Source organism: Euleptes europaea, chromosome 9 (genome assembly GCF_029931775.1).
Source record: "Euleptes europaea isolate rEulEur1 chromosome 9, rEulEur1.hap1, whole genome shotgun sequence".
In the NCBI taxonomy this organism is placed as follows: Eukaryota; Metazoa; Chordata; class Lepidosauria; order Squamata; family Sphaerodactylidae; genus Euleptes; species Euleptes europaea.
This window is the reverse complement of record NC_079320.1, coordinates 87,748,152-87,892,330: the sequence shown is the minus strand read 5'-3', so window position 1 is coordinate 87,892,330 and position 144,179 is coordinate 87,748,152. Positions and strand designations below refer to the sequence as shown.

Below are 144,179 nucleotides of genomic sequence, written 5' to 3'. Positions count from 1 at the left end.
GTCAAATCTACCCGCGAGATACCATGATGTTTTTAAGTATGCTACAACGGCAGCCAGAGTGGTTCCGGCAAGAACCTGGAAGCAAATACAGATACCCGAAATAGAAGATTGGAAAGAAAAAATGCTAGACTACGCTACTATGGCTAAAATGACTTTTATGTTGAATCCCAATCATAACGAATCCACAGAACAATTTGACGAAAAGTGGGAATCATTTTACATTTATATGACCTCTAGTTAATCAAATTTGACATATACCAAATAGTACTAGAATAAGTAATAGGTAATGTTTCATTTATTTTGTCCCAATCATTTGTTACGTAACTTTTGGGTTTTCGAACGGTAAAACATACTTTTATTATGCAATAGTTAGACAGTTTGATTGATTTTTATATTTTTACTTGATTAATATTCATGCTTGCTATACGGCACTGTATTTGTCTATTGTTTTATTGGTATGCTACATTGTTTTTGTGTTTTAAACGGTTTTTACCCTTCCCTATATTTTCCTTTCTTTATCCCCCTAATTATAAAAAAATTGTTTTAAAAAATGTGCCAAGCTCGCTGATTCTCCATAGACGTGCATAAGCTGAACGTAATGTATTAAAGCATAGATCCACTGCAAACTTAAAACTAGTTTAACAGGCAGTTCCCCATTGACAGGGAAATCTATGAACCTCTAACAGGAAATTCTCAGTGCTTTCACCAAACTATATTTCTCAGGATTCTTTGAAGGAAACCATGTCAGTTACACCAGAAGAAAACCCGAGTAATGTTGTAGTGTAGATTTGCCCCCAGTATCTGAGAATCACTATGAAGTAGTAGATACAATCAGGAACCTCAGACTCAATTTCCGTGTGAGGGTGGAATTATCTTTCCCCTCAAACGTTTTTGTCTTTCATAGATTGCAGTTGTGGGGCTATGTTTGAAAAGGTGCATCTGATATGGGAGAAAAGGTATTTAACCTTTTCCCTGTTTCCAAACAAAAAAAGCCACCCAAGCCTCTTTAATGCTTGCTGGTAAAATGTATGGAGACCAGTGCCAATCCCCATTTTAAGTAGCATCTAAGTATCTGCAACTACTAAAAGGAATATAAAACCTTAGGAAAAAACAGGATAATGGAATGACACATAAGATTCTCTCAGCTTTGAAGCTTATATTGTGACTTTGGGCCAAATGCCAGCCCTCATTTTAATCCAGCTATTCCTAATACGGGCCATAGGCCCTCATGGGAAGATCTACAAATCTGGAGAAGAATTCAAAACTTTTAGGGGAAAATGGGGAGCAGCCCCTCTCTCTACCTGCAATAGGATAGTTGGCTACCAGTGGGAGAGGGAGGGGCAGGGAAAGGTGGAATGACGTTGCACCGATGGCATGATGTCACTTCTGTTAAATACCAGAAGTGACATCACATCACTGGAGTGACATCAATGTGACTGTAAAATCATAGAGTTTTGCCTGAATCCTAGAGTATTATTCTGGTCACATGATGTCACTCCTGAGTATTTTCCAGAAGACATACTACCATTGGCATAGCACCACTTCTTAAAACGAGACTGTGGGGCCACAGAGGGAAGTGAGAAGTGAAGAAAACAGAAACACATGGAAACCTAACACATGACTTTCTTCATTGCACTTCTATGCATCGTTTGCAACGGTGGATTTTTGTATTGCGGTAATCTTGTGCAACGGTGGTAGAGGCTTTGTTCTCCCTTGTATGTGAACATTGGTGTTTATTAGCGTGTTGTATTCCCTTTTGGGGGGGTATTTTTTGTAAATTTCAGTTTCCCAATAAGAACTGCATGTGTGCATTTTGTGTGGCTGTTTATGCTTCATTGTTCCTTGGCTATTTACAAACAAAACATTTAAATAGCTACCTTTCTACCGTAGGACAGAGGGGCCACAGGAAGGAAATAAGGTCGGAAGGGGGGCATGGTTGGAAAAAGGTTGAGAACCACTGGTATCAGTTCATAGATTTGCATGAACATGTGTTTTGTGAGGTAATATTTTTCATGCATTATTCTTTGTTAAACACATGGAGCCTACATGTGTGCAGAATTTGAGCATGATCTACACACAGAAGAACACACTGGCCATGTTTTGTTGAAATGTACCCTTTTCTTTCCTGCTCTGAGCACAGAGAAAACTGGCTTGCAATGGTTGCAGCAGAAGCCAGCCATGCACGGCTCCGCCTGGCTAGAACTAATCATGTCAACAAACTACTGGAGCAGGCTGTTTTTAATTATTTAAAATTATTGTGCTTTCAAAAAATTCATAGATATTTAATTTCATTAACAAATTAAAATGGAAAAGGCAATGATATCTCACTCAGCACAGGTTAGCCACTTTGTTAACGAAATGTTGTGTTGTAATATACCCTGTGATCCAAAAATTATTCTGTAAGATTATTTAAAAGAGTAAATTACCCTTGCAGATGCAGAACTGGTTTTGAGCTTACTTGGGGGAAAGTGCTGGTCAGGTCACAGCCAACTTATGGTGACCCTGTTGGGTTTTCCAGGCAAGAGACAAACAGAGTTGGTTTGCCATTGCCTGCCTCCATGTAGAAGTCCTGCAGTTCCTTGGTGGTCTCCCTTCCAAGGACTAACCAGGATGGCCCCACCCTGCTTAAGCTTCTGAAATCTGATGAGATCGAGCTAGCCTGGTCCATCCAGCTCAGGGCTTGTGCTAACTTACTGCTGCTAAATTGGTGATTGCAGCAAAATACAAAAAATTAGAACTTCCTTCAGAGGTTGACTAGTTTGAATACTTGCAAAGGCCCACCGTAGGGTTGCCAACCTCCAGGTACTAACTGGAGATCTCCAGCTATTACAACTGATCTCCAGACGATAGAGATCAGTTCACCTGGAGAAAATGGACGCTTTGGCAATTGAACTCTATGGCATTGAAGCCCTTCCTCTCCCCAAACCCTGCCCTCCTCAGGCTCCGCCACAAAAACCTCCTGCCGGTGGCAACCCTAGCCCACAGAAATAACTTTCAGTTTACTTATTTATTTAGGAAATGTTTATGCCTCTTACTCAGAGTCCTGCTCAACATTCAGGTAAATTTATTGAGCGTAGAATATTGTTTATAACGTTTTGGAAGAATAAGCTAAGAAGGAAAGTTTTTCCTTATACATTTTATGAGTTTACTCTGATGCAACTTTGTTTCTTCAGGAGTATAAAATGTGTTATATTGTGAAAATTGATTTAAAAAAAATCAGAAAAGGCAGAAAGCCCACCTATACGATGGAGAAAGGGAAAGATAATTAAAGGAATCATCTGCTGATTATTTGGTCTTGTCATGTGGGAAGTTGCCGAGCCCACCTGCAGAGAAAAATCACCTGCTGTTCCCCAGTGTGTACACACTCACCCAAGGACTCAATTGGGAATTTCAGTAGACAGAAGGGATTTCCATTCATGGAGCACAACTTTCACACACCACTAGGGTTGCCAGGTCCCTCTTTGCCACCGGCAGGAGGTTTTTTGGGTGGAGCCTAAGGAGGGTGGGGATTGGGGAGGGGAGGGACTTCGATGCCATAGAGTCCCATTGACAAAGTAGCCATTTTCTCCAGAGGAACTGAGGTCTATCAGCTGGAGATCAGTGGTAATAGCAGGAGATCGCCAGCTATTACCTGGAGGTTGGCAACCCTACACACCACCCCTAGAGTTATCATCACATGATTGGGAAATTCCTGGAGATTTGGGGATGGAACCTGGGGAGAGAATAGAGTTTGGGGTGGGAAGAATAATAGAATCATAGAGTTGGAAGGGACCACCAGGGTCATCTAGTCCAACCCCCCGCACAATGCAGGAAATTCACAACTACCCCCCAAACCCCAGTGACTCCTACTCCATGCCCAGAAAATGGGGAGGAGACCCTCCAGGATCCCTGGCCAATCTGGCCTGGAGGAAAATTTCTTCCTGACCCCAAAGTGGCAATCAGCATTTCCCTGGACATGTAAGAAAGGGTCATGAGAGCCAAACAATGACACAACCCTTCCTGCCCTGAGGGAGCTCAACAGGTATTGAATGCCATAGAGGTAGAGCTGCCAACCTCCAGCTAGGGCCTGGAGATCTCCTGGTCCTGGAATTACAATGGATGTCCAGACTACAGAGATCAGTTCCCCTGGAGGAAATGGCTGCTTTGGAGGGTGGGCTCTGTGCCATCACACCCCCATTGAGCTTCCTCCCCTCTCCAAATCCTGCCCTCCCCAGGCTTCACCTCATATCTCCAGGAATTCCCCAGCCAGAGCTAGCAGCCCTACACAGAGTCCACCCTCCAAAGCTGCCTTTTTCTCCAGGGAAACTGATCTCTGTAGCCTGGAAATCAGTTTTAACTTCAGGAGAACTCCAGGCCCCACCTGGAGGATGGAAACTCTGCAGAGAGCCCTAGTGGGAAAGTAGGGCCCGGAAAGTCCTATCATGGGTCTTACAGTTCCTGCTGTTGTTGTCCATGGTACATACACATTTATTTTATTCCAATATCATTTCATATCTAGTAAACCGGGTTTATAGGTGGGGTGGGTCAGGCATGATTACCATCTGCAAGACCCCCATCACACTGCCTCCCACTTTGAATAAATGGTCACCTCTGTCCAGAGCATAGGGATGACCTCCTGAACAGTTCACCAGTGCAGTCATCCAACTGACAATGATCAGTCAGTGGGGTTCCCACTTAGGATACAGCTGTATGTTCACAAGGGTCCATCCATTGGAGCAGCAAAAGGATCTGACCTTATTCACTACATTTGTAACTGTTCACTAGAAACTGTAGTAACCAAGTACAAACCAATCAGAACAGCCATGGAGTCTTTGCTGTCTGTAATAGACTTCAGGGTTGCCAACCACAGGTTTGGAAATGACTGGAGATTTGAGGGTTGAGCCTGGGAGAGCAGGGTTTAGGGAGAAGAGGGACCCTGGGTAGGGTATAATACCGTGCAGCCCACCTTCCAAAGCAGCCATTTTCTCCAGGAGAAGTTGAATAAATGTTTCAAATAAACAAATAAGCAATTTAGATCAGTTGTAATTCCAGGAGGTCCAGCCCCCCCCCCCCCACCTGGAGGTTGGCAACCCTAGTAATAGTGACAGAAACTTCAACTGAAATGTACTATCTACTGAGGGGTTAATTAGCTTACATATTCTGTAAATTTATTTCCCTTTATTCCCCATGTGTAGCAGCAAATACATTTAGGAACATTATGAGTGAAAGAGTACAAAAGTAAAGTATGGTACATTGTTATTCCATAATTTGATTTGCAAACATAGTGAAGCACATTTATAAAGCAACGCTACACGTTACATTCCCTATCACAAAACTGTTAGAGGTTTCTGCTGTTGCTCCTGAAACCTGGGTCCACCCCAACCCTATCCACATTACTTAGAAGTAATCCAAACTGAGTTCATAGGGACTTGCTGCAGAGTCATTGTTACAGGGTTGAGTTCTTATTCAGTTTGAGCCTTACTTTTCCTAGCAATATGACAAAGTTCTGTTTTATTTCTGCATTCATAGATCTTTTGAAACATGAATTGCTCTTACCTTAAAAGGGCAGGTGCTGAAAACGCAACCCAAGCGAGTCTTCGGGAGTAGCTGCTCCTGCCTGTGAAGCCGAGTCTCATATAATACTGATCACATGAGCGTTGCTAATAGAATTTGAGGCAAGGATGGAAATAGTCATATCCTAATTGATCTTTTTTTTTCTTTCTGCCTTTCAAAAGGCTCGAGGGGGTAATTATTTTCATTCTTTCACAAGGATGACAGCCAGAATATATTCTCCAGTTTCCTCCCCTTATGCTGCCTTCCTGCTAATTTTTTAGCAAAAAACTGATATCTATGTCAGTGATTCTTTTGTCAGATTCCCTTCAAGAAGCCCTTTTCATATTAAAATGTCTGCTGAGGAACCCATGCAAATTTAGATACCCGTCTTTAAGTCCTATAAAACTGCACAAACTTCCAACCCTCCCCCCATTTTTTTTCTGGGGGTCCCCTATTCAATGCAGCAGGAGGGTGGAGTCAAGGAAGTTATAGTTTGCTGACCAAAATCCTTTCCGTCAGTGGAAATGGTCCATAGGATCCTTCTTCCCCACATTACAAAAGTAGTACATTGAGAGAAATGTTCTAATTCAGAAACCCCCAACATAGCCCCCATGAGTGCCGTGCCTGTCAGTGTGTTTTCTTGGTGCCCCAGTTTCTTCTTCCCCAAAGCAAAGAGTAGCCCTTGATCCCCTCTACTTTACTGGAACAGGGGATGCTTCAGAAGACCCCAGGGGGCCCACCTTTGTGTCTGCAGGGAGCCTCGATTCAGAAACAACTGCCTTCATCTTGGAGAACATTTAGATTGGAACCTCTCAGCTTTTTGAGGTTGCCCCACCATGGCAGCCATTTTGTGATCATGCCCCCTAGCCTTCCACAAACTCCCAGCATTAGTCCAATGAAGCGGAGGACCCCTGAGTCGATGCATTCCTTTGCCTTTTGTGCTGCTTTTCTCTTTGCACTAAATTCTTAACTCAGGGAATATTCAAGACATGATCTCTGAGTGCTCAGAGACCTGCTACAGTGTGAGATGGTACAGTCTATTCCACTCTGCAACCTCTCTTGAGAGAAGTATATATATATATATATATATATATATATATATATATATATATATATATATATATATATATATATATATATATATATATATATATATATATATATACATATACACACACACACACACACACACACACTTTGTTGCATTAAATCAACAAAGGATTCATAGAATGATCATAAGCTAGTCACTTTTCCCTGGATAGCTGATGGGATATTGCAGATCTATCTGCAACACAGCTTCTTGTCTGCTAGTTGTAACTGCTGCACTTTGAGATTGGAGATGGGAAGCAATAATCAGTCACTAACTGCCCCACTACCTGCTCCACTACCCATCCCAATTAGTACATGGTTAGTCTCCATGTTATTTTTAGTCTGCCGAGCAACCCATCTTTTCAAAGCCACAGTACTGTGATTCCACACATTTGTGGACACCATGTGGCCACATACCTGTTGGTAAGTGGAAGCATGACAATTAATAATGCTATTCAGTCAGCAAGTGACATCAATGGATCCCATCACTGGATCCCACTCACGACATTATCAGAACCTGTCCAATGGGTTTTGGGATGCTCTGTGTTGTTGTATCCCTTTACTGATGGTGATGGGCAGATGTCTTTCAGAAAAATTTGTTGGCTGTTCTTGAGGAATTCCTCATACACTTTTAGGAAACTCCAAGTTTTCCTAGAGCACATTTTGAAAATCACTGTTTTATTCCTTTATGTGTCTGTACATGTAAGTTCACACCCTTGCATACATGTATACTTTATGGACATTTGCAGTGATTACAATTAGCTGTCCTTGAGTAAGGTTTAAGCAAGTTATAACAACATACTTCTTCGGTAATCAGTTCCAGTAGATCTTCAGGGTTTCTCCCAGGCTGGCATTAAATTGGATATTTAACCATGATGCCCTGTGAGCCAGGCAGATTATATAGGGTTCCTAATTTTCTCAACTGTGTTCAAAAAGGACCATAACAGGGCATCTTAACTATCTGGCATTATATTTTAGGAACTTAAGTTATCTTTATGGCATCTGTTTTCATCCCATGCCAACAGCATACTAACTGATTGGTTTAGCCAGATACCTGGGGCTCGGTACTTAAGTTTCTGTGGAACTTCAAGACTACAGTATCCCCCACATTATGTTTTAGATTGACCTCTTTGCTCTGAACCTAGATATGTGGCTGTTTTCTAGTGGCTGTTTTAACCCATTTCTAGTGGCTCTTTTAACCCATTTAAACTCAAGCTCAGTGGTGGAGGAAATAATATCCCTCCTTTTTTGTAATAAATGGTAACTCCAGACAGCTTATGAGGCAAAGGTGTGTGTGTGTGTGTGTGTGTGTGTGTGTGTGTGTGTGTGTGTGTGTGTGTGTGTAAAGTGCCTTCAAGTCGTAGCCAACTTATGGTGACCCCTTTTGGGGGTTTTCATGGCAAGAGACTAACAGAGGTGGTTTGCCAGTGCCTTCCTCTGCATAGCAACCGTGGTATTCCTTGGTGGTCTCCCATCCAAATACTAACCAGGGCTGACCCTGCTTAGCTTCTGAGATCTGACGAGATCAGGCTACCCTGGGGCATCCAGGTCAGGGCCAAGGTCAGGTAGCACCAAAATATTAATGTCAAAGCCATAAAACGGTACATAAGCATAACCTCAATAACTACATTTTGCCTCTGATTCTGCAGCTTCTATGGGTGTATCACCAGGATAATAATGTTATAATCTGCAGTGGTATAATGGTAATTGTAGTAATAAATTACTTATTCCCCACTCTCCTCCCTGTGGTAAAAAGTTACAAAGCATGATACAGTTAGCAAAGAGCTGATGTTTAGACAAGTGGTAGTGTCCGGGGAGAAGGGTTATGGTTAGGGTTGCCAATTCTGCGTTGGGAAATTCATGGATATTTGGAGGTGGAGCTTGGGAAGGGCCATGTTTGGGGATGGGAAAGACCTCAGCAGGGTATAATGGCATAGAGTCAACCTTCCAAAGCTGCCATTTTCTCCAGGGGACCTGATCTTTGTAGTTGTGAGCCCTCGCCCTGGGATGATCCCATAAACTGAATTCAGCCGACAGCAGTCAAACGAAAGCAGATTTATTGAGACAAATCAACAGGTGAAAGAGGCTTACTCAGAGTCAAGGATACTAGTGAAAACCAAACTAACAGTACACAGTTTAAGTAGAGAAACAATGTCAGGGTAACCCCAGTCACCATGGCAATTCCCCTCCCTGGAGCACCCACCGGGATAGTCTAAACATCTTGAAAACAGGATAGCACTCGGCCTTGGCCACGGCACCTGGGCTTAACCACAACATTCCACTCTCAGGCCATGCCTGACAATGCCATTGTCAGGCCATGCCTGACAGTAGTCTGGGGATCAGTTCTAATTCCAGGAGATCTTCAGATCCCACCTGGAGATTGGCAACAGTGGGTATGGTAGTGGTTATAGGCCCAAAATGTCATTAAACATTTTGAGTTCCTTCACAAGCCACTGGGATCAGTTCTGTGGGGAACCTGGAGGATCTTCCTCATTTTCCATTGTAACACCTCCAAGGAGTTCAAATACACTTCTGGAAGCTTCAGTTGGTTTAATCAGCAGTAGATTTACCAGCTCAAATTTATACTGAAGTTCCAGTCCTAGTGGATTTCTCAGATGCTCTCTTTCGCACATTCTGAACTCTGTTCATTCAACTAAACAGGGTATATCAAACATGTGAAGAAGGGTGTGAAAGCCCCCACCCAGAAGTAATTGGTTCCATTGTTAAAAGACTTTTAAGTTTCTCAAAATGCTCAACGGAAATCTACCTCTCTCCGCCCCCCTTCCCAGACTCACCTCTGGTAATTTAACCCATTAGATCTCATCCTGCCCTCTTGAGCAGCAGAGAACAATCTTGGCCCTCTTCCCTGGGTTGGCCCTTCAGGGATTTGACAAGTGTCATCGTGTCTCCCCTCAGTCTTAATTCAGCCAGAAAAGTCAATTAACGGAGAAGCTTCCTTATGTTTATGACATAGGGGATGCCTGAGAACTTCCTGCATCTTAAGAGAAAAAATTTCCCCTTTGGTAGAGACCATATGCATAATTTGCTCATGTGTTACTTATTTAAGCAACTGCACATCTACATGGCTTGAGCATTACTCCAGGAGACTGCTGCACAGCACGAAAGATTTCCTTTGGCAGATCAAAGCGCAGTTGTTCCCTGCTCCCTGTTAGTCATGGCATTGCCTGTATTTTTTCAAAACTGATAACAAATCCCATTAGGATTATAGAGTGAAATTTAGATCTCTGCCAAGGACATTTTGAACAAAACCAAGATCAATTGTTCTGGCTTAGTCCAGAAAATGAAGAACCCTCGTTGACTTGGTGATATTTCCTCTAGATCACCTTGGATGATTCATTCTCACCAATCGGTCACCCCAAAGAGGAGACACAAAATTACCCCTTTGGGTAGCCCACTTTGAGGAGAAGCACAGGGGCCATTACCTTTGTTGGTTCTTCTGCTTTCATAGGCATTGTGGGGATATTGTTTGTCTGTCCTCCATGGTGAGAGCATGGGATGAGAGAGGCTGCCCGCGAGAACTGGCAGATTGAGTTTCTCTGTGAGAAAGAGAATTTCCCCAGGCCGACAGGAATTGGATAGGATAGTTGTGGGAGGTTAAGAATCACACTATGATTCATTAGTTGCTCTCACTGATGGCACTCATGTTGTCCAGTAAGAAAGCATCATGTACCTGGGAGCTTGTGTCAATATGGACAGGAAAGGAGCTAGAATGGTTTTGGCACAATGCTTTTGTAGAGTCAGGGAAGAGTTAAACAAGATGCCAAGACAGGGAAGGGCTAAATGAGATTTGATGAGAGGTTATCAAATAAAGGACAGTAATGCAATTTTTAATTGGTTCTATAAAGCTCATGTAGAGATGTTTATGGATGAGTCCAGACAATGTGTCATCTTGAGGTAATCATGTCAAGATGTACATCCTTGCAGCACTTGAAGGATCTATTTGTGCTGGGAATTTTTTTTATGAGATTTGTAAAGAAGATGTTTTATCCGCACTTTTGTGGAAGAAAGGTGATCCAGTGGCACCTCATGAAAAATCCTGGACTTGCTTCTGCTGAGTCTCATGTGGTAGTACTGACCTGTGTTACAACCAGGCATGAAACCCAGGGAACAGCTGTCCACAGGGTGCTGGGTCTACTGAGCGTGGGCACTTTGATACATCATTGTATACTATTTGCTTAGCCTCTTTCTTCCTGGCGTTACAATTTTTTTCTGTGTGCCTGGAGCTGCTTCACAGAATATCACTGAAACATATCATGCTGGAACAAATGAGCTATGAATGAACCTGAGTAAAACGAATGGATCTCTCTCCTTTCCCTATAGTCCCCTGCCGTCTCCTGTCTCCTGCTTCTGAGGGTCACGGGCCATTTGGAACAGTATGATGCGGCACTGGGGGGGGGGGCTGAATCAGAAAATACTCTCTGAGCTCATCCTCAGCATTTGCTTTGTTCTCATATCTGCTGACTAGCCCTTGAGTTGTGGTCCCCTGTACTGAATGATGCTTTTCAATGTCCTTCAAGGTAGCTCTTAGTGTGGCCTTTAGGTAATTATTGGTGCAACCAGAAACTCAGTTTCTTTTAATATTTTAGTTTATGTTAGGAAAAGCCAGCACAACTTGTGACCCCCCCCCCCAAGTGAAACGCTGTCTCCTAGTGTTACGACCTGCCACGGGACTGGTGGCCAGCTGCCAAATGAACCCATCCAATACAGCATGAGAAAAAAGTACAAGTCACTCCTGTATGAGTTTAATACAAATGTAAGCATTTTCCATATGCATTTCAAATGTAAATATATGAAAAATCAAATGCCCACAGAAGCTGACAACAATGGCAGAGAAATTAAACCCCAGACATTAGAATAAAAAAACAAACGCTCCTGCTAATGCATTTTTGGTGACCAATTGAATACCCAATACTACAGGATTAAGGGCTGCCACAGTGGCAAAGTAAAGGAAAAGAACATAAGGCATCGTGATTGTCCAAAATGCAAAGTCGCTTAATGAAATGGAAACAAAGAAATAGTACTAAAACTATTTCCTTTAATATCTTATACTTTTTTTTTCTATTTGCCAATAGGATACCAAAAATGTAGACCAAGGGATGAATTTCTCTAAGTAGTCTCAGCGTTATTTAATTGATTGGACAATAGAATCTAAGCCAATTGATTTGATTTTGCATACATAGTGCAAAGACTAACAGTGCAGTGCTAAATAGGGATGCCAGCGTGCAGGTGGGATCCACCAGAATTACAGTTCATCTCCAGACTACAGAGATCAGTTCCCCTGGAGAAAATGGATGCTGTGGAGGCCATACTCTATATGGCATTGTACCCCACTGAGGTCCCTGTCCCCTCCCCAGGTTCCATCCCCAAATCTCCAGGAGTTTCCCAACCTGGCTCTGGAAAAAAAAAAACCATCTACCATCAGTGGCCAGGGAGGACCTGGCAATCTTAGTGCTAAACAGAGTTACACCTTTCTAAATCCACTGAAGTAAAAAGGTTTAGGGGGAAAAATCAAATTCCCATCTTTCTTTTTCTCTCAACACTTTGGTGTGTGAGTCCAGTCAATGAGAAGGTGCAATGAGTATTTAATCTGTCAAGTTCCAGGGGCTGTATTGCCTCATACAATAGAAGTAGGGACATTTTGCCATCAAGAAATCCATGTAAGAAAATAAAAAACAGAACTTGCCAGAATGGGTCGTATTTACCCTGTTAGTTTTCCAGTCCTGCTGCCTTGTTCCACTGCTTCTGATCCTGCTGCCATTCTTCTCCTGATGTGTCATGCTCTTTTATACTTCTCTCCTAGGGGTGTCAAAGGACAATCATTGCAAGTGACCTGGCTGGTTGAACAATGTCACAAAACCACATTCTCATTCTCCAGAGCCACAGAGACAGCTCCGGCCTGGAATAACCTCTAACGACTCTCACCTTCATTTCCACCTGGAAAGAGGTCATATAACCTAGAAATAATTGTGTGGGACTTGGAGCATCTTGGCATGCATGTATGAGAAAGTGGGAGGTTGGCACAACGTTTGGTCTTGATAAATTAACTACTGAAGACTGGTTTGTTTGATTTACCTAGTTGAAGAGCTCTCCTATGTTGCTTCAAATGAAAAAGAAAGTTAAATGGCATTTGTGGATTCTTTATGATCTGGGTAATTTCCCAGTTTACATAATTTTTACTAACGACTATTTGTGCACCTATCCCTGTTGAGAGCACTGTATTCCCAACACAATATTGTTTATAATACAATTAGGATATTGGATGCAGAATATGTACAGAATACAACACTATAATAACAGGTTTATTCAGTGGCTTATATCCTATTGTCACTTTCTACATTTCTGGCAGAGGAGGGTTGTCACTTTTGCAAATTTCTCCTTCCCACTGCAGATCCCCACTCCCCTCCCCAATCTGTTTGTGTCCAGTTATTTCCCAATCCGGAGCTGGCAACCCTAGGATAGGGCTGCCAACCCTGGCTTGGGAAATTCCTTGAGATTTTGTGGGGGAGTCTCAGAGGGGCAGGGTTGGGGGAGGGGAGATGCCTCAGCTGAATATAATGCCATAGAGTCCACCCTCCAAAGCAGCCATTTTCTCTAGGGGGAACTGATCAGCCTGCAGATCAGTTGTAATTCTGGGAGATCTCCAGGCCCCACCTGGAGGTTGGCAACCATAATTGAAATCACGGGCCTTAGCGGGGACTCTGCTTAGAGCTTAGGCAGCCAGTGAAACTCATGTGAAGTAGGCATGATGTATTCTCTGTGACCAGCACCTCACAATAGTCTGGCCATTACATTTTGCACCAGTTGTAAATCCCACATCATGAATCTAGGGCATCCACATTTAAGCCACATTGCAGTAGTCCAATGTGAAAGAGACAAAAGCATGGATTACTGTCACCGGATCCTGCTTGTTGAAGAAGAGCTACAGCTAGGGTTGCCAGCTCCAGGTTGGGAAATACCTGGAGATTTTGGGGGTAGAGCCTGAGGAGGGCGGGGTTTGGAACGGGAAGGGATTTCAATGCCATAGAATCCAACTGCCAATTGCCAAAGTAGCCATTTTCTCAGTTGTAATAGCAGGAGATCTCCATCCACCACCTGGAAGATGGCAACGCTAGCTCCAACTGATGCACCAGCTGAAGCTGGGCATGGGCTCTTATGGGCCACGGTATATATACTTAGGCCTCAGTACCCCCAAGCTGCTTCTTATACCTGCTCTTTCAGGTGAAATGCAACCATGTCCAGGCCAGGATGATTACATTAATGAGCATGGGGCGTATTCACAACCAACAGTACCTGTCTGCATTTCACTTCAGTATATTGTTTCTAATCCTACCCATGACCACCTTCAGGCACCCATTCAGGACATCCATTGCTTCATACAAGGATGATTAAAATAGGGTCTCAGCCACATACTGGGGATATCACACCCCAAATCTCTACATAACCTGTCCCAGCAGCTTCATGTAGATATTGAAATGGGGGGACAAAACAGAATCCTGCAAAAGCCCTTGATGCAAATACCACTGAGGCAAGAAGCTGCCTGCCAGCATTGTATTCAGGTATGAATCTGTGATAGGGATAACAGTCTCCAGGTGGCACCTGGGGATCCAGGTTGGGAAAATCCTGGATATTTAGGGATGGAACTGGGGAGGACAGGACCTCAGTGGGTACGACGCCATAAAGTCCACCTTCCAAAGAATCCATTTTCTCCAGGGAAACTGATCTCTGTAGTCTGGAGATGGGCTGTAATTCCGGGGGTCCCCAGGTTCCACTTGGAGGCTGGCATCCCTGAGGGGGTGCAGCAATCTTGTGTGTGTGTGTGTGTGTGTGTATTGCAGGCAAAAGCAGATGCAAAAGCAGATGCCTATCTGTCACTGTTAAAACTGAATGCTGTATGTGTATAGGAGTTGCTATAAAGAAAGGGTTTGTTAAGCTGTTAGTTGAGTTGTAGTTAAAGATATGGCTTAAAAGTAAACTGTTCTCCTGAGAGAGTTTGCCTGTCCTGCATCAGGAAAGAGAAGAAGGCCCAGAAATTGACTGATGGAACTTCCAATTTCTTTGCAGGCCCCGGCTAGAGAAGGAAAGCATCCACCGAAAAACAGCCGAATTTCCCTTGATTTGGCGGTTTTTAGTTCGGGACGAACCGAACTAAAAAATGGCGGGAAAACGGGGGAGCCGAATTCAGCGAGTTCGGGAGTTCACAAATAAATTCGGCAAATTCGGGGCTCAGCAGCATAACCGTCAGTAAGCAGCATTCTCCCCCGGCCAATCGGTGGCCAAGCTGGGTCTTCTTCTGGCCAATCAGTCAGGATTGAGTACTGGAGGAATCAGCTGCTGCGCGGCCCGGCCGGGGAGAGAAAGAGAGAGAAATCCTCGTGTGGGGGGGTGCGTGTGCACATTTGCTCCTTTCCATGGCTGCAGGGGGCGCATTTTTGGGGGTAGAGACCCCAAACTTTCAGCAGAGCTTCAGACGAGCCTTCTTAAGAGACCCCACATGTTTTGTATACTTTGGGTCAGGGGGTCCCGAGATATGGGCTCCACCCCTTTTCTCTCCCCCCTTTTCCATTTCCGTGGCTGCAGGGGGCGCTTTTTGGGGGGTGCAGCCCCCAAACTTTCAGCATAGCTTCAGACGAGCCTTCTTAAGAGACCCCCCAGGTTTTGTAAACATTGGGTCAGGGGGTCCCGAGATATGGCCTTTCCCCTTTTCCCTATTGGGATGAATGGATCACCCGATCCTGTATGCATCTCCAGAGCAGCAAATCCAAGGCAAAACCTCCCGTGCTTAAATAGAATCGTATTGGATTACCCAGTCCTCCCAGCCCCTCCTGATGGAACAGAAGACAGCCACAGTAAGACCCCTTTGGGGGCTTTAATCTATAATTTTTCTCCTGTGTGTGTGTGTGTGGGGGAAGCAGAGTCTGTGTGTGTGGGGGGAGGGAGCAGTTTCTGTGGGTGGGTGGGAGCCAAAGGGGGCTTTCGCCTGTTCTGCCTGGGGTGTGTGTGTGCCCCCTCGAGTCTCGCTCTCCCTGGTTTGAGGGGGTGCTTCAGTTGTGTGTCCTCAGGTTTTCCCTCATTCATAAGATTGGTTAGGCCTATTTTGATGCTTGCTTAAAACTGGTTTTCAAATGGTGACTTAAAGAATGCATTTGCCTGGTCCCGAGTCCGATGCAAAAGGGGAAATTCCACCCCTCCTGCTCATTATGCATAGCTAGCTGCCTCTGTCCCTTTCCATGGTTTGCAAACTCCCAGGTGTCAGGTGTTGCTTTGCATGGTTGCAAACGTGTTGCTTTGCATGGTTGTGTTGCTTTGCAAACTTCTTTGCACCTGCCCCGCCCTTGCTCTTCGCAGCTCAGCTGTTTGTCGGGGCTGGGAGCTTTGTGCATGGGCAGCAAGCTCTGCTCAGAGATGCACATTAAGGGTGGGAGGGACCCCTTTCGGGGCCCATATCTCAGCCCCCCCTGACCCAATCTTTACAAAACTTGGGGGGTCTTGCAAGAAGGGTCCTTTGAAGCTCCGCTGAAAGTTTGGGACCTCTACCCCCAAAAATGCCCCCCGGAGCCACGGAAAGGCGCGGTTGTGTTTTTAAATGGCTTTATTCGGCCAATTTCCCCCCTCGAACTTTGAATTCTCGCCGAATTGCACGGACCCGAAGTGGGGGAGTTCAGACTTTGGCATCTCCCGAATCCAGACGGGCCGAATTCAGCCGAATCCGAACTATACTGAATTATTTTTTTTCAACAGCCCTATCCAGAGCAGCAGCAGCAAGAGCCACTGAAGGAGCATGTGGGGAAGAAGCAGCCCTGCACTTCTGTTCGTTAACATGTTGGACTTTCTCTTTGCACTGTTTGCTAGGATTTGCTTTTGTTCTGAGGGCCCTTCCTGAACAGCACTGAAAAGCCAGTTTCTACAAATGTCGCTGTGTTTATAGCCATTATAATTCAGTTTTTCTTTTAGTTTAAAGTTGTTGGGGTTGTTTGTTTACTTTGAAAATATTTGTTATCTTGAAAACCATTAACACCTTCAATGTTTTTTCTCTTTTTGAAGCAACTTCACATTTGCTTGCCAAGCCACAAGGTGCAGTCATTTATGGATTTCAATGCCCCCCCCAACTCTCCAGTTGGAAAAAAGTAATTTAGGAGAGGGATCTATGTAGCCAGGGTTCTGCTGTGTTACAAAATGGGCATAACTTTATTCTTTAAAATATGTATAAAAGAGGCCCAATCCTTTCTATTAGTCCCCTGAGGGTTTTAGAGAGCTGTAGTTGAAGAAAGCATCTTGGGCCTCTCCAATTACAATTTCAGATTCCCAAGGCCAGTCATGCTAGCTGAAACTTGCCTGGAGTTTTGAGACAGCTTTAAAAGAAAAACTGAGCAAACTGATTGTGCATGCATAACAGAAGCAGTTTCTTTTAGGCTTTGCACAGCATGATGAGGCAAAGGGTCCTCAAGGGCTGTCGTTATATTTCTGGGGCCCTGGGCAAAAGTCCAGGATAGGCCCCAGAATCACTACCTTTCCCCCCCCATTTGGGGCCACCCCCTACTGGAGCCAAGCAAGTGGCAGCCATTGTCCCGTGTCTCTTATGGCATTATGAAAACTCTTAACCAAGGGGGTAAAAGATAAGGCCCTTGGCCAGATCTAGCCCTTTGGGCTCTGTTATCCGGCCCACGAGCCAAGCTAAGGCAGCCACACACACCCCACTCCCCATTCTCAGCTGCAGGGGCCTTCCAATCCATGTTTCTTGCCAGCTGGGACCTCCATGTGGAGGTCTAAGCCCACAGGCAGTGGGGATTGGAAGGCAGGGGCTCCAGCCCAGCACATAAATTGACCTTCACTGCTGGGCCTGAAGTAGGGTTGCCAACTGCCAGGTAGTAGCAGGAGATTCAACTGATCAACTGAATTAGCCTGCTAATTCAACTGATCTCCAACCGATAGAGATCAGATCCCCAAGAGAAAAATGGCCGCTTTGGCAATTGAACTCTATGGCATAGAAGTCCCTCCCCTCCCCAAACCCCGCCCTCCTCAGGCTCTGCCCCAAAAATCTCCCGCCGGTGGCAAAGAGGGTCCTGGCAACCCTAGCCTGAAGTCAGAAGCTGCTGGAGAGGACGATGTATGCACTGGGCTTGCCAGCCAAGGAAGCCACCTCCCCACCCCACCCCGTTCCTGATCTAGGCTGGTGAGCCCACTGCCAGCTTGCCAATCAAGGAAGCCATCCCCTCCCGATCTGGGCTGGTGAGCCCTCTGCGAGCTGGTACACATGGCTGATCTGGGTTGGTACACATGGCCCTGCCTGACTAAATGACATTTATGTCATATCCTTGTAACAAATAGGTTCAACACCCCTGCTCTTAACCATTGGGTAAGTGTTAAGGGGTAACTATGCATATCCTGTGTCAGATATCACAGCAATAATTGCATGGTCACACTAATGGCCACTTTGCCCATTCCACAGAAGCAGTGAGAGAGGAAGTGTGAGTCAGTTCTGCTTCTCCTGACCATGCTTTGAGATTGAGTGTGAATGTGGTAGAAGGTGTCCATTCTCCCAACAAGGGACAGAATGTGTCATGGCATCTGTGCGCCTCCCTCCTCCTCCTCCATCTTTCACACAAGATCTGGAAGAGATGGGGGCAGAGAACATCAGCCATTCCTCTCTGCCACTAGAAGCCTTCAAGCTAAAAGGCTTGTAAGTAGGGTTGTGCATATCGATAAACCCGAACTGAAAAAAACCTGAAATTAGCCATTTTGGCAATATTCAGGTTTTGGGTTTACCAAACGCCAAAACCTGGGGATCTCCCCAAAGCCAAATATGCAAGTCATGAAAAAGCCAAATAAATATTCATCTTTTTTGGGTTTGGCTATTCCAAAACTGTAGAGTTGGGATGTATATGACACAATATGGATGAGGTTTTGTAATCAGACACTGTGACCCTTCTTCTGATCCTTACAGGTTCCAAAGAAAACTCAGCATTGTGTGGAAGAAAGTTATGCCAATATTGAAAGCTAGTGAAACCAATATCTCAAACCAATGATCCTTTCTCATTAGCAAAATAAAATCACATCCAAACCCCCCAAACTTTTCAAATATGTGTATATTTAACTGGTGCCTTCTATTGTGTACTGAAAACCTTTAGAGAGAAAACAGTCTACATCTAAAAAAAGTTTTCAAGTACTATCCCTTTTGGAAGATGTTCTAAAATGGACAAAAGGAGAGAGAGAGAAAAACTAGCCCACAGTTCAGAAGACTGGAACATAAGGTCAGCCCAACAAAAGGCACACAAAAAATAGTAATAATGCTATTTCTAGTTTTGCTGTTCCCCAAATTCTGTACAGGATTAATCAATGTTTTCTTTTCTTTTTAAAAAATATTTTAATTAAGGTTTTTTAGGATACAGAAAGTAAAAAGAGGGAAAAAGGGAAGGGAAGTTTTGTAATATAAAATGATTTCCTCCAAGCTTAACCAAAGATAAAATTAACAAGCATAAATTATAAGATTGGCACATTCAATTCTTATTCTTTGGTTTAATTTAATTTTTAAAGTTTTCAAATAGCTTCGAGTATCACTCAGTAATTAATGCGAAACCTCTTCTTTTCTTCATGCGTGCCGTAGATACTCTAGCCTAATACATCATTAAGTATTCTATTCTAACATATTTCTCTCTAATGTAACATAGTAGTTGTCTAATACTGAACATAGTTAATTCTTATTACCTCCTAGCTTATTCATACTACAGATTTCTGATCTAACAAGTTTACTTTTGGAAGTTGGCATAATAGTTGTAGAAAGGTTGCCATTTCAATTCAAATTCTTCTTTAGGTTTTTGATGAATCCAATGCATTAATCTGGCCATCAGGGCAAAATCAGCAAGTTGTACAGTCCATTCTGCAACATCTGGAATAATGTGTGGCTTCCAATATTTAGCATAAACAATTCTGGATGCGGAGATTGCATATTGGTAGAACTCTTTGTATGTTGATTTTAGTTGGGTGGGGAAGATTCCTAGCAACACACTTTTGGGATCGAGATCAAAAGTTTCTTGGAATATTTTCTGAAGTTCTGCAAGTATCATTCGCCAATATTTTTTACTTTTGCTACAAGTCCACCATTGATGATAAAATGTTCCTTCCGTTTCTGAACATTTCCAGCATGAGCAGAGAATGCACCTACCTTTGGCGATTGCCAGCTTCTTCAATGGTTCAGCGAGGCTCGGAGCAGCTGCCAGAATCCCCGCTGGTCTGGAGCAGCTGCCGCCGCGTTGGCAATTGCCAGGAGAGGCTCCAGCTTTTTCTGCCACAGTGGCACCGGACTTATGGTAGGGTCCTGGAGCTGCAATGGGGGGAAGATGGGGGATGGCAGCCTCAGCAAGTGAACCTGGAGCAACTCTCACTTTCCCACTGAGATCAGGACTGGGGGGTAGGGTGCCTCGGCAGGCAAACATGAAGCAGCTCCCAGCTCACCTGCCAAGTTTGGGACTGGGAGGGTGGAGGTGGCGGGTGAGTCCAGTAGTAACTCCTGGTTCACTCGCCAAAATCAGGACGGGGAGAGGGTGAAAACAAATATAACATTTTAGCAAGCTGAAATCGTTTGAACACAGATTCCATGCTGCCACCCCAAACTCTGATCATCCAGCAGAACCTGTGCATGTAGCATTCATATATACAGTCTGCATACAGGCTCAGAAGAACAGAGGGGAATGGGGCTTCAAACCTGGTCTCTCTCCCCATTTAATGATAGGTAAACTTGGCAGGAAGCCAAGCCCTGAAAAACCTCCAGACTAACAAAGGCTACAGTCAACAATAGCCATGCAGATTAGCTTTGGATTTCACACATTACCAGATCATTTCAGGATACAATGCTTCCATATTAACATACCACACTCTCATTAGTACATTATCTTGATACTTACAGGACAATGATTAGCACATTACGTCTGCAGGACAGTACTCAGCTCAAACCCAATCCCTCTCTGACTCTTCCTACACACTTGACACTGAGAGACACTGTCCTTCAGTGTTACTACTCTGAAGATGCCTGCCACAGCTGCTGGCGAAACGTCAGGAAAGAAAATTCCAAGACCACGGTTACACAGCCGGATAACCTACAAGAACCAATAATTACATCACACTTAGAGTGATGATCTATCTTCTCCCTTAGTTTAGACAAACTCTGCAAACATCAAATTCTTTTTTTTGGGGGGAGGGGAGGTAGGTAGCTGTCCTACAATACAATTGTAAACAGAGTTACAGCTAGGGTTTCCAGGTCTGGGTTGGGAAATACCTGGAGATTTTGGGGATGGAGCCTGAGGAGGGTGGGGATTGGGGAGGGGAGGGACTTCAATGCCATAGACTCCAATTGCCCAAGTGGCCATTTTCTCCAGGTGAATTGATCTCTATCGGTTGGAGATCAGTTGTAATAGCAGAAGATCTCCAGCTAATACCTGGAGGTTGGCAACCCTAGTTAGAGCCTTCTAAGCCCATTGACATCAATGGACTCCAAAGGGAGTAACTCTGTTTAGGATTGCACTGTATGTCCATTGCAGTCAAAATAGTAAAGAGTCTTGTTGCTCTTAAAGATTAACAAATGTACTCCGGCATAGACTTTCATGAGCCACAGCCCACTTTGATAGATGCATGAATGGTGACATTCAGTTGGCAGAGAAATTCATACCCAACAGTGTAAGCAGCAGAAAACAGACAAGAGGGTGGGGTATTATAAAGAGAGGTTAGAAGGCCCAGTTTCCCAGGTTTTTTTTTTTTTTTTTTTTTTTACATTATCAAAGTTATAGATCTGGTTTATGAAGTCCAAGCATCAAACATGCTTTGGACAAGGAGTTTGGGTGAATTAGAAGCTGTCTCTGTGCCATGCAGGTGGAGGGAGGACTAAGCAGGTTCAGGTAAGGTCAAGAGAATACTTTCCTCCTCCATACTACGTTGCCTCTTTTGTGTGTGTATGTGCAAACATCTAGTTGTGTAATTTTCCTAGGTGTTACATAGGTAATGCACCGAATGCTTCTTTTGCAGCCATACATCCTGCCTGAGGTTTAGCTGGCCAAATATTAAGTCAGTATCAATCAGCTGCTATCTAATTCGAGTCATTTATAAAGCCAATGAATCAGGGTGCTCTTTGTAGCTAATTCTTTCAGCTTTAGAATCAACATCCTTTTGCTATTGGTGATGCTTAACAAAGCTGACCTTACTAGGACTGTCTGAAGACGTACGTTTGAGGAGTCTGCTGCTAATTGCTGTAACAGACATGCTGATGGAAAAGATGCCATGAAAATACTTTTATTACTGGGGTGTTTGAAATACCCAGGGCTCATAAGGACTCAGGTATTAGTGGCTAGTAAGGGGCTAGCCACTACACTTTAGCTGAGTTGTGGTTCTTGTGTCTTGTGGAAACAAGTGAGTTTACATTGATTTTAGTATTTCAGCTGAAACTAAAACTGGTTTTAGTACTTCCGCTGAAACTAATTTTTAAACTGGTTTTAGTACTTCCACTGAAACCAACTCTTAAACTGGTTAGTGAATTGGGACTAATTACCCCAAAAACATTTTTTTAAAACTAAACTAGAAGAGAGCAAGTTGTACAACCTTTCCAATCTTCACTTTTTAAAAAGCCATGGATAATGAAGGGGCCTCTGTCCCATCAAGTCATTCTCTCCTCTGAAAACTTTCTAAAAGAAAGTAGATTACAGCAGGAGTTCTTATAGACCTTTGAACAAACATTTATAGAATTTAGGAGGGACTTGGAGAAATATCCTTTCTGATTCTCATGTAAACCACTTCCAGATTAGTTTGCAAAGCCTCTTCAAGGTTTATCACCAAAAGGCAATACTTGGCCTCACCATAAGTTCAAAAAATGTCATGGCACTGAAGTTCTGCAACTCTCCCCCCCCCCAAAAAAGATTAGTCTGTCGCATTCTGTTACCATCTTCTGCCAGCGAATGAAGACCTTTTATTAGGCATTCCCTCAGTGACTGAGAGTTTGAGTGGTAAAAGGCCCATTGCGATGCGGCACTTCCAGGTGTAAACACATCGCAAGGGGCCGTTTACCACTCAGACTCCCTCAGCTTTCCGGTGGGCAGCCAGGTAGATTCGCGGGGGTTTGCCCACCACCACCTGGCACTTGGCAACCCTATCAGTGACCCCTCCTTCCTAATCTTTTAATTGCTGTTTTTATTGTTTTATGTGTATTTTAACTCTGTTTTTAATTGTGTTAATGACATGTTTTTTTTGGGGGGGGGAGTTCATTTTAATGGTTTTAAAATGTCATTTTATCATGTGTGTTTTAAATTGTTAGCCACCTTGGTGGCTGTGATGTCATGTTTCTTTAAGTAAGGTGTCTCAACACACCTGTACTGTATTTATTATCTTAATTATCTCTCGGCACTCAGATGTTGTCGTCGTTGCTGGCTGATTCCGTTTGGTAGCCTTCTGTGTGGAGGTTTTTCAGAGATGCCAATAAAGTAAGTTCTTTTCTTTATGGGACGCCTGACTATTTTTGTGAATATTTTCAAGGCCTTTATTTGAGATCAGGACATTTCAGTGGCCCTTGTGAAGGAAGAAAGGTGGGGCATACATTTTTTCACTAAATAACATAGAGGTCATTTTTTCACGGAGGTTTGCAGCGCTTTCACTTTTGTTTTGCCATGCTGCTAATTTTTGATTTTTCATGACTTCTTCGAATTTGAGAAAAAAACCCTGCTTCAACCCCCTCGTCAAGTCAAACCTGTTTTGGTCCGTTCTTTGCTTTTGCTACGTAGTTTTTGGCGCAGATCTCCATGAAAAACTCCCTGGAGTCAGATTTATTCTCCCTGCCCATGCAGGCAAATTTCTCCTCCCTCCCCGTGACTCGCCACGCACGCGAACAGTGATTGGACAAGGGGAGTTTTGTGCTCCGACAAGTATCACAGGCTGCCATTCCACCTCTGCAGAAGTCTTCCAGCCAGAGATGTGTGTGTTTCCTCTTCATAGGAGTGCTGGGCGGCGCATAGCTGCTGCAGATCGCACTCTTTGTTCTTCGGAGAGCGAGTGCTGTGGCTTTGCTTGCGGGGGGGGGGTCTGTTTAGGGGATCGTGCCCGGGGGACAGCCTCCCTCCAAGGCAGGATGGATCGACATGCTGCAAAGGGTAGGGAGAGTGTTTGGCCATTTATGCATGGGAGGTTTTGCCTTGGGTTTTCCACTCTTTAGATGTACATTTCCCCATTCAAATTCTCAAAACTCTGCTTTGGGGGCTTATTGCTGAGTTTTGAGAATTCGGATGGGGAAAATGTGCATCCTGAGAGTGGCAAATTCAGGCAAAACTCCCTCCTGTCACCCTTCTGAGGAGGGGCGGCCAGGCTGCTCTGGGTCTCCCTCCTCTCCCCCCCCCCCATGCATCCTGTGCATCCCCAACCTGGTAAAAAAACAGAACAAAGAAACTATGGAAATCTTGGGAAAGTGTGTGGATCGGTATGCTGCAAAGGGAAGGGAAGGGAGAGTGTGCATCCAGAGAGCATCCAGAGAGCGGCAAATCCAAGGCAAAACTCCCCATACATTTGGTTGCATGAAAGTGGAGTCGAGCGGTTTGGTCTCCTGAGCGCTCGCCACCAAGGCTTGCCCCCAAGACTGCCAGCCCTCTTGGATGGAAGTTCCTGGTATTGGACGGCCGGAGCTCTACTGGGGGGCGGGCACAACAATGACCGTCTGTCAAAGTCTGGGAAGGGGGGGAGCGTCGCCAAGTATGGGGGTGGGGGGAAACGGGGAGCATGATAAATAGAAAAATTATATAAGGAAACCAGAGGGACTGGTGCTTGTTTTTTTGCGCTGGTGAACCGCACAAGGTAATCCGCTGGGTGGAGTTGGGGCAGAGTTGGGGACAGGCATAAACAATGAGCTTATCAGAAGGGGAGGGCTCCAGCAGAGGGGCAGACCAAACCGTTGTAGAATACTGCCTGCTTTGTTCCCATGAAAAACCAAAACTACTTCGGGATTGACAAGGATGATCCGCGGCCACGGAAAAAAAAATTTAATCGGTTTGTTTTTTTTGCTCCATGGCAAGAGAGCAGCAAAATTGTCCGTGAAAAGTTGGCCTAAGTTTCACTCCAAATCCTTGTTTGAGTCCCAAATTTCAGTAAGGGTTTTGGCTGATCTTTGATCATAATCAAATAAATAAAATTTTAACATAAGAGTCTTGTTTCATCTTATGTTTTCCCCCAGGGACTACATAATCAGATATGTGTTGCAAGCTTGTGCTGGAAGCTCAGTAGCCAGCTCCATGAGGGCCTGATTCATACCAGGGCTACAGTGTATGTGAGGGGAAGGGGCTTCAGCTATGGTAATACTATAGAGTTTCCGCAGCATCAGCTTACGTGCTGATATCGTGTCTGGGTTTTTGCCTGGACATGATGTCAACGTGTTGTGCACCATCATTTCTGCCTCCCACTCTTTCTCCTGCCAGCCCAAAGCCAAGGGCAGGTAGGAAGGCCCAGCTGATGGGAGAATACCCACCAGAAGCAGGGAAATGTCATGGGGTGGCATGGGGGGTGGCATAAACACACCCGTGCATTGCGTCCCAATCTGAATTTGGCAAATGCACATATGGGAACTGGGATTCTATTTTTAAAAACCTAATATGCAGATTAGTGTATTTCAGGTCCAGGATTTAAGCATCTATGCAATTTTTGTTTAATTTGCACTCTGGTAAGTTTTTGATTATATCTTTGCTAGTGTTTAGTGTTAAAGATGTATAGGTCAAGGTGTGCTTGGTCCATAGTTAGCATGGATGATATTTTTATGTGGATATTTCTACAGGTTTTGTTAACTAGCAACTAGTCCTTCAGTTCCCATATTTACCAAGATATTTCTTAGGGCTGTTGAAAAAAAAAATCGGTACAGTTCAGCTTCGGCAAAATTCGGCCGTGCCGAAGTCCGAACTTCCCCACTACGGATCCGCGAAATTCAGCACGAGATCCGGAGTTCGGGGGAAAATTCGGCCCCCCGTGCGCCTTCACGGGGCTTCCCTGAAGGCGCGGGGGGGGGGGGCTTTAAACAGATCTGCGCCTAACAGCTCTTAGGCGCAGATCTGTTTCCCCTCCCTGTGAAGGGGAAGCCCCGTGAAGGCACCCGGGGGGCTCTTTAAAGAGATCTGCGCCTCCCAGTTGGGAGGCGCAGATCTGTTCCCCCCCCCCCGCGCGCCTTCACGGGGCTTCCCTGAAGGCGCGCCGGGGGGAACAGATCTGCGCCTTCCAGCTGGAAGGTGCAGATCTGTTTAAAGGCCCCCCTGCGCGCCTTCATGGAAGCCACGTGAAGGCGCGCCGGGGGAACCCTGAATCTGTCGAATTTATTTGCCGAACACCCCGAAGTCGGCAAATTCGGCTCCCCCGTTTCCCGCCTTTTTTTGAGTTCGGTTCGTCCTGAACTAAAAACCGCCGAATCAAGGAAAATTCAGCTGTTTTTCGGTTCGGGACGAACCGAATCAACAGCCCTAATATTTCTGTTTTCTAGCATATATATTTTTTTATATATTTTGCTTATTCAATTGAGTTTTTTGGAAGAGGCAGAGCTGGATTAATCCTCATTTACTGAATTTCTACTGGTAGAATTCTTTTTAGACAGTTCAACATAAGTATTCATATGGGTCATGTTGAGGGTAATGCCTTTACAATGGTTGACCCGAGTCTTTCTTCCTCATGACATCTTCGGTCCTCCCCAGTGCCATCTACTGAGTTTTTATATAACTATTGTTTTGCTTCTACAACATTTTTTATTCACACCAGTGACTGACATGTGAGATAACCCAGTACAGCAATTTTAATCAAAATCTGAGCTGCAGTAGTTAATTTATTAAAAAGTTGTGGTGATCTGCCATAGAACAACCCCACTGAAGAAGATAACAGTGGTTACCCAGACCTTGTTGCTGGTGGGAAGGGGCTCACTGTATGGCCCCTTTTCAAGGACTCCACCCCACCACCCTGTTCTCCACCATTTGGGCCTCAAGGTCCTTGCAAGGGCAGCAAGGCCCTTTGGACCTTGGTGGATGTTGCCCTATTGTTGCTGGTTGCAAAGGGGCCCCCATAACAGTTCAAGCTTTAGGGCCCCAAAAATCTAGGTCCGCCACTGGTCCTAGCCACACGCTGTGAAACACCAAATGTTTCACAGATAGAAACTGAAATGATTGTGTTTTTGTTGTTGTTGTTGTTTTTAATTTTTATTTTTGTAATTAAGGGGGTACAAAAAGGAAAAAAAGGGAAGGATAAAACGTTATGTATATAAAAACAGGTATGTATAAACAGTATGGTATATAAAAACATATAACAATTTTCATTAGAAAATAAACTCATTCCGGTGCAGTCTAAGTATTAATCTATTGCAATACACTATATCTAAATAAAAATTTTTATAAAAATGTATACATTAAAAATTTAGCATATAAAAGCCCGAGATATGCTTAAGAATTAATTGAAACCTGTTTGATAAAATTTTGTCTATTTTGCATTTTTAAACTAGTTAATACATCCTTCATTTGCTTAACTAGAAGTCATGTAAGTATAAAAAGACTCCCACTTTTCGTGAAATTGTTCTGTGCATTCGTTAGACTTTGGACTTAACACAAAAGTCATTTTAGCCATACTGGCGTAGTCCAACAGTTTTTCTTTCCAATCTTCTATTTCGGGTATCTGAATTTGCTTCCAAGTTCTTGCCAAAACCGTTCTGGCTGCTGTTGTTGCATACTTAAATACGTCATAAAATTTCGGAGGCAAGTTTGGTGGCACCATACTGAGTAAATAGTATTTTTAGTCTAATGGTATCTTCATTTTTATTATCGCCTGGAGTTCTCGATGAATCCTTTTCCAGTACATTTGTAGTTTAGGGCATGTCCACCAGACATGAAAGTAAGAGCCGTCCGTATCTTGACATTTCCAGCAGACACCTTTTTTTCAAGGAGAAGTCATCTGAGAGATCATATTTGGAGTCAGTTACCATCTATAAAATGTTTTGTACCAATTGTGAGGGTCTCTGTCTATGTGTCTCTGCTTTCCATCATCTGCTTTGTTGTCAGTGAACTCGTAAAAGCAGTTCACACCTTCTGGTCTCAGGCGCCAGGCCTGATTGCCCCTAGTATCTTCCCCCCCGCTGTTCTTCCTGTCAGTACTCCCTCAGGCCGATGCGGCCTTGGAAGTGTGATAGCTTCCCCAGACTTCCTGGGACTCGTCTGATGTTTTGTATTATGCCAAGCTTGTAACTTCCCATAACAATAAGTGTGAACCCCAGTGCCCCAGTGCCCTGGAGTCAATATATTCTGTAAACCCGAATAGCCCCTCACTTGCAACTTTCTACCTGTGCCTGTCTCATCTCCTGATGTCTTCAATAAATCCTTTGTTTCTTTACCATCGTCTGAACATTTGATTTGGAAAAGCAAATTCAGAGAGAGGGGATCTCTCACATTAAGTTGCAAGTCCTTGCCTCTCGGACTGCTGCTGTACCTTTTGGGACAGAATGCAAGGCGACGAGGAAAACCCCCCTACTACCCCTGTGGCACCGAAGGAACCGGTGGTGCCGGAGAAACCGGACCCCAAGGAGGAGGGTGCCAAGCCAAAGAAGCCTAGGGATCCCATCCCCGACCAAGGCCGGGACGGACGTCCCCGAGGACTTTTCAACAATTGGCTGGACTCCCCCAAGGGTTGGTCTCTCTCCCGAACCGCGGCGAAGGATCGCCGATTAGCCTTCCCCAGCACGGGACTCGAAGGGGACCCGGCACGCAAGGAGGCCCTGATGGAGGAAGAACGCAAGCAGTGGCAGGAGGATCGCCAAGCTATGCAGGAGCAGATGGAGACCATGCAGCGTGTGATGGGTGAGATGGCAGCGGCCCTTGACGCACTGAAAGTGCAACCGCCCGCCGGCAATCTCCCGGATGGGGCACCGGCAGCCCCTCCCGCGCCTCCTAGCCTCCCGTCCCGTCGGGACCTGAAAGTCACGTATGACGGTTCAGGGGACCAGTTGACCTTTTTCATGGTCCAAGTGGACATTTTTATGCGAGAACAAGGCCGAACCTTCACTTCCGAGGAGTCCCGGGTGCAGTACGTGGCTTCCTTACTGCAAGGGGAGGCGGCCGCCTGGATGGTGTTGCAGTATGAACTCCGCTCGCCGGTGCTGCGAACCCTGGACGAGTTTATGGTAGCACTCCGAAACCGCTTTGAGGACCCGACTCTGGGTGAGCGGGCTAAAGCCTCCCTGATGCAACTGCGCCAAGGGACCAAGTCGGTGGCGCAGTATGCAAGTGAGTTCCAGTCACTGGCCAGCCGAATCCTGGACTGGAGTGGGCCACTTTGGTACAGTGTTTCAGGGAGGGCCTCAACCCGGACCTCCAACATTGGGCCTTTATGCAAGGGAACCCCCCGGATGTGGAAGGTTGGGTTCGCCACGCTGCCGACATCGAGAATAGCAAACAACTTCTGACCTTGTCCAAACAACGCATTGGACGAGACCCGAGACCCCGGAGCGACCGGGGCCGAGACTTCCGACTGGGGGGCAGCGGGGGTCCTTCGGCCGCTGAACGCCGCAAGCGTTTTGAGACCGGTGTCTGCCTGACCTGCGGAGGTAAGGGACACTTTGCGTCGCAATGCCCCTCTCGTTCGGGCCGTCCCAACCCCCCACGCCAAGCCCCGACCGAACCACAGAAGGCGGCTGCCGAGGACCAGCCCCGCCGCAGGAGCGGACCACCGGACCGACGTTCCGGCGCACCCTCCGCTCTCCATGCGCGCCCCCAGGACGGGGTCTCCACTTCTACTGGCCCAACGGGGTCCCGGATTACAAGTACTACTTTTGATTCGGACGGGTCCCCGACCGCCACCACTCCTTCCCCCTCTTCCAGCGAGGAGGAGGAGTGGGAACAGCCGGCAAAAAACGCCGTCGGTCTGCTGTAGAGGGGGCTCCGCAGCAGACCGCCCCTGTTGTTGTGCAAGGAGCTCCACCGATGGTAAGCGCCCAAGAGGACAATGTATATGTGCGTGTTCACCTTTCCCTACCAAAAGGGGGGCCCAGTTTAGAATTCCCCGCTTTGGTTGACTCGGGGTGTGCCCGCACCATGATTAGTGAGGACACTGCCAAGAAACTGGGAGTCCGGCGCAAGCGACTTCCGGGACCCCTCCGCTTTTCCCAAATGGACGGGAGTGATTTTAAACGGGGCCCGGTGACCCACAGAACTGCAGCCGTGATTATGTCCGTGGGGGAACATTGGGAACGCTTGTATTTTACCATCGCCCCTATAGTAACCCCTGTGGTGTTAGGGATGAACTGGCTACGGGGACACAACCCATCCATCGACTGGGTTGAACGGGTGCTCTCGTTTCCCGAAAACCCCTGTAGGTTACATGACAAGGAACGGGTTGTCCGGTCTCCGGCCGCCGCGGTGGTAGGGTCCCTCCCCCCAGCCATCGCTCCTCCTCAACTGCCCATTGAATACTCGCAGTTTGCGGACGTCTTCGATGTTAGGGAATGTGACGAACTACCCCCCCACAGGGAGACGGACTGCGCCATCGAAATTGTGGGGGAAGGCAAACTGTCTAAAGGGAAGGTCTACCCCATGAGCCCTAGTGAAAAGGCGGTGTTACGGGACTATCTGGATGCCAACTTGGCGAGGGGTTTCATACGCCCTTCCAAGGCTCCTTATTCGGCCCCAGCCTTCTTTGTGAAGAAAAAGACGGGAGACTTAAGACTGTGCATTGACTTTCGTAGGCTAAACGCCGTCACCCAGTCTAACGCTTACCCTCTCCCTCTTATTCCCGACCTTCTAGCACAATTGAAGGAGGGCCGAATCTTCACCAAACTGGACTTAGTGGAAGCATACCACCGCATTCGCATTAAAGAAGGAGACGAACCCAAAACAGCCTTCTCCAGCTGTTTTGGAATGTTTGAGTACCTAGTCATGCCTTTCGGACTTTCGGGGGCTCCCAGTGTGTTTATGCAATTAATTAATGAGGTTTTACATGATTTGCTGTTTCGGGGGGTGGTGGTATTTCTCGATGACATCCTTATTTACTCTGAAACCATGGAAGAACATGTGCGCCTAGTGCGAGAAGTGCTCCAGCGGCTGCGGGAGCACAAACTGTATGCTAAGGTGTCCAAATGTGAGTTCCACCAACCTTCCATTACATTTCTTGGGTACGTGATTTCCCACCAAGGGTTAGAAATGGACCCCACTAAGGTCCAGGCGGTGCGGGATTGGGAACCCCCCACTACCCGCCGCCAGCTTCAGCAGTTTTTGGGGTTCGCTAACTTTTACCGCAACTTCATTCCCAACTTTGCCCAGGTTGCGCTTCCCCTCACTGCCCTGTTGCGTACCAAGGACAAGGGGGCTAACGCCGCGCTTCCCTCAGCCCGTTTGCAGTGGTCCCCCCAGTGCCAGCAAGCTTTTGAACGTTTAAAGCTGCTTTTTTCATCCGAACCCGTTTTGGCTCACCCGGATTGCACCAAGCCTTTTGTGGTGCAAGTGGATGCCTCGGATGTGGCCATGGGCGGGGCCCTATTGCAAAGGGATGAAGGGGGGCGGTTGAGACCATGCGCCTACTTCTCCAAGAAGTTTTCCCAGTCCGAAATCAACTGGGCTATTTGGGAGAAGGAGGCGGCGGCGGTCAAACATGCCCTCACCATATGGAGGCACTTTTTAGAAGGTGCCGAGCTGCCGTTTGAAGTGTGTACCGATCACAAGAATCTCGAGGCTCTCAAGGGAGCTAGAAAGCTCAATGCCAAACAAGTTCGGTGGGCCCAATTCTTCGCAAAATTCCGGTTCACCCTCAAACATGTCCCTGGCAAAGAGAATGCCCTAGCCGACGCTTTGTCACGCCTTCCCCAGTATCGCAACGATTTCGATCGCCCAGTCGACTCCCTGTTCACTCCCGAGCAGCGAGGGGAGGTTCCTAGCTTAGCCGTCACTACCCGGTCCCAGGCCCAACAACCAGAGACCCCCCCTACGCTCAAAGGTATCCCGGAAGCCTTCCAACAGCGGCTCCGGGACGCCTCCTTACAGGAGGAGGAGCACCATCTCCTCCCCACTGGCTTGGAACGATCCAACACCTGGTGGGTGCAAGGGGGAAAACTATATGTCCCATCCTCCCTTCGGAAAGAGGTATTGGGACTTGTACATGGTGCCAGGTTGGCGGGTCATTTTGGTTTCATAAAAACTCTTCACCTGGTACGGAGGCAGTTTTGGTGGCCCGGTATGAGATCTGATGTAGAGCTGTATGTGCGCAGCTGCCCCACTTGCGCCACAGCTAAAAGACGGATGGGAAAACCCCCAGGGCTTCTCAAACCGCTTGAGAACCCCTCCCATCCCTGGGAAGTCATCGCCATGGATTTTATCACCGACCTACCTCCAAGTCGGGGAAAGACGGTTCTCTGGGTAATCACGGACCTCTTTTCCAAACAGGTCCATTTCGTTCCATGTGCAGGTCTTCCTTCAGCCCAGGGCTTGGCTAAACTGTTCGTCACACACGTCCTCAGGCTACACTCGATCCCGAGGAAGGTCCTCTCCGACCGGGGGGTCCAGTTTGTTGCCAAATTTTGGCGAGCCTTCCTAAAGCTAATGGGGGTGGAGGAACAGGGCCTTTCTTCCGCCTATCACCCCCAAACGGATGGTCAAACTGAACGAGTAAACGCGGTGGTAGAATGTTATTTGCGTTGCTATGTAAATTTCCACCAGGACGACTGGGTCGACCTGCTGCCATTTGCCGAATATGCGTACAACAATGCGCCTCATTCCTCTACCGGCTTTAGTCCCTTCCAAGTAATATACGGGACGGAATTCGGTCCTTTCGGTTCCGCTCCCGTCACGCCAGATCTCCAGTCCACCCCTGATCTTCAGGAGTGGATTCAGGTAGTCAAATCTACCTGGCCATGGCTGCTCAAGAATCTGGAGAGGGCAAAAAGCAAGTACAAGGAACAGGCAGACAAACACCGGTCTCCGGGATGGGAACTTAAGGTGGGAGACCAAGTCTATCTGTCCACTAAAAACCTCCGCTCTCTGCGTCCTTGCAAAAAATTGAGCGACCGTTATGTGGGACCTTTCCCCATTACCAGAGTAATCAACGAGGTTACCGTGGAACTGGAACTCCCAAAGACCCTCAAGGGGGTCCATCCAGTCTTTCATATAAGCCTCCTCAAACCTTATGTGCCAGCTCCCCAGTTCCACCCCCCTCCCGCACACGAGATTCCTACCGTGGTAGGGGGGGATACCCATTTGGAAATATCCAAGGTTTTAGATTCCAAATGGAAGAAAGGGAAACTGTTTTACTTTGTTCGTTGGAAAAACCTTGGGTCCGCTCACGACGAGTGGGTGGCCGCACCCCACATGGCGGCCCCTCGCTTGATCCGAGAATTCCACCTCGCTTATCCCGATAAGCCTCGCCCTCTCGAGGACCCTGGAGGGGGGCCTTAAGGGGGGCAGAATGTGAGGGTCTCTGTCTATGTGTCTCTGCTTTCCATCATCTGCTTTGTTGTCAGTGAACTCGTAAAAGCAGTTCACACCTTCTGGTCTCAGGCGCCAGGCCTGATTGCCCCTAGTATCTTCCCCCCCGCTGTTCTTCCTGTCAGTACTCCCTCAGGCCGATGCGGCCTTGGAAGTGTGATAGCTTCCCCAGACTTCCTGGGACTCGTCTGATGTTTTGTATTATGCCAAGCTTGTAACTTCCCATAACAATAAGTGTGAACCCCAGTGCCCCAGTGCCCTGGAGTCAATATATTCTGTAAACCCGAATAGCCCCTCACTTGCAACTTTCTACCTGTGCCTGTCTCATCTCCTGATGTCTTCAATAAATCCTTTGTTTCTTTACCATCGTCTGAACATTTGATTTGGAGAAGCAAATTCAGAGAGAGGGGATCTCTCACACCAATTTTCTTTCACTTCTTGACACACAGTGTATTTCAATTCAGAAGTACAGAGTTTTTCCCAAGAGTCCATATGGATCATTAGAAACTGAAATGATTGTTAATAATTCCACAGCTGTATTGCTAATTGATAATGCATGCCTTGAGAAATATATGTCCATTGCTTAGAAAGAATGTTGAATGGAGAAAGTATTTATAGCGTGTGTAAAAATGTGAAGCCACAAGAAAAGGCAGCACACCAGTGAATTCACGGATCATTATTCATGAACAAAAAGCACCTTTACTGGATGAATGCAGGTACTACTCAAAAACCGTTTGTTCAAATACAGGCTTTATGGACAGCACTAATCTGTAGTTTACTGTGCAGTGAAAACCATAATTACCACAACAGTTGATGTAATCTTCTGAATAACCTTTTCGCAAATAAACAATCAACAGGACTGATAAGCCAGGAACAGAATGGTACTATAAAGCTTTTGTAACAAAATGTGGAAATGAAGGAGACTTACAAGGATTTAGCAAGAAGGAAGTTGCTTCCTGGCACAAAGTCACTGCACGTTTATTTAGTTATTTACGTTATTAGCCCACCTTTCTCACAAGGCGGATTACAGATAGCATATAATTATCCCAGGAGTGCTGTAGATCCAGTTTTGAACATTCATATGGCAATTGTTTTCCTAAAGGCTCTAGGGAAGGAAACATTTAATGAAACTGAAACCTTTTGAACTTTGAGTCAAAACCTTGATTTCTTTTGTCAAGGGCCTAGCGAATGGTACCCAGGACCAAAAAGCAGCTTCGGATGTGAAATGACATCCCTAATTCCACAGATGTTCCCTGCAGCAAAGTGTCAGTGAGGGCACTCAGTCGGACCCGGGATGAGCAAGCTCCGCGCTCTTCCCCCCCTCCCTCCAATCTCATAGGAAAGTAACACCTCCACTTCAAAGCCTTCCCGTTGTAAATCAGCTATCGGTACTCTAAGTATCTGTTTGACACCTCTTGGAGCTTCAAAGAAACTGGTTGTTTTTGCATTTCAAAGCCTACGTGTAATCAACTCTTTTGTGTGTTCTCTATATGCTGAGTGGATATCCTTTGCCCTGGTATTCTAGCGTTTTTGATTGTTGGGATGCTGATCTCATGGACTTTCTCTTAAATAAAGCTTTAGACTCTCTGCCATGTCTGGAGTGAAGTTTTATGTTACTGGAATGCAATGGGGTACTGAAGCCTGACACAAAGACAGAAAGAAGGACAGTGTGACAGGCCTTTCCTATCAACTCAGGGGACTCACACAGCCTCATCTGATTTTGGGGGACCAGGTTTGTTTTAGAGCTGTAAACTTTCCCCTCAGCTACAAAATGTTCTTAGGGTAACAAGTGTAAGGGCTTTGGGTTCGCTGGCATGAGGTGACTTCTGTGGTGAGCAAGAAGATCACGGAGATCACTGAGGCAGGAGTTTATGTAAATAACAAAGAAGATTTATTTATTTACAAGTAGGTTTTAAAGAACAGATCAGCAATTCAGGTCTACAGAAACCTGGCCGAGACACATAAGTTTAAACTAGTTCTGGCTGCAGAGTGTGGTTTGAATTCTCTTGAATGCTTTCAGGCATAAGCTGATTTTTATTGACTAGCCACTAGGTTGGCAGCCCTATCTCACACACACAAGATTCCACCCACAACAACCTGCCCTTTCCCAAGAGTCAGGCTGAATGGTGGAAGGTCTTCTGTGCTCATCACTTGAGAGAGGCCTGACAGCTGGGTACTCTATCCTGTCCCAGCTGCGGTGTAGACTTCTCAGTTGTTGTTGGTTTTTTTTGGGGGGGGGGGATGCGCACAGGGCTCCAGACCCACACTTCATCCTCTGTATTATATTATTTCAATATGAAATTATTTATATTTCCCAAAACTAGATGCCATCAACAATTAATCATGTGGTGTGTTTTTTTTTAAAAAAATTCACTCGTAATAGTCTGAATCTCAGTCAAAGAAAGAGGACTCTGTAAGAGAAGAGGAAAGATGTCATGAACTCTTTCACTGAGGCAATTTGAGTATACAAGTGGGGGCCTGCGAAACTCATGGGCGGGATTTCATCTCCCCTTTGTGGGTGGGGATCCCATCCCCCAGGCTCTAGGCCTCCCCCCCTGCTCTTTTGCCAGCTCGCCTGGAGCTGCTCCTGGCAGGCACAGTGAGGCTCCCCCCCCCAGCCCCTCTCTCTCGCTGGCTCGCCAATTGGGGGTGCATGAAACTCATGAGGGAGGGGGAAATTCTATCTCCTCCTCCCATCGCTGAACTTATAGCAATGGCGGGGGGCACTGGCGGCTCTCGGGATCCCCGCTCCCCCACACAAAGGGCAATGCTGTTGGGACCGCCGCAGACTGGACAGAGGGCCTTTTCCAGGACTATTTTTGCCTCCCCACCTGCCCCTGTTCAGAAGCATGGCGCTGTGGCAAGTCCCAGTGAAGGTGGTGGGGGCACCTTCCCTGTGGCGTGGGGGGAGGAGAGTGGGCAGCAGCTTCATCACAATGTGGGGGAGGGTGACAGAGCTCACCGCCGTTAAGCGCCGGGGCCTGAGGTCAGCGCCAGGGCTGAAGTCTTCTTCTAACACGCAAAGAAATAATTTCTCAGTCCCAGCTGGACCAGGAGCTGACAGGACCAATCTCACAGAGGAACTATCCAGCCACAGGAAGCAGACCCAAGTAGTCGGGAAAGGATCTAGGCACGGAGGTGAGGTTGGGTTCTGCAGGACCGAGGAGGTTTTCCCAGCCATGGCAGAAGTCACTTCAGCTGTCAGCAGGACTCAGCTGAGCTTCTGAGTAGGAAAGCAAGCCACACACATCAGCTGGGAAGAATTTAACTGGATAGAGCAACATGTTTTACATTGAGAAGAATTCGGTTGCTGTTGCTATCAGAGCTTGTGGCATCGAGCCAGGCCTTATCTGTCAAAATGTAATATTCACAGACATTTTAAATTGTTTTCATTATTGCCAAACATTGAGATAACAGATCAAGAGGCTATAAATTAAAATTTATTAGGTTAAAATTGGCAAGGGTCTTGGTTCAGTTACAGAACGCCTTCTTTGCCTGCAGAAGTTCCCAGGTTTAATCCCCTCAGCATCTCTAGTTGAAAGGATTACATAGGAGACAATGTGAAAGAACTTCCTGGAAGACCCTGGCGTGCCGCTCCTGTTCAGCACAAACAAAATAAGACTGTTCCATGTCTTCATGTGAAATACAAACAGAAACACCCTTATTGCATAATGGAATGGCTAAGATACCATTTACAGTGATTATAAATTGCTTCAGTCATCATATAGAATGCACAAACACAGCTTGGACTGTGCTGACCTGGTGGCATTTTCTTTCTGATATTCCCTAAAACAGAATCAACCCAGGGCCTAAAGATCCCACATCAGCCTTTCCCCATATGTTTTAGATTACATTGTTCAACCATTTCTTATTCTATATTTAATCACAGGTGGTCTTTGACGTGTGCATCAGTTGGATGGGTTCTTCAATCAACTTTCTTTTAGAGCTAACCTGTGTCTACTTTCCTCAACTATAATTGTAGTATCTGGAAACAAATATGGAGGGGGGGTAGATACTCACTCTAGACTGACAGCCCATTCCTGACCTTTCGGTGGCCAGGGATGGTGTGGCCAAAGCGCTGTTGCGGCGCCTCCAGAACTGTTTTCCAGCCGCTGAAAGGCTTTAAAAAGCCTTTGGCCGACTTTTTAAATTTAAAATGGGGCATTTTGCCCCATTGAGAACAACAAGGCCATGCCTGCAAAACAGCAGGTGCAGCAACACCGTTCTCCCCACTGGCGTGCCAGGCTGAAATGGAACAGGAAGCTGCCTGCCGGCAGTTCTGCCTCCTGGCTTGCCCCCCGGGACACCTGTGGGATGCCAGCAGAAAGCCCAGCCAGTGGAGAAGTCTTGGGTTTCAAGATCAATCAAGAAAAAACTCAAGTATTATTTAAAATTTTTACAAAAGAAGTTTACAAACACTTCAGGATGGGAGAAAACTAACAAAGTAAAATACTTAGGTATTTGGATTACAAACAAAAACTATGTTAAATTATGGGAACAGGTGAAGAAGGAAATGATAATGTGGTCCAATAAAAATATTTCTTTTCTGGGACGTATTTCAGTAACTCAAATGAACATTTTACCAAGACTGTTGTTTCTATTTCAAAATTTACCTAAAATCACACAGAAAAAGTACAGTGATGTTTGGAGGAAAGACCTATTGAATTTTATTTGGCAAGGTAAAAAACCTAGAATTGCCTATAAATACCTAGTGGACTCTAAAGAAAGAGGAGGATTTGCTTTACCACATTTTCAACTGTATGCGGAAGCTTCAGCTATGGTATGGCTAAAGGATTGGATACAAATAACAAACACGAGATTGTTGGATTTAGAAGGTTTTGACAACAGAGTTGGATGGCATGGTTACTTGTGGTATGATAAATTTAAGAATCAATCAACTTTTCAACATCATATTGTTAAATCTTCTATTATAAAAACATGGTTAAAGTACAAGCATCTTTTGGAGACTAGAACACCTTTATGGATCTCTACACAAGAAATGTTAACATTGCGACCACTACGACCTTCCTCTTTTATAACCTGTCAGGATATTTTGTTATGGGAAGGTAATAGAGTAGTCCTAAAAAAATATGAAGAACTGAAGGATCATTTGACTTGGCTTCAATATTATCAAATAAAGTCTGTATTTGCTCAAGACTTGAAAATAGGTTTTACAAAAGATAAATCATTATTGCAACGGACATTATTAAATACAGATGATCATTTAATCTCTAAAGTGTATAAAATGTTATTGACGATTTATACAGAACAAGATCAAATTAAACCTACGTTGATAACATGGGCACAGACAATAGGACATAATATACCATTGAACAGACGGCAAAAGTTGTGGTCTAAGGATATGAAGTGTTTGCTTTCACAATCACTAAGTGAAAATATTTACAAGATGATATATAGATGGTATTTGACTCCAAAAAAATTAGAAAAAATGTATGGAACTGTGTCGCCAAAATGTTGGAAGTGTCAAAGTGAAGTTGGTTCCTTCCACCATATTTGGTGGACATGTGATAAAGCAAAAAACTTTTGGGATATGATTTATAATGAACTTAGATTGATTTTACAGCATAATATCCCTAAAACTCCAGAAATGATGTTGTTAAGTATTATACCAGATACTATAATAATTCAGAGATCTTTTTTGATATATGCCACCACAGCAGCAAGATTGGTATATGCAGCAAAATGGAAAATGTCCGAAGTACCGGACAAGATGGACTGGATAAATAAAATGATGGAACTAGCAGAAATGGCTAAACTGACAGCATTAATAAATCAAAAGGACAATGGAGACTTTATGGGGGAATGGGAGGTATGGAGAAAGTACTGTGGAAATGAATTTAACCTAGCAAATATCCAAGGATTTGAATTAATCTAAACGTAAAGGTGTATATAAGTGTGTTATTATTAGCTTCTAAATGCTGAAGTATATGATATAATCCTAGGATAGTGAATGATTCAAATTAAAAATATATGCAAAGGGGATTATTAAGAGTACACACGGATAGAGGAGGATGGAGGGGAAGTCAACATTTTTTTCTTTTCCTTTTTTGGCATTGATTAAATTAGTAATGTTTATATTTTTTTTAATCAATACAATGCATACTGTTGTGATATTATTAAAAAATAATACAAACTTAAATAAATAAATAAAAAGCCCAGCCGGCGTCCCTGGGTGGCGCTGCCACAACAGTGCCAGGAGACCAGCATCCGGGCCTCCCTGCTGGCATTGGGGCCACTCTGCATGGCATAAGTAGCTCAGCTGCCGGCGCAGGGCCCCCCAACGCTGGACAGCCCCCTTTTTGGCCTCCTAAGGACTTTCGTCCTTGGAGGTCAGGAACGGGCTGTGAGAGTTACTTTGTGTGATTCAAGGTGATAGTTGTCAGAAAGATGTTTTGAGAAATACATGCAAAAAATGGCCCTCGATCTTTACCAATCTCTATGTGCATTGATAAGTTTACTCAAGGGTCCCTAAAAATGCTACTGTTGTACAAAGGGAAGTTAGTTCTGTGCTTCAATTCACCTGCTTAGCATTCTGTTTGTAATATGGAAGCTCTCTTAAATAATGAGGTACTGAGGAATCAGGTTTACCAATATGGTCAGGACAGTGTCGAATATTTCAAGTTCAAACCCCAGGTTGGCTTCCACAACCAATTTCAAAGGGTTTCAGGAAGATATAAAACCACTCTGCAATGTTCTAATAAAAGTTGGGTGCATATTTAGAACACCATTCCAAAATGTTTTGATTCTGAACCTCTGTTGACCAATATTAAAAAAACAGGGGCGGGGGAAACCAAACCTTAAAAAACCAAAAGCTGGGTACCCAAGGTTGGATGGAAAAGATAAAATAAAATATATTTCTCTATTATTATTTTAAGGCGCTATATAAGGATTAAAAACATTAAAATGATAAAACATGGCACAATGACATCTTATAAGGTTGATAGACTTAAACCACACACCAGATGCATTTCGGTCAGCAGGCCTTCATCAGCAGTCAAATAAAACCCATATAATGCATACACAAGTATTTACAAATATCTCAACATATACAGACAACTATGTACCAGCCCAGGTCTGTGTGTAGGGTGTTAAATAAATTTCAAATTATAAAGCCCTCTAGTTGGAGTGCCTGCAGGCTGTTCTACACTGGGCTGTATTGGTCTCCCATACAGAATGTGTATGCATATATCAACCTGGTAAAACTGTCTGTTGACCATCCACACACATTTTTTGGGTTGGGAATGGGTGGAAAGAAAGATGGAAAATAAAGTACAGTACAATGCTAAGTATTTGAAAGGCTGTCACTTAGAGGAGGGCAGGGAGCTGTTCCTTTTGGCAGCAGAGGATAGGACTTGCAATAATGGGTTTAAATTGAGGGTGGAAAGGTTCCGGCTGGATATGAGAAAACATTTTTTAACAGTAAGAGTTGTTCGACAGTGGAATCAGCTACCTAGGGAGGTGGTGAGCTCCCCCTCACTGGCAGTCTTCAAACACAGGCTGGACAAGCACTTGTCAGGGATGCTCTAGGCTGATCCTGCATTAAGCAGGGGATTGGACTAGATGGCCTGTATGGCCCCTTCCAGCTCTATGATTCTGTTATTCTATCTCTATCTTGAAGAGGTAGAATAAAAATGTAAAGTGTGTTGTCAAGTTGCAACCCCATGAAGTTTTCAAGCCCATGAAGTTGCAACCCCTGTTAAATGGCAATGCCATAAAAGTTCATGTCATGGGGCTTTCAAGGCAAGAGATGAGCAGAGAGGGTTTGCCATTGCCTACCACTAAAGAGGTAGAATATTGGAATGCAACTTTAAACCTGGTTCCACATGCATTTCGAGGGGATTTAGAAAAATGAGTAAAACACACTGAACTGATATCTTGCTAGAAGTTAGACAACACAGTGAAACTTGGGCTACATATAGCCTGTACATCAAAGAGAGATTTGCTTGTGATGTGCATGAGCTCAGCTTGCTGCCTTGTTCATGTGCTCACTTGTCTCCCTCCTCCCATTGCACATGGTACGAAATTGAAGTCTTCAGGCTCTATCTAGTACATTTTATCCGGCCGCTTCTTCGAGGAGCTTGTAGGGCGCATAGCTCTCCCTCATTTCATCCTCACACCCTGTGAGGTAGATTAGGCTGAGGGTGTGTGACTGGCCCAAGGTTACCCAGTGAGCTTCATGGTACAGCAGGAAACGGAACCTGAATTCCTCAGATCCCAGTTCAACAGCATTGCTTCCTTCCCTTTATAGGATGCTAAACCTAGTTGATCTCAATTTGTGCATGGGAACAAACTTCAATTATCCAAGTATATCACTGCAAACTGAAGCGGGATTCAAGGTTTCCCTAACCAGGAAAATCCAATTGTTCTGTGTGTGAGGGGAAGGGTGAAGGTGAGGGAAGATACAACAACCTGGGTCCATGTTGAGATGTCTGAATGCCACTGTGGAGTTGCTGTCCAGGTCAGCAACATAATCCTATGTTTGAAATTTTAAGTCCCACACTTGCTTCACTGGGGTGGGCAGGAAAGATGCAAAGCATACTGTAATGTGATAGATGATCGGAGGCCTTTGAGTACTGCTTTCCGTGTCACCTTTCAGTACTACACAGGTAAATCCCACTTCTTTTCAACTGATGATTTTGCAGAGATAAATGTTAGCATGAACTGGCCAGTACCTAAAGGCAGCAGCAACGATGTTAACGGCTGCAGCAGCAGGGGAAATGCTGCGGCAACTGCAGAAATTGCATCCAGCTGTCTTTGTGTACCATCATAGTTATGTTTTTCCATGTAGCACGTATCTGTCCTTGCTGGAATCGAAAAGAACAGAACCCATATGTGATGTTTTCTCTATATAACTATTTTGTGTGTGTTTTATTTCTGGGTTTTAATGTGGAGTGTCATAGATGTGATTTAAAATGTAGGCCTGTAGAGCAGGGGTTTCAAACTCATTTGTTACAAGGGCTGGATATGACATAAATGTCACTTGGTCGGGCCGGGCCATGTGTACCATAACATTTAATGCCAGGTACTGGAGGTAAACACTATAGAAGACAAAGGCAAAGCCAATTAATGATATTATTTTTACTTTATTTTTTACTTAAAATACAAGCATGCTTAAAAACAATAACAATCTTACAGTATTTTTTTTATTTAACAGCCTTTGATAATTGACACCTTGGGACTGGGGGGAGGGTGGGGTGGCTGCCTCGTCTGGTGAACCTGCAGTGGACTCACCAGCCCACATTGGTAGCAGGGGTGGGTGGGGTGGCTGCCTTGGATCGTGGGCCAGAGAAGATCTCTCAAGGAGCTAGATCCGGCCCTGGGGCCATATGTTTGACACCCCTGCTGTAGAGTAAGAAAGAGGGGTTGGGTGGGTGATTGAAGTGTGTTATGATTTGGATGGGAGCTGACCCTGAGGGGGCAGAGTTGGCTGAGTTTGTTCTGAGGGGTTTTGTGTAAGAGACAATTGAAGTTGAGTGTGTGGACAGAAGGGGTAGAGTGAGGTGCTGTAGAGTGTGAGAGAAAGCTTTATTCTGTGTCAAAGGTATTAGCATAAATGGCAAGTGAGGAAAATAAACCCATGTGGAAGTTATTAGACTAAATGGCAAGTGAGAAAATAAGCCTTTGTGGCTAGGTCTATTTAAAGAACTTTAGAGAATCTATCTGAAACCATTACGCTTATGTACCTATCTGAAACCTTTATGCTTATTAAGTGAACAGAAACGGTTACACTGTTTTTCCGCTAAATAAACGTTGTGTTTAAGTGAAAACAACTGTTCTGTTTAGAGTAAAGGATCCCCTTTTACCTCAGAGTCACCCTCATGCGCTGACCATTCTGCAGGCTACCATATACAACTATGCCATTTTGTTCTTTGGTCCAGCGAAGACTTCTAAGGAGAGAGCCTTTGGTGGCAGTGAAAATAAGGAAGGCCAGGAGGCAGCATAACACGCATCACTTCAGTACGCTACAGAGAGGTGCCTTTACAGAGGCTATACATAAGGGGGGTCACAGAAAAAGATTAAACCATTATATCATAGGTGCAAAACATAATTTATTCAAACCACAGGAAGTTTTGACGAGTATTCAGGATATGATCTTTACCAAGAGGCATCTACAATACATAAGAAAGATTTCCATTAAGTTATAGTGTTGATGCAAGGCCATAATGCAAGTCCCCGCTTTTGCCCTACGCTTGTTCAGGAAAGCATGCATGTTAGTAAGTTTCTCCAACAACAGTTTACACCCATCCATGAAGTACAGCAGCACTGGTTGGCATGTTAAAAAGACAGTAGTTTTTATTGACAGAAAAGAATAAGAAAAGCATTTGTGAACAGAATCAAGCCTGTAAACTGAATGGTTCGCACACACTGCTCATAATACCTGTGGCTTACAGTGAGCCTTTTAACGCTCATCAGTGGCTCTGAGCACCTTATCCTGGGCTGAAGATTGTATAGTGAGAGGGTGCGGTTGTCTGTGTCCCTGTTCTGTGGGGCGTGATGGATCACTTCTTTGAGCTCTGTCTTGTGAGGCGGCCATCTGCTGCTTCGCTGCCAATAAATCACCAAGTGTTTTCAGAGCACTGACAGCTGTGAGCATAATGTTCATGTTTTGCTGCATTGTCCCCAGAAAAACCTGGCGGCCTTGTCTGCTTTCAGCAAGTATCTTGTGATGGCATTTGTTTTCTGCCATCATCTCCTCACTGTGACATTTGGCCTCTTCGTGCTCAGATGCACACTGCTCCAGCATTTGTTGAGCAATATCAGGCAGCAAAGCAAAGTGCCATCCACAGTGTGATGCACGCCTTCCCCCCTCCAAGCCCAAAGGTGCACCTTAAAAAAGTAACTTATTGTGGAGACTTCATAGAAATGGTCCTTGAACAGCCAGCAACTGTCAAGATCATGCAGTGATATGGGTGGTGGGGGGGGGGCATGGATTTTTGGCAAGGGTCACTAAACCAAGGTAAAGGAATCCTAGGAACAAGACCCGAGCCTTCGCCCCCAAAAGAGTGGAGGTTGTTAGAGTTTGACAACCCCCTGTTTGGACTGTTTTCTGTCCCCCCCCCCCCCCCAGCCATCCTTAATGGGCAGCCACTTAGCTAGTAATATTCAGATGTCATAGGGAACCTTATAGGATCTATAGATTTAGGGCTATTCCCTGTACATGTTCATCTGCCATCACCCCCACCCCCACTTGTGCCCCCAAAAGCAGCCGCCCCCTCAACTGACCTCACAGAAAGAGCAGAGCAACTGTGCAAAGGTTGGACTGCAAAGGCAAAGTTCGTGGACAACGAGGCGAAACCTTGTGACCCAGCACACAGCAGCTGCTGGCGGATGGCTGGTTTGAGGGCAAGGGAGGAAACCAAAGAGTGCTGCTGGATTCTCTGTGCAGTTGTGGCCATTCTGTGAGCTTGGTCATAGCTTTTCTATCAGTAGGGGGGAGGGAAATAGCCCCAGTGAACAGAAGAACACCCACCCATAAAAAGCACCTCTTTGTAGTTGATTTCCTTTTGGGGGGCTGGAAAAACAGGAGGGGTTTACTTTTTGTGGATGGATGATCCCCCCCCCCCAATGCGGCATCACCAAAACATGCGGCTGCCAGAGAATGTTCTTTCCCCACCCTAAGAGGAAAGACCCAGGGACAAATATGAACCTTTCTTTTTTAAAGGGGGAGGGGGTAAGGAAACAGAAAGACCCAAGTTCCATGAACTCCACCATTCTGTCAGAGGAGGTATGAGGGGGGTGTTGGTGGGACGATAAAGGAGAGGAACAGAGCTACGGTTGTGCATAATGAGTACATGCAAATTGTGTGCTTGGAGTGCAAGGGCCATTCCCCGAGGAAGGTTCACACAAACCTTTCTCCTATCTAACTGCCCTCTTCCTGCCCCCTGCAGGGTCTTCCTGTTTTCTTGGTGCACAGGATATTGCCTGCTTCAGCTCTTCTGAGGGGTGGTGAAAGTGGGGATGCTGAATAGCATTTGATGTTGTCTAGTATGTGGTTCTCAAGTGTAACTACAGAGGTTAAAGGGGAAGTGTGGACAGAAAACATAGTCCATGAGGTGATGCAGCTGGAATAGTGTCCAAACAAGCAGGAAAGTCCATGGCTGATTTGGGCTGTTCCTGTCATCTGCCGGACTGCTCACGTCTGTCCTATGGACTTGCATTGCTATGTGTAAACAATAGACATTTAGCAACCAGGAATGCCCCCCCACCACCCCACCACCCACCCACATCCCAATCTGGACTTGGCAGTTGAACTTGAGGATGTCAGGCCTTTGCTGCTAGCTGGAGTGAAGGCTCTTGACATAAGTAGGCCTGGTTCTGGCTACATGACAAGGTTTTGGGTTCCCATGCCTGCAATCCCTGTGTACAGTTCCGCTTATCCTGTTTACCACAGTTGTGCCAATGTTCTGACTTCCCTTCCTGGGAATCGCTTATCTCGGAATGGTTTCACTTTGTTTTACTTTCTCAGCCTAGAATGCTTTTAAACTGTAACCTGAATGCATAGAGTCATTAACGGCCTTACCTGCGTGTAAGGCAGTCAGCTTCTTCAATCTGTCTTTTTACTCCTAATAAAGTAGCATTGCTTAGGATCACCTGCCTGAGCGTGTGTGCTTATGGGATGTTAGGGACAGACGCCTGAGTCTGACAGAGGAGTCAAAAGAGGGTTTCAGTGATGATGGACATTAAAAATAGTTTGAAAAAATATTAGATGTTCACTGTTGTGAATTGATATTACAAGCATATTGAACAGTTGCTGAACTCACAAAATTTAAAGATGCTTCCTTGCAGGTACACAAAGAAGCTTGCTATCCAGTTACATTGCATAAAAATCACATAAAATATGGATCTGTTCTCATGGACCTCACTGTGGCATATTAAAATGAATTTCTTCATACTATGGTTTGTTGCAAAGGAAAAAAAATCATTGCAAAGGCAAAAGAATAAGATACAAGTGCCTAATATACTTCAGGTGACTATCTGGATTAAGTGCTGTAAACCTTATAAAAATGTGGAAAAGATATGCCTTTTTCTTTTATTAATGTTGTATATTATAAAAATGGTAATAATTAGAGGCATCATTAGCAATAGTTATTTGTAGGGGGGTTGCAGATAAAAACCCTGCTATTTCTTATGATGTAGCTAAATTTTGCTGGAAGGCCCTTATTAAAAGGAATGATCAGAACAAAAAGGGTTATACTATTAGTGACATATCAGATGACGAGTGAAGGGTGACGCCATGCACAATATAACAATGTACAATGTTAATCGGGTACCCTGTCATGTTGATGGTGTGTTTGATCAGTTTGTTTTTGGCTGTTCTGCTGTTTTCCCTTTTTATTGTTGTTTTTACTGGTGTATGGGTACTTGCACTGCTCTGTTGTTTTGTGCTGGCCAATGGCCGTAACAATAAATGTAATTTGTAGGGGGATTTATTAGTTTCCCAACAGCGCTTTAAAATTTGAAATTGGTCACTTGATTCCCGAGTTATAGCTCAAATTAGAAAAGGTAGGAAAAATTGGCTTTGGCCATCCTGATGATATCATAAAAAGCTTAAGCAACCAGTCAGTATGGGTTATCACATCAAAACATACACCTTTCAGAAAAACAGGAAGAAGTTTGACCACCTTTCCTGATACCAATATGTCAATTTTTGGCTCTTGGTCCACAGACTAAAGGACCTGAATGTAAGAATTCCAGTAACATAATACATTTTTATGTTCATTGAAATTAATACTAGCTGACATATTATGTTTATCCATTACCTTGCTGTCATATAGCCAACATCAGAACAGAATTACTTACTACAAACAGCCAAGATCTTGTTAGTTGACCTAACTAGCAGAAGAGATCCTCGGAGTTGGTGCCAGTTTGGAGGCACTGTTGTCTCTTCATGGCTTCGGGGGCAAATACTTTTGTACATTAAAGAACCCCCCCATCCTCAGGGAAGCCCATCCCCCTTGATTCTATACAAATCATTGATGTGATCCTTGAAGGAATATTAGGTTAGCAGCGTGCACAAGGCACATAATGCAGCAGAGTCTATCTGGTTTGTGTGCTGCTAAAAAATAAAGTTGCACACAGAGCTTCTTTATCATTGCAAACTAATATGAGTCCTTTATTATAAGGAACTCCATTCTAGACAGGACAGACAGGATTCTGATCTAGTATAACTAGCAAGGATGGATAGAGATGCCTGGTGCCAAAATGAAGAAGAGTGTGGAGAGAAGGTGTAAGCTGGAAGGAAGGAAGATTCCCTGAGAGTAGCAATCTATGCATCAAAGGGACACCATCAGAACAGTAGAAAGGAAAGATGTTCAGGGTCCTGACCTATCTATCTCTCCAATCTCTATGGTCCCCTTCTGAAGACTAAGAGACAGCACCAAGTCTTTCACTTCCAACAATCCTGATGAGAACTGTAGTGACACATGCAGAAAATGGGCACCATCCTCTGGAGAGCAGGTAGTTCTCATATACTTTGTATAATTGATGCCTGGTGGTTCAGCTTTGCATAATAAAGTGTTGTAGCAGAATTTCTTGCTCCCGGAAGATGCTGATGGGAAGGACATGAAGCCGGAACAATTAATTGTCTAGAGGCAGAGTGGGTGGCTTCCTGTGCAAAAAGGTCCTTTGGATGGAGCAGGGCAATTATTTGATTCCCTTGCTGTGAGATCCTGTGTGTTTTTTCCCATCCAAACCCATTGACACCAATTGTCTTATGTTCTTATGTCTTACGGGGGAATAACTCTGCATAGGAGTACATTGCATGTATACTAACAGTTCTCTTGTGGCACACTAGGAAGAAGAGTTGGTTTTTATACCCCGCTTTTCTCTACCTTTAAGGAGTCTCAAACTGGCTTCCCTTCCCCTTCCCACAATAGACACCATGTGAAGTAGGTGAGGCTGAGAGAGTTCTGGGAGAACTGGTACAAGCCCAAGGTCACCCAGCAGGCTGCATGTGGAGGAGTGGGGAATTGAACCCAGTTCTCCAGATCAGAGTCCACTGCTCTTAACCAATACACCACCCTGGCTCTCAACTAGTGTGTTGTCATGTGTGGTGTCATGACCCCTGGGGGCCTCAGACTGTGTCCCAGGCTCCTCTGCCTAGGGCAGGTTCCCTCTGGCTCTACTTTGGCATTGGTAGAGGTTCCTTTACAACTATTCTTTTCCCTTTATTGGTTCTTGTGCCACCGGGGACCCCGTCACATCAGCGTGCCCTCCTCCCGTGTGCTGCATTGCCTTCTGTGTGTTTTATAACTATTGTTCTATTTATATTCTAAGCTGCCTTGAGTGCCTCAAGGCAGAAAGGCACCTAATAAATGTTTTAAACATTTTTTTAAGTACTGTGAGCTTTCTGCTGGTCCCCACCTGGGTCAGCCCTTCAGGCCCTCCCGCTGTCCCATTGCCTTCGGGGCTTGCCAAGCTAGCCCTGAGGTTGGCCTCTTGTCTGGGCTTTCCTCTCACTCCAAAGTAGGGTTGCTAAGTCCCCCCTGGCCACCGGTGGGAAGGTAGGGTTGCTATGGATGGACAGGAATAATTTCTCTACAAACCTGTTGGCAGTTGCAGGTTTGCAGAAAAATGCCAGGACTGTGGGACTCACACAAACAAGAAAAACACAGAGGGTGGATTCTGCATCTGGTGAGCTGTGAGGGTCCAAACCACTACTCTTTAATTCCTGCAAATGTTGTTGAGGCTTTCTCTATCTGGCAGATCCTTGCTGTTAGACCCTAAAGGACTAATCTGAAGAAGGACTAATCTGAAGAATCTGCAATACCCTAAAGGACTAATCTGAAGAATCTGCAACAGAGAGAATAGAGCCAGTTCCAATAGCCTTTGCCTTGTAACCGCTCAGTTTCCACATTAGGGGGAAGATCATAATCTCTCATCAGATACTGGCCTTTTAAAAAGTTGGAAGGATCTTTGTTCATTGCTTGTCTATCAAGCAAAGTGGTTGCATGGAATTTGGCAAAGCTTAATATGTGTGTGTGTTTTGGTAAGTGAACTGTGAAAAAGGTCAATATCACTCAACAATGTGTCCAGTCAGATCATGACATTTTATAGCCAAGACATCCTGGGCTGGTCCTGGGAAAAAAACCATAACATCACAGCATTGCAATAAACATTTTTTAAAAAAAGGTTTTGTGACCATTTTAATTTCCAAACAAGCAAACTTTATAGCCAGATCTTGGTGTACTGTTTTGACTACAAAACAAAGTCATTATCATCTTGCTATCTTTAAAGCATGACAAATTTCTGGATTATGCTTTTTTCCCCCAGGACCAGCCCAGGATGATGTTATAAAATGTTGTGGTGTGACATGGCACATTCTTGAGTTATAATCAATATTTGCACGATTCACTGACAAAATCATTCTACGTGTGTCCAACGATCCATTAGCTTCTAGTGGACTGGGCAGCCACACTTCATGTGGGCCAAACAGAAGTTGACATTGGCAGAGCTTTTCTGACAGAAGCATCTCCGCATTCATTAGATGCTGTTTGTAACCAGAGAGTTAACTAACATACCGGTAGGTGTGAAAGATAAACGCAACCGCTGGGATGCATTTCTACACCCTCTGCCCCCCCCCACCTTGCTGTCATTTGGGGGCTTCTCTCTTTCTCTCCTTCCTTTACACTGGGCTATTTGGGCTATTTGGACTGTTACTCTTTCCATATTTCTCCACTGTGACTTCTTGCTGGGACTGATGGGAATTGTAGTATTCCTGGCCATTCAATTCAGTTGAAGAGACTAAGAACGCTACAGTTGCTATCAACCTCATCAGGGAATTATTCTGTTTGGGTAATCTGTTGGCCTTGGTCAGAGGCTCATTTCTCTTTGAAGAGCCATTCCTTATGTCCAGTTAGTTCCTCTCCCTGTGGAAAAGTCTGCAGGTTGGAAAGTGGAAGGAACGGGTATGTAGGAGGACAGTGTGCGAGTGTATACATACACACATGTGCATTTTTCAGGCATTCTCTGCAAATGCCCTTCAGACATTTTAGACCATTGAATGGTGACGTACACAGCTATGTGGGTTCCCAATCATAAATGCAAAGAGTGGGTTCACTAATCATAAATGCAAAGCATGCAACAAAGAACCAGTAAATATAGGTGCTCAGAAAAAGTACTTGACATGGGTGGGAAAATGTTCCAGAACATACTTGTAGTGTTTCAGGAGAGCCCTCCTCGACAAATCTCTTTGATGGTAACACTGTGTGTGTGTGTGTGTGTGTGTGTGTGTGTTAAGTGCCGTCAAGTCGCTTCCGACTCATGGCGACCCTATGAATGAAAGTCCTCCAAAACGTCCTATCTTTCACAGCCTTGCTCAGATCTTGCAAATTGAAGGCTGTGGCTTCCTTTATTGAGTCAATACATCTCTTGTTGGGTCTTCCTCTTTTCCTGCTGCCCTCAACTTTTCCTAGCATGACTGCTTTTCCAGTGACTCTTGTTGTCTCATGACGTGACCAAAATACGATAGCCTCAGTTTAGTCATTTTAGCTTCTAGGGTCAGTTCAGGCTTGATTTGATCTATAATCCACTGATTTGTTTTTTTGGCAGTCCACGGAATCCGTAACACTCTCCTCCAACACCACATTTCAAAGGAATATGTTTTCTTCCTATCAGCTTTCGTCACTGTCCAGTTTTCACACCCATACATAGTGATAAGGAATAGGATGGCATGAATTAATCTAGTCTTGGTGGCCAGTGACACATCCTTACACTTCAGAATCTTTTCTAGCTCCTTCATGGCTGCCCTTCCCAGTCTCAATCTCCTTCTGATTTCTTGGCTGCAGTCTCCCTTTTGGTTGATGGTGGAGCCAAGGAATAGAAAGTCTTGAAGAATTTCAATTTCCTCATTGTCAACCTTAAAGTTGTGTAATTCTCCTGTAGCCATTACTTTTGTTTCCTTGATGTTCAGCTGTAGTCCTGCTTTGGCACTTTCTCTTTTAACTTTCAGCTATGAAAGATAAAAACATATGAAAACCCTATGATGAGACAATCCAAAAGTGGTAACACTGATACACATTATTTGGCCAATGTACCTGCCACTTACATTATCTGCTAATTCAGCCTTTCCCTCTTCCATTGCTCTCATCAAAATGAAACACTGTCAGCAAGGTGCCAAATACTGAGGATTAATAACCCTTACAGATTATATTTTGAAGGGTTTTTTAACTTGTATTTGATATATTAACAAGTGGGGTGTGTTTGATTTGAAGTCAATTACCATCTGACTGCAGATCTCTAGTGCAGAGCTGTTGTTGCTGCTCACAATACACACTTTTTAAATGCACCTGTCCCACCACAATCTCTGGTCAAACCAGTTTTGTGGGTTCCTGTATTACTTTAAGCTGCCCAGCCATTTATCATGTTCCTATTGCGCAGTATCCATGACAAGCATAATTTGTGGTGATCTAAAAGAAGAAGACAAGGCTACTTTTCTTGTTCAGCAATACTGTACTCAAGAACACTTTCTTCCCTGCCTCCTTCTTTTTAGAAGTTTCTTTAAGGAGTGGAATTGGCTATACCAGGAGTTTGTTAGTCTTTATTGAATTCCATCAGTTCATTGACTGATACAGGGAAAGCAGTTCCAATTGGGAATTAAGCACTTCCTCCCCATAACATAACAACAATTTCTCTGTATTAATACTATTCTCTAGCTTCTTGTACTGAATCAATGCTACTGGCATTGGTAGCTTTAATGGGGGAGGGGAGTTTCAGCCATGGCCCTTTGGAAAATGCTGCTCTTGGTCTTTCCAACCTCTTCAGACTATCCAATTTCCACATCGTCTCAAGTAGCATCAAAGCCCATCCAGAAAACAAAACTCTTTAAAGAGAGTCTCTGAGGAGCCATTTAAAGGACCTGGATGTGCCAAACTAGGGTTGTGCATATTGATATACTTGAACCGAAAATAAACCCAAAATTGGCCGTTTATATTGGCAATATTCAGGTTTTGGGTCAACCAAATACCAAAACCTGGGAATCTGCCCGAAGTCAAATAGGCAATTCCCAAAAAAAGCCAAATAGATATTTGTTTTTTTCGGGTTTCGGCTATTTGCCTTTGCTCAGATGCTCTGACTGGTTTTATTAGGGCTCCATAGTTAGGGCCCTTTTGAAGTAGGGGCCGTGTAATCGAAGCCAGATTGGTCAGACCAAACTAGTCTGGAAGGGTGATTTTAAAAGACGGGGCACACCCAGTCCCGTCTGGAGGGATATATCCTCCAACTAAAAAACGGCTGCGTCTACAGCTACTTATTGGGCTTTTGAAGAAGACTCCTCACTTGCACGGATGAGCAATCTCTTTCACAAGAGCTGCCTTGGTCATGACTTAGACTGGCTCTGATATTACCCCCCCCCCAAGCCTGCTCTCAAACTGAAGGTTGCCCCGAGTAGAGGCTTCGTTTCCCTGCACTGTGACTATCTCTTGAAATCAGATTTTTGATTACTATAATAACAGATATCATTTCAGCCGTTTCCCTCAGTTTGGAAGCTAATTTGCATGGACATCATGCTATGAGCCCCAGATATGAAGGGAGCCCCCAGACTTTGAGGCGCCAGCCTGCCATTCAGCTCTTTCCACCAGTCCTCGGCAATGCTGAACTTCTGAACCTGAAAACTGAGGGACAGGTTGGCTTGCAAAGGCCCGGAGAATGGGGGTGACCATTTTGCAGGCCCATAAAATTGGACCCCCGTCCTAACGTTTACCAAACTTTGGTGTCCATCTAAACTGGAAATTTGGTGACTCTACCTCCTCAAGGTCAATAGCAGCATGGCTGGAGCCTCCCCCACCCCAAACGGAAGTCCGACTCTGCCTCCAAAAATGCCCCCACAGGAGCATCAAAAAAAAAACCCCATAGATTATAATGGACCCCATTTTTTTTTCAGTAAACCCGGAAATAAAGCTGAAATACCCCTTTACCGGTATGGGTATTCGGCTTTTTCCAGGTTTACCGGAAAAAAATCAGGCCCAATAAATCCAAACCCGAAATTTACCAAAACATTTCTCCCCGTGCCCCAGCTCAAAGACACATGCTAGAGTTTCTCTTCTGTCCCATGTTCACCTACAGAGGTGGACGTGTCAGATGGGAACTCATGCTAAGTCTCCCTCACTCCTCCCCTTCTCTGTGGGTCAAATCTTTAGCAGACCTGTGAATATGTTGCATTGCTCTCAATCCACCTCTATCTGGAAGCATTATTTCTTCTCTGCCTGATAATCAGGAAACCAACCCCTGCATTTCTATATACCAACTACTTCTATTCCACCTTTCTTTCTTTTTTTTCTTAACTCAAGGCAAAACTCCCCCGAAGCCTCTAGAAGCCTCCCAAGTTGGTTCTTCTCAGCCAGGCTTTGCAACCTGTCGAAGTGTAGCAGATCTACATTCACACATTCCAATCTAAAAGGGCTTGATTGACCTTCCTGTTTCTGCCTCCTACTTGAGGCTGCAAAAGACAGAACATTGTCAAAAATCAGCAAGGCCACATGACCTTGTGGGTCACACATTGGGGAAGCCTGTGCTTAGCTGTAAGGAATATTAAAGACACAAAGGAGGTATGATGTGCACACACTTTTTGTGTTGAGAAACTGGAAGAGTATTTAGCATAATAGTTAATCTAGTCCCCATCAAAAGTAGCACAGCATTGCAGAATTTACAAGCATTAATACGCTTTTTAAAAAAAAGCAGATTGAGGACATACAAAATGTACTTAAGGATAACAATGGAGACAACAAAGCACAGGCCAGAGAGAAAAATAGAAGTCAATCATTGTGTATCCATCCCTTTAACAAAAGGTAGGTGTTGTCGAAGGCTTTCACGGTCAGAGTTCATTGGTTCTTGTAGGTTATCCGGGCTGTGTAACCGTGGTCTTGGAATTTTCTTTCCTGACGTTTCGCCAGCAACTGTGGCAGGCATCTTCAGAGTAGTAACACTGAAGGACAGTGTCTCTCAGTGTCAAGGGTGTAGAAAGAGTAATATATAGTCAGAAAGGGGTTGGGTTTGAGCTGAGTATTGTCCTGCAAAAGTATTGTCCTGTAAGTATCAAGATAATGTGCTAATGAGGGTATGGTATGTTAATATGGAACCATTGTATCCTGAAGTGATCTGTTAATGTGTGTAATCCAAAACTAATCTGTATGGCTATTGTTGAATGTTGTCTTTGTCTGGAGGTTTTTCAGGGCAGGAAGCCAAGCCTTATTCATTCTTAAACTCTCCTCTTTTCTGTTAAAGTTGTGCTGATGTTTGTGAATTTCAATGGCTTCTCTGTGCAATCTGACAAAATAGTTGGTAGAATTGTCCAGTCTTTCAGTGTCTTGGAATAAGACCCTGTGTCCTGTTTGTGTCAGTCCATGTTCAGCCACTGCTGATTTCTCAGGTTGGCCAAGTCTGCAGTATCTTTCATGTTCTTTTATCCTTGTTTGTATGCTGCGTTTTGTGGTCCCGATGTAAACTTCTCCACAGCTGCAAGGTATACGATATACTCCTGCAGAGGTGAGGGGGTCTCTTTTGTCTTTTGCTGATCGTAGCATTTGTTGTATTTTCTTGGTGGGTTTAAACACTGTTTGTAGGTTATGTTTTTTCAAAAGTTTCTCCATCCTATCAGTGACTCCTTTAATAAATGGCAAGAATACCTTTCCTATGGGAGACTGTTTTTCTTGAGTTTTCTGATTTTTGTTTGGTTCAATGGCCCTTCTGATTTCATTCTTGGAGTAGCCGTTTGCTAGCAGTGCGTGATTTAGATGGTTAGTTTCTTCCTTGAGAAACTGTGGTTCACAGATCCGTCTTGCACGGTCCATTAATTAATAATCAAAACATTAATGGACCGTGCAAGACGGATCTGTGAACCACAGTTTCTCAAGGAAGAAACTAACCATCTAAATCACGCACTGCTAGCAAACGGCTACTCCAAGAATGAAATCAGAAGGGCCATTGAACCAAACAAAAATCAGAAAACTCAAGAAAAACAGTCTCCCATAGGAAAGGTATTCTTGCCATTTATTAAAGGAGTCACTGATAGGATGGAGAAACTTTTGAAAAAACATAACCTACAAACAGTGTTTAAACCCACCAAGAAAATACAACAAATGCTACGATCAGCAAAAGACAAAAGAGACCCCCTCACCTCTGCAGGAGTATATCGTATACCTTGCAGCTGTGGAGAAGTTTACATCGGGACCACAAAACGCAGCATACAAACAAGGATAAAAGAACATGAAAGATACTGCAGACTTGGCCAACCTGAGAAATCAGCAGTGGCTGAACATGGACTGACACAAACAGGACACAGGGTCTTATTCCAAGACACTGAAAGACTGGACAATTCTACCAACTATTTTGTCAGATTGCACAGAGAAGCCATTGAAATTCACAAACATCAGCACAACTTTAACAGAAAAGAGGAGAGTTTAAGAATGAATAAGGCTTGGCTTCCTGCCCTGAAAAACCTCCAGACAAAGACAACATTCAACAATAGCCATACAGATTAGTTTTGGATTACACACATTAACAGATCACTTCAGGATACAATGGTTCCATATTAACATACCATACCCTCATTAGCACATTATCTTGATACTTACAGGACAATACTTTTGCAGGACAATACTCAGCTCAAACCCAACCCCTTTCTGACTATATATTACTCTTTCTACACCCTTGACACTGAGAGACACTGTCCTTCAGTGTTACTACTCTGAAGATGCCTGCCACAGTTGCTGGCGAAACGTCAGGAAAGAAAATTCCAAGACCACGGTTACACAGCCCGGATAACCTACAAGAACCAAAAGGTAGGTGGTTCCATGCTGGTCATGATGGCATCCACATGGGGCCACCCTCTAGGGGAAGACTACAGCATACGAGGGGAAAACTAGGGCACACAGAAAAGCAAGACTTTCCCTCTTCACCTCAGAAAGGGTACAACCCTCCTCCTCCAACAGGTAAGAAAGGGGTTGCTCATGCAACCTGTGTGCAAGGGCGAGCCCTCACTCGGCCCATTAGTCTGAAGGGAAGCAAACGGCTTACTGGTAGGCAGATTATATACCTAATAACGTTGTTAACAATGGCATTATTAGACCTATTTCCTTCCACCCACAGAAGCAGAAGCTGTAATTAGAATCTGTAATGCTGAAGAATTGCTAAAGAGACCAGTGGAATGACATTAGGAAGAACACATGACCCTGCTGGGTATTCACTAGAAGAGCAGACAGTTTGTTACTACTAAGTGCCAAGAAGAAACCTCAGGTTTCATGGGGATTATTTAATCAGGATGTAACTGTGATAGGCCTTTTCTACCTGCTGAAGGGATCCACGCAGCCAGCATGGTGTAGTGGTTAAGCACGGTGGTTTGAAGCAGTGGAGTCTGATCTGGTGAACCAGGTTGGTTTCCCCCACTCCTACACACGAAGCCTGCTGGGTTACCTTGCCACAGCTCTCTTAGAGCTCTCTCAGCCTCACCTACCTCACAGGGTGTCTGTTTTGGGGAGTGGAAAGGACAGTGATTGTAAGCCGGTTGGATTCTTCCCTAAGTGGTAGAGAAAGTCGACATATAAAAACCAACTCTTCTTCTTCAATTTTGGGGAACCAGGTTTGTTTTAAATGATAAACCTTCCCCTCAGTTGGTGGTGGTGGAAAGTGCCGTCAAGTCATGGCTGACTTATGGTGATCCCGTAGGGTTTTCAAGGCAGGAGACATTCAGAGGTGGTTTGCCATTGCCTGCCTCCGCGTGGGCTGAGAGAGGTCGGAGGCAACTGTGACTGGCCCAAGGTCACCCATCACGCTTCATGTGGAGGAGTGGGGAATCGAACCCAGTTCTCCGGATTAGAACCCACCACTCTTAACCACTTCACCACACTGGCTCTTTCTCTCAGTTTCAAAATACTATTAGGGCAGCAAGTGTATAGGAATGAGTTCACTACTGTGAGGTAAGTTTTGTGGTGCGCAAGTAGAATACAGAGATCACTGAGGCAGGATTAGTACATAAATAACAAAGAAGATTTATTTATTTACAGGTTGGTTTCAAAGAACAGATCAGCTGCCCAGGTCTCCAGGTGGTCAACAGAGAAACCTGCCAAGGCACATAAATTTAAACTAGTTCTGGCTCCAGAGTGTGGTCTGAATTCTCATAAATGCTTTCAGGCACAATCAGACTTTTGCTGAGTAGCCACTAGGTTGGATAATTTCACACACACAGGATTCCACCCACATCAGCCTGCCCTTTCCCAAGAGTCAGACTAAATGCTACAAGGTCTGCTCATCCCCAGAGGCAGGCCTAATAAATGGGGTACTCTATTCTGTAGGGTTGCCAGGTCCCTCTTTGCCACTGGTGGGAGGTTTTCGGGGTGGAGCCTGACGAGGGCGGGGTTTGGGGAGGGGAGGAACTTATATGCCATAGAGTCCTATTGCCAAAGTGGCCATTTTCTCCATGTGAACTGATCTCTATCGGCTGGAGATCAGTTGTAATAGCAGATCTCCTGCCAGTACCTGGAGTACCTAGAGATAGAGCTAAACCACTCTGCCACACTACCAGGCAGAGCGTCTGCTCTTTTTCCTGAGCCAGACCTGTTTTTCCCTTCAGGGGCAGGACAGCCTCTTGTCTGTCACAGTAACCAGTTACACGAGATTCATGAGGCTGGTATGACATAGTCAGACAGTGACCAAAACTAGTCAGTTAAGCAACAAAAAGCACGCTTGACTGTGACTGAGGTGGGCAAAGTGAAGAGCAGGCTGGTTTGAAGAGACCAACACTGCAGAACACAATGGGATATTGTGCAATTGGATGTCTGTGGCACATAGCTGGCCTGAGGTATCCTTCTGGGCTGTGATGCCCTCGGGGCTGGAGACGTAGAATTCCTGGAAATTCTGAAGCCCCAGGTGGGAAAAAACCTTTTTTTTTTCTGGCTTGGGGGGACAAGGGATGGAAATTTATATATATATATATTTAAATGTCTTAATCTTTCTATACCCATACTTGAGAGTTGCAAATTACTTTACCCTAAACTTACTTAGTACATATATCTTAATTGTTGATGAGAGGTAGGAAAAAATAAAAGTAGAAGGAAAAACATTCTGTAGTAAACAAGAGGAAGGGCACTACTTGGGCAGCAGCTCTATCATACCGTCACAATAGCTTGGGCTGCCAGAATATTTGGATATCAAGTTAAACTTCATAACAACTGAACTCTTTAATAATGCATTATCATTAAATGTGTTATAGAACATTATTGCCAAAATAACCATTCTTGAAAATGTTGTATACGTCTACAGCACACATAGGAATTATCATTATCTAATGCTATAGATTTTTATGTAAGACTAGTTTTGTACTACACATTTTGAGTTAAAACTTTTTCTTCAAAAACATTTCATATTACAAAAGAGAAAACATTTAATGAGTTTTCCAGTTGTCCCCAAACTATCTCAATTTTTCCATCTGAAAAACTGAAAGGTCCTTCCCATTCCCCCCCTTCCCCGTCCTATTTAGAGATCGAACCACATAGAGCCCAGCTGCCATCTAGCGATGGGATGGCAGCCAAACAAGCCGTTCATGAACACAACATCAAAGGCCAGTCAACATGACAGGAAGCTTATGGGAACGGAGACCGTATTCTTTCTTTCCCCCTGTTCTCAGACCGAGGTCTTGAACAATAAAACCATAAAACTTAAATAAGACCCATCTCTAAACACCCTTCATCTCTTCTCTGCAGCCTCCAAAAAATGAGAAACCGTATTCTGTAGCACTCTGAAGCATGACTTGTGGCATGATTTCCTCAGGGAACAAATCCTCCAGCATGAAGTGTCTGCATGCATATGTTCCAGCACGAGAATCATTTGTTGTCTAGGGATGTGCAGAATTGCAGATATTTTATTTGGGCAATTTTCAATCCGTATCATTCTTTAATATTTTGTATTTGTTTTTACCATGGATTAGAATAACAAACAACCTGTTTCACGCAGACAGGCAAAAGTAGCCTTGCTTCATAGGCAATTCAAATTGCCATTTACATAGTGGGCATGGGAGGTGTGATTGTGCATATTTTTTCCTCACTTCATGGGATCCTCAAGCAGGGGGTGGGGCAGGGGTCTGTTCTTAAATAACAATGGGCCCTGGAGGTGATGGACACAAACCTTACCTTGCTGGGGGTTGACACTTGAATTTTCTAGCAGCCCAACAAGATTAAAAAACAAACAAACCCAACTTTACAAACATAGCATGAGAAGGAATAAGACTTCATTCCCTCTCACTTTCCCCTGCTGATCTTGCTGCATTTCATGCTCCCCTCCACACACACACACACACACTTTGACAGGCAGACATCTATGCAGAACGACCAACCTGTTAGGGTCTGACCTAAATAAAAGTTGCTTTTCCCCCTTTCCCACATACAACTCCCGAGTCTGTGTGGCAGCTTTCAAATAAAATGGAGAGTGAGCTATTCTCTCCCATAGGGAGATTATTTTAAACATCATCATCAATGTCTCATGTGTCTTGTACAGCTTGGTGTATTTACTGGAGAGAAGAAATGTACAAAGCTTTGGTGTCTGCCTATATTTTGTTCCCCATCCCTAACAAAGCTGTGCCTGTCATCCTGCCAGTACAAGCAAAGTGTTGGCCTTAGTCATTCCTCTGCAGGGCAGGCATGCTATCTATTTTGTGGAGGGGGGGGAGAGAGTAAATCCAGGGCCTCTGCTCTATTCCCTCCTCCCAATTTCCACAGCCCCGCTTGCAAGTACAAGCAAAGCCTGCTCACCAGGCAAAACACTCCAGATTAACAGACCTCATGCTTAAATCATCCCTGATTTAAAGATCCCTGCAAAGCCCCTGAGGAAACAGAACACAGCTGGAATAATCCTGTTTAGGGGAAATTATTCTAGCTGGACATCCCTGTTAGGCACAGTCCCTCCCTCCTGAAACTGAGGATAGTGAGAGAAACCAGAATAATGGAACAAAGACACGCTCATGTGTCCCTTAGCCCTGACCTGGATAGACCCAGGCTAACCTGATCTAGTCAGATCTCAGAAGCCAAGCAGGGTTGGCCCTGGCTAGCATTTGGATTGGAAACCTCCAAGGAATACCATGGTCGCTATGCAGAGGAAGGCACCTCCCAACGTTTATTGCCTCGAAATCCCTACGGAGTTGCCATAAGTCAGCTGTGACTTATTGGCAACAGTGTCCCTTGGCATGTTGCAGCAACCACAACCCCTAGGATTAACGCACACATACACACACAGAGACACACACACACACACAGAGAAAGATCTCCTGGACACAGGTCAAGTGTACCTGTCACCATATGCAGAAAGGTGCATACACATTAAGAGCTGCCAACTTCTAAATGTTTTCCCAGTCACTGTAAAATACTGCCACTTCTGTACCGTTTGGCCAGTTACGTTTTCAGTCCCCTCTTTTGTAGCGGATGGAATACAGAAGTTAGGGGAGTCGTGAGTTACCTTACAAATGCCTGGCTAGCCCGTACGTTCCAAGCAGCAATGGCAACATTCTCAAGAGCTTGGCAGAGATCACCAGCCATTTCACTGTCCAAATGACCCTCTAGGGCAGACCATCTGGCTCCACTGAGCACCGGTGACCATGAATGGATTGAATTCCACAGAGTGGAAGTTCATAATTGTTGGGTGTAGTGTAAGTGCCCCTCCCTTCAGTTTTTCTACAGCCTCTAGACATGCAAGAATACACATGCAGCCAACCAAGACAGTTTACTCACACACTTAAACATATTGAGGCACTGTGCTATAGCCATTGACAAAATACAACCCAATAAAAGAAGAAGAGTTGGTTTTTATATGCTGACTTCCTCTACAACTTAAGGGAGACTGAAACCGGCTTACAATCACCTTCCCTTCCCCTCCCCACAACAAACACCCTGTGAGGTAGGTGGGGCTGAGAGAATGTGACGCCTAAGGTCACCCATCTGGCTTCGTGTGGAGGAGTGGGGAAACAATTCCAGCTCACCAGATTAGCCTCCGCTGCTCATGTGGAGGAGCAGGGAATCAAACCCGGTTCTCCAGATCAGTGTCCACCGCTCCAAACCACCGCTTTTAACCACCACACCACGCTGGCTCCTGTTTTTCATCCCTTAGTGCGAAGCCCAGAAGCGTACCATGATAGTAATTGACACACACTTGTACGTATCCAGTCTGTTCCCATCATCACATGATGAGTGGACTGGAAAATCAACAGCATCTTTAAGTTCTTCTGTATTGTAATGATCAACTCCACTCACAATAATACTTTATTTTACTTTAATTCCTGTACCAGGAAACAGGTGTTTTTATAATTACTGTAAATTTTCTTACATCAACATATTTCTCCTCAGGAAACAAGTATATTTAAAGCATATCTAGAAGCATCCCTTCCCTGACAGCAAAATCATGATCATGATCAAGTATTCTCAGTTATTCAAAATGGAACAAAGGCATATCTTTAAAAGAAAAAAAAAAAGACAGCTTGACATTTGTCTGTAAACTTCAAATTCCGAAAGAACATCAAAATACACACCCATCCCCACATTTCTGTCTTAAAGTAATCCTAAAATAACCACAAATCTGAACATGAAAATACAGAAAAGTTTATTATTACGATGTATCCCATTTTGTTATCTGATGGAGGAAACAGTTTTGTGCATTACAGACAAGCAACATAATCATATACAGTAGCTGCACACCACTTGATCGGCTTTGTGATCACAACTAGTATTCTTACTGTGACTGTTAGTACAGAAATGTTCTGCAATTAGGAAAAAAATGAGAGTTCTCCCATGCTGTACAATATAACGTGCAAGTGTGTGTGTGTGTGTGTGTGTCTATGTGTTATTACAAAATAAGGAACCAAACCAGTTTTAAATCTTCTACGCTGACCGGCTGGGCTGCAGATCCTGGAATGTTCAGCACACCAAAAGGTTTTATAGGGCTTCAGACATAATTTAAGTGCTTCACATGTGCAAACCGTTACCGACTAAAGCTCTTGAAGGTCATTTCATTACAGATATGAACACCCTCTGCAAAGATATGAGAATATGCTATAGGACCACAGGGGTCATTACAGATTTATTCATTTTTTTATTTTTTTAAGAAAGAGAAATGCTATATTCCACTCCAGTAGCTCTACTCCCTGACGAGGACGATTCATTTGTAGGAAATGGACCACTCTTTGACAGATGCATCATGTGATGTCGTGACCAAGGTATGTTCATCCAGCCATGCCAAGCTGCTTACATGGTGTAATCTGTGGGCATCTGACAAAGGGAAGGACAACAGGAAAACACAGTGAGACCGGTTGCCAGTCTTACTCTGAATGAGAGGGTATTTCAGCACTGATATGACCTCTTCTCCAGGCACGTGTATGACACCCCTCCCCCCCGCCTACCTGCCACATTTTCCTTGCCTGTGTGTACCTGAGTCAAAATATTTCCAGCCAAGGCCTCACATGCCTTACGCTCCCAGTGGCAGCGACCCACATTTTCTGCATGTTCCCATGCAGGCCGCTTTGGCTGGGAGCAGAAATTGTAGGGAATAGCAAGAAACTTGAAGGCAAGGGGACAGGATTCTGGGGAGGCCCTGTCTAGAAACGAGTAATCATGCCATGCGGAAGAGCACAAAGGCAGCAGGGATGAGGGGGAACCAAATGACAGGTTCCATCAAGGACCTGGTCCAGCTGCCCCCAAACCTCCCCCTGATGCACAGAAACAACCGAGTTCCACCTTGAGAGCTCTTGATTAAGCCATATTTGAGAACCAAACTGGGGCCAGAGCTGTTTTCTCAAAAGTGAGTCTCTGTCACAATAGGGCACTGAATTACCTGGTATTTTGACTCTGGTCTCTGGGTCACTCAATGTCCAAACGTACACCATCATGTCCATACCCCCAGAAGCAAAATGTTCATTATCCGGTGACCAAGCAATGCAAACAATTTTTGCATGATGCCCATAGAAGATATTATGTTCCTATGTAGAGGGAGCAAACAAAAAAGTCAAAGGAAGGCAGTGCAATTTTTAACAAGTTGTTCTGACTTTTAATTCTAATAGTTAATGGGTTTGGTATGCTGACCACAGTCAAATATTCCACAAAGCCAAGGAAAGTTCTGCATTGGTGGCATCTTATTTTATTATAGCAGTATTTGCTAGTTACGGAAGGAGTGCATGCTGCTTGCCCCCCCCCCCCCAGCCTTGCAGTAATGGAGGGCCAGACCTAGCAGTGTAACAAAGCTCCTATTGGATGCCTGTTATGACTGCAGGAATCTCCAGACTGGAATTGGCTTGTTACCGCCTTAGAACAACTGCCTTTAACAAAAAGCTGGTTTAAAACAGAAATTAAGCAAAGTAGCAGCAATTACTTTTACATTCACTTTGTTTGGAAAAGCGGTTATAAATGATTATGCTCAGGAAACAAAAGCAGAACACTCAGGCCATTTATGCAGGGTCGGTTTTGAGGCTTGCTCAAAGCTGCTTTTCTTAATCTGCCCTTTAAAATTCACGTCCCGATGCAAGAGGAGGAATTCCACCTCCCCTACTCGCCTGCTCCTTCATTCCTTCGTTTGCATAGCCATTAGCAATGGCAGTTTGCATAGCTAAGCCGTGGCTGTGATTTTTCATGGTTCTTTCAGTAAATGCTTCGATGCGGGGGTGGAGCAAATACAAAAGGTAGTGTTAAAGGGGCTCTTAAGAAATACGAAGCAGGTATGCGCCGGCTTCGCAGTGACGGTTGGAATGACTGAGGGTTCAGTGTGAAGAAATAAAATAAATATGCGGGGCATTGCAGCCTGGAACACGCTGCTAATTACAAAGCATAACTGGCCTCAGTGTAGAGGTGTTAGAAGAGTCCTTACCGCATAGCCATCAGCAACACTAAACACAGTGACCACTTTGCTGGCATCCGTCACTGCGAGGAAGGCACCATCGTGAGAGTATGCCAGGTCAGTCACAGGACCTTTCGCTTCTAAAGTCTTCTCCTCTCTTTTTAAGGAAGAGCCCTGGATTGCATACAGGTAGACGTTCCCATCCTAGAAATTGAAATATTGCAAGGTAAAGCCCTCAATGAGCACAAAAGTGGGCATGTCTTGTAGCAGAAATACTTTTAAAAGTTTTTCAGTATGCAACCAGAAGTAGTTTGCACCCTATTGCAAAGGGGGGGAAAATCAAGATCAGGGACTTTTAAAGCACCAACTGTTACTAAGGCAGAGCAACAGCTGTGGTGGTTTGCTAGAAAAGAAAATTGAGCAAGGGGGAAAAATGCAACAGCTTAAATGAGTTAAGGATAACAAGAATGGAGGCTGGAGAAAGCATCTGAAATTCCTTTACAACATTCATTGTCACACTTTTCAGTGCGAAAAATAACATTCTTACCGTTCCTCCAACTGCTGCTGTACCACCTCCAGGGTGAACCGCAACAACTTCAGGTTCAAAGTCGGGGTTATTGATGGCAAAGCACTTCTTCTTATCCTTCAGCAAGACAATCTGTAATTACACAGCAGTGGTTAACCTCTTTGTGGTGCAGATAAAGTCCAAGTTATACAGACATCTATTCACTGCACAGCATGCTGCTGATCTTTCCCATATCTCCAACTCACTACTGCTAAAACTCAGCAGTTGGGATCTAGTCTCCATGGGGTAGAATAGGAGTCAGATCATAAGCCTAGTTCCACCCCTAAAGAGACATTAGCCACACAACTTGGCAACCATTCTGCAAGAAATAATGACAAAAGGGAATGAAGTGTCTCTCTACAGGCCTCACACCATAGAGATGTTGACCACCCTACTGTAGCATTAAAAATGGAAATAGCAGCAGGAACAAACTGGCCACCTTGGTTGTGACTTAGGCCCTGTTATGTTTTTAAGATGGGTTCTCCCGACCAGCTTGGAAGTAAATTCCTAAATAACAAAACTGGGTTACTTGCTCTACGGGTTTCCCATTGATTTGCCAACTGTACTCCTTTAGGTGATTAGAGTTAGAAAATGCCATCACCTTAGATTTCCCTTGGTTGAATATCAACCCTTCTGCATTTATAATGTTCCGAGAAGGCCCTCAATGGTCACTGGAGGCCCACAGGAGATCTAACTAACAAAAGTGCATCATCTGCATCTAACAATGATATCAGAAAGGGGTGCCATATTGTTTATATACAAAAAAACCCCCAATAATAGAGCTAGCAGGCATCCTTGCCGAATGTCCTTCTGTAAAGGGATAAAACTGAACAGATGGGCTTCCGAGAAGGCCCTCAACAGTCATTGGAAGCCCACAGGAGATCTAGCTAACAAAAGCGCATCATCCACACATAACAATGAATCAGAAAGGGGTTCCATATTATTGTCGAAGGCTTTCACGGTCAGAGTTCATCGGTTCTTATAGGTTATCTGGGCTGTGTGACCGTGGTCTTGGTATTTTCTTTCCTGACGTTTCGCCAGCAGCTGTGGCAGGCATCTTCAGAGGAGTAACACTGAAGGACAGTGTCTCTCAGTGTCAAGTGTGTAGGAAGAGTAATATACAGTCAGAAGGGGGTTAGGTTTGAGCTGAGTCATTGTCTAGCAAAGTATTAAAGGTAATGTGCTAATCATTGTCCTGTAAGTATCAAGATAATGTGCTAATGAGGGTGTGGTATGTTAATGTGGAACCATTGTATCCTGAAGTGATCTGTTAACATGTGGAATCCAAAGCTAATCCGCATGGCTATTGTGAACTGTAGTCTTTATTAGTCTGGAGGTTTTCAGGACAGAAAGCCAAGCCTTATTCATTCTTTGAAAGACAATGACTCAGCTCAAACCTAACCCCCTTCTGACTGTATATTACTCTTCCTACACACTTGACACTGAGAGACACTGTCCTTCAGTGTTACTCCTCTGAAGATGCCTGCCACAGCTGCTGGCGAAACGTCAGGAAAGAAAATACCAAGACCACGGTCACACAGCCCAGATAACCTATAATGTCAGCTCCTGACCCTTAGAACCAGAAATCACCACAGAGTCATATAGAATCCAAGCAGATGGCTTTTACTGGTCAAAAAGGCAATACAGTGCAAACAGGAAAGTATGGCAGCTATGAGAGTCTCACTAGCTGGAGGATAATATAAGGCAGTAAATGGCGGGAGATTACAAAGCATCAATAACACACAAGCAGAATACACTTTCCCAGGGGTAGCATTCCCAGGCTTTGGTATGTGAGGCCGACCTTGAGTCTAGACAGTTCAGCACAGATACAGAGGCAATACGGAAACCGAGATAGCAGCCTGACATCCTGCTCCCCTTAAGACCCCCTCCCATTCTGCAAGGGGGCTGGTCTATCCGGGTAGGCAACGTGAAAGGAACTGATGAGTTTGGGGGCGGAGACATCTCGTGCGCGAACCCATTCATCATAGGCAGGGGGGAAGTGTTTCCAACAGACTAAATACTGTAGATTTCCATGGTGAATGCGAGAGTCAAGGATCTTGGAGACCTCGAAGTGTTCTTCCCCCCCCACCATAATGGGCTGTTCGGGAGGCGGATCAGGATGCCATTGTGGAGAAGCAATATGGGGTTTCAGGAGGCTAATATGGAAAACGGGATGCACACGTCTCAGGGTTTTGGGGAGAGCTAGTTCCACGGTGACAGGATTTATGATCCGTGTGATGGGGAATGGGCTAATGAATTTAGCATTGAGCTTATGGCACGGACGGGTGGAACGTAGATTTTTGGTGGAAAGGTAGACCAAGTTACCCACTCGCAGATCACCCCCGGGGGAACGATGTTTGTCGGCCTGCGCTTTGTACTTGCGCTTGGCTCGGTCGAGATTGCTAATGAGCCAGGGCCAAGTGGTACGGAGGGTGTGCGCCCAGGAGGCAATGTCGGGGTCCCCCTCTCCCTCCATATCATTTCTTGGAGTGACAGGACCAAAGTCTTGTCCATACACAGCATAAAATGGGCTAAAACCTGTAGATTGATGCACAGCATTATTGTAGGCATATTCTGCAAAAGGTAACAGTTCTACCCAGTTATCTTGGTGGTAGTTGACATAACAGCGCAAATAACATTCAAGTACAGCATTAACACGTTCAGTTTGACCATCTGTTTGGGGATGGTATGCACTAGACAATCCTTGCTCCACCCCCACCAACTTGAGGAATGCCTTCCAAAATCTAGAAACGAAACCACTGCCGCGGTCACAGATTATTTTGCGCGGAAACGAATGTAATCGGAAGATATGTGTCACGAAAAGGCGGGCCAACTTTTGAGCAGAGGAATTAAATGGATTTGCTTAGAAAATAAATCAGTAACAACCCACAACACAGTTTTTCCCCCACTGAGAGGGAGATCAGTCATAAAGTCCATAGCAATTACTTCCCACGGTCTGCTGGGTATTTCCAGAGGTTGCAGTAGCCCCGGGGGTTTGCCCTGCGATCGTTTCATTGTGGCGCAAACAGGACAGCTGCGAATGAAAGAGTCAATGTCGGAACGCATCCCCCCCCACCAAAATTGTCTGCGCAATAAGTGAAGAGTTTTCAGAAACCCAAAGTGTCCAGCTGTTTTTACTCCATGAGCCAAGTGTAAAACGTCTTTTCGGAGCGCTTTGGGCACGTATAATTTTGAGTCTTTGTACCAAGAACCTCCTTGTTCTATTACATCAGGAGGCAGGGTGTGATTGGAGCGTTCTAAAAGGCAATGGTCCCGAAGGGAATTTAAAAAGGATTTGGAAATGGGAACTTTGGCGGGTACCTCCCCCCCGGCAATAGTGGTTTTAGGAATAGTTATGGGGGTAGTGCTTACGTGCGGTGGTGCGCAGCTGGCAGGCGGCAGGGCAGCCGGTGGGGTTGGAGGGGTGGAATCGCTGGTTAGTTGCCGTTGTGGGGGTGGCTGGGTAGCCGGTGGGGTTGGCGGGGCTCGTGTGCTGGGTACGGTGTGCTGCTTCTGGGATCGAGTTTGCACGGCCAGTACAGGAAGGGCTCCTCTTTGCGTAGGGGTGAACAGAGAGTTGGTTGGCCTCTCGAGCTTTGCCGGGTATTGAGGTAACCGGGAGAGGGCATCTGCGAGAACGTTTTGCTTCCCAGGGACATGCTTTAGGACGAAACGAAACTGAGCAAAGAATTCTGCCCAACGTTGTTGTTTTGCCGATAGTTTATGGGACCCCGTGAGGGCAGCTAGATTTTTGTGATCGGTCCAAACCTCAAAGGGGACTTTGGACCCCTCTAAGAATTGTCTCCATAGAGTTAGTGCATGGTGAACGGCCGCTGCCTCTTTCTCCCAAATGGGCCAGTTTAATTGTGCGTGCGCAAATTTCCTCGAAAAGTAAGCGCAAGGGTGAAGGAGACCATCCGGACCTTTCTGGAGGAGGGCCCCTCCCATAGCTACATCGGAGGCATCGACTTGCACGATAAACATTTGATTTGGGTCCGGGTGCTGTAGCACAGGTTCCGAAGTGAAGAGGCGTTTGAGGGCCACAAAAGCGGCTTGGCATTGATCAGTCCACAGGATTTTCACGGAGGGTAAGGTAGCCGAGTTTGCTTTTCCTTTGGTTTTTTGCAGGTCAGTGATGGGTAGAGCCACTTGGGCGAAGTTAGGGATGAACCCTCGATAGAAGTTTGCAAATCCCAGAAACTGTTGTACTTGCTTGCGGTTGGTGGGGGGAGTCCAATCGAGAACGGACTGGACTTTGACAGGATCCATGCGAAGACCTTGGTGGGAGATTATGTATCCTAAAAACGTGAGTTTGCTTTGATGAAACTCGCATTTAGCCAGTTTTGCAAAAAGTTGGTGGTCGCGCAGGTGCTGCAGAACTTCTCGGACTAGAGCTACATGCTCTTCCATGTTTTTCGAATAAATAAGAATATCATCCAAATAAGCCACCACCCCGCGATATAGCAAGTCATGAAGGATTTCGTTGATAAGTTGCATGAAGACCCCCGGGGCCCCTTTTAATCCGAATGGCATCACGAGAAATTCATACATTCCGAAACAGCTAGAGAAGGCAGTGAGGTGCTCATCCCCTTCGCGGATACGGACTCGGTAGTAGGCTTCCACCAAGTCCAATTTGGAGAATACCCGGCCCTCCTGTAACTGTCCCAAAATATCAGATATTAATGGGATAGGATAGGCATTGGTTTGGGTAACTGCATTGAGTTTTCTGAAGTCAATGCAAAGGCGAAGGTCGCCTTCCTTCTTTCGGATGAAAAACGCGGGGGCCGAGTTCGGGGCATTCGATGGGCAAATGAACCCTCTGGCGAGGTTTTTGTCTAGGAAGTCCCGGAGAACAGTGCGCTCGGAAGCGCTCATGGGGTAAATCTTGCTTTTGGTTAATGTGCAATCCTTGACCACTTCAATCGCACAGTCCGAGGCCCGGTGGGGAGGCAAGGCATCACATTCTTTAAGGTCGAAAACATCCGCAAAGTCCCGGTATACGTTGGGTAGGGTTGGAGGTGCTGGGACATCGGAGGTTAATGCTGGGACGGGCGGATATAACAGCGCAAAGCGCTGCCGATGCTGGTCGCAAGTGGGACTAGCGAAGGAGATAGTGTTTGTTTCCCAGTCAATACTGGGACTATGTCCTTTAATCCAATTAATTCCCAAGACCACTTCAAATCGGATAGGGGCTATAGTGAAGTCTATTTGCTCCCAGTGGGAGCCAATTCCCATTGCTATCCCTATGGTGCGGTGATCAACTGGACCCCCCTGGAAATGGCTCCCGTCCATTTGGGCAAATTGGACGGGGGCTGGTAAAGCCTCAGATTCGGCTTTGAGTGCAGCAAAAGTGGCTTCGCTTATGAGAGTACGACAGCAGCCGGAGTCAATGAGTGCTTTGACGGGTAGTTGGGGGCCCCCGTTATGGTGTTGTAAAACTGCATCTACGTAGACGGTGGAGTCTACTTCTTTGATTTTAGTGGGAGCATTTGGTTTAGCAGGAGGATCTGCCGAGGTCTGTGGAGACGCTCCACTCACCACAGACCGGAGCCGTTTTTTGACAAGTCAAGGGGAGATTCCAAGTTTAATGCTGGAGAATTCCATGGGTTTTCTTCATCCGAGGAGGGAAAGTTGTCCCCCAATGGGGCACTTGTAATCCGAGACCCGGCGGGGTCGTTCGTAGTAGGCAGGGAGGTTAGGTCTCCAGCATGGAGTGCAGAGGGTGTGGGTCTTCCCGGCGCTGCGCTGCGGGTGGCCGCGGTGCCTCTGCGTGGTGGACGACCTCTGGCTCGGGTTATCGTGCTGGGACGAAGTAATTCAGGGCGGTGTGGGCAAACAGCTGCAAAGTGGCCCATTTCTCCGCAAGTAAGACAGGCACCTCTCTGAAATCGGGCTTCACGTTCTTGGGGTGGACGTGTAGGATTTCGTGCAATGGGCGGTGGCGCCTTGGGTTTTTGGGTGCTTTTGTCTTTGTGCTTTTGACGGACAAGAGAAATAAAGCGTCGGCGGCTTTCCACTTCTTCGGCCAATAGAATCCACTCTTCAAGGGTATCGGGATCACCCCGCATGTATGACCAGTTCAGAATATCAGGGTGCAGGGCTTCCCTGAAATGGTGAATTAGGGTGGCCTCGGGCCAACCCACGATTTTACTCGCCAGTCATTGAAATTCATCGGCAAATTCTCGAACTGGAGCAGAGCCCTGTCTTAGTTGTAAGAGTTCCGCTTTGGCTCGTTCCCCCAGAAAGGGGTCTTCAAACCTCCTTCTCAGAGCAGTCATGAAGTTGTTGAGGGAACGTATAGAGCGGGAGCGGGTATCGAACTGGAGGACCATCCAGTCAGCTGCTTTACCTGTCAGAAGGGAAGCCACATAGTGCACCCGGCTGTCCTCCGTGGGGAAAAGTTGCCCTTGTTCTCGCATATAGCTGTCCACTTGATGCAAGAAACAAGGCAGAGTCTCGAGAGATCCGTCGTACGTAGTTCTCAATTTGAGTTGCTTCCAAGGACCAGGTGCAGGCTGACCCGGTTGCACGGGTGGTCCGGGTGGAGGAACAACGGGAGCTCCGGGAGGCAGGAGTGGAGCAGGTACATTAGCGGGTGGTTGGACGGGCACCCCCGGTATTGGAGCGTGCTGTACTTGGGCTAGCAGGGCTTGTTGTAATTGCCTGTTATCCTGAAGCATACGCTCCATTAGCTCTTGGAGTTGATCAACACGGCCGGTGAGCTCTCGATTCTGGGCTCGTAAGAGGTGAACATCCTCGCTTGGGCCCCCGGTAAGATGAGGCTTGCCAGTTCGGAAACTCGTGGCCCATTGAGAGCTGTCTCCATAGAGATCCTCGTCCTCAGACTCTTCGGAGTCTCGGCGTCGGTCAGCAAGGCGGCGTGCGCGTTGGGTCGTGCGCGACGGGACAAACGCCGGGGAAAAAGAGAGACCTAGTAGTCCCTGTACAGTGTCCTTGGGGCGAGTATCCATTTTCGCCCGATCCCTATCCTTTGCGGCCAGAGCCTCGGCTGACGCCTTAGCTGCTTCGGCGGCTTCCTTATCCGCAAGAATTTTGGCGTTCTCAAGTCTCAAGGCAGCCTCTGCCGTAACACGCGGTAAAAGCTCCGTTTCCAGGAGTGTGAGTATGGGGTCGGATTCCCCGCCGAGCAATGGTTGTATTCGAACTGCCAGCGCGGGTGCCTCGGCTCCAAATGTCGAGGTCAAACATTGAGCCAAGGTGGCCACCGGGGTGTCCTTTGTACATTCCACAAGGAGAAGAGCGGTGCGAATAGCGACCCGCTTGGCTTCAGCTTGACAGCTGGCCGCATCAGGTATTAGGGAAAAACCCTCCTGCGGGGCACCTGCCATGGCAGCGTTTCCCAGGGTAACAGAGGGAAAAGTCCCCCGAGAAATAAGGTTGTCCAAAAGTCCAGTTAGTACTTGTAAGTCCTCAGTTGCCAACCGGGCATCGTCCAGTAATTGATCCAAATCCTGAAGATCTAAACGAGTATTAGTATCCTCAGACGTCAACATCCAGAGAACCCTTCTTAGAGATTGCCACTGTTCCTGTACCAGTCCCCTCAAGCGGCAAACCTCTCGGGTAGTTCGAAAAAGTTCAGTGACTACGTCCTGTAACAAGGTGGGATCCTCCGGAGAGGAATCCAGGGTAGTAGGTCACTCGGACAGCCTCCCAGCTCCCATCCAAGTGGCAGGCGAACCCCCCTCGGGCTCCAGCCTGGCTAGTAGTACAATGAAGAAGGTGAGATAGCTGCCATAATGTCAGCTCCTGACCCTTAGAACCAGAAATCACCACAGAGTCATATAGAATCCAAGCAGATGGCTTTTACTGGTCAAAAAGGCAATACAGTGCAAACAGGAAAGTATGGCAGCTATGAGAGTCTCACTAGCTGGAGGATAATATAAGGCAGTAAATGGCGGGAGATTACAAAGCATCAATAACACACAAGCAGAATACACTTTCCCAGGGGTAGCATTCCCAGGCTTTGGTATGTGAGGCCGACCTTGAGTCTAGACAGTTCAGCACAGATACAGAGGCAATACGGAAACCGAGATAGCAGCCTGACACAAGAACCGGGTGCCATATTGTTTATATACAAAACCCCCCCAATAATGGAGCTAGCAGGCATCCTTGCCGAATGTCCTTCTGTAAAGGGACAGAACTGGACAGATGGCCTTCCAAACTATGGTGAACCTGACCTGAAGGAGAATCATCAGAAGGGCCATTAAACCAAACAAAAATAAGAAAACTCAGGAAAAACAGTCTCCCATAGGAAAGGTACCGTATATACCCGTGTATAAGCCGACCCGCGTATAAGCCGAGGTGCCTAATTTCACCCCCAAAATGGGGAAAAATTAGGCACCCACGTATAAGCCGAGGGTCGGCTTATAACCCCTCCCCCCCGCAGGCTTACCTGTCCAGGCTCCTGGTGGCGGGAAGTGGCGCGGGCCCGGCGGGGGCGGCGGAGCAGCCTCCCTGCGGCCGCAGGGGGCCTCTGGAGGCTGCTCCCGGCCGGGAAAAGACGGCGGGGGTGGCTGAGCGGCCTCCCTGCAGCCGCAGGGGGCCTCTGGAGGCCGCTCCCGGCCGGGAAAAGGCGGCGGCGGTAAGTTCCCCCCTCCCTCCTCCCCCCCCCCCTCTAGTGTATTGACCCGCGTATAAGCCGAGTTCGGCTTTTTCAACCCTTTTTTTGGGCTGAAAAACTCGGCTTATACGCGAGTATATACGGTATTCTTGCCATTTATTAAAGGAGTCATTGATAGCATGGAGAAACTTTTGAAAAAACAACGTACAAACAGTGTTTAAACCCACCAAGAAAATACAACAGATGCTACGATCAGCAAAAGACAAAAGAGACCCCCTCACCTCTGCAGGAGTATATAGTATACCTTGCAGTTGTGGCCAACCTGCGAAATCAGCAGTGGCTGAACATGGACTGACACAAACAGGAAACAGGGTCTTATTCCAAGACACTGAAAGACTGGACAATTCTATCAACTATTTTGTCAGATTGCACAGAGAAGCATCGAAATTCATAAACATCAGCACAACTTTAACAGAAAAGAAGAGAGTTTAAGAATGAATAAGGCTTGGCTTCCTGTCTTGAAAACCTCCAGACTAACAACGACTACCGTCCACAATAGCCATGCGGATTAGCTTTGGATTTCACACGTTAACAGATCACTTCAGGATACAATAGTTCCATATTAACATACCACACCCTCATTAGCACATTATCTTGATACTTACAGGACAATTATTAGCACATTATCTTTGATACTTTTTGCAGGACAATGATTCAGCTCAGACCCAACCCCTTTCTGACTATATATTACTCTTCCTACACACTTGACAGTGAGAGACACTGTCCTTCAGTGTTACTCCTCTGAAGATGCCTGCCACAGCTGCTGGCGAAACATCAGGACAATAAATCATACAACTTCTTGATTAACTATAACAGTCTTTGGTTGACTGGGGATTTTTCTAATTTGTCCCACAAACAGTCCCCTGGGATTGTATTAAAAATCACCTGGAGATTCATGAAAGTCACGTATAAATTGCTTCTCGGTGCTGATGGCTAAGTGACATGAAACTACATTAAGAGTCTCGCAAGAGGCCACTCACTCCTTTTCCCACCAAGAGATTTATGACTGGAGTTTACTTCACATGCATACCAATGCTCAGGTGTCCTTGATCACATGGATCTTTCCTACCCGGCAGGGAAGGTTAAACACCCAGCAGATCAGCCCCTTGATACGGGTTGATTTCCATAAATATTGCAGCTATGAGTGACTGCTCCATTGGTGGGAAAGGGTGCAGGTGCATGAGAAAGATTAAAATTAAGTCTGAATTCAACTTATTAACCAACGGGAATTCTACAGTTTACACATCCAGCTCTCAATACATGTGCACCGCACAATCCAAATCATGTCAAGTGGATGGTAAAGTGATAGATCTGGTCCTTACCGGGAGTGGGTGGGAGTCAAGCAAGAGTACTCAGCAGTGCTTGCTCATGGATTTGCAGGAATCTAAAAGCAGCAGGATAATGGATTCAAGGCAAGCCCAAGGATTTTGGGTGGCCACATCATCCTCCCTCCTGGGCTAGGGGGAGGTAGGAAGCCACTGCATGCCCTCCTGCATCATAGGGAGAAGTTGCCACCCACAGTCAGGTGAGGCAGAGGAAAGGAGGGAGCAGGCTCCCCGCTAGAGCTGGAGGAGACTCCTGGGGCAGACCGTGATGCAGCTGCAGCTGTGCTGGTTGGCTGCTTCCACCTCTGGGGCCAACAGCAATTGCCTAAGGCTGTCTAGCTGATGGGCTGGCCCTGAATGGATCTGCTCCTTTACAAGTTCTCCTGAACAAGCCCCACTGAAACACCGAAGAACTATAAAAGACTTCAAGTGCTCTTCTGCAATTTTAACAGGGCTTTTGCAGAAGAATTTCTCAGCTGAGTGCGGTGTAGGCCTCCCACCCATTGCCTTTATAGAGCCCTCCAGAATTTCTACCACACTGTACAGCTTTTAAAAGCAATGTTTCTTGGAAAGCTGAGAAACACCTTGGAGGTCTGTTTTGCTGGGCAACAGCTAACAAACTGCACTTAAAGGACTACCAAGGTTAATCCAGGAAAATGGGAGAATTCCCTAATTTAACACTCAGAATGCAAAATCTGAATTCTAATTCAAAACCTTCAGTAATTTTTCTATCGCATTATGGCATGTTCAGTTGTTCCAATACGTACTTCTCCAATGCAGATGACCACAGCGAATCCACCAGGTCCAACTGCTATACATTTTGGCTGAACATCCATTTTTATAATATCTTGGCCACTGAAAAAGAGAAAGAACAGTTTTAGAAGAATTAAATTGTTAAAATCTTCAAAAATTCAGGTTCAGAATCATGTCAGCACTCAGGAATCTTGAGTTTGCATTTATGTATGACAAATACAATGGCAGCTTTGAAAGCAAACTTGCTGGTGGAATCGTCACCTTAAACAATACACGTTAGTTTCTTCCATTTAGAGCAGTATCTGTAAGCCCTTGGTTTGCTCAACTGAGCTTTCCCCACCTGTTCTTGTTCTGCTACCCCATATTCTGTCCGCTCTATTGAACAGATGCAGGTGGAGTCCCTTGCTGGGTTAGCTGGTGTTGCCGTTCTGTGTCCAACCTGTGACTGTTCACATACTCTCAAACAGGTCTCTGACACTTTGGTTTTATGCCTTTGTATTGTAATTGTAGTTATCTGGCAGCCAGTAAGAAGACTCAACTACACAGTCTGTCTTTCAGAAGCCTTCCATCTACTGCTTCTCTCAGGGCATTATCATTTTAACGACATGCTAATTGGTCATTTATTTCCTTCAGCAGTACCTTTACCTTTTTGTATTATTACAAAACTTCGACCCCACCTTTCTACTTAAAAATAAATACGGTGCATATAACAACAAAGGTAGCCCTGATATATTTATCTGGTTTGGTTTGTCAACATTGTCCCAGGGTAAGATCGTGGTGGTTGTTTGTTGTCAGCCCTTGACCAAGCCTGAACCAATAACCACAGCAAGAGACACACTGGTCCAAGGAAGATCGTTTACTGGCAGCATAGGTAAACAGAGCATACAGGAACTAAGACAGTAATGGAGGGCACTGGCTAAAGAGATTACATTTTCAAAACAGTCTAGAGATGCCTCTGTTCCCACGGAGTACCGTCTACTTCAGAGTTCAAAAATGCAAAACAATCCTTGGGAGCAAGTTGGTGGAAAAGCGAAACTGAGAGACAGGCCTGACATTCTGCTCCCCTTAGGGCCCCCTCCCAGTCGGTGAGGGGGATGGCTTATTGGGGTAGGCGGTGTGGAAGGCGTGCACCAAGTCCGGGGCGGAGAAATCTCGTGCCTTCACGCATTCATCATAAGCAGGGGGGAAGTGTTTCCAACGAACCAGATACTGTAGAGACCCATGACGTATACGAGAGTCTTAGACACTTCGAAATGTTCCTCCCCCCCACCTCCATCACAGGCTGCTCAGGGGGCGGTTCCGGGTGCCAATCTGAGGAGGCGACATGAGGTTTGAGGAGACTAACATGGAAAACAGGATGGATAAGTCTCAGGTATTTGCGTTTGGCCCTTTGTATTTGCGTTTGGCCCTGTCCAGATTTTTGACTAGCCAGGGCCAGGTGTTGCGTATGGCTTGCGTCCAGGCATCCACCTCGATACTCCCCTCCACCCCCGTCATATCCACATGAGCAATGGGGCCAAAATCCTGACCATATACTACATAAAATGGACTAAACCCAGTAGAATGATGGACAGCATTATTGTACGCATATTCTGCAAAAGGCAACAATTCAACCAAATTATCCTGATGGTAATTGACATAACAACGTAAATAACACTCCAGGACAGCATTAACACGTTCAGTTTGCCCATCTGTCTGGGGGTGATAAGCGCTAGATAAACCCTGCTCCACCCCCACCAACTTGAGAAATGCTTTCCAAAATCTAGCCACGTAGGTACTTCCGCGGTCGCAAATTATCTTGCGCGGAAAGGAATGTAGACGGACAACATGTGACAGGAAAAGGCGGGCCAACCTGGGGGCAGACGGAATACCTGCACATGGAACCAAATGTACTTGCTTGGAAAATAAATCAGTGATAACCCAAAGTACAGTTTTTCCTTCACTTAGAGGGAGATCAGTCATGAAATCCATGGCAATTACTTCCAAGGGTCTGCTGGGAATTTCCAGTGGCTGTAGAAGTCCCGGAGGCTTACCCTGGGATCGTTTGACAGTGGCACAAATGGGACAACTGCGAATAAAGGAATCCACATCAGTACGCATGCCCACCCACCAAAATTGCCTACGTAACAAGAGAAGGGTCTTTAGGAAACTGAAATGTCCTGCCGTTTTAGCCCCATGAGCTAATTGCAGGACTTCTCGTCTATGTACTTTAGGCACGTACAGTTTAGAGTCCTTGTACAAACATCCATTCCGTTCAAGCAAGCCTTGGGGTAGAGTTTGAGCGGAGCGTTTGGCCAGGCATTGAGTACGAAGGGAGTCCAGGAAAGAATTGGACAGGATCACTCCCCCCCCCATAGGAGAGGAGGGATCCGGAGCCGCTGGCGGTGGAGATGGAGGGGGGGGGATTGCAGGTGCTGCGGGGTCGGCGCAGGCTGATTTGGGGAGGGAGTTGGTTCTCCTGAGCCTGATGCTCTGCTGTCCATTGCTTGGGTCTGGGGTTGGAGCAGAGTTTGGGATCGAGTTTTTACCGCCAGAACGGGCAGAGCCCCTTTGTGCGCCGGTGTGAACAAAGAGTCCATGGGATGGTCAATCTTTACAGGATATTGAGGCAACCTGGAAAGAACGTCAGCAAGCACGTTCTGTTTCCCAGGTACATGTTTAAGTATAAAACGGAATTGGGCAAAGAAGTCGGCCCAACGCTGTTGATTCGCGGACAGTTTGTGGGTCCCCGTGAGGGCCTCTAGATTTTTGTGATCGGTCCAGACCTCAAAGGGGACCCCGGACCCCTCCAGGAACTGCCGCCATAGGGTGAGGGCATGATGAACGGCCGCTGCTTCCTTCTCCCAAATCGGCCAATTCAATTGAGCGTGCGCAAATGTCTTGGAAAAGTAAGCACAGGGGTGAAGTCCGTCAGCCCCCCTCTGGAGAAGAGCCCCCCCCATGGCTACATCGGATGCATCCACTTGCACAACAAACATTTGGTTTGGGTTGGGGTGCTGCAGCATCGGTTCGGAAGTGAAAAGTCGTTTGAGGGCTGTGAAAGCGGTTTGACATTGATTAGTCCAAAGTACTTTGGCGGTGGGTAACGTAGCTGAGGCTCCTTTGCCTTTAGTTTTAAGGAGGTCGGTGATAGGCAGTGCCACTTGAGCAAAGTTGGGAATGAAACCACGGTAGAAATTGGCAAAGCCTAGAAACTGCTGCACTTGCTTATGGGTGGAGGGAGGTGTCCAGTCAAGAACCTCTTGCACCTTAGCAGGGTCCATGCTGAGGCCCCGATGTGAAATGATGTACCCCAAAAACGTTAGTTGTTCTTGGTGGAACTCGCATTTAGACAACTTAGCATAGAGTTGATGATCCCGGAGACGTTGCAACACTTCTCTAACTAGAGTAACGTGTTCTTCCATGGATTCAGAATAAATAAGGATGTCATCAAGATAAACTACCACGCCTTGATATAATAAGTCATGGAGGATCTCATTAATGAGCTGCATGAAGACCCCCGGGGCCCCTTTCAACCCGAAAGGCATCACAAGAAATTCATACATGCCGAAGTAGCTAGAAAAGGCTGTGAGGGGTTCATCCCCGTCACGAATCTGAACTCGGTAATAAGCTTCAACCAAGTCCAATTTGGTGAAAATACGCCCCTCCTGTAGTTGTCCTAAGATGTCCAAGATCAATGGGATGGGATAGGCGTTAGTCTGGGTAACTGCGTTGAGCTTTCGGAAGTCTATACACAAACGCAAATCACCTTCCTTCTTACGGACAAAGAAAGCGGGGGCTGAATTAGGGGCGGTTGACGGCCGAATGAATCCCCGAGCAAGATTTTTATCCAAAAAGTCTCGCAACATAGCGCGCCCGGAGACGCTCATAGGGTAAATCTTGCTTTTGGACAGTGTGCAGTCTTTTACAACTTCAATGGCACTGTCCGTGGCATGATGGGGGGGGGTAAGGCATCGCATTCTTTCATGTCAAAAACATCTGCAAAGTCTCGATATATTTCAGGTAAAGGTGTTGGCACTACTGCATCAGAGGTTAAGGCAGGCGCGGGGGGAGGTACAACCGCGAGCTCACGTTGGTGTTGCTCACATTTAGGGCTGGTGAACGTAATTGTGTCAGCGTCCCAATCTATGTAAGGGCTATGACCCTTAAGCCAATTAATTCCCAAAACAACTTCGTATCGGATGGGAGCGATGGTAAAGTCTATTTGCTCCCAATGGGAACCGATACCCATCGCTACTCCCCGTGTGCGACGGTCGACTGGCCCCCCTCTAAACTGGCTGCCGTCCATTTGGGCGAATTGGACGGGGGCCGGTAGTTCTTCGGATTTGACTTGTGGAGCTGCACAAAAACAGTGCAGCTCTACAAGTCAAATAAACAGTGTTTTCCACTTCACTCATCTTGACAGGAGCCTTGGGTTTTGCAGGAGATTCTGCAGGGGTCTGTGGGGATGCGCCACTCACCACAGACCGTGCCCGTTTTTTGACAGATCGAGAGGGGTTTCCAGATTAAGGGCTGGGGAGTTCCATTGATTATCCTCGTCGGAAGAAGGAGAGTTGTCCCCCACTGGGGCACTTGTAATCCGGGACCCTACGGGGTCGATTGGTGCGGAGAGGTTAGACGATTCTTCAACGTGAAGTGCAGAGGGTGTGGGTCGTCCCGGCACTGTGCTGCGGGCGGCCACGGTGCCTCTGCGTTGAGGTTGTCCTCGAGCTCGAGGCGGCACGCTTGGGCGAGTGGTTTCTGGGCGTTGAGGGCAAGTCGCTGCAAAGTGACCCATTCCCCCGCAAACGAGACAAGCCCCTCTCTGGAAACGGGACTCGCGATCCAGAGGGAGCCGGGTGGGTCTCTGCGGGTTGGGAGTTGGAGATCTGGTGGGCGGCTTTTGTCCGCCTTTCTCCTTAGCCCTATTTCGGACTAGCGAGACAAACCGCCGGCGGCTTTCAACGTCCTCAGTCAGCAAAATCCAGTCCTCGAGGGTGTCTGGGTCGCCTCGCATATAAGACCAGTTTAAAATGTCTGGGTGCAAGGCTTCACGAAAGTAGTGGATAAGGGTAGCTTCTGGCCAGTCCACTACCTTACTCGCAAGCCTTTGGAATTCATCTGCAAATTCCCAAACTGGAGAGGAGCCTTGCCTGAGTTGCAAAAGTTCCGCTTTGGCTCTCTCTCCCATGAAGGGATCTTCAAACCGCCGTCGCAAGGCGAACATAAAATTGTCGAGGGAACGAATGGAGCGGGACCGTGTATCAAACTGTAGGATCATCCAGTCAGCCGCTTTTTCCGTTAATAGAGAGGCAACGAAGCGGACACGGCTATCTTCGGTTGGGAAGAATTGCCGTTGCTCCCTCATATAACTATCCACATGATGCAAAAAACGGGGTAAGGTCTCAACAGAGCCGTCGTAAGTAACTCTCAGTTTAGGCGGTCTCCATGGCATTGGGGGCATAGGCGGGTATCCAGGGGCTGGAATTCCCGGTAAGACAGGTGCAACAGGCACTCCTCCGGGCGCTGCGGGGCCAGGAGCTGCTGGTCCTCCATCCGGTGCGATGGGTCCCCCACCAGGGGCTGCAGGGCCTCCATCGGGTGCGACGGGCCCTCCGGCGGGCCCTCCTCCGCCAGGAGGAACCACCGAGGCAGCTGGTTGTTGTGGCAGCTGCTGCGGTATCATTGAAACGGGGGTAACGGGCGCAGTTTGAGCCCGTTGTAACTGGTCATTGTCCCTGAGTACTAAGGCCAGTTGATCTTGCAAGCGTGCGACCTGCTCCATGAGATCCATATTTTCGTTACGTAGGAAAAGCATCTCGTTGCCAGCACCGCTAGTTCGGCGGGACTGGCTGGACCGCAAACCAGTGGCCCAAGAGGATTCTTCTGTATATAAGTCCTCCTCGTCGGAAAAATCCGATCTCTCGGGCAAAGTCCCCGCCAATCTGCGGGTTCGTTGAACGCTACGAGATGGGACGAAAGATGGGAAGAACGAAGGTAACTCATAGTCCTTGGGCTGTCGGGGATGCGTGCCACTCCGCGCCCGTTCACGGGTCAAGCGATCCGTCTCTTCCTGCTCCGCCCGAGCCTTTGCTGCAGCTTCAGCCGCCGCTCGCGCTTGCTCCTCCGCTTTCTTGCGTTCAGCCAAATCCAGGTCGGTGGCCAGTCAGGCGGCCAACGCCGCGGTAACGAGTGGGAGAGCTTCCTGCTCCAAGGTGAAAAGGAGTTCAGCACGCTTATCCGGCAGGTCCAGCATGGGTTGGATCTGTACCGCTAAGGCCGCTGCATCCGCACCGAAATCGGGGGTAAGATGTTTCGTAAGTTCAGCCACAGAAATAGTAGCTGCAGTGTGTCCATGGAAGAGGGCAGTCACTCGCTCGGCTACCGCTTTAGCCTCAGCTTGGCAGAGCTCGGGGTGGTGGTGTGATCGGGGTCGCCATGTCAGCAGGACGGATTGGGAGCGTATCAGGCCTGTCTCTCAGTTTTGCTTTTCCACCAACTTGCTCCCAAGGATTGTTTTGCATTTCTGAACTCTTTGAAGTAGACGGTACTCCGTGGGAACGGAGGCATCTCTAGACTGTTTTGAAAAGGTAATCTCTTTAGCCTGTCCTGAGCTGCTGAATGCAGAATGCTTTTTTCTATGCTTTTTTCTAAGCTTTTATATAGTCAAGTGTATCCCAGTGCCCGCCATTACTGTCTTAGTTCCTGTATGCTCTGTTTACCTATGCTGCCAGTAAACCATCTTCCTTGGACCAGTGTGTCTCTTGCTGTGGTTATTGGTTCAGGCTTGGTCAAGGGCTGACATTAAGACAGTAATCATCATTTCTTCTTTTACCTGTCAGGCTGGAGCCCCGGAGGGTTCGCCTGCCACTCGGATGGGAGCAAGGACTGTGCTCTCCGAGTGAGTTCTCTGTGGCTGGAGCCCCGTGTGGTTCGCCCCTGGCCCGGTGGACCTGATCCCTGGGTAGTGGGTTCCTCCTAGGAGCCCTGGAAGGTTTCCATCCGTGGTCCCTTCCGTTGAGAACGCCGCCCGACGACCCCGACCTCGTACGGGATGTTATAGCCGAACTATTTCGAACTAACATGGACGTTAGTCGCTTGAATGGGCTTGTTCAGACTCAATGGCGTTCTCTAGTTGCCACGGTCCCCTGGATGTCTGACGCTGCCGACACCTGCCAAGACCTCCAGACCCTCGACCGGTTGGTGGATGACGCCCGAGCGGCAGCTGAGGATTTACAACTACTGACTGGATTGTTGGACCAGCTTATTGCTCGTGAAACGCAGTCAACCTTGGACGCGCTCCTAATCCGTCCTGCTGACATGGCGACCCCAATCACACCACCCCCCGAGCTCTGCCAAGCTGAGGCTAAAGCGGTAGCCGAGCGAGTGACTGCCCTCTTCCATGGACACACTGCAGCTACTATTTCTGTGGCTGAACTTACGAAACATCTTACCCCCGATTTCGGTGCGGATGCAGTGGCCTTAGCGGTACAGATCCAACCCATGCTGGACCTGCCGGATAAGCGTGCTGAACTCCTTTTCACCTTGGAGCAGGAAGCTCTCCCACTCGTTACCGCGGCGTTGGCCGCCTGACTGGCCACCGACCTGGATTTGGCTGAACGCAAGAAAGCGGAGGAGCAAGCGCGAGCGGCGGCTGAAGCCGCAGCAAAGGCTCGGGCGGAGCAGGAAGAGAGGGATCGCTTGACCCGTGAACGGGCGCGGAGTGGCACGCGTCCCCGACAGCCCAAGGACTATGAGTTTCCCACCTTTCGTCCCGTCTCGTAGCGTTCAACGAACCTGCAGATTGGCGGGGACTTTGCCCGAGAGATCGGATTTTTCCGACGAGGAGGACTTATATGCAGAAGAATCCTCTTGGGCCACATTAACAGATCACTTCAGGATACAATGCTTCCATATTAACATACCACACCCTCATTAGCACATTATCTTGATACTTACAGGACAATGGTTAGCACATTACCTTTGTTACTTTTTGCAGGACAATGATTCAGCTCAAACCCAACCCCTTTCTAACTATATATTACTCTTCCTACACACTTGACACTGAGAGACACTGTCCTTCAGTGTTACTCCTCTGAAGATGCCGGCCACAGCTGCTGGCGAAACGTCAGAAAAGAAAATACCAAGACCACGGTTACACAGCCTGGATAACCTACACGAACCAATGTTATTTGAAGTTATCTTCTTGAAGAGTATAGGGAGAGAGCATTGTAGGTGTTTGTGTACAGAGCAGAAAGAGTACTAACTATAGGGAAAAGAGTGCTGAACTATAGACCCCCTCCCCTTTCTGTAAAGCAAACCCACTTAGACTGGTGGTGGTAAGTGCCGCTGTCGCAGTCGACTTATGGCATCCCCACAGGGTTTTCATAGGCAAGAAAGGAACAGAAGTGGTTTGCCATTGTCTGCTGCTGAGTTGTGACCCTGGACTTCTCTGGTGGTCTCCCATCCAAGAACTATCCAGGGTGGACCATGCTTAACTCTGAGATCAGCCTGACCTGGACCATCCAGATCAGGACCTACTTAGATCAAAAGTATTCAAAAGGTTGTAGAAGAGAGCAAGAATCCAGTAGCACCTGAAAGACTAACAACATTTCTGGCAGGGTGTGAGCTCACTTCTTCAGATACAGCTAGGTTGAAAGCAAAGGAAAGGGCAGAGTCAAGGCTTGTTCCTTTCCCTAGAGACTTTTAAGATGCAGCTGGGGAACCTCAGAAGAGAAGTCGACAGACCAGACAGCGCTGAGACCTACTGCTTGATAATGCTTCTGAGGACCAGCACTGGCCGTAACAAAAGAAGCAGAGAAAAATGCCCCATTTCCCCACTACTGCATAAAGTGCGAGCAGGGGAACAACTTTTGCCTTCCAAAAACGCTCACAAGCACCCCATTAAATTTGTTTTTTAAAAAAAATCAAAAGTTGCTCTATTAACTGCCTCTGGAATCAGCCCAGCTCAAGGGGGCTTGGGCAAGACTAGGAGTTAAAATCTCCTCTTCCTGATTACTTGTGACCGCTCAGGTAGCAGCGATAGTGAGGAGTGACTTTTACCAAAAGCTGGTTTGTCAGTCCCATCCTTTCCGGGGAGAGGTGCCCGTGGGAAAGATTCATGACCATCGGCACTGTCTGGTGACAGATTGCTGAATCCAATCATTTAGTGTATTTTCCCCACGGAAGGTCTGATTTGCCCTTTCTGTTGTGGTCATCAGACAGCAGTTTATAAACATGCTGTTATTCTGGTGAGTGTATAGATTGCAATTTTTAGACCAAGCTCTTCTACTGTTGTTAAATGAATAAGGGCAAACAAATTGAAACGGAATCCTGACAAGACGGGAGATAATGCTAGTTGGGAAGGCGGAGACCTTGAAGGGCCTTTCCACTTTCAATGGAGTTCAGCTGACCTTTGCTGACTCTGTTAACAGCCTAGGTCAGTGATGGCGAACCTTTTAGAGACCGAGTGCCCAAACTGCAACCCAAAACCCACTTATTTATTGCAAAGTGCCAACACGCCCAGTAGGGCAGTGGGCAGTCCAGGGAAGGGGGGTTGAACTGGACCGTGGGCAGTCCAGGGAGGGGGGGCAGTCCAGGCGGGGAAGTCCGGGCAGTCCAAGGGGGGCAGTCCAGCTGGGTGGCGGGCAGTCCAGGGAAGGGACTGGGCCGCGGGCAGTCTAGGGAACTGGGCCGCGGGCAGTCTAGGGAAGGGGGGGCAGTCCAGCTGGGCGGCAGGCAGTCCAGGGAAGGGGGGGCTTTGAACTGGGCCGTGGGCAGTCCAGGGAAGGGGGGGCTTTGAACTGGGCCGTGGGCAGTCCAGGGAAGGGGGGCAGTCCAGGGCGGGCAGGGGGGGCAGTTCAGCTGGGTGGCGAGCAGTCCAGGAAAGGGGGGGCTTTGAGCTGGGCGGCGGGCAGTCCAGGGAAGGGGGGGCTTTGAACTGGCCCGCTGGCAGTCCAGGGAAGGGGGGCAGTCCAGGGGGGGCAGGGCGGGCAGGGGGGGCAGTCCAGCTGGGCAGCGGGCAGTCCAGGGAAGGGGGGCTTTGAGCTGGGTGGCGGGCAGCCCAGGGTAGGGGGGGGCTTTGAACCGTGCCACGCTGCCTGGCAGCTGCCTGGCAGCTCGGCACGGTTCAAAGCCCCCCTGCTGTCAAGTCACAGCTGACTCGCCCAGGAGACGCAATGCCCCCAGACGGCCCTTCCGCGCGCGCCCTGCCCGCCCGCCTTCGACGGCTCCTCTTCTTCCCCCGGTGGTGTCCTCCGCGCGCACCACACAGAGAGCCGGGCGGGACGGGGGTAGGAGCCGCCGCCTCCCGCGCTCCACCCACATGTTCCGGGGCGGCTCTTTCCGCAGCCGTGGCTGGGCGAAGTTGGGTCTGCCCCTGGCTCCTGGTCAGCTGAGCACTCGAGTGCGGAAGCCCGGCGAGGCCAGGAGAAGCGAGCCTGTCAAGTGGAGGGAACATGGAAAAGAGCAACTGCCTATCAGGTTAGGGTGCTGTCGGATAGAAAAAGTGCTTATGGTAATCGGTTGCCAGACATAAGCATATTACAAGGCCTAGATGGACTTAGACAAGGTTATATACATTTTGCAGTAAATGATGTAGGCAAGAGCCTACACCTACACCTACCTGTAGTCTTTCTTGCTAAGGCTAGTGTAACGCACAGTATCATCCATGCTGCAGGTGACCAGCTGGTCTGACTCATCCACCGCCATGCGAGAAACCTGGTTGGTGTGTCCCTTCCCCAAAAAGCTATTGTTTTCGCCCGTCTCAGAATCCCAATAATGTGAGCAAAATATTAAGGAAATATTTACTCCATATAACAATCTAGTTTAGAGATTTGATTACAACACAAAACAATAGAAAACAAAGATTTTGGCCATTTGTAAACATAGTCCTGTGTATTAACAACTACAACTGGAACCTAATTTGAAGTAAATTTGCTGCTCAGAACTGGTCTATAGATACTTAGGGCTAGAAAAGTTTAGGATTGCAAAGGTATGTTTCAGCCAGATGAGACATGATACCAGGAGAAATGTTATCACTCCTTGGACACTTTCAACAAATGCAGACTGGAAAACACTGAAATGTGGCTTAAAATCTGCTTGGCGCTGCAGCGATGTCATGTGTTTAAGTCTTTCTCCCCCAGGTTGTTTCTCTGACCAATATAAATACATATACCACCCTAATTGCTTTTCCACCTATAGGGGAAAAGATGTGTGGGGGCTGAATCAAGTGGCACAAATCAGCCATCAACACACTTGATTTTCCAAACAAAACATGAAAGAAGTACTTGCCAGGAAATTGCATTAGCGCTTCCTTAAGATGACTGGAAGACCCTAACAAGAGCATATTCCTTGAGGCTGGCTCAGAAAAGCAGCCGCTTGAAATTCAGTAAGCTTTGTGCTCCCAACAGGGCAGTCAGTCATTCCAGTGGCAGCACCAAGAATACTGAAAACTGCAGCCTCAAGGAGACAGCTAGACAAGAATAACAGAGTTAGAAGGACCCACCAGGGTCATCTAGTCCAACCCCCTTCACAATGCAGGAAATTCACAATTACTTCCCCCTTCCCCACACCCCGAATTCTGAGCTTATAACACTTTTATTTAGTAATTCTCTTAACTATTTCCTCCCTGTACTTAACTACTCTCTCCCCTTGGGGAGTGGCTGTGGCTCAGTAGTAGAGCATCTGCTTTGCATGCATAAGGTCCCAGGTTCAATCCCTGGAATCTCCAGTTAAAGGGACTAGGCAAGTAGGTGATATGAAAGACCTCTGCCTGTGACCCTGGAGAGCCACTGCCGGTCTGAGTAGATAATACTGACTTTCATGGACCTTGATGGTCTGAGTCAGTATAAGGCAGCTTCATGTATTCATGTATGCAGAGAGAGCCCTCAGTGAGCAGGAAAAACCTAAGACGAAGAACATGGGAAGGCAGAAATCTCCAGTACTATATTCTATATGCACCAGTAATTCATTGGTCATTCAAAGGATATTAATGTGTCCATCGTGGCTCCCAGAGTAAATATAGGATTTCCCCCCATTTTTATGCATTGTGAGACACTGTATAGATTTACTGTGACCCTGCAAAAGAACACAATTGAGGCAAAGGGTTAGGCTTAAAACAAACAAACAAATGTTTCCTGCTGTTATCGACTTACGGACAAATGATATGCAAGGAAAGAGAGCCACAAACTTGAAAGCTGTTGTGCAGGAGGCTTGAATTTGGTTGGGGAAGCAGCACTGGCCATGCTTAACCCTTTCCTTCCTGTACTTCCTTTCCAATCCAGCCCTTCCCCAATTGCCTTGCAAGGGGAATACATAGGCTCATATAAGTAACCACGTTTTTTGCCAGTGTGTAAACAGTTGCTTGGAGATAGCCATGCTGAGGAAAAACCCACCCCCAGTTTTGGACAGGCTATAGGGCAGAATAACGATGAGCCAGAGGGATTTCAAGGGAATCCAAAAACCTGGCCTACAAGTTCTGCAAGCCAATCATAAGCCCTTCCCTGCCCCATGATGCACCTCAAACTGTACCTGAACATCGCACAACTTCCGAAAGGTGTCTGGGGGCAGGATGGAGAAGTTTAACCAGCACAATTAATGCAAGAGCCTTTAGGGCACGGCAGGCAGAATTCATTGCCCAGTTTTCTGCTGCCTGAAACATTCCTCTAATATTCAGACAAATAGTATAACATTTCCTAATCAGGCAAAGAAGTGATGAAAGAGTTCTTGACGCTCAGTGTTATTTTACCACAAACATTCCCCCCCCACCCCAAAGATCAAAATAATATTTTTGGAATTGGTTTGCAGAAGCAAACTCAGCTATCTTTTATGCCAACTGCACTGTTTTGGTGTTTGCATAATTTCTGGAGCACCAGCAATCTAGTTCAAGTCATCTTTATGCAAACTATTCTTTAATTACAACTGGACAGACTTTGAGAAAATAAACTATATGTATCGGGATGCTGGAAACAGGACGCTCAGGAAACCAACAGACCTTTATGACGCGGAGAGGTTTATCAGGATTGTTCTTATCCAGATAATTGATGTAGCCCGAAAGGGAGAGAGTCAGCAAGTGGTCTTTTTGCCACAGGCAACCCAGCTGCTGATCCAGAACATCTGATCCCATGTTGAAGGTATTGACGATGCTACCAGCACCAACATCCCAGATCTTTGCAGTTTTGTCTCCAGAAGCAGAAAGGAGTTGACTGCTGTCTGGACTCCAGCTTATCTGTTGGGGGAGGGGGAAGAGGAGACTTAAGAATATTAGCCACATTCTACATCTGGGAGCATCAACAACTTACTCACTGGTAGCCACCCTGTTATGCGGACAGTGGGTCAGAAATTTATTTTGCCACAGACACTATTCTGAGCTGGAGGGATCAAACTCCATTAAAAACAATGAGTTCTATCATGGCGCCTGGGTTTCTCAGTTATGTGGTATGTGCCTCTGGCATGAGTGTGCTTGGGCTAGCCACTTCAGCCTAAGCTACCTCACGGGGTGTTGTTGTAAATTTAAAACGGAGGAGGGAGAATTATGTTGAAAGCTGCTTTGGGTATTCACTGGGGAGAAAAGAGGAGTATGAATACTAAACATACCAACGACATACTGAAATGCGGAGTACCTCCACTTAAAATTTAGGACTGTTGCCAATTAAAGAACTCCAAGGGTACAATGACTGTTGCTCAAGAGCAAGCCCCACTGAACACATGTGCAAATAAGGGCAAGCTTGCACTGCAAGTACATTTTGATGTACTTATGGCCCATACTAGCTTGATCTTGTCAGACATCAGATGATAAGCAGGGTTGGTCCTGGTTAGTACTTGGATGGGAGACCACCCAGGAATACCAGGGTTGCTATGCGGAGGAAGGCAATGGCATGCCACATCTGGACATCTCTTGCCTTGAAAACCCTACTGGGTTGCCATAAGTCGCCTGTGACTTGGCAGCACTTTACACACACAAGTTGGAAATAAATAAGTAGTTTTGAGGTAAAAGCATAATTTTAAATACATTAGGAAACAACGATTACGGCAAAAGACACCAAACAACTTTGCAAAGATGCATTATCTTAGAAGCAGCATTCACACTTATGGAAGAGAAAAGAGAATGTCTTTTAAGATGCTGCTCACTGCCCATGTATTTATATGCACTTATATACATTTTTTAAAAAAATTAAGGAATCAATCCAATCCCAGTTGTTAGAGGGGCAAATTCATTGATTCCTGACCAGCAACCGTGTATCATTACCACTCCCACCCAAGCATAACACACATTTTTAGTAGCATGAGAGAGCAGGGCAATGTTCGTACAGCCTCAACAAAAGCAGACTGATAGAATCAAAATACACATGCAAATGGAAACCGGCATTGCAACCCACAGTTTGGGGGAGAATACACAGGGGGGGTCACTTACAGCATAAATCCCTCCGTCATGTGCTTTACTTCCGCCTAGAGCACCCACTTTTTCTCCAGTTTTCCCATCATAAATAAAAATCTTTTGAAAAAATTGAGAGACACCAGTTAGTTATAATGTTTTGCAACCCTTAAATACAGATTGGCTTTGAAGAAAATGTGTTAGCTCCTATGGAGCTGTTCTACAAATGGTGGGCCCTTCTCTCAGTGCAAGAGGCTCTTCTGCTACTAACAGTCTGGAAACATCAAGAAGAGTCAAGCTTTGAAGCTTCAAATAGAGCTGTCCAGACAATGCATCTCTGAACAGCTGCTAAAGTCATCAGAAAATACCAGTTCCAGAGAGGTAGCTGTGTTAGCCTGTTGCAGCCAGATTAAACAGTCTTTAAAGGTACTACTGGATTCCTAACACAATTTATCCCAGCATAGATTTTGCATTAATTTGAATGCTCTACAGATGATTCCACCACCACCCCTCCACCATTCAAGCAAATGCAAATAACATGTACGCAAAGCCCCAGGGCCTGAAAGCTCAAATGCTGGAGCTGGTGAGTTTCACACAGAACTCTTGGCAATACATTCTAAGAGAAGAATGGTTTTTTCTCCTATAGTATTCACTTCATTAAAAGAACAAACACCCTCCTGCTTTTGAAACAATTGGTTTACTGGATCTTGTATTACGTAAAGGATCCAACATTCACAGCTCTTGCTACCATGGAAACTGCTACTGTTTCACAGCTGCAGTAGGCTGAGCCAGACGTCATCCCACTTGGTTCTTCCACAGTGACATCCTAAGCAGAGCCACACCCTTCAAAGTCTGTGGATTTCAATGGATGTAGAAGGGTGTAACTCTGCTTAGGACTGCACTGTAAGACAAGGATGCTGCTGATGGTCAAGCCATGACCTCTGCCAACCAAACCACAGAGCACAAGTGTGAACGCATCTCTTGGCAATCCCTGGTTTGCTGCTATGCAAGTGAGCAGAGGCAATCTTTGGATTCACGACCTCCTCTTGCATATGGCCAGCAAATTAGAAATTTCTGCTTTCCTCTCAACTGGCAAGCCATGGCTTCAGTCAGACATCATGAACAAGTCCCAATTTGCTCACAACATGACTGATATTCTTGGCCTTATGCAATCCCTTCCTTCTTTGCTTGCACACAGTGTCAAAACTGAAGTCTTCCCAAAGCAGGGAGACCTCAGGCAAACCACAATTCACTGGCATGTTCACATACTGTGGTTTGTCCCTTGACAGCAAACTGGGATTGTAAGACAAGACTGAACGGTGCGTTGCCTCGGCTGTGTGGAAGCGCCTAAAGCCTCAGTAATGGGACTTCCCTCGCCTTGCTATCAGGGATTCTTCCAAAAACAAGGATTCAGCAAGAAATTTCTACATCTGAACAGGCTCCACCCACTGCATCCTCTACCAATTGTGTCTTGCTGTGAGAAATAGGTCATATTTTTTTTTTACCTGGCCATCTGCGCTGGCTGTAGCAAGCCTATTCCCATCTGGAGAAAACCTCACACAGTTGACAAAACGGCTGTGGTCCTGTAAGAGAAGGCACATTAGAACTTCACCTCCCAGGAGAACAACTCCGGCCAATTTCTACCTATGGTGTTCTCTGTTTTTAGCTTGTTGTAAGAGTCTAGCCCTCCCTCATGCTTGCTGATTATCCCAACACATACTGGGAGTCCACTGAGGAATCTATACTGGATTTCCGTGGTGTGTGTGTGTGTGGGGGGGTCACAATTGGCAGAGGGGAAAAAAAGGACAATTCATTACTGATCTGCAAGTCTGAAAACTAGGCCAGGAAATGGGGGATCTAATCAGCAGCATTCACATTTCTCCAGAACACAAACAGTATTTAAAAAGAAAATTCAGACAGCCAGATATGAAGCAGTTACACACACCACTGTAAGGAGCTGCCTGCATCCTCTGAGGCCTGCTTACCAATTGCATGGTGCCTCATGGATTTACATCCCTTTCCAAAAGGGATAACAGATTTTCTGGACATGTTAGCATGTCTGTTGCATGCCCTCCAAAAGTATGCAGGTGTTAAATTAGAGATGCCATTGCAGCAGCACAGGAGCTCTTACACAAGAATGGCTTTATCTTGCATGCAGTGGAGAATCAAAATGGTTCAGCTGCCTGCCACATACTGGATTTCACAGCCAAGCAGGGGCCTACATGTACTAGGCTCTCAAATAGGGTCCTGTTCACAGGACCCTATTTGAGCAGGACTTCCAATATGAAGACAGTGAAGATCCAGATTGCTTATACAAATTAGTCACAGCCCAATGGGAGAGTCCAGAGTTTACTGCTCAGAGGCAACTTTAAAAGTTAATTCTACTTTAAAGCTTGAAGTCAGTATTTTAGAAGTCTGCCAGACTACTTCTCAGCTTGGATAATTTTATTTCGTGGGAATCTCATATATTCAGGACACATTTAGAAAGCAACAAAAAGCCAAGTAAGAGTGAAACAATCTCTCAAGGTGTGAGACATGGGCAGTTGAAGCAATCTTGAGATTAGGTCTGTAAAATTTCTGGAAAGAACAAAAGCCTCTGAAATTTTGAGTACCCAACTGTGAAGCTTTTTTGTTTTTGGCAAGGAGACTTGTGGCAAAGACTGACAGCCTCACCTCTCCCTCCAGCCAGGGCTGCTCATCTGAAGTCAGCCTAACGATACCGACCCCCAAGACTTCAAACTAACACAGAGCACTCTGCTGCTGCTGCTGCTTTCCAGCTCCCAACTTCAACCATAGCCCCTACGCCTCCTCCAAAACTGGGGGATTCTCTAGAATGACACCCAAAGGGGGGGGGGCTTCTACTGAAGGAAACGTTCCTTCCCATGCGTGCTTGTGGTTGATTTCCAGGCGACAAAGACTACATGCAGATAATAAAAAATGAGGACTCACACTTATTGTAAACTTGAATTTGAACGGTGGTCCTTCAAAGAACGCAGCACAATTGTCATCGCTGCCCGTGGCTAGGCGGTAAGGCCTGGTCTGTTTAATATCCACACTATTGATCACCTTGTTGTGGCCAGTGATCTCACCGACTGAAGAACCGGTATCCCAAAGGAACACGGCTCCAAATCTATTGGAAGAGAAACAAAACACAAGCTGTGCAAAACAGTGGCGAGCCATGTATGGGGCCCAGCTCCTCGAGCACAGTCAGGACGAGGAACCTTCTTAGACAATGGAAATTAGGTCACCCAGTTAATCTCATGTGATTTCAGCCTTGCTCCAGAGGGGAGTGAAGGGGAGGGCATTCGAAAGCTTTATCTGTAAGATATAAACCAAAAATGTAGCAACATAGTTCATTTGTTCCATGAATTCAGAGATGAACAAGCAATGCTCTGAAATTAAATACTACAACAGGCTGATATGCTGACCCACACTACCAGCCATCTAATGTTAGTCTTAAAAGACTTGAAACATTCCTGCCAACCCACACATGCTGTGGAATGCAAGGGAAAGAAGAGGATGATCTCTGAACGTTTGATTTAGCCCCCAACAAACAATTGCATCTGAAAGTGATTCTGTCTGGATTATCAACGTAAACAGAGGAACACAAATTTATTGTATCCAACTGATACTCAGTGTGATCTTGAAAACATAATATTTTAAAGAATTCCTAACTTTTCAAGTAGGTTACAGAAGCATGCTGCATACACAAGATTATTAATAGGGAACCTAAAATGTGTGCTATTTTCGTATCTCTAGGCTCTGCAGAATGGGAGCAAAAGAGATTTGCAGCACCCCACAGCAGACCACCCACAAGCAGGGGTCAGAGTTCTGGATACAGATGCATCTTGGACCACGCTTCAGAACAGATGCCGCTTGCTCTACTTCTGCACAAATCTTTTTCAACTTCTCAACTATCCATTCGGATGACCTAATCACATTGGCAGTCTTTCGCTACAAGACTGGGCTTAAAACGGGGAGGCAATTTTGAAGCCCATGGCCTACATCCTGCTGGTTCACTCAGCAGAGTTTGAAACCTTCCTCCAAAGGAAGAAGCCACTTACACGGAAGGCTCCATAGGCTGCAGAAGACTCGTCCAGCCTCAGGAAGGGCATCACCAACAGGTAAATTACACACCACGCTGGCACACCCCGTGTTCATGGGGAGAGATATCTCTGAAGCACTCATCCCCACTGCCCAGTCGCCAATTAGAGTTCTTCGCAACTGCAGCTTTAGTCTGTGGTGCCGACTGTGGAAATGCAAACCAGGCCAGCACTGCAAGGGAGTTTTCAGGCCAACTACCCAAATGACTGCTCAGCTTTGGGGGATATTTTAGTACTTCAGCGCTTCAGTGGGAAGAATTGCTTTGAGGGCATCTTAACTTTGGGGGTCTCTGCATGCATGTGAAGGGCTCTCTCCAGGAGCCCTTTATCATGCCCCAAGTATAAAACACTAGGAGACAACTAAACACACATAACGCCAGCATCACTGCTTGATGCCATTTAAGAGTGGGTTGTCAACAGAGCCTTTGTTTCCAAGGATATGTACTATTAAAAGGTTTCTAGCTGTTAAATTATCAGTTTATCACCAACTGATGTAGAAGTCTATATGCAAGGCTAAGATGCAGTTTTCCTCCAAGATTTTAAAGAAGAATTTGCGTGAACACTTGGATTCCCTACTCACTTCTCCCTTCCTTCCCCCACGGCAGCAAGCCTCTTGCTGTCTTCTGTCCATGCAATGTCTTTGATTCTTCCTGCAAATGGCTGATATTCGTACTTCAGGAGGTGTTCCTTCTGAGTGGTATCCCAGATTCGGAGCTTTCCGGAGACGTCTGTCACAACACACAAGGTCACCGTTCTAGTAAGATCAAGGCATCACAGGACCCCCCAATCCATCCACTCCGACATTCCCCATCTGCTTTCAGGAGCCTCCAGACTCACAGCAACAATGGTCACTACAAAGTGTTTCTTATGCTAGTACGGCCCAGTATGGGGGTGCCAGCACCTCCAGTGGAGGTTGGGGCTGCAGTCCAGGGGTCAGAAGGTGGCAAGAGGGCCTGAGACTATGTCTGCCCACAGCAGCCAATCGAATATCCTGTTGCACCCAATGACGTAATTAGTGGCCACAACATGGGGTTGAGTGGCCTAGGAAAAGAAAGGCCAAGCCATGCCTCAGCGATCGGCCCAGGCCCCAGCAGGCCCCGTCCTCAGGAGGAGCAGGAGTGGCAGGTGAACCAGGGGTAGGAAGGAGCCCACTGACAGCAGGGGGTATGGCCAGATGCACTGGCAGGTAAGTACCAGGACGTTTTCTTTTTAACAACAACAAAAAAGCACTGATTAAAACCAACTGGACACAGGACAAAACCATGCTTTTAAACTCATTTTAAACTATCCTTCCTGATTCTGATTGGCTGGACATTTGCAAATCATGGTTTTGTCTACTCAACAATGTCAAACCACATTAAGCTCTCTTCAACAAGGCCTGAAGTGGTCTGAATAGAGACAGGGAGTCTTCTCAGACTTTCTGAACCAAGTAGTCACCTAAAGAACTACAAAAAATACTCCTAACACAATACCAATAAATACCAACAAATAAATAAAACTCTCAATATGATGTAATGGTTAACGTTCCAGACTAGGACCTGGAAGACCCAGATTCAACCTCCCCCATACAACCATAAAACTCAGTGGGCATCTCTGAACCCATCTCACCTAATCGACCTCACAGGGTTGTTGTAAGGCTAATGTAGGGTGTGTATCATGCACGTTGCCCTGAACTCGTTAGATAAAGGGCAGGATAAAAATCGATATATAGATAATAGCCAATATATTTTATCACTGGTTTATGTTACACACATCTGGAAACATTGGTAATTTTATACCAATTTTTGTATGAGCAAGTTTCCATGTTGTTTGTGCTAATAGTGAACATCAGGCCACACAAAGTATGTTTCCATTTCCAGATAAAAATACCTTGTAAGGTGTATTTATGGATGTGTCTTTAATTATCATGTTTTATATTTATGACCACAGAGGAAGGCCCAATAGGCCAAAATGCGTATGGTCTTGTATTGGTCATTTATATGAGTGTATCATCAGCTTTGTTTGAGATCTTTATAACAGTCTATACTGATGTTTTTATATGTAGCCTGTATTCCAGGCCCTGTGTTTTTAACATACTTATCGTGTACACCATATAATAATCCTGTCTCACTAACCTATTAGTTTTTTTTTGAAACCATCAATAAGCATGTGGACATTGTGTATTTGGATTTCCAAAAAGCTTTTGACAAAGTCACCCACCAAAGACTGCTAAGCAAACTTCATAGTCACGGGATAAGAGGACAAGTCCTCTTATGGATTGAGAGCTGGCTGAAAAATAGGAAGCAGAAAGTAGGAATCAATGGTCAGTTCTCACAATGGCGGGATGTGAGCAGTGGGGTGCCTCAGGGATCTGTGTTGGGACCGGTGCTTTTCAACCTGATCATCAATGACCTGGAGTTGGGGTTAAACAGTGAAGCAGCCAAGTTTGCAGATGACACCAAATTATTTAGGGTGGTTAAAACAAAATTGGACTGTGAAGAGCTCCAGAAGGATCTCTGCATACTGGAAGAATGGGCATTAAAATGGCAAATGAGATTCAATGTGAGCGAGTGTAAAGTGATGCATATTGGGGCAAAAAATCCCAGCTTCACATATATACTGTTGGGATCTGTGCTGGCAGCGACAGACCAAGAAAGGGATCTTGGGGTGGTAGAGGATAGCTCGATGAAGATGTCAACCCAGTGTGCGGCTGCTGTAAAAAAGGCAAATTCCATGCTGGCCATAATTAGACGAGGAATTGAGACTAAAACTGCTGATATCATACTGCCCTTGTACAAATCTATGGCGACACCACACTTGGAATATTGTGTACAGTTCTGGTCACCACACCTCAAAAAGGATATTACAGAGCTTGAGAAGGTGCAGAAAAGAGCAACCAAAATGATTAGGGGACTAGAGCAACTGTCCTAAGGGGAGTGGTTAAGAAGCATAGGGCTGTTTAGCTTGGAAAGAAGGCGGCTAAGGGGTGACATGATAGAGGTCTATAAAAGTATGCATGGTTTGGAGAGAGTGGACAGGGAGAAGTTTTTCTCCCTCTCCCATAATATTAGAATGCGAGGTCATCTGTTGAAGCTGGAGGGTGACAGATTCAAAACAGATAAAAGGAAGTATTTTTTCACACAACGCATAGTTAAATTGTGGATCTCCCTGCCCCAAAATGTGGTGATGGCTGCCAACTTGGAAGGCTTTAAGAGGGGAGTGGACATATTCATGGAGGAGAGGGTTATCCATGGCTACTAGTCAAAATGGATCCTAGTCATGATGCATACCTGTTCTCTCCAGGATCAGAGGAGAATGCCTATTATCTTGGGTGCAGTGGAACACAGGCAGGATGGTGCTGCTGCAGTCATCTTGTTTGTGGCTTCCTAGAGACACCTGGTAGGCCACTGTGTGAACAGACTGCTGGACTTGATGGGCCTTGGTCTGATTCAGTAGGGCCTTTCTTATGTTCTTATAAATAATTATTTTGTTATAGATTTTATAGTTTTCAGCTCAACCTTTGAGGCTCCCTATACAGGTAATAACCCATTCAAGTACAATTCTAGAATCACCCAATATAAGATGAAACAGCAAATACTTCAGGGTAATCGCATCTATACAATGATACTGAAGTACTACCGAACTACTTGTGAATAAAGCATTATTAGAATATTGCTAGGCCACAAACACAGTTTGCCGTGGTCTTAAAAAACACGTACATGACTTATGTTAATCAACATATTTATATCAGTAGAAATTTTTCAGTATGTTTATTGTTCATGAGAAATTCACTAGTTTAAGTTCATTTTGTTTGTAAGATAGATGTGCCTTTTATGCCAATAAAGGTTGTGTGATGTGTTGTGATAGATGTGCCAATTCATTTGACATAGGGGAAAAAAAAGAAGTTGGCTTCCTAAGGTCTGCTGAGGATATGGAGTGCTCTATATCAGGCATCAACAAAATTTGCCTGGTTTTGCAAAAGCCCCTACAAAGCAGACAGGGAAGGATGCCTTGGTACTTACCGTGAAGGCTCTTTCTCTTCCGAGGCGAAGAGCATCTTATGATTGGGTGTTTTCCCGCTGCTTCCAGGAGGCAGGACCAAAGGAAACTTCCTGTCTCCTTGGCGGGAAGACCGCCCACTATCCTCAGTTACTGGCTTGCCTAGCTCCTAGAGAAGTGCTAAACAAAAACTGAGAACAGAACACATGTAAGGGAGGAAACAGGAGTGTTTAAAACATTGAACGGTGAACCTAAATGACCCCGGAGGGTTAAATGGTAACTGTGCCGCCAAACGGGCGGAAAAAACTTGAGAACTACAGGTCCATATGCACTGATTGAGTGCTAACAAGGCAGGTGTTAGCTGAGTGAGCGTCATGTATTCCTTGGTCTATTGATCAATGGAACGAGGAGCTACCTGGTCTGCGAGTAGATATTCCATCCGGGTGGGCCAGATGCCCTTCGCCTCGGAAGAGAAAGAGCCTTCACGGTAAGTACCAAGGCATCCTTCTCCTCCGAGGCAAGGGCATCTTATGATTGGGACCTTCTAGAGCTCCCAGAGAGGGTGGGTTAGTTCTTCCAGCACGTGTTGAAGGACCCTGCGTCCAAAGGCCGCCTGAGCAGATGACCAGGTGTTAATTCTATAGTGCTTGATGAATGTATTAATAGTAGACCAGGTGGCCGCTCGGCAAATTTCGTCGACTGGAGCCTGTCGGTTGAACGCCGCTGAGGTTGCCGAACTGCGAAGGGAGTGAGCGGTGATCCCTTCTGGAGGAGTGACCTTAGCAGCTTTGTAGGCTTCTATGATGCACCTACGCAGAGTGTAGCTTATGGAGGCAGACGACATTCTTAACCCTTTGTTGGGGTTGGAGAGATTGATGAACATCGAGTCAGACTTCCGGAACTCTTCTGTCCTATCGATGTAGATACGGATAGCTCTGCGAAGATCCAGTGTGTGCCATGATTTTTCGGCCTGACAAGAAGGTTTCGGGCAGAACGATGGCAGGGAGATGTCTTGGGCTCTGTGGAAGGAGGAATTTACTTTTGGAAGGAAGGCTGGGTCCAACCGCAGAACGACCTGATCTTTATGGAATGTACAAAGTCCCTTGTGGATCGAGAGAGCTGAGTTCCGAGACTCTGCGGGCCGAGGTGATAGCCGTTAAAAATAGAACCTTCATCCGAAGGAACTGGAGGGGTATCTTCCGCAGAGGCTCGAATGGAGTTGAGGTGAGAGCCTTTAAGATCAGGTTCAGCTTCCAAGTGGGGAAGCAGTGGATGGTCGGAGGACGCATGTGTGTGACACCTTTCAGGAAGGCAGATATGTCCCTGTGTTGAGAGGTCGGAACGCCCTCTACAGAAGGGACGACTGTGGAGATGGCTGCGATTTGACGCTTGAGGGTTGAGGCTGATAACTTCATCCTTACGCCCTCCTGTAGGAATTCCAGTATCTTGCTAACTCCTGGATTTAAGGGGTTAACTTTCTTTCTCTGTCCCCATCTGACGAAGGCCTTCCAGGATGCAGTATATATTCACCGCGTCGAAGGCTTGCGAGCTTCTAGGATGGTACCCACCACCTCTTGTGAATATCCGCGTGCTAGGAGTCTTGAGCGCTCAAGAGCCAAGCGGTCAAACAGAACCACTGGGGCTTTGGATGGGTCAGAGGGCCCTGCTGAAGCATGGTTGGAGAGGTTGGAATCCTCCAGGGCTCCTGGATGGAGAGACTGCGGAGTGTCGCGAACCAGGGTCTGCGTGGCCAAAAGGGGGCCACTAGAAGGACCGTGGCCTTCTCCTGTCGAATCTTGCGCAGGACTCTGGGGAGAATTGGGATCGGTGGGAAGGCGAACAGCAGTCCTTGAGGCCAGGGAAGGAGAAGGGCATCTGTTCCCTCTGCCCTTGGGTGGAAGTACCTGGAAAAGAACCGAGGGGTCTTGTGGTTGTAAGCGGATGCGAAGAGATCTATTACGGGTTGGCCGAACCTGTCTGTGATGGCCTGGAAGGTCATCTGGTCTAAGGACCACTCTCCCTCTTCCACTGTCTGTCGACTTAGCCAGTCCGCTTGTGTGTTCAGGACTCCGCTGATGTGCTCCGCCTTTAAGGATTGCACGTTGGCCTGTGCCCACTTGAAAATCAAGGACGTCTCCTGGTGAAGGGCCGAGGACCTGGTCCCTCCCTGCTTGTTGATATACGCCTTCGTGGTCATGTTGTCCGAGCGCACGAGGACGTGATGGTGTTGAATGTCCCTTGAGAACGCCCGCAAGGCTAGCCGAACCGCCCGTAGCTCCAGAAGGTTGATGTGGAGTTTCTTCTCCTGTGGGGACCAACGACCTTGCACTACCTTGGAGTTGAGGGTCGCTCCCCAACCTTCTAGACTGGCATCCGTGAACACTTGAAGCGGATCGTCGTGGAGGTATTTCAGAGCCTTGCCCAGATTGGATGGGTTGGTCCACCACTGGAGGCTGTGTTTCACAGAGAATGGCAGTTGGATTAGTTTGTGTGTCTTGCTGGTGATGTGGCTTTGAAAAGGCCGGAGCAGCCACTGGAGTGGACGTAGGTGGAACCTTGCCCATGGAACAATGTTTATGCATGAGACCATGTGACCCATGAGTTTTGCTAGCGCCTTTAGACTGGATCTTTTGTTTAGTATAGTGGCTCTGGCTAAGGTGATTATCTTGTGGATTCTTTTCGGTGGCAGGGAAAGGCTGTTTGTGGTTGAGTTTATCTGGACTCCGAGGTGGATGATGTTCTGGGAGGGTTCCAGTGAGCTCTTCTCCAAGTTCAGGACGTATCCATGCTCCTGAAGGATTTGTGCCACTCTCGCGGTATCCACCAGGGACTGGTGGCGAGATTGTGCGCAGATCAGGATATCGTCCAAGTAAGGGTGGACTTGGATAGATTCCTGCCTGAGGGTTGCCATGATGGTGATAAGGATCTTGGAGAAGACTCGGGGCGCTGAGGAAAGACCAAAGGGAAGTGCCCTGAACTGATAGTGTTCCTGGGCGTAGGTAAAGCGGAGGAATCGTCTGTGAATGGGATGGATGAGGATATGCAGGTATGCTTCTTTCAGGTCCAGCGCCGTCATGTAAGTTCCTGGTAGGAGGGATTCCACAATGGAACACATTGTTTCCATCCGAAAACGCTTCTTCAGGATCCTGCGGTTGACAAACTTCAAATCCAAAATTGCCCTCCAGTCCCCATTTGCCTTGGGAACTGTAAAAAAGATGGAACACACTCCCTGAAACCTTTCTTGGGTTGGGACCATCTCTATGGCTGCCAGCTGTTGGAGATGGAGAATGGCCTGAAGAGTTCTTTGATGTTTCTTCCTTTTCGATGGTAGAGGAGAAGGGATGAAGCGATCCGGAGGTGGGGTAGAAAAAAATCCAGGAGGTAGCCCCTGGAAACAATTGGCATAGTCCAGTTGTCGGGGTTTGATTGTTGCCACCTTGTTGCGAACGCTTGCAGCCTTCCTCTGATGGGAAGGGAGCTGGAATCATTGGGTGTTAGGTTTGGCAAACTTGTCGGACTTATCCGACCAGGTTTGCTGGCCTTGCCTAAGGAATCTGCCGCCCTTACAAAAGGCTTGGGAGTTGGAGCTATTGTTGCTCCAGGACCCTTTCCGGGACTCTGACCTGTATCTGAAGGGAGCTCTGGGGGCACGAAAGGACTGATAACCGGATGGGCGATTGTCCTTTCTCAATTGCTTAGGCATCACGTGTCTTTTATCCCTAGTTTCTACTAGGATTTTGTCTAGCTTCTCGCCAAATAACCTCCCCTCTTGGATCGGATAGGCCATTAAGGTAGACTTGGCCTTAAAATCGGCGGGCCAGGCTCTGAGCCACAGTGCTCTCCTGACTGAGGTGACCGAAGCCATGGATTTTGCTGAGAAGGAGATAGCATCCAGAGAAGCATCAGCCATTAAGGAAGTTGCCTTAAGGACCCTATCCAGGCCAGCAACCACACGTTGGTTCTCCTGAGGAACCAGCTGGATAAGTTTCTTTATCCAGGGGTAAGAAGCTCTGGCAAAGATGGAAGTAGTTGCATTTGCTTGGATTGCCATTGCTGCAGCCTCATGGGCCTTCCTGGTCAAAGATTCTGCTTTCCTGTCTAGCTGGTCTTTGATGGAACCAGCCCCATCCTCAGGAACCAGGCCGGGGTTTTGAAGGTCAATAACGGGAGCCTCCACCAGGGGGACCTTGAGAAGGCTCATTGCATGAGGTGCTAGGTTGTAATTCTTTTTAACAGTACTGGGAATTTGTTTTCCTGATGTGGGGTTATCCCATTCATCAGTAACCGCTTGCAGAAAAAATTCTGGAAAAGGTACAGTGTTAGTTTGGGGCCTTTTCCTAGGAAAGCACTCCTGCACTCCCCGCTTGCATTTTGGGGATGGATCCTCTAAGGCTTCCTGTTCCTCAATGAGGTCCAGTGCCAGAAGGGCCTTAACTAATAGACTCTGAAAGTCCTCCCCAGAAAACAGCCTTGGCTGTTGCTCATCTGGGGGGAGGATGTCTTCGTCTGAGTCGTATTCACCTTCTTCGCGCTCCCCTGGATCCGAGGACTGATCCTCCTCCGAGGAAGGGTCCTCGTCTTGAAGCACTGTGGTCTGAACTGTGGCCTTCTTGGCAGCCTTAGTGGGCCACTTTGCAGAGGTAGAGGGGACAGGTCCCATATCCTCTCTATCTGTACTAGCAGGGTAGGAGGAAGAAGAGTGTGGGGAAGCCTGCTGGACTACCCAGGGGAAGGAGGGGGGAAGCCTCATCTGAAAGGCTTGGAAGGCTTGCCATTGCCTCTGTAAGGCTAGGTTGACCAGGTCACTAGCCTCCTCACTGGAAAAGGTCCGCCCCTCACCCCCAGCGCTCAAAGGGGGGGGTTGCCACCTCCCGCCTGGAGCCCTCCTACCGGTAATCCGACGATGTTCCAAGGCTGCATCAAGGTTGCAGGCTGAACTGGAGCCGTTCTGCTGGCGGACGCAGGAGCGAGCCTGGGGGAGCCGACCTTCGGTTTGTTGGAGCGCCTCTTTCTTCTCTGAGCGCCCGGGAGCGGCGCCTTCTTCGGCGCGGTTTTTCGCGCCTTTTTCTTTGAAGGCGCAGTCTCCCCTTCCTCTCCCAAAAGTGCTGCCGCGGCTCCCTCCCTTTCCAATGATCCGCCGGTGCGGTCATTGGAGGGGGCTTGGGCGGAGTGGACCAGCCCTCCAGCTTGAAAATCTTCAACGGAGAGGAGATCATCCTCCCTCTCCGTTGTAGCGTCGGCCATGTTGGATGTGTGGCCGGCTTCCTCAGTCCCTCACTAACCCGCACTAGCGGACAGGAGGGGAGACGAAAACGAGGGGGGGGGAGGGAGACAAAAAGACGGGGAGACAAAAACAGAAGAACAGGCACGAAGGGAAATTTTTTTTTTTTTAGGAAATAAGCTAGAGCTAAATGAGGTCGCTGCTCTCCGGAACAAGGCAGGACAAAAAACTGAGGATAGTGGGCGGTTTTCCCGTCAAGGAGACAGGAAGTTTCCTTTGGTCCTGCCTCCTGGAAGCAGCGGGAAAACACCCAATCATAAGATGCCCTTGCCTCGGAGGAGAAACCCATCGCTACATCTGTACACCACCTCTCCTGCTTCAAGGAGCTTTGCCGACTTCCTACCTACTTATTAAAATGGGAGGTGAAACCTAGCCTATCATTACCAAACCACTGCATAGGCAGCGCTTTGAAGTATAAGAAGCTGGTCACTCCCTAAGGAACTGAAAGGAACGCTGTTTGAAGACTGTGACATCAGCTATGTATTTGACTCCCTGTACAGATTTCAATCAAGAAAGCCAGGGGCTGAGAAGACAGGCACAGCCAATTTAATTCCTTTAGCTTTGTTCATTGAAGCCTTTGGGGCACAGAATCACGCTTTATTGAGGAATAATCTTCAATTTCCAAATTAAGTCTTCCACCAAGTCTTTTTTTTTTTTTTAAGATGCCGTAATCATATATAAAGTTGTACTGATTTCTTCCAATTCCTCCCTCAGAACTTCAGAGATGCCCCACCCCCAAAGATGCCTGTACTCAGTACTAGTGAGTGCCACCACAAAAAAAGCACTGCTTCTACCCATTTCTAATTCGATAATTGGGTTTGCAATTACAAGTACTGATAAACCGGGACAAGATTCAAGAAAAAGCCTTTTCTCTGCCCTCTTCAATGGAGTGAAACAGCACACGAATGGAATCTTTGACCTCAGGCCACACCTATGTGCTCGCCCATATTAGGAGCAAGCGCAGGGCCAGGCCGCCAAATTGCTAGTCCATTCCGCCTTTCACCACTCTGCATGAAGGCTGTGCACAGCAGCCTTTAATCATCATCCTTGTTAACTGTTTCCAGCCTAGGAGCACTGCAGTGTCTCTCTATGGTAACACATCTCTTCTTCAAAAGTGTGGCGGAGGTGGAAAGAGCCATCAAGTCGCAGCCGACTTATGGCAACTCCGTAGGGTTTTCAAGGCAAGAAACAAACAGAGGTGGTCAGCCACTGCCTGCCTCTGTGTACACTAACCAGGGCCGACCCTGCTTAGCTTCCGAGGTTGGGCTAGCCTGGGCTATCCAGGTCAGGGAAAAAATGTACATTTATTCTAAAGCTGCTTGTCTGCATATTTACACTCATCTTTCACTTGTACTGAGAGTACACATACTGACGCTGAATTCTAAAGTTAACCTCACACTTACATCTGAAAATATTACCGGTACATACTTGGTCAACTTTAAAAATATACAAGATAGAGAGGTATGAACAATACATAGATTTTCATATCTCCTGAAGTCAGCCACGTTTTTCTGAGTGCATATTTTTTAAAAAATGAAGTTGGACCCTGAAGTCACCTGCTATATTCAAAGCACTTACACTACTGCACCCACACAAGCATAGATTGAGTATTTTACTGGGTTCCTAGGTGAGCTTCAAAATAATCTTTTCCTTACTAAGTTAACATTTCTAGTCCTCATGGCTGGAAAGATAGGTTTGAAAATGTCAACATTCAGTGAGACTTCCGGTGGTGCTGCTGGGGAGAGCACTCCATTTCCCCAGGTCGTCCTGGGAGAAATCCAAGTTTGCGTTACTTCTGGGGTACATAGATACCCCAATCCGACCCTTGCAAGTGGGTTGGAAAGCAGGAACTCCCTGCAGCCCGCAAACGCGGTTTGACCTCCTAGGTACTCTGAGGGGGCTTTTTTAAGCCCCTCGGAGTCCTGGACGCCGGTCCTGCGAGGGCACTAGGGAAGGACATCGCCAAAGCGCAACTTAGGCATCAAGCTCCACCCTCCACCACCTTAATACCAACATAAGGACTACATAAAGAAAAGAACCTCACCTCTTGACACCCAAGTGAGTACAAAAGAACTCTTCGTCTACCTACTGGAAACTTGAACAGACGGGGGGCTGATAAGAATATTTCTGGGACCCCCACTCCTCCTTAATCCGAACTGAAAAAGTTTGATCTGAGTTAGCCATCGGGATTAGCGACAGGAGCCTTATCAATCCGATCAGCCTAAACCATAATAAAGAGTCGGAAGGATACCTTTTGATTGACAAGAATTATCACCAATGGGTCCAAGGGAAGGGGAGGGTGATTTTTCTTCCTGATTTTCCGGCGAAAAGAATATCCTGCCACGTTTGCAGTAAGGGAGTGCCTGGAACGGAAGACCCTCTATAACACCCTCTCTATCATCGGAACTAAAACAACAGGAAGTAGTCGTAGGACTGATTACGCGTCGCACTCGAGTTACTCTGAAATCATTCCTGAAGGAATAACCATCGAGAAGAGGCGGTAGAAGGTCCACGGCACTAGCAACTTCCTGTATACTTCCTGATCAGCCCGACCTAGAGCGACCGAAAAAACTCACTGGTATTTCAAAACTTTAAAACGCAATTTTAGAGCTAATTTCGACTCTTTTCAACCCGAAAAAATTATAAGGCTGATGTTTGAATCATTATCTTTTAATTAGTACTTTAAAGGCCCTGTCTGTGGACATGTATTTTACCAGCTTCTTTTGAATGTAAATGTCGGGAACTCGACCCTGCTCTGGCTCACTACACAGCCCTGCCTATACTAAACTAAGGGAATCACTACAAACCTCAACCATGGAAAAAAAATTACAGGACATGCTAACTAAACAAACAGAGGCAACAAATAAACAGTTTGAACAGATGTCTACACAGATGGCACAGTTGACTTCTATGATGACAAATCTTGGTCAAGCATCCCAAGCTATTAATCAGAAGTTGGATGTGGTTACAGGAGACTTGAAAGAAGTAAAAACTCAAATGACTGTCATGAAGACAGATATGCAAGCGATGGATGCATCAATTAAGAAAGTGATGGATGAGCATAAGGATACAAAGAAAAAATTAACAAGTCAAGAAAAACAGATTGAAACAATACAAACTGATCAGATGGCGGCAAAAAATCAAATGGCAATGATGGAGATGAGAGTGAGAGAGACTAACCTTCGTATACGCAACTTTCCAGACATGATGGGAGACAATAAAGAAACTGCACTACCAAATTTGGCCTACTTATTTCAGATAGATGAACAAGAATTAAAACAAGCCATTAATAGAGTATACAGGATACCATTACCTGCTAGAATGAGGAGATCTAAGCCAAGAGATTTGATGATAGTGTTTTATGACACTAGAGTTAAAGATAAGATTATGAAGATTCACTATGAAAATCCAGTGTCAGCAGGAGATTCCCCTCTCATATTACTGAAGGATATTCCAAGGCATCTACTTTCACAGAGGAACAACTACAAAGATTTTGTGTCTACATTGAAAGCTAATGGTATCAAATACCGTTGGATCATGCCACAAGGTTTGGCTTTTACCTACAAGGAAGTGAAAACGACAATTCTATCTCAAGCAGATGTGGGGAAATTTCTGAGAAAGTATAAAATGGACCTTAAAGAACTACCTGGGGAGAAGGAGGAAGAAGAAGAGGAAGAAGAAGAGGCACAAGGTGCAGAAGGAGGTACCAAATTATAGACTTTTACTCTGTTAAAAATACTACATTATGGCAAAAGCAATTTCTTGGAATGTAAATGGACTGAATGAGAAAACTAAAAGGGCTAGAATTTTCAAATATCTACAGAAATATAAATACTCCCTAATTTGTCTACAAGAGACTCACATAGCTTCAAAGCATAAAAAATATTTGGAGAAACAGATGCTTGGACAAGCATTTATTGCCTCAGCTAAAACTAAAACAAAGGGAGTGGTAATTTATGCCCACCCCAGTCTTTGTCCAGAACTATTATACAAAGATAATGAAGGAAGAATTGTAATTATTAGAACTAAAATATTGGGACAAAGGACAATAGTGGTTGGAATTTATGCACCCAATGAAGGGAAAAAATCCTTCTATGAAAATCTACATGATTTGATAGCCCAACACGCAAAAGATCAAATCTTATTGATGGGCGATTTCAATGGAGTTATTCTCCCATCATTGGACAAAAAATCAAAAGCAAAAGACATCAATGACGGATGCTTACCTAAAACTTTCTTTACTATGGCTTCAGAATTAGAACTACAAGACATTTGGAGAACAATGAATACAACTGCTAAAGAATACACTTTTTATTCAGCGAGACATGATTCACACTCCAGAATCGATATGATATGGGCCAGTAAATCAATTTTCACTCAGTTACGTAAAATCCATATTTTACCCAGAACTTTTTCTGATCATAATCCTGTTACTTTTGATTGGAACAATAAACAAGCATTTAGATGGCGAATGAATGATAAACTTCTAAAAGACAACAAGATACATAAGGAATTACAGGTTTTAATGAAAGACTTTTTTGAAATTAATCTTAATGGGGAAACTTCTTTAAATACAGTTTGGGATGCATTCAAAGCTGTTCTGAGAGGCTTTATGATACAGAAACATTCGGCTTGGAAGAAGACTCAGTTACAATTTACAAACAATTTACTTTGGAATTTACAAAATTTGGAACAGAAATTGGTAACGGTAACACAGGAAGAGGAGAAAAGAGAAATTCAAATAAAGATTTCTGCATCTAAACATCAATTAAATTTGGTAATAATGGAGGAAATGAATAAAAACTTGAAACTTGCTAAACAAAAGCATTTTGAATATGCAAATAAACCAGGAAAACTTTTAGCAACACAATTGAAGGACGCATTCCAAAAAAAGGTTATAACAAAAATCCAAACTGTTAAAGGACCAGTCTATTCAACTTCAGAAATTCAGAAAGAATTTGTTTCATTTTATTCTAAGTTATATCAGAAAGAAAATACTCCAAAACAGAAAATAGATAAATTTCTAAACTCAATACAGATGAAAGCTTTGTCAATGACCCAGAGAGAATGTATTGAAGCTCCAGTAACAAGGGAAGAAATACAAGAAGCAATACTGAGACAAAAAACGGATAAAACACCTGGACCAGATGGAATTACTGCACTATTTTACAGAACATTTAGTGACAATTTAGTTGGATTTTTTGGCTTACTTTACAATGCAATTTTGGATGAGGGAACATCCCCGGAGACTTGGTCACATGCATTTATATCATTGATACCTAAAGAAGGAAGGGATCCAGAAAAAACATCCAATTATAGACCTATATCGCTGTTAAATGTGGATTACAAAATTTTTGCTTCGGTTTTGGCATGTAGGATAAAACAGTTCATTAAGGATCTTATACACGAAGACCAAGCAGGTTTCATACCAGGAAGGCAAATAAAAGACAATGTAAGAATTTTACTAGACTCACTGGAATATTATGACCAGAATATCCAACAAACTGCGGCTTTTGTATTTTTGGATGCAGAAAAAGCCTTTGATATGGTCTCTTGGAACTTTTTGAAACGGATTTTGGATAAATTGAATTTTGGAGATCGTTTTCAGAAAGGTATATCGGCTATTTATACCTCCCAACAGGCTAAAATTTTGGTTAATGAATCAATGTCAGATAATTGCCAAATCACGAAAGGGACTAGACAGGGATGTCCCTTGTCTCCACTTTTATTTTTGTTGGTGTTGGAACCGCTATGTGTGAAATTAAGAAGTATGGAGGACATCCGAGGGTTAAGAATTAAAAAACATGAATTTAAGTTGAGAGCATTCGCGGATGACCTACTGTTAATTTTGGAGAACCCAACACAGTCAATGAATATACTTCGGGAGACTTTGGACGATTTTGGGAAAATATCAGGCTTCAAAGTGAATCAAGAAAAAACAAAGATAGTATTTAAAAATCTACCGGAAACACAGCAACAGGAATTTATATCATATACTGGTTGGGAGAAAGCCAACAAAGTTAAATACCTGGGAATTTGGATTACTGCAAAGAATAAAGATTTGATAACCAACAATTACCTCAAGTCATGGGGTAAGATTAAAACTGATATGATTATATGGTCAAATAAAAAACTGTCACTAATGGGACGTATTTCAACGATTCAAATGAATGTCTTACCAAGGATGCTCTTCTTATTCCAAAATTTGCCAATAATATCACACACTAAATATTTTGATACTTGGAGGAAAGACATTTCAAACTTCATCTGGCAAGGGAAAAAACCAAGGACTGCTTATAAATATTTGGTGGACCTAAAAACTAGAGGAGGTTTAGCACTGCCTAATTTTCAACTCTACGCTGAAGCGGTAGCTTTAGTATGGCTAAAAGACTGGATGAATTTGTCAAATATACGTTTGCTAGACTTGGAAGGTTATAATAACTTAAGTGGATGGCATGGCTATTTGTGGTATGATAAAATTAAGTTACAAGCAACATTTCGTAATCATATAATCAGGTCCTCTTTACTTCGTATCTGGATGAGATATAAACACATCTTGGAACCAGAAACACCGATGTGGATATCGCCTCAAGAAATGCTAACATTGCGCCCACTTAGACCAGACAAATTTATTACTTATCAAGATCTAATTAATTGGGACGGAAAGAAATGCTCACTAAAAGACTTTCAACTTCTTAAGGATGATTTACAATGGCTCCAATACTACCAAATTAAATCAGTTTTTGTACAAGATGCTAAAAAAGGTTTTTCTAAAGAAAAATCTTCTTTTCAAAGGATTTTACTAGATAATAATACAAAACTGATTTCTAAAATGTATAATCTCCTTTTAACAATATATTGTGAGCAGGATACGATTAAACCAACTATGATCGACTGGGCTCAAAATGTGGGACATGATATTGCTTTAAATAAATGGGAACGACTATGGTCCAAAGATCTAAAAGGAATAAAAGCACAGTCAGTGCGAGAAAACATTTATAAAATGATGTATAGATGGTATTTAACACCTAAGAAAATTGCAAAGATTTATAAAACAATGTCCCCTATCTGTTGGAAATGTAACAAAGAAATTGGTTCCTTTTATCACATGTGGTGGACCTGTGACAAAGCTAAAGACTTTTGGGACATGATCTATAATGAATTGAGACTAATACTACAAAAGAATATACCCAAAACACCAGAAATGATGTTATTGAGTATGATTCCAGATGACTTATCAACACAAAGAACCTTTTTGATTTATGCCACAACAGCTGCGAGACTGCTTTATGCAGCGAAATGGAAAGGGTTAGAAATTCCTGAGAAAAAAGACTGGATTGTTAAAATGTTTGAAGTGGCAGAAATGGCAAAACTCACAGCTATTCTAAATGAAGAAAATGACGCTCGGTTTCTGGGGGAATGGGGGGCGTGGATGCATTATTGTGAATATGAGTTAAAATTGGGAAGAATGGAAGAATATTTTCTAATCTGATCCAGAGGATTATTTTTGGTCTTTTTTATAATGAATAAGCATAATTATATTTACTAACAGATTATGGTTTTTTTTATATATGGTATTGATAGTTTATCAAGATTAGATTAACTACGACGGGATGAACTTTTTATTAAGAGGAAGATAGAGGTGAAGGGGAAGTCAAAAATTTTCCATTTCTTTTTTTTTTTTCCTTTATTATATGTTATGGAATTATAACAACTTTAGGTTAGAATTGAAACTTTATATTGTCATAGATGTTGTTTAATGCAATGGAAAATTTCTAGTATAAAACCCAATAAAATTTATATAAAAAAAAAGAAGAAAATGTCAACATTCAGTGACATCCCAATAGCCAGAGGGATGGGAGATCAGCTACAGGAACCAGGGTACCAGCACCCCACAGAACTCCTGATCACAGCTAGCTATGTGGTCAGCATAACACACACAAATTGCTAGGTTCATTAGTTTTACGGGGAGTGCCCACAGATACGGAAATATGTTAGCCCCACGTTTGGGGGAAGCAGGCATCAGCGAGACTGGTTGAAGCCACATTTTTTTACTAAGACATGCAGACTGGGATGATACTGTACCTCCAGATGCAATGTAGAAACCACTAGGCGCATACTTGGCAACGACAACTTGATGGGCATGCTCCGTGTAAATATCAGCAATTCCAGGATTCTACAAGAAGAATTATTCTTTTAAAATGCAGACCTGAAAATAAATGTTCAATGAAGGTTCTTTTCTGTTACATTTTATCTTACCATGTTGTCAATTAGAACTTTATTGCTGCAAACTGCCTCACGAAAAATAAGTTTCAGCTACTGTAAAGGGGTATGTATGTTTTGAAGATTTAAAGCACATGGGCTAACTACAGAAGACAGCAAGCCCCCAACGTGGAACAAAGTATGGGAACCTTCAAATATCTTGGAGATAAGTGATGCAACGCTATTATAAACAGTAGACATACAGCCCAGCTTGAGGAGGGCCTTGAACACACATCTCGGAAGGATACCTGTTTACTGTAAACTTGAGACAGCAAAGTATTTTCGAAGTTCAAGGTCAGAATGTTAAGATTCTGAATGCTTAAGATCATTCTTAGAACCATGTAATGACGTTCTGAGGCAGATATGTCCAGATATCATGTTTCTACAACAGTATCATCACTGAGGTTATTTGAATATAGCCCTTTTGTTTTTAATTTAACAAACTCAAGTCAAAGCCTCAATGAATACTGAAGTTCTCTCTCCCACTCACCCCCAGTTTAATATTTTTCCAATGGGGATAACCTTATGGTAAATGTACTCAACATTTGTGCATAAACACAACATTCTACCACTATAAAAGAACAATTTATGCCATTCAAGGAGCAATCCCTGACTACTTAATGCTTCCTGTATCATCGACTTGGTGGAAGAGCCCAGTGCATTTTTTCCCTTTTCTTCAAGTGACCCAGTATACACACAGATAGCATGCTTGCTTGGTTAGTCATTCTATTGCTTGATACTGAGTCACTGAATCTCCTTTAGTGTTTGTTAGGCGCAGTGTTAAGACAAGCTCTGTTTCCCCCTGCAGAAGCAAGTTAGCATTTTGATTCTGCTTAAGACTGCCTTGGGTAAGTAACCAATGGGACTGACTTCTAAGTAAGTCTGTGACAGACTTAAACGATACTTAAAAACAATCTACTGTTACTGTGACAAGCAGAAAAGGGAATTATAACTGACTAAGCCAAGAACTCCAGTGCAAGGTCAAATTCTTTCCCTGTTATTTAAGTCAAGCACCTTTTGAAAGGGTTGGGGTTGAGAGCGGAACATAAAGGATACAATCATTTCTATTTTTGTCCTACCTAACAGTCTTTTAAAGCAGAAGTAAATGAGGAAAACATTTTAAAGGGACATCGACCCCAGAACGGCACACTAGGAAAGGCCTGAAAGAAGCTTAACAGAGACTCTTTAAAAAAATCCAGAAAGCAGATTAAATACAATTTAAGCACACATTCGGCTCTAATTCCTACAGCGTCCTAATGTCTAATTCGTACAATGTTCATCTGAGCACTGAAACCAGAGATACTTGTAACAGCTTGCAGTCCATTTGCCAACACTGCGCTCTGTGAGGGAGCCAGGGAGGTGAAATATTCATGTGGTCCTGTAATGCAGTCTTACAGAAGTCCTCATGGAAGTTGATAGAACTTTAATGTGGAGCATGACGCATCCTGGTCATCCTGCTGATTCTGGTCAGCAACGAAAGTGAATCAGAAAAAGCTGGAAATACATATTGGGAGCTAAAATGGCATTTGTGGATTTGTAGCAGTGTTTTATGTTAGATTATAATCTAATTTTTCTCACTGATTTTCCTTCTATGGGGCTTCTTTTGCCAGAGTGGTGTAGTCACAGTTTTCTTAGAACTCTCTCAGCCCCACCTACCTCACAAGGGGTAAGTTGTGGGGAGTGGAAGGGAAGAGGATTGTAAACTGCTTTGAGACTCCTTAAAGGCAGAAACAAGCAGGGCATAAAAGCCAACTCTTTTTCTATCTGATGAGATGATCATTTGGCTGAAACTATTGTACACATGATCCTTTGGCATGCTGATAACATTTTGTTGAGCAATTATTAGCATTGCAATTGTACAGGAATAAAAAAATGCATAAGCACCCCCCCCCCCAAATGGGTGACTCCATATTCCTGTAATTTTTCTGCAGAAACACGCAGGGACAATTTTATTATTTTTCATACAAATCAGTCACCTTAATGGTTTTCACTATACTTCTGGTGTAGTCGTCTACATCTTTATGGTTTTTATTCAAATTCCTACTGTTAACACCATGTTTATTTAGGTGCACATTTTTTTTGGTGTCAGGACAATTTCCCCAAAGCATTTGAAGTTGTGAAAGTGTCACATAAAACACTCACAAGCAAAGCCATCTCTTGTCCCACCACCTACACTCCCCAAGTGTAGGGCAAGATTTAACAGCCACCTAATCCCCTGCTTAAAGCAATCTGGCACCCCCCAAACCAAAATTAATCATTAAAAAGCAGCTTAAAGCGGCTTTTGGGAGATTATTTTGGAAAAGACATCACAGCAAGCTGCAGCAAACTCACGAACAGTCTTCAACACAGCTTGTGGTTGTGCTTGCACATTCCTGTTGTGTGCTCCCCCCCGCCCGCGTTCTAAACAGAACATGGACTTCACTTAAACGGAAATTTGGTCATGATGGGACTGTGCCAGTATTCATGCCTAAATACATTTTGATTGACCTTTGTAGTATTGTCTTAATGGTGCCACAAAAAGGGCTGCTAGGGCTGATCACCCAGGCAAAGACTTAGTGCCCACTGAGGCAACAAACCAGTATCTGGGCTGTATTACTTCAAAGTGTAGATGGGGCTCAGACTGAATGCGCTCCTCTGTTCAAAACATCTGTTAACAGCATAGAAATGTGTTGCTCAGCAGACTAGAAGCAGCACCATGTATTTATTATAGGACATAAAACACTGATACCTCTCTTGCACAGGATGGCTGATACCAACAATTCCCAGGAAAGGTGGGACAAAAATCTGACAGACAGGTAGTACGTTGCTTCACTGTCTCATAACCTGGCCGAGCAGCCCCCCTGCTCCTGTCCAGGCATGTCAAAAACTCCTGCCGCCTGCCATGCAGGTAGGCCCCCTCTATACCATCGAATGAGTGCTTTATCAGGGTGCCGGAATTTTAGCTAGCCCCAGTTGACAGCCCACCCCCATGAATCTTGTTTCTGACATCCCACTCAGCTTTGGAGATGCCTGGAAAAATTACAAAATGCACTGAGATCATAAGAGATGACCTCCTTCTTTCCTAAACTGTTCTGAGATCTGGAGAACTTGATCTTGTCACACTAGAGGGGAGAAGGGTGTTCATTTGAGCAAGACAATTTGCAGAACCCATTATCTTAACTCCACCTCTGAAAGCAGAATTTAGTCCATATATATAACACAGACATCAAAATCATAAGTCTCACAACTAACATTACAAAAAAGAAGAAGCATAAACTAGATGTTTCTGGTCAATGCCACAACGCCCACAATTTACATACATTAATTCTCTAAATATGCGGCTTTTAGTGGCAGTCTGAAAAACTTTTCAACAGTAATTTGAAATGATAAGAAGGCTGAAATCTCAAAGGTTTGGGGCTGTATGTCAGAAGTGTAAATGTATGTATATCACAACAGCAAAAGATTATAACAGTATTTAAACTGTAACACATACAATTTCTGTACTGTTCATAATAGGTTTACAGTATCCAGAATTGCCGATACACTTTTCCTGACTCAGTTCACACATAAAAGCTCCAATTTCCTCCGTGTCAAACCTGTTTGCCATTACGTGTGAACAGAACAAACTAAGGTTTGGTGCAAACCAGGAAGGGCCCTATAGTGCCCAAGAAGGGAGTGTGTGTGCATCATTCAAGCACAACACCCACAACCAAACTATGGCTTGTTTGAAAGTGGTCAGGGTAAGCAAAGAAGGCCTCTTTGAACTTCAATCCCTAATGCGTTTACATTAAAAAAGTGATTTACAGCTACCAATTAGGTTTTCAGAGATGAAAATATTCCAAGTGGGATTCTGAGAACAAATGTTTCTATAAACAGGAAATGCACACTGGATTCCTGCTGTGCTGGTTACGAGATGAGAAAACCCAGCAGGAGAACAGCGATCAGCCTTAATTGTCATCAGATGACTTATTAAATTAATATTGTTGCCTCCCTCCCTCAAGGATCAATGCATTTCCATGGCTATAGAAAGAGGCTCCCAGGAGCTGTTCTCCACCTGGGGGGGGGGCTCTCCCTCTCTCACTTCTCCCCACCTGCAGCCTCATCTGCTCCTCATCCTCGGAGCCTGTGAATCGTTCCTGGCTTCGGCCCTGATGCCAGGGATCTCCCCGATTCTCAGTAAGGCAGATCCAAAGCGAACCATTAATGTGTGTGTGTGTGTGTGTTAAGTGCCGTCAAGTCGCTTCCGACCCTATGAATCAGTGTCTTCCAAAATGTCCTATCTTTGACAGCCTTGCTCAGATCTTGCAAACTGAAGGCTGTGGCTTCCTTTATTGAGTCCATCCATCTCTTGTTGGGTCTTCCTCTTTTCCTGCTGCCCTCAACTTTTCCTAGCATGACTGTCTTTTCTAGTGACTCTTGCCTTCTCATAATGTGACCAAAATACCATAGCCGCAGTTTAGTCATTTTAGCTTCTAGGGTCAGTTCAGGCTTGATTTGATTTGGGGTTTTTTTGGCAGTCCATGGTGTCCGTAACACTCTCCTCCAACACCATATTTCAAAGGAATGTACTTTCTTTCTATCCACTCTCTTCAATATCCAGCTTTCACACACCCATACATAGTAATAGGGAATACGATGGCAATAATTAGCTTAATCTTGGTGGCCAGTGACACATCCTTACACTTCAGAATCTTGTCTAGCTCCTTCATGGCTGCCCTTCCCAGTCTCAACCTTCTTCTGATTTCTTGGCTGCAGCCTCCCTTTTGGTTGATGATGGAGCCAAGGAATAGAAAGTCTTCAACAATGCAAAACCTCAAACTGAAACATTGAAGAAAACGGGGGGTTGGGGGTGATATATATATTTTTAAAAGAGAGAAGCAAGGATACATTACATCAATGTTCCGAATGATGACACATTTCCCGTTGGTGTAGAGGAAGTTGTTGCCCTTCGGATCTCCGCCAATGATTTTGGAGACGCCTCTTTCAACCTGGGGGAGACAGGCGAACACTTTTCCTGCAAGGGGGGGAGGGATGCATTAGCCACGGTTGACTCACAGGCAGCAGCAGCCAGGCGGTGCACAGGAAAAGCCACCCCCGAGCCCCCTCTCACTTGTTGCTGGCCCAAAGGCAACGCGGGACGGAGCAGCCCCCGGTGGCTTCCAGGCAGCAGCCACCCCCGGCCGCCTCCCCGGTTAGAGGGGGTTAGGGGCGAACGAGCCCCCCACCCTGCAAATCTTAAGTTTGCAAAGGGGGAAGCCAGCAGGCAAAGTCCCTTCTGCGATGGAGCTCGCCTGGAGTTTCCTGCCGCCCCGTCGCCGGGCGAATGCAACGTCCCCGGCCTGGGGAAGCGGCGGCGAATGACAACCGCGGGAGTGGGGGGGGGGGAGCGGAGCATCCGCGGCCGACGTGCCTCTTCCTCCTCCTCCTCCTCCTCCCCCTCCCCGCAATGGAAGCAGCTGCAGCGCCCCAGCCCCCGTGCAATCCTCCTCCCCGCCGCCCCACTCACTCACTCGGCTCGTAAGGCATCTCCGCGGGGCCCCACTTGTTACTGCCGCCGCCGCTCCGCCTGCTGCCAAAGGGGCGCCGCGGTGCTCAGGCGCGAGGGAGGGAGGGAGGGAGGGAGGCAGCCACGCACGCCAGCCAGCCCGCACGAACCAGGAAGCGCCCGCCCGGGCCACTTTTCCGCCTCTCCCCTTGGCTTTGACCATATATAGTCAACTCTGCTCGAGACGCGCCGCGCGCGCAGGAGGAGCGGCTGGGCGGGCAGAGGCCGGCTGGGCCCGCCCGCGCCGGATATGCGCCGCCGGGAAGAGCCGAGCCCCAGAGGCCCCGCCTCCTCCTGCTGCTGCTGCTGATGCTGCGGCGGCGCGCGCTTGGTGGCTTCGAAGGGAAGAGGCACGCATGCGCACGGGGTGGTACTCAAGCTGGCCCCGAGGCGCGGCGGCCGCCATTTGTTGCCTGACGGGCGGGGAGGGGGGCTTAATTTTAAAAATTATTTTTAATCTTTTTTTATTTTGTTTGGGCAGGATGAGCGAAAAACGGGTGGAAACGAAAGTTTATTTCTTTAATCATTCGTCGATTAATCTATCAAGACTAGTTTGTTCTTTAGCCTGAAGGCCGCGGCGCCGGCGATGGGCGGGGGGGGGAAGGAAGAGGGGCTCGCCGCAGAGGTTTTTTTTTTTAAATTATACGAAATGTTGCGGTAAACGGGGGTTCGGGGGGGGGAGGGAGACCCAAGACCATTGTTTCAAGAAACAGTTATTTATTTGGAGCAGCTGCGACCCAGAGGCCCTAATGGGCAGAAATCTCTGCGTCCCGATCCTACTGAGGAAGGGATATTTATCCAAGTTCAAGATATGACAGCCATCAACATTCAGGGCATATCTGATTGTAATACAGACAGAGAGGCGGCAGGATAGTAACAGTTTCACCCAGTTCTTGTTTATGGTTCACTGTAGCCCTCCATGACTCTTGCCCCAATTACTAGCACACAGACATACAGAGATACCCAACAAGCTATTCCCTTGCTGTCCTAATACATTTCAATACATTTACAGAAAGGAAAAGAGATTATTACAAATTGCAAAATCAGTGGATCTTCCATAGTCAGGGGAAGTCTATCTTGCTGTCTCATTCCCCCCTTATGATTGAAGACATACATAGGGCTTGTCAGTCATTCCTGTCCCTTTTAAACCACTTCGGTTACGCAGAGTCATGAGACTTGCTGTTCCCTTGCTGTTTTTCGTTCTATCATACTTTCCATTGCAGTCTGCCATGCCTTTAAATGACAATAAATTCATTCCAGAACCCTCTTATCTCAGTAACCCACTCGCCACTCACTCAATCAACTTTCCCTTCTCACTCTGACCAATTTTCCCAATTCCCATGCTCCTCTCTCAGTTTTTCCCTGGGCACAATTAGTTCAGGTTATTTTATACATTCTTAACAATTAATTTCAATAAAATACATCCCATCTCAAAATACGTCATTTCTTACTACTGAAATCCAACAAACAATTCAACAATAAACCAGTTCTTGTCTTCTGAAACACAACGTACCTAACAATAGACAACAGCTTTAAGAAGCCAGCTAGGCTTGGCAACATTACAACTTAAAAGAATGTCAGTGTGTGGGTGCTTATGCAGACTCCGTCAGTTGAAGGCAAGAGAAAAGACAGAAAAGACAGAGGAAGGGGGCAGATTCTTATGGCTAAAGGTGAGATTCCTGCACCTGCTTATGTACACAGGCAGTGGAGTGCCACAGATGAAAATACCTTTTTATGGGCAATAATTCCATGAGATTCCTGGAGGTCCCTAAAACAGCTTTATTGAAAAATCCAAAACTCAGGAAGGACAGTTGGAAGAGCAGCAATGTAAACAAAATACATTAACGGAAGAGCATATCAACCTTACAGTACGTGATATAACACGTAGCAGATACACTAATCCAGCACTGGTACATTTTACAAAACAACAATCCTTTTTCTTTCTTCAAACAAAACATACATTTAACCATAACATGAAACAGAATCATAGTATTCAATGACTATGTATCTCCCAGAATGCAAGATCCAGACCAGAGTCTTTCCAGAAAAGCTGTAAAAACAAAATGAGCCTCAGACACAAACAGAAACATACTGAAGCCGCCCCCCTTTGCTAATGCAGGGCAGGGGAGGCAAAAACCACGGTCCCAGGCATGAGGCCCCCCTAAATGACCCCCAGTAGATTCTGAGCCACAGGAACAGGATAAGGCAAACATTTGTTGAAGTCTTCATCTGACATCAGGAAAAATAGGGTACATTGAAATATCTGAAACCAGACAAAAATATTAAGAGCCTACACAGAGTTCTGAAGGCCCGTAAATCCATAAAAAGTAATGTCCATAGCAAAGTTCTGTCCAAAAAGCAGGAGTAACGGGAGTAAAACCTGGAAAACTCAAAAGGCAATTAATTCAGTTATTGCATGGAAAAACTGTTGACATAGAGGGACTTCCTCCAGCCCCTTCACTTGTTTTCTGACACACAGGAAACAGTGACCCTGTTATGCTCAAGAGAGCTTTTGACAGACTGAGTAAATATCTCAGAACCTAATAAGCAACCATTGTCCCCTTCCTCAAACCCTCAAAAATCTTCTTTGCTTGCTTCAGCCATCAGGAGAACAGATCCAAAACCCAAAAAATGTTTCTCTTTGCTTGTGAGGTGGCAATTTCTTGCCAAGCCTCATTAACTTTCCAAGCCTCCTCAAGCCTCAAAAGGGTGTTTTCCTCCTTTTTCAAGCACATCCCAGGCGCTGCACAAACCAGAACAAACTGCAAGCAAAGTTCTGACCCAAAATAGCATGAACCCAAAGGTCATCTAGACGGTCCACAAGCAGAGGATACATTTACCCAAACCTCCAATCAAAGTCACGAAAACTAGGTTCACACCAGGGGCAAGGAAGGCCTAGATGGTGACAGACTCCACCCCCAAAACTGGCAGGCTGTAGTGAAAAAAATGGGGAAGCCTGCTTCCAAGCAGGGGTGTGTGTGTGTCTGCAATCTTTGTGCATCTGGAAACAACCAACTAGATGCTGGCTGGACCCTCCAAGAACTGACTTTGATGCTAGGAAAGATGTCTTAAGCCCACTTGTTCCTTGTTTTCCTGGCTGGCCCCCCTTTCTCAACTTTCTTCACTCCAGTGCCTGTTACTCATCTCCGGATAGCTGCGGCAGCCTCCCTCTCCCTGTTGTCCTTCTCCAGTCTGTATCAGGAGGATGCCAACACCTGGGCACTGGAGCTTGTGACATCACAGGAGCATTTCCAAAGGGAGAGCCAAGCTGATTGATTTTCTTTAGAAGAAAATCCACTATTTTATTAGCGAGTCTTTGGAACTCATCCGCAAACTCGGACTGAGGAGGATCCTTGACGGAGCTGTAGGAGGGCCGCTTTGGCCTTCTCCTCTTGAAAAGGATCCTCGAAACGTCTCAATGCTCGCATGAATTTATTAAGCGAACGTATGAAGCGGGCCCGGGTATCAAACCAGAGGACCATCCATTCTGCAGCCTTTCCAGCCAGAAGTGAGGAAACGAACCTTACTCAGCTGTCTTCTGTGGGAAAGGTATGCCCCTGTTCTGCCATGTAACTGTCCACTTGGTGTAGAAAACAGGGCAACGCGTCCGTGGAGCCATCAAATGTCACTCGCAAACGGGGTTGCTTCCACTGCACAACCGGGACCACAGGGGGTGGTGCCGGTGGTTGCCCAGGGGCCAGCTACCCGGGAGCCGGTTGTACCAGAGCCAGTTGCACTGGAGCCGGCTGTAGCAGAGGCTGCTGGCCAGGGGGTTGTTGGCCTGGGACCGGTGCATTTGCAGGCGCCGCTTGAGCCCACTTTAGGTGACCGTACTCATTCATCAAGTCCATTTGGTTCTGCATACGGGCCATACAATCCAACAGCTCTCGGTTTTGAAATCTCAAGGCATGGATCTCTTCCTCAGCCCCCCCAGTCCCTCCGGCTTGGCTGACTCGGTAGTTTGTATTCCAGTCGCCCTCCTCTGCATACAAATCCACCTCCTCCGAATATTCTTGCACATCAGGAGCAAAGATGAGCCGTTGCCGGCGCGCTACCTCCCGTGGCAGGCCAGGTTCCAGGGAGCCCGGAGAGAACGAGGGGAAAGACCAGTCCAGACCCCCGCTAACTTTTGACTGCACTCCAGTCCCTGTCACAATTGGTTCGGCCGCTTGTTCCAAGAGCATTAGGATCTCCTTGTGTTGGCCCAACAGTGGTTGGACCTGTTGAGCAAGATCTGCAAAGGAAGGACCAAACTCAAGTTCTAGTATCTTCTCGACATCAGCCTCCGTTGCCATGGTTGGCGGCAAGTCCATGAGGACCAGGACTGTCCTGGCAGCAGCGCTCTGTGCTTCCCGGCAGCATAGGGTAGGATCTGGAACATTTTGCAGAACGTCTCCTTCCTGAGCCCCTGCCATTGGGAAACAGAACTCGCTCCCCTGGATTGGGACCACCGACTCCTGTTGCTCCCCGTGGAGCATAAGCTCAGCCAATAAACGAGTTAGTAGAGCAAAATCTTCTTGCGCTATCCGGGACTCCTCCAGCAAAGTATCCAGTCCCAAAAGGTCATTGTGGGCATGTAGATCAGCGTCCTAAGTCCTGCAGGGGGTCGCCGCTGCCAGGCAATGCCACTGATCAATCACCAACCCAACCAGCCGGGTGGACTTCGCGTAAGTCTGCTGCGCCTCCTCCAAGACGACACGCAGAAAGCCGGGGTCCTTGGGGAGCTCGTCCGGCGCCCCAAACCGAGGAGACGAGTGTCTAGGCGAACCCTCCAGGGCTCCAGCCAAAGTCAGCAAGTAAGGATAGGACTAGTGCCCTAATGTAAACTCTAGCCCTGCGGCAAACCCATAAACAGATTCCAGCAGACGGCAAGTCCACGAAAGCAGTTTTATTGGTTAGAATCGACAGGTTTCAGAAGCCATATTCAAAAGGACACTAGTAAGGGGCAAAGGCAAGGTACATGGCATATCTGGAAAAGCAAAAGGAGATAACTGGTAACCCAGGCAACCCCCCTCCCAGAGGCAGGAAGGAGTACTTGGCGATTCCCACAGTATGGTAATCTGTGAAGACTAAACACGGGGCTTGGACTGGCCTTGGACAGAATAGCACAACAGCACCTGGAAGCAGCACAATCACGCTACCGCATACCATCCTCATGACCTGCTCCTGACACCACCTATTAAATTTCCACCCACCTTTCTACTGATAAAGGCAAAAAGCCCCTGTCAGGAAAAAGGAGGAACCTGCTTACATGGTTTTAGCTCAACCAGGAAGTTGGGGCTTTACTCTTACTGAACCTGGACATTTTTACCCAATATCACTGCTTGCCTTCCCTGATGGACCTGTGTTGCAAGGGGTTTGGTGAATAGTAAAAAACCGCCTTAACAGAGTATTGATATAATGACTAGCTGGATGTGCAGGTGAAGGCCAAGGGCCGGGCGGTGCCCGCAGTCCTCAGACGTGCAGGAGGTATCTAGCCCCTTTCGGAGCAGGCGACAAAGATTATGCTGTCTACCGAGGTCAGAAGTCGGAGGCGTCGTCAAAGCAGGCCGGAGTCAACGGCCGGAGGGATCAATCATGAGCTGTAGCGGGAACACAGAGTAACTGCACGGTTGCTTCTGCAAAGTGAAAGTACGCCTGCACTGCCTTTATCAGTCAGTGCACTTCCAAGTTAGGCTTCATCCTGAAACAACTCAGCACCAGTTCTCTGTCTGCTTAGCCTCTCCAAGCGAGCACTTCTCCTTCTACCTTGCAGAACCACACGCTGCCGAGTCCTGATACACCTATCAGGTTCAGGTGAGCTTGGAGGGCTGCCATTCTCCGCTTCCACTGCAGGGGTTGGGGGAAGGGTAGCTTCTGTCTGCCCTTGTTCTATCTCTCTGCCTAGCTGTGGTTCCTGCTGAGTTGTTTCAGGCTCCTGTGCTACTGACTGCAATGGAGGTACTGAGGGCCCAGAGGCAACCTGTTCCTCCACTTCAGCTTCAGAGTCCTCCAAGTCCTCAGCTCCCAAGGCAGGGCCCATGACACTGGAAAACCAATGTCATTCACAGTAATAATGGTGTGTGTGTGTGTGTGTGTGTGTGTGTGGGGGGGCTTCTAATGAGATGACAGGCGCAAATTGCAGACCTGAGAAGATTAAAACACCACTTGACTCACTAGAACATGATTGATGTGAGGGGGGGGTCAATGAAGAGGCACACTCAGTGTTATTTCTGAGGTAAATTATTAGTTCTAACCTCTTGAATGTCCGATCCCAGGCGAACAGTCTTCCGGTACAGGTCCAGCTGTATACAGAGGCTGATTTCTCGAATAATTTCACCCACGATTGTCACTCCAATGCCAAATTGGTTTGCCACCAATCTGTGGGAGCTCCCTGTATGTCAGGCATGCTCTCTGTGTCTAGAGATAGTTTCGTTTTCTCACAGACTCCCGTTCAAGGACTGTTTCCCTAACGATCGCATTCCTTTTCCCTTTGAAGCTAGCGGGTGCCCGTGGGAGCCTGCCCTGTCGGACTGAGGGGTTACCATGCCAACCTGTGCTATTGTGATTAGAACTATTCCCCCATATATTCTGTTGTATGTTCCTTTTGCTCCATTCCTGCCTTTTTATTTCTGCAAGCTTTGAAGACTTGTTTGTTCTCCATTAAAGTCAACAATTCTTTGGACTGTTTGTCTGCGAGTATTGCTTGTGTGAGTGCAACAAGAGCAAGTGCTTACACTGTAGCAAAGTACCAAATTGCTACAGTGACACGTTTTTCTGCGGGAATTGGATTCCGCATCACCGTCGTTTGGCGTTCCAGATGTCCCCTCAGGGCTTCTGCGATCTCCATCACTGTAGATCGTGTCTTTCTAAAGCTCGCCATCCATTGTTTCTCACCCCAGACCTCCTCAACCAGTCGATCCCACGAATGGCAGCTTTTCGGGTACTCCCAGTCACGCCTAGGTAAGGGCACGCGGGCAAGAGTGTACCAATTCCTGCGATACATATGAGTTGATCGCCGTGTTCCATAGACGCAGGATATTCTCACACGAGTAGAAGAACCACGTATTCTCGTGTAGGTCTCCCCCAATGTACCATATAAGCTGCAGAAATAATAGTGGTGTTTCTAATACATTGGCACAGCACATTAAATCCCACAACCAAATAAGCCATGAGAAGCACAATTCTCCTCCGACGGAACATTCTCTCAGGTGACATCGCTCACCCACAACACAACCTTGTCACAGCACTGTGAAGGGAGACTCCAGTGAGGTGTCAACTAGCCACTCAACTCACACTGATCAATTCTCCCGCCTTTTTTTAATTGACGGGTTGAGACGATGGTATACTGGAACGCTGGTGTCCCAAGGAAAAAAAAAGGAGAATTGCCCTTTGATTGGATAACCCCTCAGCCAATCCTTGGGCGATGTCACTCCCCTGCTATCCCACATTGTGGACTATCCCACATCATATGGTTGGTTCAAACGCACGGTGAGCCTCCAGCAGCTATTTGTTTCGGACTTATAGTGGGATGGGCTAGCGTCATGGGTTTGATTATCCAGTCTCAGATTAAAATATTATGAGATAAGAGAGGAGCGAACCAGGAACATTCTGCCCATGCGTTAATCCCCAGTGAATCAGTCGCTTCAGAAGCTTCAGTGAGTTCACCACCTTTCCGTTTTAAAGACCCAGATTTTAGCCAATTGTCCATAATTCTGCAATAAAAGTAGGGACTCAAATAAATAATTTTTTTCATTCATTGCAGGCCCCTCCCGAAACAGTATCATGGTTATGTGGCTGATTTTGATTACATCTGCTGAGTTAGTATGTGTGATGCATTGCAAATTCGTCTGCCTCGTAACTTAAAAACTAACCTCTCGTCAAAACATTTTTAATTTTATGGAACTATGATGAAAATATAAGCACATACGCAGTCTCTAGCCATACATTAAGCATTATATTCACTAAATAAACAGTCTCTTAAAAGAAAAGAATACAAATTTACCATCAAATCCACTGGAATCTTTTTTTGGCGACGACAACAACCCGGTATCACTCGAAACAAATGATGCACAGCCACAAAAATGGCCGACAAGTGGCAGATGTAGCAGATAGACAAGGAGATAATTGTGTTGCCATGTTATAAAAATGGATTCTACTGCTAAATTGCTAAATCTTAGTGAAAATTAAATATTATTGCCGCGGCACCCCTGGCATACGCTCGCGGCACCCCAGGGTGCCACGGCACCCAGTTTGAGAACCTATGGCATAGGCTACAAACTGAGCACGAGCCACATCGATGGTGGCCCGAGGGCGGCAAGAAAGGACTGAAAGAAGGTTCTTGTAAAAGATGGGCAGAAAAAGAATCCGTGTGAGTTAAAGCATCCCTAATGGATCGGGGCCGGCACAACCCGCAAAGAGGAGATTCACAGCCAGGTATAGAAGCTAATAAGTGCCAATGTTATTATTATGTTTTTTATGAGATGAGATTTAGAACTGAATTGTAAAGACCAATTTATATTTCCTAAGGGATTCTTATTGTTACTACTCTCGAGTAAAGATTCTCTTGGTTTGGAGTCAGCTCGATGTCTGGCAGCATGCAAAACATGAAAAGGGAATCCCTTAGCAAAAGGGGCTCTATCTAGTTGGTCAGCTGCATGATTGTAATCAATTGCATTAGTAGAGTTGCGTTTTAATCTCAAGTAATGACTGAAAGGTAAGTTTTTTATTAAATGAGGAGGATGAAATGAAGAATAATTTAAACCTGCACGTTTTGCTAATGGCTTGGAGTATGGTCTGATAGCTAAAGTAGATTGCCTATCAACATAAACTTTTAAGTCAAGAAAGGCAATTTTGTTAGTCATGTATACCTGAAAAGGAAATATTAGGATGGCATTGATTTAACCAGTCAGTAAATGCTGTAAATTGTTCAGCAGATTTGAAATTAAAAGATCGTCCACGAACCGGTGAAAAATTAACATATCAGCATAGAAGGGATTATTGTGGAACAAGAAATTGTTTTCAAAATTAATCATAAAAATATTGGCAATGGATGGGGCACAAGCTGCACCCATTGAGACGCCATTGATCTGAACATAATATTGGTCCTTGTACCAAAAATAATTGTGTTCAAATAAAATATCCAGTAGTTGTAGCAAAAAAATCTGTGGGAGGATCTGGATCAGGTCTAGTGTCCAAAAGATTATGAATGATGTATCTGACTTCTGCTAAAGGTATATTGGTGTAAAGGACAGAGACATCTAAGCTGGCCAGCATACTACCAGTAGGAATTGTGTGCTTTTCTAACTGTGCAATAAGGGTCCCAGGAATCCAAAATGAAGGAAGGAGTTGCATTAGCAAAGGGGTTTAAATAAAAATCCAGAAACTTTACTATAGGTTCCAATTGGGAGGCTGAACCTGAAATAATTGGATGACCTATAGGAGGATGGGTGGGTTTATGAATTTTTGGAAGAGTATAAAAAATCAGTGTTCTTGGAAATTTATTTATGAGGAAATCAGCCACATGTTGGTTAATGAGTCCGGCATTGAGTGCTTCATAAACAGTAGTTCTGATGATGAGATCCACAGATTTGACAGGACTAGATGATAAAGGCTTATAAAATCTAGTGTCCTTAAACTGCCTAAGTTTTTCTTTATCAAAATCTATAGTATTCATGACAATGGCCCCTCCTTTATCAGCTTCCTTGATGGTTAATGGAGGTGCAGGGGATTGAACCTGGGTCCTTCTGCATGCCTAGCTCTGCCACCAAGACACAATCCCTTTCCCTTCTCTGTAATGTATTAGGTTCTTTCAAACTTTTGGAGTGAGAAGAATACTTCATGTTTCTAGGTATCAGTATCAGTGTTGTAAATTTCCCATTGATCTGTTGACTGGGATTATAGTTTTAACTTTAAATGTACATGAGTTTATAGCCATTTTTTTTAACTTTCCGTTTTGTGTGCATGCTAGGATGTAAACATTGTTCTTTTTCTTTTCTTTTCAAATCTAACATCTACAGAGGAGAGCCAGGAAAATAATCAGAAGAACCTAATGTCTTCGGAAATGCCACCAGAAAACCTTTCATCAGCCAAGGTTACTGTTGTGGAAGAGAACACAAAATCCAGCATTGATCTGAAAGCAATTAAAGAATCAGCACTGAAAAAGATGAAGGATACTGAAGCTATGCCAAAGAAAGAAGCTAATGAAGCAGAAACAGTGGGAATAACAGAGAGATTTACACAAGTATGATTTGTCCTTTGCTACATGGTTAATGTTTTGTCTTTTTAATAACACTGAGCTGGTGATAGGTTGCCTCCTGTTATTCTTCCCAGGAAAAGGCTGAAAGTGGCATTGAGGCGTGGGCGCTCTCTTCCCTGTCTCTCTGAGTCTGTATGATAAAACATACTAGAAAGCCACCAGAATGTTGGTGAATATACTTATCTGTTACTATGCTGCTCATGCATATAATCTACCAACAATTGTTTCTTCAAATAAGCTAGCAGATACAACATATTGACTGATTCATGGTGAAACCTGAGAAAAGAAAGTCTTTGTGTGTATCTGATTTTCTCTTTCCTTCCCCCTGCCAAATATGGAAGGAGATAGTGCAGTTCTGCTCAACAGCATGATAAATACAGTTGAAAAGGAACACTTGCATTTTAAACTACCTTCTTTTCAAACTCTGTTCTGTATCTCCTATGCTATAATTGCTCTATCACATTGGAGTTTTGTTGTTGCTGTTAGGATACATATAAATTATTTTATAGTTCTTGGCAGAGGCAAAGCTTGTATTTTCTTACCCTCCACACACACACACACACACTTTGATCAAGGTTGCTCTCAATTCCCAACTTTCATAAAAAACAAAAATTAAGTCTTTAGACCTTTCTGTTGTGAATATATGCTTTTGTATTCCTATTTGGAAGACAACATAGTTGCTTTTCATTACATCCAAATGGGCAAGCTATGGTATGTCTTCCAAACTAGAATTGCAAGCCATGTAGTTTACCATTCTGATTTCAAAGCCAAGCAAAAACTGTAGTTTGTTAACCTGGATGAAAAGGCATCCAAAATCTTGCCTCTGAACAAGGGAAGGAATTGAAGCACACAAGGGGATGGGCAAGAAGGAGCATTTGAACCCAAGGTTTGTTTTAGGCTTGTTTATACAGTACCAAATCATGGTGTAGCATTGCTTCTTAACCACGCTGCTATCTGAGTCCCATTATAATGGGTAACAGTCATGAAAATGTGAGCATAAAATGGCTTAAGAACATAAGAAAGGCCCTGCTGGATCAGACCAAGGCCCATCAAGTGCAGCAGTCTGCTCACACAGTGGCCAACCAGGTGATTCTAGGAAGCCACAAACAAGACGAATGCAGCAGCACCATCCTTCCTGTGTTCCACCGCACCCAAAGTAATAGGCATGCTCCTCTGCTATTAGAGAGATTCGGTATGCAGCATGACTAGGATCCATTCTAATAGCCATGAATACCCATTTCCTCCATGAATATGTCCACTCCCCTCTTAAAGCCGTCCAAGCTGGCAGCCATCACCACATCCTGGGGCAGGGAGTTCCACAATTTAACTATGCGTTGTGTGAAAAAATACTTCCTTTTATCTGTTTTGAATCTGTCACCCTCCAGCTTTAGCGGATGGCCCGTGTTCTAGTATTATGGGAGAGGGAGAAAGACTTCTTGTCCACTCTCTCCAAACCATGCATAATTTTATAGACCTCTATCATGTTTCCCCTTAGCCGCCTTCTTTCCAAGCTAAACAGCCCTAAGCATCTTAACCGCTTCCCATAAGACAGTTGCTCTAGTCCCCTAATCATTTTGGTTGCTCTTTTCTGCACCTTCTCAAGCTCTGTAATATCCTTTTTGAGGTGTGGTGACCAGAACTGTACACAGTATTCCAAGTGTGGTCTCACCATAGATTTGTACAAGGGCAGTATGATATCAGCAGTTTTAGTCTACTTCTCTAATAGGTTAGTGAGACAGGACCTACCCTTTAGGGCTGTTGAAAAAAAATTCGGTAAAATTCTGATTCAGCAAAATTCGGCCCGTTTTTATTTGGGAAATGCCAAAGTCCGAACTCTCCCTATTCAGATCCGTGGAATTCGGCATGAAATTCAGCGTTCCCAAATAAATTCGGCCGAATAAAGCCATTTAAAGCACATTTGCAGCTTTCTCCGGGGGGGGGGCATTTTTGGAGATAGAGGTCCCAAACTTTCAGGGTAGCTTGGAGGGACCCTACTTGCAAGAACCCCCAAGTTTGGTTAAGATTGGGTCAGGGGGTCCCGAGTTACGGGGTCTGGAAGGGGCCCCCCCATCCTCCCATTGGAATGAAGAGGAGCCGGCAATCCTTAATGTGCATCTAGAGAGTTGCAAATCCAAGGCAAAACCTCCCATTGTTTCTGGGGCAGCCAGAGAGACTCACTGACCCACACTGACCTCCAGGCGAAGGTGGCAACCAGTGAAAACAGCAACAATCACACTTGCAGAGATCAAGCCCCCCCAGGACAGGTCACCCTCCCTTTGGCTCCCCCACAGTAGAAGCCAATCTGTGGCTTCTAAGAACCGATGTAACTACGCCGAAAGTGCATCCAACAACGCTCAAAGCATAAGTAAACAGCGTAACTAGCATGGGTAACGTATCTTTTCATTTCAACACAGCCAAAGTGCATCTTATAATGCTACTAGCGTAAGTGCGACCTGCACAAATTCCCTATCTTCAGTATTGATAGATTTCATGCTGCTGGATTAAACTCTTCCACAGCAACAATCACACTCGCAAAGAGGCAGTCAGCCCCCCTCAGGACAGGTAACCCCCCCAAATCACACTCCACAGAGGCAATCAAGGCCCCCTCCAGCAGAACAATCCCCCCCAAACCAGAAAACGCAAATTCCAAACGAAGGAGAAGAGCGGGCCAGACAGAGACTGACATGGGATATACTAAAACGAATGACAGGCTAGCCCATTAGGAACAACAGGAATGGCTGCATAGCTGCACTCAACTCCAAGCAAGGGTGACAACAGGCAAAAAAGGCAGAACACACACTCCCGCAGAGGCGAGCGGACCCCCCAGCAAAACAGGCAACCCCCCCTCAAACCTTCCTTTCCTTTACTTTTATCCCTTAGAAGCTCCTTGATCAATTGATCTTGAGCAGCATATATCTAGTGTTGGAGGGATATAAGGACTGAAACAAATCTTGCCACTGATAATGTAGCCTTGGGGTCCTTATCACTTAGTAAAAAAGGCATTATGTCAGTCCAGAAGCATTGGATTTGTATATTAAAAGGGGGGAAATATAGCGCAATTGAAGTTCCTCGTAAAAGCGGCATTCCAAAAGGGCATGGGCTAATGAGCCCCCCTCAAATCAGCATGGCTCAGCTGAACCCCAAACAAACGAACTAAGGAGGAGGAGCGGGTGCCGAGCGGAGGGTGACTCACGCCGCACTGCTGTACTGACTCAACAGGCGAGGGTGGCAACGGGCAGAAAAAGGCAGAACGCACACTTCAGAGGCGAGCGGGCACCCCCCCCCGGCAGAACAGGCAACAACTACCCTATGGCTTCCCCCACCACCACAGAAACTGCTTCCCCCCCACACACACACAGGATAAAAGGTATAAAGACCCCAAAAATCAAACTGTGTGGATGTCTTCCAGCAGGAGCAGGGAGGAGAAGTAAATCCAATCCTATTCCAGTAAGCAGCTCAGCTCAGGATCTCTCAGGAGCAGCACCACCAAAATGGAAGGAAATGAGTACAGACTCGGGACGGGAGTTTGTATACTCTTCTCCTGGCCAATTCAAAAGGGAGAATCCCTGCTCTGATTGGTCAGAAGACCCAGCTTGGGCCACCATTGACCGTGGGAGAATGCTGATTCGGGGGTGCTGAATTTGCACAAATTTATCCGGCGTCCGCCTGAACTCGCTGAGTTCGGCTCGTCGTTTTCCTGCCTTTTTTTACTTCGGCTCTATCCAAACTGGAAACCGCTGAATCGGGGAAAATTCGGCTGTTTTTCATGTCGGATGGAACCGAATCGACAGCCCTACTACCCTTACAGAAGCCATGTTGGGTTTTGCCCAGCAGACCTTGCCTTTCTGTATGCTTGACAATGTCTTTTTAAGGGGGGGAAAGGCTTAAACAGGTGTCGGAATGGCTATATCATAATACCATTTTCTCTTCCTATGCAGATTTTCCTGAAAAGTTCAAAAATGTGCAGAAAAATCACCACCACCACCCAGGTAAAGAGGCACTGTAATCAACAAATAGTTTCTCCCTTTGGTTACAACCTTAAATATGTGGTTGAAACTGGAGGGAGGGAGAAAACCACCCATCCCTCTGATCATTTAAGGTCAATTTTTGGAGTAACCCCCAGCAGTCTGTACAATTGAAATGCTATGTAAGGTCCTGTACAAATGCACACGACCAAGTGACTGCCTTTCCAAAGTTCTAACAGAGATAGAACTGCAAGGAGATATCAAGAAGGGGGGGCAGTTTGTCTTAAGATGTATAGTACTTTAATCTGTTTGTCTGAAATGAGCACAATATTATTAGCATTTATATCTTGCTTTTCTATCAATATTGCCACCCAGGGCAGCTTATGAAGTTTTATTTTTTAAAAGCTTAAAATCAAGACATACAATAATTAAAACAAAACCATAAAGACAGAAACACTAAGGCTGTGAGCCCAAACAACGGATCTCTTAATCTACATGTGATGGATAAGGGGTTAATCTGCTGCCAGAGCTGACAGGCGAAGAGTGGGCGGAGCCAGAGAGCTGACACTCTGAGCTGAGAGAGACAGAGAGCATTCGAAGCTTGGGACCCAGCCTGGTTAGGAGGCTGTGAAGAGACTTGAAGCTTGGAACCAGCCAGAGAAGGCTGTGTTAGATTCAGAGCTGGGTGAAAAGATGAAGAAGAAGCCAGACTATACTCTGTGAACCTGAGGGTTCAGTGAAAGCCAAAGCTATTGACACACACAACCTGTGGGAGTGACAGGAGTGAGAACTGGGTTAGAGAGGGCCCATTCTCAAGTCACAAGGGGAATTAGTCTTTGAGGTAGAGCTATTCCAGTAGCAGGAAGGTGTGGAGGATTACAGCCACTAAGGTGGGGGGTAGTCAGAGAGAGCTAGGCTGGAGACAGAGTTTTGAGAGTCTGAAGCTGAATGACAGACTGAGAGTCTGAACGTCTGAATAGTAGTTCTAAGGGATAGAACTAAAGCTGAAGCTGAATGTGTATAATAGTTCTGAGAGATAGAACTAAACTTGAAACTGAGAACTGAAGGAACTTGTGTGAAGGAAACATCTAAGCTATATCTTTAAAGCAATCTTGTGTATATAAATCTGACTTGAGTTTTTCCTCCAAAATATTCTGCCTTTTCTTAAAAACCAATCTCTGTAAGTTCTCTTTAATAAACCTCCCTGTTTTCTCTGTTTAAGTTGAAAAGCCTCTTGTCTCCTATTTCTCACTGAGGTGAATACGGGTGTGGGACTGGAGGAGAAGAAGAAATAATTCTCCTCACAAATATGCTTCAGGCCAACGCCTTTTCACCTCAGCATATATGGCCGGGCTGAGTGAGTGGGATAGTGAAGTGGTTGGAAGGGGGGTGCGTCATACTACAGTATTTAGATGGGGGAGGGGAGGCTGGCAAAGTCTGTACCCAGGTGCTGAATAATTGTCTGGCTGGGCGATATTCCCCCCTCATAGTTGTAATATGCAACCTTGTATGTATGCCCATGGTAACTGGTGGCAAACGTAAGTAGAGTTATATCCTTATAAACCCATTGCATGCAGTGGATTTAAAAGGATTGCAGTTAAAGATCCACATAGCAGTTCATGGTCAATCTTAATGGTACTTAATGTAGATTTTCCAAACAGATTTGCCACCAGTTTGTCCCCCTTGCCATTAAGAACATAAGTAAGCATTCTTAAAAAATCTTAAATTGTGGTGGGTGACAGGGCAAAGGGGTGAGTTGAGAACAAGAGACTACAAGCAATGATTCTGTTGGTAGAAGGAGATCATTATAATCAAAAACGAATTCTCTTCTCAGTGAACCACTGGTATAGTGTTCTTGGGATCGGAGAAAAGGGTATTTCTGGGCTTCCACAAAACTTCACATCTCTGCTTCTTTAAAGTTGCAGTCTAGTTAGTGTCTCAGTGTTATGTGTGTTAAGTGCCGTCAAGTAGCTTCCGACTCATGGCGACCCTATGAATGAAAGTCCTCCAAAATGTCCTATCTTTGACAGTCTTGTTCAGATCTTGCAAATTGAAGGCTGTGGCTTCCTTTATTGAGTCAATCCATCTCTTGTTGGGTCTTCCTCTTTTCCTTCTGCCCTCAACTTTTCCTAGCATGACTGTCTTTTCCAGTGACTCCTGTCGTCTCATGATGTGACCAAAATACGATAGCCTCAGTTTAGTCATTTTAGCTTCTAGGGTCAGTTCAGGCTTGATTTGATCTATAACCCACTGATTTGTTTTTATTGGCAGTCCACGAAATCCGTAACACTCTCCTCCAACACCACATTTCAAAGGAATTATTTTCTTCCTATCAGCTTTCTTCACTGTCCAGTTTTCACACCCATACATAGTAATAGGGAATATGATGGCATGAATTAATCTAGTCTTGGTGATGTCTCAGTACCTTCTTGAAAACCATATGATGTGTAATTCTAAAGTTGTGTAGTTGATTTGGCTATATGCTACTGTACAATGAAATAATGTGTACAATGAAAATGTGGGTTAGATCCTATTATTGTTAGGTGGATCTGCAACTGGTTGTCAGATCGTACCCAAAGAGTGCTAGTTAATGGTTCCTCATCCACTTGGAGAGGAGTTTCTCAGGGATCTGTGCTGGGCCCTGTGTTGTTCAGCATCTTTATAAATGATTTGGATGAAGGAATAGAGGGGATGCTTATTAAATTTGCAGATGATACTAAATTGGGAGGGGTAGCAAATACGGTAGAAGACAGCCAAGGTGCAGGATGATCTTGACAGGCTGGAGAAATGGGCTAGAACTAATAAAATGCACTTCAACAAAGTCAAATGTAAAGTTCTGCATTTAGGTAGGAAAAATCAAATGCATAATTATAGGATGGGGGAGACTTGTCTGAGCAGTAGCATGTGTGAAAAGGATCTTAGGGTCTTAGTAGACCAAACACTGAACATGAGTCAGCAGTGTGATGCGGTAGCTAAAAAGGCAAATGTGATCTTGGGCTGTATCAACAGAAGTATAGTGTCCAGATCACGTGAAGTGATGGTATCACTTTGCTCTGGTTAGACCTCACCTATTGTGTTCAGTTTGGGGCACCGCAATTTAAGAAGGATGTAGACAAGCTGGAACGTGTCCAGAGGAGGGCAACAAAGATGGTGAGGGGTCTGGAGACCAAGTCCTATGAGGAAAGGTTGAAGGAGCTGGGTATGTTTAGCCTGAAGAGGAGAAGACTGAGAGGGGATGATAACCATGTTCAAGTACTTGAAGGGCTGTCATATAGAGGAGGGTGCCGAGTCGTTTTCTGTTGCCCAAGGAGGTCGGACCAGAACCAATGGGTTGAAATTAAATCACAAAAGTTTCCGTCTAGACATTAGGAAGAATTTTCTAACAGAGTGGTTCCTCAGTGGAACAAGCTTCCTTGGGAGGCGGTAAGCTCTCCTTCCCTGGAGGTTTTTAAGAAGAGGTTAGATGGCCATCTGTCAGCAATGCTGATTCTGTGACCTTAGGCAGATTGTCAGGCCTGCTTTCCACAGCTCTAAGCAGCCTGTCAGACCGTGGATGTTTTAGTTTTGATTCTACCAGGTGCCTCTCAAGGCCGAACTTGCTAACTGCTGAATTCTTGTTCCAGTGCTATCTCCCGTGGGAACGGCTCCTCAGTAGAGGAGGGGGGGCGCCTTGACCTGTTGTGACTAATACTATCCCTTATAGACCTACCCTGTGCTCCCAATTGCCATTCGTGCCAATGTACCTGTAGGTCTTCATACCTGTATGTTTTCCAATAAATGAGCTCTCTTTTGGACTCATTGTCTGTGGATGCTGTTTGTGGGATTACCACGGGGACAAGTGCTTGCATTGGTGGTTTGAGCTTGTTGTAAACGTTCATTTTCTCGAAGCAATTGTTCTATTTGGTCCTGCAGACGGGCCACATGATCATTCAAGTCCCGGTTTTGGCCCTGCAAGAGACGCATCTCGTCCCCAGTTCCCCCCGTGTGTCGGGACTGGCTGACCCGGAGATCAGTAGCCCAGTGGGGTCCCTCATCATACAGGTCTTCCTCATCCGAGAAGTCCGGCTCAGTGAAACGACCTGCACACCGACGTGTGCGTTGTGCATCGCGAGATGGGCCAAAACTCGGGGAAAATGAGCGGATAAATCTGAATCCGGTGCTGTCTCTGGAATGCACGTCCGTGAGCTTGCGGGCTCGAGCGGCTGCCAAATGTTGCTCCTCTTCTTGCGCAGCCTGTGCCCGAGCCACCGCCGCATCTGCAGCCCGCAACTGTTCCTCGGCTCGCTGCCGGTCTGCGAGTACTTGGTCGGCCTCAAGCTTGGCGGCAATCGCCGTAGTGACGATCGAGAGGGCTTCATTCTCCAAAACCAGAAGGAGTTCAAAGGAATCTGTTAGGTCCAATAACGGTTGAACCTGAACTGCCAGAGCAGCAGCGTCTGCTCCAAACTCGGGTTAAAAGTTTCATGAGTTCAGCCACGGTGGCTGTGGTCGAAAATATTTATATATAATCAAAAATATGTTGACTTCCCCTACCCCTTGAAAGAAGCACGGGATGTAGTTGCCCGAACAGCCTTACTGTTTCTGGGGCTGACCTCGGCTACAGCCACGGTGGCTGACCTCACGAAACTTTTAACCCCTGAGTTTAGAACAGACGCTGCTGTTCTGGCAGTTCGGGTTCAACCGTTATTGGACCTAACAGATTCCTCTGAACTCCTTCTGCTTTTGGAGAACAAAGCTCTCCCGATTGTCACTACGGCGATTGCCACCAAGCTCGAGGCCGACCAAGTGCTCGCAGACCAACAACGGGCCGAGGAACAGTTGCGGGCTGCGGATGCGGCGGCTCGGGCGCGGGCTGCGCAAGAAGAGGAGCAACGTTTGGCGGCCGTTCGAGCCCGTACTCTCACAGACGCGCGTCCCAAAGATAGCACCGACTTTGGATTTATCCCCTCATTTTCTCCGAGTTTTGGTCCATATCGCGACACGCAACACGCACGTCGGTGTGCAGGTCGCTTCACTGAGACGGACGTCTCGGATGAGGAAGACCTATATGGTGAGGAACCTCACTGGGCTACTGGTCTTCGGGTCAGCCAGTCCTGACGCACGGGGGGAGCTGGAAATACGTCTCTTGCGGGTCCAAAACCGGGACTTGAATGATCGTGTGGCCCGCCTGCAGGACCAAATGGAGCAATTGCTTCGAGAAAATGAACGTTTGCAACAAGCTCCAACTACCCCAGCCCAACCGGCGCCAGCTCAGCTGGCTTTACCAGCCCCCGGAGCCCCTGTTTTACTGGCTCCCGGAGCACCGGTGTCAGCACTTGTTCCCGATGCACCCCCACAAGCAACACTCGCAGACAAGTAATCCAAAGAAGAGTTGACTTTAATGGAGATCATACAGGTCTTTAGAGCTTGCAACAATAAAGGCAGGAATGGGGCAAAAGGGGCATACAGCAGTATATGGAGAAACAGGTCATATCAGATAGCACAGGTTGGCATGGTAACCCCTCAGTCTGACGGGCCAGGCTCTCATGAGCTTCAAAGCCTGAGAGGAATGCAGTTGTTAGGAAAACAGTCCTTGAGCAAAGCAGAGCATCTGCGAGAAACCAAAACTATCCCCGAATGCAGAGAGCAGGACTGACATTCTGCTCCCCTTAGGGCCCTCTCCCGTCCTGCAGGGGGGCGGGTTTGTGAGGGTAGGCAGTATGGAAGGCGCGTACCAGGTGAGGGGTGGAGATATCGCAGGAACGAACCCATTCGTCATATGCAGGGGGGAAGTGCTTCCAACGGACCAGATACTGGAGGGAGCCGTGGTGAATACGGGAGTCCAGGATCTTAGCAACTTCAAAATGCTCCTCCCCCCCCCACCATCACTGGCTGCTCTGGAAGCGGGTCGGGATGCCACTCCTGGGAGGCAACATGAGGTTTCAAGAGGCTCACATGGAAAACTGGATGGATGCGTTTTAGAGTCTTTGGAAGGGAAAGTTCCACGGTTACTGGGTTGATGATCCGAGAAATGGGATAGGGACCCATGAATTTGGCACTGAGTTTATTAAAAGGACGGGTGGACCGGAGGTTTTTGGTGGACAGGTAGACCAGGTCGCCCAATTTATAGTCTTGGCTAGGAGACCGGTGTTTGTCAGCTTGAGTTTTGTATTTAAGTTTAGCTCGTTCAAGATTTTTCACTAGCCAGGGCCAAGTGGTGTGAATTGCATCCACCCAAGCTGCCACATCTTTGCCACCCTCCTCCCCCGAAACTAAAGTCCTGGCCATATACCATCTGAAACGGGCTGAAACCTGTGGATTGATGTACAGCATTGTTATAAGTTATAAGTTATAAGTATACTCAGCAAAAGGCAACAACTCAACCCAATCATCTTGGTGATAATTCACATAGCAACGGAGATAACATTCTAACACAGCATTAACACATTCAGTTTGCCCATCCGTCTGGGGGTGGAAAGCACTAGAGAGACCTTGTTCCACCCCGACCAGTTTGAGGAAAGCCTTCCAAAATTTTGCAACATAACTACTTCCGCAGTCGCTCACAATCTTGCGCGGAAATGAATGTAGTCGGAAGACATGTGACACAAAGAGGCGGGCCAGCTTTGGGGCGGAGGGAATACCAGCGCACGGAATGAGATGTACCTGTTTAGAGAACAAGTCGGTAATAACCCACAAAACAGTCTTTCCCTCACTGAGAGGAAGATCAGTCATGAAATCCATAGCGATTACTTCCCAGGGTCTAGAAGGGACTTCTAACAGTTGCAATAGTCCAGAGGGTTTCCCTTGGGATCGTTTGACAGTGGCACAGACTGGGCAACTGCGGATGAACGAGTCTACGTCGGCACGCATGCCCGCCCACCAAAATTGCCTGCGTAATAAGTGGAGTGTTTTCAGAAATCCAAAGTGCCCTGCGGTTTTGGCTCCATGGGCTAGTTGCAGGACTTCCCTTCGTAACCCCGTGGGCACATACAGTTTTGAGTCTCTGTACCAACAACCCCCCCGTTCTATCAGAGAAGGGGGAAGTATGTAAGCAGTGGGAACGGAGAGAGTCTAGGAAAGAAATAGGCAGATCCATCTTACCCTGAGAGGTAGGCGGGACCTGGTCAGGCTGAGTGGGAAAAGAGTTCGGGGGTGAGAAGGGGGGTTGCGCAAGTGGCTCGTTCTGGTTTCCGGGTGCCGGAGGAGTGGATGGAGTAGGCGAGAGAGTCGGGTTTGAATTGTGGGCGGTGGTCTCCCCCCCTCGAACGTTCATGCCGACCGGTCTAACATGGGAGCAGAGTTGGGTCTGGGACCTGGTTTGGACCGCCAGCATAGGGAGCACCCCTCTGTGCGCCGGGGAGAAGAGCGACTCGGTGGGGCAGTCTACCTTGGCAGGGTACTGGGGAAGTCGAGATAGGGCATCCGCTAGTACGTTTTGCTTACCGGGGACATGCTTAAGCACAAAACAAAATTGAGCAAAGACGTCAGCCCAGTGTAGTTGTTTCGCGGACAGTTTACGGGTCCCAGTGAGCGCCTCTAGGTTTTTGTGATCTGTGCAGACCTCAAAGGGGACCCTGGAGCCTTCAAGGAACTGCCTCCAAATAGTGAGGGCATGGTAGACAGCAGCTGCCTCCTTTTCCCAGATGGGCCAGTTTAGTTGTGAGTGCGTGAATTTTTTTGAGAAATAGGTGCAGGGGTGTAATAAACCGTCTGTACCCTTTTGCAAAAGAGCACTTCCCATGGCCATGTCGGAAGCGTCTACCTGTACTATAAACATGTGTTCAGGATCAGGATGCTTTAGCACAGGTTCGGAGGTGAACAGTTGCTTAAGGGTTTGGAAAGCGGTCTGGAACTGGGGAGTCCATTGGATTTTTGCTGTGGGCAACGTGGCTGAAGTTCCTTTTCCTTTAGTCTTAAGTAGATCAGTGATTGGGAGTGCTACTTGAGCAAAATGAGGAATGAACCCTCGATAGAAGTTGGCAAAACCGAGAAATTGCTGCACCTGTTTGCGGGTAGAGGATGGATTCCAATCGGTTACAGACTGTACCTTTGCAGGATCCACGGTGAGACCTTGGTGCGAATAATGTAACCCAAAAATGTCAATTGTACTTGGTGGAACTCGCATTTGGATGCTTTAGCATAGAGGTGATTGTCTCTGAGGCGTTGTAATACCTCCCTCACTAGAGCAACATGCTCGTCCATTGATTTGGAATAGATAAGGATATTGTCCAGATAAACCACCACGCCTCGGTATAACAAGTCATGTAGGATTTCATTAATAAATTGCATGAAAACCCCCGGAGCCCCCGGTAATCCGAACGGCATTACAAGAAATTCAAACATACCGAAACAGCTGGAAAAGGCAGTGAGGGGCTCGTCTCCATCACGAATCCTAACTCAATAGTGCGATTTGACTAAGTCCAGTTTAGTGAAAATGCGCCCCTCCTTCAGTTGCCCTAAGATGTCCGAAATCAAAGGGGTGGGGTAGGCATTGGTTTGAGTAACTGCATTGAGTTTCCGAAAATCGATGCATAGGCGTAAATCACCCGTTTTCTTGCGGACAAAGAAAGCGGGGGCTGAGTTAGGGGCAGACGACGGTCGGATGAACTCACGAGCAATGTTTTTATCTAAAAAGTCCCGTAAGACAGTACGTTCCGCAGCGCTCATAGGGTAGATTTTACTCTTTGGAAGCTTACTATCCCCCACTACTTCAATGGCGCAGTCCGTTCTGTGGTGGCAATACAGTGCATACAGGGAACTATGGCAGCTATGAGAGTCTCACTAGCCGAACGATAATATAAGGCAGTAAATGGCGGGAGATTATACAACATTAGCATACACAGACAGAGTCAACTTTCCCAGGAGCAGTGTTCCCAGGCCTTGGTATGTGTGGTCGGCCTTGAGGCTAGACAGTACAGTACCAACACAGAAACAATACTGAAACCGAGATAGCAGCCTGACATCGGGTAGCGCATCGCACTTTTTCACATCAAACACGTCTGCAAAGTCTCGATACTCAACGGGTAGCAAGGGAGGAGGGGGGCGTCAGAGATCAAGGCTGGGGCTGTCGGAAGGACAACTGCCATTTCATGACGGTGCTGGGTGCAGTCGGGGTCGGAAAACGTAATAGTATCGGCCTTCCAGTCTATAGAGGGGCTGTGCCCCTTGAGCCAGTTAATTCCCAGAACGACTTTGTATTTAATAGGGGCTATGGTAAAATTGATTTGTTCCTAATGAGAGCCAATACCCATCGCGACGCCGCGTGTGCTGCTGTCTACCCCCACCCCTAAAGTTACTGCCATCCATTTGGGCGAATTGGACAGGATTGGGTAGTGTCACTGATTTGACGTTGCGTTGAAAGTGGCCTCATTGATCAGGGAGCGCCCACAACCAGAGTTTATGAGTGCCTTGACCTGTAACTGGGGGCCTCTTTTGTAATGTTGTAACACTACATCCACATATACAGTATTTTGAACTTCACTCACCATAATAGGAGCCTTGGGTTTCACAGGAGAAGCTGCAGGGGTCTGCCCGTTTTTTGACAGATCGAGAGGAGATTCCAGATTGAGGGCAGGGGGATTTCAGGTGTGATTGTCATCCGAAGAAGGAGAACTGTCCTCCAATGGGGCACTTGTAATCCGAGACCCCGGTGGGTCGGTAGATGCAGATTCGCTGGGAGCTTCCCCGACGTGAAGTGCAGAGGGCGCATGTCATCCTGGAGCTGTGCTACGGGTGGCTGCGGTGCCTCTGCATTGAGGGCATCCACGGGTCCGGGGTGGTCCATCCGGTCGGGGAGGAAGAGTGAGGTCTGGACGGCGAGGACAGGCAGATGCAAAGTGCCCCATATTGCCGCAAACGAGACAGGTTCCCCTCTGGAATCGGGATTCGCTGTCTTGTGCGGGCTGCGTTAGTCTTCGCGGAGCGGGGGTTGAGGCTTTCGAAGGAGGTTTTGGATGATTGCCCCCCTCTCTGGTCCGACGGCGGACAAGAGATATGAACTGGCGGCGGCTTTCCACTTCCTTGGCCTGTAAGATCCAATCTTCCAGGGTGTCGGGATCCCGTTGCATATATGCCCAGTTCAGAATGTCAGGGTGAAGCGCTTCCCAGAAATAGTGTATTCGGGTGGCTTCAGGCCAATCCACAATTTTGCTGGCGAGTTGTTGGAAGTCATCTGCAAATTCCCGGACGGGAGTAGTACCTTGCCGGAGTTGCAGGAGTTCGGCTTTAGCCCTTTCTCCCAAGAAGGGATCCTTGAACCATCTCCGCAGAGCAAACATGAAATTGTTAAGAGACCAGATGGATCGGGCCCGAGTGTCAAACTGGAGCACCATCCAGTCGGCAGCTTTCCCTGTCTATAGAGAGGCAACAAAACGAACTCGGCTGTCCTCGGTGGGGAAGTACTGTCCTTGTTCCCTCATGTAACTGTCCACATGATGTAGGAAACAGGCTAGTTTCGATCGAGCCGTCGTAGGTGGTTTTCAACCGAGGTTGCTTCCATTGCACAGGCGGGAGAGCAGGCGGTTGCCCTGGAGGCGGCAGGAAAGGCGCTCCAGGAGCTGGCAACGCAGGTGCCCCGGGAGCCAGTTAACTGGGAGCGCCCGGGGCCGGCACCACCGGCTGAGCTGGTTGGCCCGGTTGGGCTGATGCTGGTTGACCCGGCAGGGCTGGGGCTGGCTGTCCCGGTAGGGCTGGGGCTGGCTGTCCCGGCAGGGCTGGCGCGGGTTGGGCCGGAAGGGCTGGCGCGGGTTGGGCCGGGGTAGCTAGAGCTTGTTGCAAATGGTCATTTTCACAAAACAATTGTTCCATTTCATCCTGTAGAAGGGCCACACTGTCATTTAAGTGCCGATTTTGGTCCCTCAAAAGGCACAATTCATCCCCAGCTCCCCCCGTGCGTCGGGACTGACTGACCCGAAGATCACAAGCCCAGTGAGATCCGTCACCGGGCTTGTAGAAGAGCGAGGAGTGGGGCAGAGTCCCCACCAAGCAGAGGTTGCACTTGCACTGCTAGTGCGGCCACACCATCCCCGAACGTCAGGGTCAACAGTTGTGTTAGATCGGCCACCGTGGTTGTGGTCGGGGGCAGTTCCACAAATAATAACGCCGTTTGAACAGCGACCTGTCATGCCTCCGCTTGACACATAGCAGGATCAGGTACTAGTGACAGCGGGGATCCCCCTGCCGGTGTTCCCGCCATGACCCGGGGCGAGTCGGGGCGGATAGGGGCTGCTGTCGAGGTCTGTTGAGTCTCGTGCAAAGTCAATCTTGCCAACAAGCGAGTTAAGGTTACTAAGTCCTCCTGTGCGGCACGCACTTCATCCAATAGTCCGTCCAGGACCAAGAGTTCGTGATAGGCGTCCCGATCCAAGTCCTCGGACGTCCAAGGCTTCGCGTTGGCAAGGGAGCGCCCTGAACTCGAGTAAGTTCCACTAGGCGGTTGATTTCTGCATCAGTTCGTACAGCTTCGAGGAGCACATCGCGCAGCAGAGTAGGGTCGTCAGGGCAGGCCGACGTTTTCAACAGCAGGGCCCAGTGGTCCAAGTCCTCCAGGATTCCACACAAGAAACTTGAAGCTGAGACGTAGGCGAACCCTCCAGGGCTCTAGCCAGGCAGGTAAAAGAAGAGAGTGATTCCTGCCTTAATGTCAGCACTTGTTCCCGATGCACCCCCACAAGCAACACTCGCAGACAAGTAATCCAAAGAAGAGTTGACTTTAATGGAGATCATACAGGTCTTCAGAGCTTGCAACAATAAAGGCAGGAATGGGGCAAAAGGGGCATACAGCAGACTATATGGAGAAACAGGTCATATCAGATAGCACAGGTTGGCATGGTAACCCCTCAGTCCGACGGGCCAGGCTCTCACGAGCTTCAAAGCCTGAGAGGAATGCAGATGTTAGGAAAACAGTCCTTGAGCAAAGCAGAGCATCTGCGAGAAACCAAAACTATCCCTGAACGCAGAGAGTAGGCCTGACAACCGGCTTTACCCGCCCCCGGAGCCCCGCCTCCAGGGCAACCGCCTGCCCCCCTGCCCATACAATGGAAGCAACCTCAGTTGAGACTGACCTATGACGGCTCGGTCGAAGCCCTACCATCTTTCCTACACCAAGTGGACAGTTATATGCGGGAACAGGGACAGCAGTTCCCTACCGAAGACAGCCGGGTGCGCTTCGCTGCCTCCCTCTTGACTGGAAAAGCCGCTGACTGGATGGTCCTCCAGTTTGACACTCGGGCCCGATCCATTCGCTCGCTCAATGAGTTCATGCGAGCATTACGGCGCCGCTTTGAGGACCCTTTCCTGGGAGAAAAGGCCAAGGCAGCCCTCCTGCAACTTCGACAAGGCTCTACGCCGGTGCGGGAATTCGCAGACGAGTTCCAAAGGCTCACCAGTAAAATAGTGGACTGGACCAAGGCTACCCGAATATATTATTTCCGGGAAGCTTTACATCCTGACATATTGAACTGGGCTTATATGCAACGTGACCCAGACACTCTTGAAGAATGGATCTTATTGGCCGAGGAAGTGGAGAGTCATCACCAATTCATTTCGCTAGCCCGCCGTCATGCCAGAGAGGGGGGCAATCAAAAGCCCCCGACCAAGGCCGCAGCTCCTACACCGCGGAGACCTGCTCTACCCTTGCAAGACCGCACGTCTCGGTTTCAGAGGGGAGCCTGTCTCGTTTGTGGAACCATGGGCCACTTTGCTGCCGCCTGCCCACTTCGACTGGACCGGTTGGTCCCTTCTCGGCAAGATGGACTGCCCCGGAATCGGGGGCGACCTCAGTGCAGAGGCACTGCGGCCAACCGTAGCGCTGCTCCTGGACGGACCGCGCCATCAGCTCTCCACGTCGGAGAACGCCCCTCGATCCTGCACCAACGAACCCATCGGGGTTCTGGATTACAAGTGCCCCACTGGGGGACAACTCGCCTTCTTTGGATGAGGACATAGGCTGGGACCCCCCAGCTTTGAATCTCGAATCTCCTCTGGATCTGTCAAAAAACGGGCAGGGTCTACGGTGAGTGGAGCGACACCGTGGACCCTCGCAGCTATCCCTGCACAACCCAACGCTCCGGTGAAGGTGAGTGAGGTCGAAGACACTGTGGTGTTACAACGCCATAAAGGGGGCCCCCAGTTACCAGTTAAAGTACTTATAGACTTTAACTCCCTGATCAACGAAACCACTTTCAAGGCTCTCAAAGCCAAGTCAGTGCCCCTACCGGCTCCCATCCAGTTCGCCCAAATGGATGGCAGTGACTTTAAAGGGAGCCCAGTGGATCGTCGCACTCGCGGGCTGGCAATGGGCGTCGGCCACCACTGGGAACA

The 144,179-nt window shown here is 46.1% G+C and overlaps 1 protein-coding gene across 1 annotated transcript; it reads right to left on the bottom strand.

Moving 5' to 3' along the window:
- Positions 1-62,225: 62,225 nt before the first annotated feature.
- On the bottom strand, positions 62,226-116,686 carry WDR1 (WD repeat domain 1). Its single transcript, XM_056855196.1, has 15 exons — positions 116,644-116,686; positions 116,026-116,147; positions 110,978-111,068; positions 94,214-94,361; positions 92,480-92,660; positions 91,036-91,113; positions 89,570-89,650; positions 88,151-88,384; positions 87,147-87,234; positions 85,781-85,937; positions 75,192-75,279; positions 64,441-64,551; positions 63,924-64,097; positions 62,898-63,042; positions 62,226-62,335 (listed from the first exon to the last, which is right to left on the bottom strand). The coding sequence occupies exons 1-15, from the start codon at positions 116,657-116,659 to the stop codon at positions 62,226-62,228; spliced, it is 1,824 nt and encodes a 607-aa protein (XP_056711174.1). The 5' UTR covers positions 116,660-116,686.
- Positions 116,687-144,179: the final 27,493 nt, after the last annotated feature.

Bases quoted from the DNA above. Each gene is read 5' to 3' on its own strand.
- WDR1 (XM_056855196.1), bottom strand. The intron at 63,043-63,923 runs GTAAGGACTCTT...CCCTCTACATAG, and splicing joins GTGTTGCTGATGGCTATGCG to GAACATAATATCTTCTATGG. The intron at 62,336-62,897 runs GTAATTCAGTGC...TCCCTTTGTCAG, and splicing joins GACCAGAGTCAAAATACCAG to ATGCCCACAGATTACACCAT.